The 144,179-nt window shown below is 39.9% G+C and overlaps 2 protein-coding genes and 1 pseudogene across 2 annotated transcripts; 2 read left to right on the top strand and 1 right to left on the bottom strand.

Moving 5' to 3' along the window:
- Nucleotides 1-20,870: 20,870 nt before the first annotated feature.
- On the top strand, nucleotides 20,871-23,462 carry LOC148021867 (protein trichome birefringence-like 23). Its single transcript, XM_087697388.1, has 3 exons — nucleotides 20,871-21,304; nucleotides 21,971-22,248; nucleotides 22,453-23,462. The coding sequence occupies exons 1-3, from the start codon at nucleotides 21,046-21,048 to the stop codon at nucleotides 23,218-23,220; spliced, it is 1,305 nt and encodes a 434-aa protein (XP_087553514.1). The 5' UTR covers nucleotides 20,871-21,045; the 3' UTR covers nucleotides 23,221-23,462.
- A 32,591-nt stretch (nucleotides 23,463-56,053) lies between these two features.
- LOC148021866 (endo-1,3;1,4-beta-D-glucanase-like) lies at nucleotides 56,054-101,064 on the bottom strand. Its single transcript, XM_087697386.1, has 7 exons — nucleotides 100,677-101,064; nucleotides 89,569-89,590; nucleotides 79,858-79,975; nucleotides 79,694-79,784; nucleotides 76,134-76,223; nucleotides 56,439-56,539; nucleotides 56,054-56,359 (listed from the first exon to the last, which is right to left on the bottom strand). The coding sequence occupies exons 1-7, from the start codon at nucleotides 100,822-100,824 to the stop codon at nucleotides 56,219-56,221; spliced, it is 711 nt and encodes a 236-aa protein (XP_087553512.1). The 5' UTR covers nucleotides 100,825-101,064; the 3' UTR covers nucleotides 56,054-56,218.
- An 8,042-nt stretch (nucleotides 101,065-109,106) lies between these two features.
- Nucleotides 109,107-109,782, top strand: LOC148021865 (endoglucanase 25 pseudogene; annotated as a pseudogene).
- The last annotated feature ends 34,397 nt before the right edge of the window (nucleotides 109,783-144,179 follow it).

The raw sequence follows: 144,179 nt of genomic DNA, 5'->3' as shown, positions 1-144,179 counted from the left end.
GAGCCTTATCTCTAAATATCTAAGATATTTACAAAGTGGATATCTATGAGATCCTTTTGTCCACATATTGACTTGTCCTTATCTTATTCAACTTTTATCCTTATCCACAACTTTATCTTAACACAAGCTGCCTATTGTTTCAAGCGTTTCAAGCCAAGTGCAATGGGTACCTCTCACATAACCATGCACACTGTCACACTTACGAGTGTAGTGAGCATACCTTCATGCTCGATCAAGTTGCCTCCTTCCACAAGCTCTTCGATAGCTCCATGATCCAAGGTGCAAGCTCAAGCAAGCTTGATCCTTAAGCTCCAAGCTCCAAGCTTCATTGCCGCATGTGAGACAAGAGAAGAGAAGAGAAGAGAGGAAGAAGAGAGGAGAAGATGGAGAGCTTCTCCACCATGGTCCCTCCCCCCCACACCCTGCGTTCGTGCAAATTTTTTGGCTTCTAGGTAGCTACACTTGTGGTTTGGGCAACGATTTGAGCTACTGCTCAGTGGTCTTGGACATCCTATGGGTTGTGGCCGATTTGTCTTGGCAGGGTGGGACAAATCACAACTCCCCTCCTATGACCTTGCACTAGGTTCCTCTATTGGTATGGCACTACAGGCTTCGATGGAGCTGCACTGCCCTTGTTGAAAGCTGTCACTATTCGAACAGTGTCAATGGCAAGGTGAATACATACAAGTCATAGTCGACATTGCAGTGTGCTTATTTCTTGAATGCACATTCTGATAGTGATTCCTTACCAGTAGTGGCTTTGGTTTTAGGCATCACATAGAAGATTGTTGGTAGGCTTTCAGTCTCCATAGAGATCGCTACCTTGCACTTTTCTAGTAGTGAATAGGACTGCCCCCCAAATCAAGTTGAGTTTTGCATTAGTATGTTGCAATTGGGATTGATCAATGAGGGTCCAATGATCATGCATAAGAATATCATAGTTAGCTCTCTCGTCAATGAATGCATCAAGGGCATATGTCTTGTGACCAGTGACCGATATGCACATGTATGCGGGTGCCACTACTTTCTCATCCTCATCTTGTATCTCCGTGATAGTGGCTACTCTTATCTATTCAATCACTCAACCGTCCATATCATACTCTATTGTATCAGCCTCTTCCTCACTTTCCTCATTCATAGAATAGTAGTCTTCATACTCATCATCCAAATCCTTACCTTCTAACTACTCATCATCTCCTAAGTTTCTATTCTTAGCCCTCTTCTCATCCGTGTGATCGGTGCCCAATTGTACATCAGGTTCAAGTCACGCACTTTGGTCCATTAGCACTTTGGTTCTCTTATCAAGTATTCAAGGATCCCCTGGAGCTCGAGTTTTTTAGATGGAATGTGGAAAGAGATTGGTGTTGGTCATTTGCTAGAGCTCCTGGCTATCATGCAAAGTGGTACTAATGGTGGGGCCTTACCCTTCGGTAGCTAAGATGTTGTGGCTTTATGGGACTCACTGGTTGTCCTTGGCAGTTTGCTTATAATCATCTTTGTCATTGGAGAACAAGAGGTTAGTGGTGGCTAGCACATGCATCCAATCCCGCTCATCCTCAAGGCAAGGGATATACTTCGTTAGTGGCATGTAAGAATTCCCAACTTGTGAGCTCCTTTCAAGGTAGTAAAGATGGCATCTAGGTCGATCAACATGGTCTTCTAAGTATCCATCTCCACTCTTACAACCTCCAATCTGTTGCCTAAGAATATGAGACAATTGTCCCAATCTTCTATCACTTGTGCATTTCGCATCCAAGGCCTAGTAGGATGTCATAGTCCACTCCCTTTATGACTATGAAGTTCACTGAGAACCAGACTCCCACTATCTTCAAAGGCCAATCTTTTAGTACCCCAAATGGCCTAACTTTCATTCCATTGGCCAGCATGACATTAAACCTTGCGGTCTCCATAGGTGGGTTACCCCAAGCCTATAGGACTGTATGGTTGAGCATACTGACTCCTGCTCCTGTATCTACAATTCCTTCTTTGTAGCAGCAAGACTATGTGCATCTTTGTGCCTTCCCAAAAATCATTTTCATGCAAAGACTTAGGCATTGAGTTTAGGGTTAAGCTTGTATATGTGTTATTGCATCGTGGTCGGGCAAGTTGGTCACTCCAAGCTCATTAGGTCCTTCTACCCGCTGCTTCAACCCTTTCCATAGCATTGGATTCTGCCTAAGTAGCTCTCCCAAAGGTAGAGTCACATGGGCCATTATTAAGATCATGAGCAGGTTGCCAATTGCTTGCTTTCTATTAGGCTCTACGCCCATTTGCCAATGATTTGGGTTGCTCTATGTACCTCCGGTGTCTAGGTTTTGTCCATGAGGTGCCACATGGGGTGCGGATGCATCTCTCAATCTTAGCCGCGTAGGCGAGACTGCTGTGCTCATGCTAGAGAGCTCATCGATCTCGTCTTCCATAATAGGTTCAGCATCCTTGAGGTACTCTTGGGCTTCTCTCACCCACTCCTTAACCTTGTCCACTACTTCCAATTGGCACCTCAGGTAGGGATACTCCCCAATCTTGGCACTCCCCTTTTTTGCCATCTTAGGAGCAGATGTTTTGCTTTTTCAGTGTTCTTGTGACTTGCTTCCCCTTGCTTAGTGTGGTGGAAATATCTATCTTAAGTGTTACCTTCATCTTAGCCCTCTTTCTCCTCCTCCTACGACTTTTCTTCCCTATTGAAACAGTGTCAAGATTGCTAGGCCTAGGTAATGAAATACCAGCCTGCTTTGCATGTGCTTGATTGCCTGTGCTCGGGTCATGACATTCAGTGGAATTGGCATGGCTTTGCCATCAAGTGTCTCAACTCCAAACAACCCCAATGGTATAGATGGCACCACAGCCAAACTAGTGGAAGGTTTTCACCTAGGGCACTCGGCGTACAAGTGTGTGATTCCATACTCAGGCTTCTCAGGTCGGCCTTGTCTCGATTGTCTTGCTCCCTTTCGGGGGAGCAAGATGAGATATGCCTTGGGTGATCGCAAGTCTAGTACGCGATGGGGTCTTGGTGCTATCCTCCTATTCCTCTACCTCTCCTGCCCAACATCACCAGCACATCGGTCTGAAATCCATCAAGATGGGATTCCAACACACCGGCATCGTGTCCAAACTTATCACAATTAGCACATGGTCTTGAGCTAGGATTCAAGCATTCAGTTGGAAGGTGATTTCCTTGGTAATGCACACATTGCACATGAGGTCATGTTGTGTGGGCCTTCTCATTATCTCTTAAAGCTTAGCCAACTCTAGCTTTATATCTACCAACTCTTGGCTCTAGTCGATGCCCTTTCCCTTGTCTTGTGTACTCTAACTAGATCTCTTGCTAATAGTGGTAGCTCTCTTTGAGGATGTAGAGGTAGTGCCCTCTTGAGTTGTGGTTCTAGAACTTCTCCTTGAGCAGGTCATCCACTCGTATGGCTTCTTCGAAGATCCTAGCTAGCACATCCCTTTGCAGGTTTGAGTTGCCCACCAAGGCCTTGTAAAGCTCTTCACTTCGGATTCTGCTTATGAACACGATGGAGAGACCACTCGTTCACTAGGTCGCTCTATGGTTGGGATTCTAAAGAGACTTTGCACATGGGTGACATAGTTTGGGATATCCTCCTTGTCCTTTTTGACTGACATTCATCAGTCTAACAATGAGGTTGTCAGAGTATCCCTCCTTAGAGAAAGACTTGATGAAGAGACTCTTGAGGTTATTGAAGTTATTGCATTCAGCATTGTTTAGACTAGTGTACCATATCCATCCATTGTCTTCTAGGCAAAGTTTGAAGGCTTGTGCGCATTGAGCAAGGTGTGTGACGTTGTTTGCCTTGCATACTTACTCAAACTGCTTTATAAAGCTATTTGGGTCATTGTCAAGTTGATACTTGTTGAGTTGGTTAGCAACCACGGGTATCTTGGTCTAGCTCTTAGAATTTGAGGTTATTCCTAGTCCCACTAGAGCAATGAAGTTTCCAGGGCTGCTTTGCTTTGCTTAGCTAGTTTTGGCCACACACAAGAATGAGCTTCTTTATTCAATTTTTGCCTTTTATACAAAACCCTAATCCCCTTTGGGCACCCATCCTTTTTTACATGCCTAACCATTTTAGCATAGGTCATCTTTTCATATTCCCTTCTTATTTGCATTGTGCCTTCACCCATGTCCCTCTACATTTACAAATTGTATAGGAGGATCTTGGCGCTCTTTTGTTGAACTTTTAAGGTTGTCCTTGCGCTTTTGGCCATTGTTCCTCCTATTTCTTCAGTCGAGAGCTGTTTTTTTCCACTTTGCCCTGCATCTTTTTACTTTTATTTTTGCTTTCTTTGCACTGGGATGAACAATTGTTTATATACCTAAAGGAGGGCTTCTAGATTCGTCTCCTCAACTCTGACTAAGTTAGAGTTATCATTTGCAAATAATTATGCACACATATGGGACCCATTTGGCAAAGGTAGACCTTTCAAAAGCCCACACACTCTATTATGCAATTTACACTTTTTAGTAAGGGATGTGCTATAATGGAAAAAAGAGAGGAGCCAATTAAGCATCCTTGCTTGATACACCTCTATAGGCTAAAAGCATGAGACATAAAACCATTGACTTTGACTTTGGTCATAGCATTTTTGAAAGTGTGCCAGTCATTCTACATAAGCTATTCCCAAAGCCTAACTTTTCCATTACAACTAACAGGAAATCCCATCTTAACGTGACATAGTCTTTATCTAGATCCATATTTACAAGCACAAAGTTTCCCCCCATTTGCATAGCATGCTCTATGGCCACCATTAAATTCAAGATTGCATCCTTTATTTAATACCCATGGACAAATCCATACCGAGCCTTATAGAGGATCTTAGCCAAGAGATATTTGATTTGATATGCACTTGCCTTGGACATGATTTTCTAAAGAATGCATCACCAAATGAGGATACATGAAAAATGTCATCATCATCATTATTATTGTATGCATTTATCTCATCTATCTTTGCCTTACTTCTCTCTTCCTTTTTTCCATCATCCTCATTTACCTTCTTTCCCTTTTTCTTGTTCTTCCACTTGTAGCAATTGTTTTTTATGTGTCCATTATTGTTATAAAAGAAGCGTTCTATATCTTTTTTGTTGTGTGATTTGCTCCTTGAATTGCTTCTCTCATGAGAGCTCCCCTTGGCATTTGACTTTTCTCTCACCATAATTGGAGCTCTTTGACCTTGCATTGTTCTTTTGATTCATCTCATTAGTGTTGAGCAAATGACTCTCAATAGTAATGCTCGTAAGACTACTTGTGGATGTGAGTTTTTAATGGTAGTCTTGAAAGTATCCTAATTCTCAGGCAAGAACATGGTCTTCACTAGATCATGAAAGATGAGGTGATTAGACATTGAAGCCTCCTCCTCCGTGCGGAGAACAATGAGTTTTTAAGCCAATAAACTTATGAGGTTGGATTTTTCTTTTTCATACAAGTTACCAAGCTTTTTCCGTACATCGTATGCACCTTCCATATTTTTCACAATAAAATACGTGGACTTTGAGAGTATTAACAGAATAGTGGAGCATGCTAGCTCATCCAATTCCTCCCATACATTTGGATCCATGTTCTCAAGCTTAATCCCACTATATTTGATTGGATCCACCTACTTCTTTTGGATCAATATAGCATATGTTTGCACTTCCCAATATAAAAAGTATATTCCATCAAGTTTTTAAATATTGGATAATACATTACTTGAACTTGGAGAAGAAGCCATAATGACCAAAGTATATTAGCACACCAAAGACAACAAAGTATACCCAGCTACAAGCTCAAAATAAACCAATGGATTGCAATTAAGAAGCCCTGTAAATCCAAGTAGTGGCTATCCCAATATCAAATGAGCATAAATTTGTGCAAATATGTTATTTTAGAAATCCCAAAGACATATGATTTTTTTCAAGCTTTCCCAAGTATCTCAATTACCTTTTGAGCATAAAATAGCATGCCATTTGAAAAATAGGCATAAAATAATGTGGGCAAGCTTTCAAGATAATAAATATGTTAAAATATGTGTGAAATTTGGAGCTGAGAGTAGTCCAAGAGCAACTTAGTGTAGCTGTCGATTAATGTTTGAAGCTTATCCACATAATCCAAAAACTCCACAAAATGGTCTATCTTCTAATTCCCAACAAGGGCTTGGAACATGTTTCACATGGCTGCCCCCCAAACCTTGAAGAGCTTGATGTTTATAGGTCTACTAGAATTAGGGATGATGGTGTTGTAGACCTTGATCATTAGTTGTGAGATTCAAATGGGGTGCCTTGGCATACCACAAATCAAATTGAAAGGTTGCTTTCTTTGAAATTTATCAAAACCTACCCAAAAATAGAATGCAATAACTAGAAGCCAAGCATCTCTATGAACTACAACATGAGATAACCAATCATCTATCTCTATGCCAACCCTTGCAAATTAATACACATGCATCACTATGAGCTAAAATGCAAGTAGAGAACTAAATTGCAACCAATGACAACCAATCATCTATCTCCATGCCATCCCTTGCAAGTTAGTACCTAGAATATGAGTACTCTCTTAGTTAAGGTATCACAAAGAGATGAATACTCCAAAGGAAGGAGTTCAAAGCCTCATTGCTTTGTCACAAGCTTTCCCAAAATCATAAGGAAGATCAAGTTAATAATTTGATGAAGAGCCATGAGAGCGGGATTTTAAGCTGAAAAAAGAGCCACATATATGCAAAACTATGTGATTTTAAGGTGGAATTTAAAGATCTCCGCAAGTGGGAGACACAGATCCGATAATTTTAAGTGGTCGTAGAAGATGAGAATTAAGATTACTTCAAAAGACGAACCTTTGTAGTGATTGCAAAATTTTCATAGATTTTTTGGGTGTCAGATCAAAGCAAGACAAGTTTTTCATTGTTCAAGACTTCGAGATGGACATGTAGAATTATTCGGATGCGAAATTGGGTGCCGGATGTGGGAGGAATTGGAGGTTGGCACTTGGGCAGTCAATTTAGCCCAATATTTGAAAGGGCATGGCCTTGGGGGCCATTAGCCCCCAAAAATTTGATGATTGAGGGGGGGGGGGGTTTCATGTGGGCATCAGGGAGAGGGTGCCATGATGTCAATTTGATGAGAGAGGGTTAGGGGCTAACAAACAACCCATAGATCGAAAGACACAAGCTTGATCCTCCAAATTTTTGCTCTCTATTGCCAATCTTCACACAAGGAATGGATGCCTGGATTAGAGATGCAACTTTAGTCTTTCTCTCTCCTCTCTCTCTCTCACATCCAAGAGATCATTCATGCGAGAAAAAGAAAGAGAAGAACATGATGAAAAATGCTTGTTCGGCATGCACCGGATTGATGCAGGATCAAGAGGATGCTGAGAATTGATGTTATGTGCTGTGTGGAGATCGATAGTAGGTCTAATGGCTATCCATGCATTAAATTTTTGTGATCCAAAACACAAAATTTAGCGGTTTGTCCATTTTATGAATAAAATTTGCTTAGTGAGTCACTGAATTCCATTGGTAAGACCCTCTTCCCATCCAATCTTTCAAAATTTCCATCCTATTGCATTCTATGAAAGGGGGTGAATGAATATTTTAGAAATGCATTTCATGTTGATTGATTAGAGTAGCATGCTACTGCCATGTTGATATACCCACCGAGGAAAAAGGTGGATGCCGGGGGAGATAGTGGAACAAAAGAGAGGTGACCCTCCCTCACTATCGAAGATTCCGAAGGGGTGCAACCAACCGACTCGAGGGAAACTTTGCCCACCTCTCGATGATTCGGAGCCTGTAGTGGCAAAAATAATTAAATTGTAGATTTCTTTGAGAATCAAAAGATTTGCTCACATGGTCATGTTTAGCACTCATGTGATCTAAATCTAGAATAAAGTGGCAGTTATTACAATTATCCATAGTCCTACACTACCTACAGTGGTAGTTCCTATAGCGATAGTTCCCACAACATTTTTTCTCCTAAAAATAAGGAAACTAGTAAATCTAATATTTGAACTATTATAAGGCTGGAACTAGCTCTTGATAGAAAGAAAGTGATGTAGGGAGCCTTGTTTTGCAATGTTGATTCAAAAACGTTTGTTAAGGGAGATTCTTGGCTTTTATCTTGTGGTGTTGTCTTGTGAGTCAATAGAGGCCAACCACCCAATTCACCTACCAAAGATACTTAAAGAAAATTTTGAATTGCATAGATTACATCTCAAGGATTGTTTGGTGAATTAGCAAGCACTATTTTTATTATGTATTCTATTTATAGTTTATACCAATTAGATTGAGATGGGATGCATGCTAGGCCTCCCCCAAGCTAGTTGCAAAACCCTTCACCCAAAGGACTGTCTTTGTCTGCTTTGGATGCTAGGACCAGTGCTAGATGCGAGGTATCTCTCTTACATGTTAGCTAGGAGATGACAAGGGTGCTAGGGAAGCATCTAGGATTAGATATTAGCTAGGAGAATAATAAGGTGCCTTGGGGGACATCCAGGATTAGTCTAATCCTCTATGAGCCTAGTACGGTTCTCCTAAAAGGCCTCAATGCTAACTAAGGGAAAATTGGTGGTTTCTCACCTTTGGGCGGAGTCTTGTACATGGACAATTGATTTAATGTAATAAAATAAAGTTACCCATCTTAGAACAAAAGATTTTTTAAAAAAGAATTTCCTTCAAATGGTTTTTGTGTTGTAAGTGAGTTATATGAATGAGCCTAGTTCCCAATAGGTTGATTAAGAAACATGTTTTTATGTGCCAAACTAAATGTGGTAGATAATTAGACAATTAAGAGAACTTGTCATGATAGGGAAGTGGGAAGGTAGATCCTCAATAGATCTATCCTATGCTAGGGTATTCTTGGTTAGCCAAGAGGTTTCCCTCAAAATCAATAGATTAGGAGAAACTAAGAAGGGTTGAATGTTGAACATCATAGAAAATTATAATAGATCTTGACCTTTTATCATTTTAGGTGGTTGGGGTCAAACTTTGCCTTATGGATAGAGGGGTTGGTGTGTTAGCTCCCCTTTTTTCTCACTCTCTTTGAACCAAGTGTGATACAAGTATGCTTTGGTTCATATTGACTTGCACAAGCAACTGCCCATAATCAACTATTAGGCAACCTGAGAAATTATTTAGGAACCTTGTTATAGATTGATCCTCAGTGGTATGTAGCAAAGCTTACTTTGCGAGGTAGGCCCATGCAACCCTCAATAATAAAGTTTGAATTTTCCAAGGGAGTTCCAAATGGTGTTACCTAGGCTTATCTCTTGATGGACTATCAAAATTATGTTGTCAAGAGTCCACTAGATAAGTATATCAAATAGAGGAAATTGGGAGTGAGGATGAGGCAAAAGTAGAAATTGAGGCTGATCAAGATGACAATTAAGAAGTAGATGAATTGGTACTTGTACTAGTTGAAGAATAAATCATTTGAATATCCAAGTGTATGTTGTCTCTTTGCTTGCAATTATTAGGCTTTAATTTAGTAATATGCTTGTAATTATTAGCTTATTTCATAGACTATAGTGATTGAGATCTTATCTTGTTTAAATAATAAAAACATCAAGTTAATAAAAAAAATACATGATTAAATTTCTTCAAATTCTATAAGATTTATAAGACATTTCTATTTTATTTTAAGTCAAATTGATTGTATTAATCATTTTTTGCTTGTATTTCTTCATAGTGATATTGAAACTACCTCACATAGTTAGCCATCCCTCCTAGTCCAATAGAGTTTTCATGCTTATTGAGAAAAATGTCCTTATAGATAACCAATAGAACCCCCCTTCTCATTCAAGGACAGTTCCTTCATATCATGTGTCTTTTAGCAATGTCACGATCTTGAATTCATATTTCTTCAACTTGTACCTAGTCACCCTTCTATTATCCAATTCACCATCTAGATCCACCAATTGATAGGTGCCACTAACATGTATTTTCATGACCTTGAATGGACCCTCCCATTTTAACTAGAACTTCTTTTGCAAAATATAAACCCACTTGTTGTTATATCTCATTACTTGACTATCCTCCTTGATACCTTGGCTTTGTATCCCTAATTTATCCTTTCTCTCCTTCTAGCTTGTGTTTTTCCATAGTGCTCTAAGGCCAGATCTATATCCAATTGCATCTCTTGTAACTACAAAAGCCTATCTTGATATGCATCATTGTACCCATCATATATTTTCATTAGCAACTTTAGGAAATGAATTAACAAAGGGTGTTAATCCTTATCTTCCTTGGATTTCTTTTCAAAATTTTGACAAAGAAGTTGGAGCCTAGTAAGTGCAAATAAATGCATTAAATGCCATAAGTGCATATTAAATGGTTGTAGATTGCCTTGACACATGGAAACTACACATCTAGCAACTAAACACAAGGAAGAGACATGCTAAGGATGGCCACAAAGCAAAGGCTTTGAGCAAGAATGTAGGAATGTAGAGGCTATGGATTTGAACTTTGTTGTTGTGGTTTTTAAACAATCTAAGATCAAAATGGGGGAAGTGGAGAAGCAATTGCAATAGAACATCACGGAGTTCTTTGATGATAGGCAGAAGTTAGTGGTTGAGATGGTGGCCAAAGTGCTTAGAGCCCCAATTGCTTTGTCTTTGCAAAAGCTCAAGAGAGGGTATGCTGAATTTACTGTATGTAACTTATATCTCTACTCACTATGGGAGCCCTAATTGTTTTGTCTTTGCAAAAGATAAAGAGAGGGTATGTTGATTTTACTATATGTAACGTATATCTCTACTCACCATGGGAGGGCCTTGCTCAACCAATCTACGTTTGTCAAATGTAGTTTCTTTTTTGGTTAGCTTATAGTAGGAACATGATTGGATACTCACTTTAGTAGTTGGCTTCATGAGAAATGATGTTTATGCTCTCCCATGGACACCCCATTTCAACCCTGATGATTCCTTGCAACTATAGGTGTGTCTAGTCTGGATCACATATCTCCACTTGCTAGATTGGATGGATGATAATACTAGAGCATTTTTTGAGGCTTTGGGAAGAGTGGTCTACATACCTAAGGCAAGGAATGGTTTTATTAGGGCTGATAAAAAAGAATGCATCCTATCAAATAGGCATTAAAAAATCCACATGTTCTCAGAGGTATTTAAGTCAAATGGGATTGAGGTCTACATAGAAATTAAATTTAGCCATTTCTCATATGCGTGCCGCTTGTGCATCAAACATGCAATTATGCAATAGAAGGTAAGCGAAATAACATTAGCAGGAAGAGGCATCATTTGAGCATGATAAAAAGCAACAAGCAACTCCTAAGAAGATGCCTAAAGCTCACATGAAGCTAGCACTAGAAGAGCAGGTGGAAGATCAAGTAAGTAAGGCTAAGCCAGAGTAAAGATTAGCCCAAAGAGTAGGCTAAAATGCTAGCGAAGTGAGACAAGGAGAACCAACAAATACCTAAATACTTTGACAAGCCAAAGAATGGTAAGAAAGGTAGCGAGTCCCTTAACAAGCATGCACAAAAGCCATTCGTGGTTAGAAATGTATATGCACCTCTTTCCAAAGGCAATGAGGACTTCTAGGAGCTCTATTCCGACTCATACTATGACTAGTCCGGTAGGAAGGTTTAACATACTATCATGGAATGCTAGGGGCTTGTGATCTAGTAGCAGAAGGATTCTCTATAAGTGCTTGTTGTACAAAAGAAAGTCTAACATCCTCTCTTTGCAAGAGGTGAAGTTTGTGTGGAAGACATTAGCAAGGTAGAAGTGCTGATGCTCAATTATTCCTTGTTGATGTAGAGGGACAAGAGAGAGGAGGGACATCGGTGTTGATTAATGAGGAGTTAAATCCTATTGCCTTATGGATGGAAGAGGAAGGGGTAGCTTTGGGTATTTAAATAATAGTTTCAAATATGGTTATCCACTTTTATTCCATCTATGTAGTGCATATGCTGTCAAAGAGAGCTTACTTGTGGGAGGCCCTTGACTTGAGGATCAAGGAAGAATGTATAATCGTACTATAGGAGGTTGGAATATGATGACATCACAAATTGATAGATCACACAAATGTGATAGGATGATGGCTACTACTAAAAGGGAGAGTTGGGGGGAAATTGTTGGGGTAAAAGGCCCTTCAGCCTGCCCATGTACAGTGACCGCCCATATTCTTTATTCACATATATATGAAAGTGCAATAAGGCTGTCATAATATTCTTGACAACACCTACACTGTGTGTGCTCTTCTCTCCTGCGTCTCCTACATCCCTTTCAACTGGTATCAGAGCAGGTCCTTCGTGAGCGCTTTCCGGCCTTCCCCAGCATCTACACAAGGTATGAGAGCTTGCTTCTCACTTAGTTCTTAGCCATTCTTTGACATGAACATCAAGGTTTCATGAAGAGGCATCCATAGCTTCCATCATTGAAGCCTGTTCTCTTCACCTCTTGCTTGGACTTGTCCTAGGCTTGTGTAGGCCTATTGTAGGCCTTCATTGGGCTCTTGCATATCCCCTACCCACCTTGATTTGGCCCCTCAAGTATAGCAGCATGCTCACGTTTTGTTTGCGCCTGTTTGCAAACATGGCTCAAAAATCACTCTTTTTGTCATATCTCGGGCATTCGGAACCCAATTCATGCAATTTAAGAGTCTAAGTTGGGGTTTTGACACGCTCCAAACGCAATGGTGATGTCGGATTTGCCAAATTCCGATGACAGAATATTTTGCAACAGATTTCAGGTCTGAGACAGCATGTATTTGTATGCCTATGGCTTATGTGATGCTTCTACTGATGTCTATTGATACCGGATCACTTGTGGATGCTATGCTTCTTATGTGAGATGCATTTGGAGCTGATTTAGCTCAGCCATTGACTATTTTGAACAGTCCCAGATCTGTCCAAAATAGAGCAGCCACGCATTACTTCAATTTTATGCTTACAGGTCTTGGCATTTGATGCCTGATTATGCCCGGTTGGTGCCTATACATACGGGAATATATGCCTATGGTTTGCCTATGGATTTGAGCTTGGATTGAGCACTGATTTGCTCAGTTTATAGAGGTTATATGCTATTAGAAACTTTAGAGCTAAAGCTATTTAATGATTTGCAAGGTTATGCCTATTGCGTATGGGGTGCTCCCAGCTACTTGGGTTGATGTTTTCACGCATTTGGATGATGCCACATGGTTCTTCTATGCTTTGAAATTGTTTTGAGCTGAGATTAGAGCTCAAAACAATTGTTTTGAGCTGAGATTAGAGCTCGATTTTATGGTTCACTGTCACTTCCTTGCAGCAGGCATTTCACTGTCATGACATGGTTTATGCCTAGGCTACCCAGTGCGGGTTATGATGTCTTGGTGAATGTTTTTGGTTGGTTGTGGATGGCAGTTGTTTGAGCCTCATCTCGACACTCATTTGAGTATCCCGTTGAGTAGTTGGACATTGACTCGGCTTTTTCCGTTACGACTTGGCTTTTTCCTTTACAACCTTGGATGCTATATGGGATTTGATGCTCTGATTATGGATCTTGGCTATTACTTGGATGCACTTACAGGTATTGAGCAGTGAACTGCTCCCTTGTTTTGGTAGTTGAAGTTCAAAAGCTTCTTATTAGTCTTTCTAACAATGAACTAACAATGCTCTAACAATTAAAATTAGATAGAGCTTGCAATTTTATTTACTAGAGCTAACAAATTAATAAACAAGACCAATCCCCTAATAGCCAAGATTAGATAGAGCTTACAGCTAACAAATAAATAAACAAGGCCCCTAGATCAAGACATTATTATCTATTGGAAATTGTCATCTAAAAGTTTCCATGCTAAACTATCAAAATAAAAAATAATTAAAAGGAAATGCCAATTATCTAGTACTTTTAACTTCAATGTATTTGAAACCTCCATTGTGCGAAAATGACATGCTTCAAAGCAAACATTAGCGACCAATCATTATAGATTGTCAAATGTTTAAAAAAATTGTAATAACCACCCCTATGTGTTCTACAAGTCAACATAAATCAAATTGCACTAGATGAATAAAAATGATAATGCATTGAAAGAATCAAACATTCGAACTCAACTCCAAAAAACATCATCATCAAGCCCTGACATGTAAATGAAAGGCTTAATATAATGACTATCCTAGCTTTCTAGAAATTATACACTAAGTTGCATCTAAAGATAGAATGTGAATCTTGAATAGGCACTTCAAGGAATAAATTCCCTAGTATAAAACCATCAATAATGTAAAAAATTGGTTCCTCTCCATAGACATATATGATTGATTGCTTTGTAGATGACTTTTGTGAGAAAAATGAATTTCCCTTTGCACTTGAATTTCATTTATTGGTCTATAAATGAGTTGTATGTTTGAGATGTAAGAAAGCATGGATGCAAGATAAGCATCATGTTTCCTTTGTGAAGAGGAATTATTCCTCTTATATAAAATTTACTTGCCACCTCAAATTTTGTGGCCAATTGCAAATTCACACAACTTTTCTACCACAATGATTTGGACTTGGGTAGCAATCCATAAATGTAGATCACTCGTACAAACTTGTTTAAACAATATGTAGAAATAAATAAGCTCTATTAATACCAATAACACAATGCCTTGATTGATTTGAACCTACCTCTACATATAACTCCTCATCTATTTGGTAAATTTGACTATTAGTACTTTGTATACACATGCATATGTACTAGAATGCACATGGCATGCACTCAAAATACATAATCACACAATAATATCAAGCTTTATTGACATTGCTAGCATCATGTGCTCTACTAAATTCAACTCCTCTATGTTCCTTATGAAGTCTATATCATGATCAAAAACATGTTGAGCAAATTGATTCTTGTAATATGCACTCAATATACAAAATTACATAGTAGAGGAATGTCAATCTAGCTTCTCAATCTATTGCAAATACCACAATCCACATATCATTGATGGCCATTAATAAAGGATATACATTAAATGGAACAATGGTGATGACATAAATAAGTGGTGATAGATATAAATCCTCAACAAGCAGTTTATCATTTGGAGGTTGTGATTGTGATGATATTGAAGAATAAGTGGCTAGGTTATTAGATGAACAAAATTTCACGAAAATGAATAATAAAAGAAAGAATGTACCTTTAATGTAAATGAATAAGCGAAGGGATATCAATGACCAAGATGTGTACCTGGTCCTTGAGAGTTGGCTGCAAAGAGTCCTCATTGATTTCCATGAGCTATACACATGAAGTACCTGCTATTAGGTTACTATGTAAGAATGCACATTACCCAACCGGAAGAGTTTTTTGGACAAATGAAGAGTTGTAAGGGTAGCAACCCTTGAGCCATGGTGCAAACACCAACAACTGCAACCTCATTGACAGTAGTGGATATCATCTTGATCCACTTCGTTTCTACCATAAGACCACTACAATTGATGAGTCATAGCAATGATGGAGTGTATATTTAGATCCTAACTTTAGGAAAAGGAGAAGAATGAAGGCTAGTTGAGTGAGCCTATAGATGTGAGGCCTTGAAAGCAGTTCCTCTATTGTGTGTGGATCCAATTTGTACCAAAAAAGATCAAAGATATGAACTTGCACTGTAGGCTTAAGAGTGCCAAAGCAAATGCACATTTTGATCCTTTGAGCTTGTAGTGCAACTTTGTACTGAGGTATTCAAGGAAATTAGTGAAGCTCACACATTGAAGGTGAGGAAGCTGCACTAAAGACTTTGCTTCCAACTACACTATTGAGGTTGCCTATTATTCATAAGCATCAGACTGACATTGACGTTCAACCACGAGGCCTTGTAGCTCACATTTGCTAGATTTAGTGCTTTGATCAAGCCTTTTATTGCATTGGACAAGGCTTTGTTCCTTATCATGTCAACATAAAATACAACCAAGAGGTGGTGGAGGGGCAAGAACTTTGGGAGGCTGGCAAGAATCTTGCATATGGCTCTTGTAGTTTGTGATCCACACCAGCAAAAAGAAATAATGGACATGTTGCTACTCAACATGTCCTGTAATCTTCCACAAAATTGATTCCACTAGCTTCATCACAATAAATAATTACTTCCAACCTAAGACCAAATGTTGGGGTGCCACCGAGCAAATATCCAACAAGTTTGACATCTTGTTGATGTATAGATACTACATTTAGAGCTACCAAAATTGCTCATTGGAGCCATTGGACGAGACCAATTGCTTGCCACTCTCACTAAGGCATGTAGAGTAAATGAAAGATTCAAACTTGTTAAAGGAGAGATTGAATGATACAAGATTGGTTGAGGACACAAGTGCATACATCTTGCATTAAACAAAGTAGGGTCGAGGACAATTGTGCTAAAACATATCACATCTAGTGGAAGATTAGAAGGACAAAAGGACTCAACATTGTAGGAAGAACAGATGAGTGTCATCTGGCCATTGAGAGCCTAACACATTTGTTGATGTGCTTACACAAAGGATTGGAATCCAAGATCTACCAATCTTAAACTCTTAAGAATCAATAAGGACATGAGAACATTTTCTTCCATCAAACACACAACTTGCATTGAACAAAGGAGGATCGAGGAGAATTGTACTAAAACATATCACACTTAGTGGAAGATCAAATGTATGGTTCACAAAAGGAAAAGACACTTAAACCAAAAATTGTTGTGATATTCCCAAAAAGAGTCAAAACCTTTGGGAGGGGATAGAGGCCAAGGAAGAAGAGTGCAATTGACAAACCCTAGAGGTTCAACAAATAAGACTGCACACAAATCACACATCATAGCTCAAGGAGAGCAAAGCCTATTTGTAAGAACTCAACAAAGGAAACCTAGGACAAAAGGATTCAACATTGCAACAAAAATAAAAGGGTTTCATTTGGCTATTTAGATCTTGACACCTTTGTTGACGTGTTTACACAATGGATTGGACTCCAAGGTGGTCTATTAGTCCTAAACACATAAGGATAAAAAAGGACATGAGAACATTTCCTTCCATCAATTCATTGACAATATGACAAGGCTAACAAGCCAAGAACCAAACCAAATGTTAGTAAACTAGATAGTAACGAGAAGATATAGTAAAATTGACATCAGATGCATTAAGTGCAACTTCTAGCATATCTTCATGATTATCTTACACAAAGGTAGTCTCAATAGTAATCCAATTCGGTATACAAGGCCTAACATTCAAAATGATAATGCCACAAACATTGATTGTGACAATATAGTTAATGCCATTGACATTTCTTTAGGCCAAACTCATTGCCAAAAGAGAGCACATCACAAATGCTCTCATCAATGAAGTCTCAAATTTCAACATCTTAACCTATGATGCATGAACTGAGATTGGACAACCCACACTAGTGCCAAACAATGTAGCTATCAAACCTTAAAGAGGATCCCCATGTTCCCTCCGAGGAAAATGCAAAATATTCATGACCATCAAAACAAGAAGTATGCTAACCATGTCTTACATGCTTTTGAATCGATAACATATGGGAAAGAAAGTCCTACTTGGAAGAACTTTCAAGTGTGTGACTAAATGTGATGGTAAATATAAAGCACAATGGATAAACTTTATCTTACTATGCATCAATATAATCATAGCTCTTGGTAAACACAACCTTGCCTCTTCTTAGAAAAAGGCTAGGAACCAATTGCAGAGTCAACCAAAAACCCTTGTAAGGATAGCTAGACAGTGCTTAAAGAGTTAATCAAGGCCCAAGGTGAGAAATGGAAACCACTCAATACGAATCCTCCTAATCCAAAAGGAAAGACCAAAGCTACTAAGGATGCCACAATAGATTCTAAGTCTACCAAGAAAAGGGTTCCATCAAGAAGAAAGATGAGACTAAGGGCTTATAGCCATAAGCATCGATGAAGAGCTAGCCAGATTTCCAAACCCCTATTGTATGCTCAAGGTTACTATGTAGGAAACCAACAAATTTGGTTATCTAAACCACCCCCACAATCACATCCACTAATCATAGCCTAAGCTTCATCCAAACAAAAGAACAAGAGAACTAGACCTAAATGCATATCTAAACAAAGAGGAATTCACTTGAGGCCGAAAATTCTCACAAATTAGTGGCCAAAAAACCAATTCTTATTTATCAAACGAAGATTCTAGAGCCTTTAAATATTGAAATGTAATAATATGATGCAATACCAATCCACAAGAGAAACCAAAGGTATTTGAGAAATTGTTGACTCAAAAGGAGAAAACAAAATAGCAACCTCCTCATGATACTCCTCAATCCAAAAGAGAAAGTTCAAAGATGGAAATGATAGAATCATCCTATTTAAGCCAAGCAACAATCAAAGACAACCACTCCATTCTAATGTTTGAAATCTCCCAAACCCAAGCAATCTTTATCATCAAAATAAATTTGGGAAACATAATAGCAATAGTCTCATGTCGCGACATAAACACATTTGAAACATCTAAGACCACGAGTACTTCCATTCAATCCAAGAATCTTAGCAAGTGGTTATCTTTGACTGCCAATATTGCCAAATTCATTGAGCTTATAGATACTACTTCCAAATCCACAGTGGAACCCAAGTAGACAAATCCCTTGACTACAAAACCAAACCTATCACTACTACTAAGGAATAGGCCTCCAATGCTTCAACAAAAAGAAATATGAGATTTGCATAAAAAAGCACCATTGACCTAACACTTATTATGAAGACCTACGTTGCATTTCACATAATTTAGAAAGCATTTTTAATTCAAACAATGGCCAAACTTTATGTTAACCACCAAAATTCAGGCATATAATCAATGCCACACCATTGTTTTGGGAAACGATTGAATAATAATCTAAACCTTTTTTATCATAAATCTTTTCCATAGAATTTACTTTTGATCAAAATGTTTGCTTGATATACTTAAGAAATCATGTCTTTTAACAAGCTTTGTGAGCACTTATGTTTGGGCATTGAGCTTTAACTAGCATGAAGCTTTGCAAAGCACATTGAAATTGGAAAATTTAAGTTGAATTTTTAATATTATTAGAAGTAAAAATAGTGAGAGAATTAAACCAATTAAAATAATTGAATAAATTAATCAAATAGCTAAATAATTATATATATGATGTACAAATTTGTATGTAAATTAGATATTAAAATATAAATTATCTAAATCTATTTATGAAAATTGATATACAAAATAAACATACTTAAAGAAATTTGAAGCTTGATCATTGTACTGTGTTAGAGAAATTCTTGCATTCTATAATGATTATAATAGTTAAGAGTTTATTTTATTATGTTACAGACTTTCTTAGACTTCAAAATAATCTCATAGAAAATTTAGAGTTTTCAACGATTCTATTATTTTTGAGAGTATTTCACACTTTAAAACTCCTTTGGAGAGAGAGAGAGAGAGAGAGAGAGAGAGAGAGAGAGAGAGAGAGAGAGAGAGAGAGAGAGAGAGAGAGAGAGAGAGAGAGAGAGAGAGAGAGAGAGAGAGAGAGAGAGAGAGAGAGAGAGAGAGAGAGAGAGAGAGAGAGAGAGAGAGAGAGAGAGATGTATGCATATATGTATGTATGTATACTCCCCCATCCCAAGTAACACTTTCCTCATTCATTCAATCTTGCTTATGAACACACTTTCCTTCCAGCTCTTCTATTATCATACGTGTGTGCATGAGAGCGCGCGCGCGCGCACACACACACACACACACACACACACACACACACACACACACACACACACACACACACACACAGAGTTGGTATGGGGGCGATTGGGGGGATGGGGTATTGAAGAGGAGCTGGGAAAGAGAAGGTTGGGAGGATAAAGATGAGGGGCAGAACAACAATTGATAGTGGTGGTGGGGATGGGGCAAAGGGTGGAACAAGTGGATTATGTGGAACAAAAATACGAGTTGCTAGAGAAAACACTTGCTCTTTGCTTGCTTTTGTCTTGATCTTAACGAATAGAAGGTGATACATTGTAGAATTGGAAAATATAGAAGTAAGAACTATAACAATATGAACTAAAGTAAGAATTTTAGTAATATGGATTGAAGCAAGAATTGTAGTAAAATGAACCCTCCTATCAAAGAGTAGTGAAAATTACAATCCATCCCTAAAAGCTAGGCCACACATAAGTAAACAAGCGTGCACATGAAGTTGACCAAATCGAATACAACAAGGACATGCATGGATAAACTAAGGCATTGAAAATGGAGTTTGGAGGAGGAGGAACACAAAAAGAGGGAAACTTGTTGACAAGTGTTGTTTGATGAATGATAAACTACGATAAGTGCCTTTTGCTTCTAAGAAGAGCTCCCAACACTACTTTAATTTTAAAAAGCAAGGGCTCTCTCAAGATCTGGCATTGAAAAGAAAGATAAGAGGTTAGGCAGAAAGTAAACTTAAGTTAAACCAAAACCAGCACTTAGGAGGTTTACAAATGGGCCGATTAACTCAGGTTAACTTAACTCGGGGGAGGGGGGGAAGTTTTTCAGAGAGAAACAATCGTGTGAGTGCATTGTTGTAGCAACGTATGCCCCATGTGCTACCGAGTGCGAAGGACGTTATGCCTTTTGACAGTCTAAGAAGTGCCATGCATGATATTCAAAGAAGGACCTCCTTGTCACCCCATGATAGTAATGGCATGTGCCCCAATGCTAACAAACACGATGGCAGCCCAAAAGAATGTCATAATGGCAAGAGAAAGGTGGGAATCAACAACACCAAGCAGCATGGTCTTTTGCCAAAAGCTCTATTGCGAGTCCACGACCCTTTCCTTGTCCTGTTTTGGCATTTAAAAAATATTTAATGTGGCCTTTTTTATAATTGGATATTTAAAAAAATAAAAAATTCGTAGCACTTTCGATGTATTGTACGTACGAGAGCTCCCTCTCGTCTCTCCCGTTCCACTCCCGAGTACCGACCGACACAGTAGATAAGCACTATAAACTAAATCATTCTCTGTGCCTCTCTCTCTCTCTCTCTCTCTCTCTCTCTCTCTCAATCAATCAATCGCCATGGCCAATTCTTAACAGAAGAAGACCACCACGACGCAGGAGCAGTCTCAGCATCCAGCTTGACGACGACGTCGTAGAAGAAGCAATGCACCGCTCCCATAGATCCTTGCTTGACCTCTGGAAGCTTGCCTCCCACCACAGACATTTCCTCTGCGCCTCCCTCCTCGTCATCCTCTGCCCTTTCGCCCTCTTCCGCCTCTTCTCTTCTCCCTCGACCACCTCCATTCATGAAGACCTGGCCGATACCCCCCTCCAGGTTGCGCTTCCTTCCGAAAACGCGTCCAAGGGGACGTATGCGCCCGCACAGCCGCAGGATGTTACCAAACTCATCGACTTCTCTGTAGGTACTGCACTGGTCTTATTTTCCATTTTCTAGCCCCTTTGCCTTCAAGATCGAATGACTGTTGCACATTTAGGTGGCAAGGATTGAATAGAACTTGGAAGGTCCGAACATGAGCCACTACATTTGCAGGAAATTGGTCATGGAAACACTGGTGTAAGCCTCAATCTACATAGGTCTGCAGAAATCGGAGGAAAGGTTCTGATGCTTAAGAAAAATATGGACAAAATCAGGTTCCAGGCGGGCCCAGTCTTTGCATCTGGTGCAGTGCAACCTTTAACCGTATAAAGGTGGAATATTCAAGAAAATGCAAGATCAGTGTCAGGAGCTGTCATGCAATGCGAAGCATTCAGCCCATCATGCTCGGATAAGCAACCCGGTTTAGCTTACATTGCAGTGATATGATGCCATGAAAAGCTTCGTCTGCAAGCAGTCTCTTGGATCGTTGTTAGTCCCATAGTATAAGAAGCTTATGGATGTGTCCACCCAGATTAATTTACATTTTTCCAACACCCCTCAGGGTGTCAATGTCTCACCTGCATTTGATTGTCTTCAGGCCAGGAAGCTTCATCGAAACGAGGTTCCACAATTGCACTGACTTATTAGAGTGAATTTAAGGTTATGCCAGCACTGTTAAATCTCAAGTGGCAATGTGGGTATTGAACTGCAGGTGATTGCAATATCTGGAAAGGAGACTGGATCCCAAATCCATCTGGTCCTGGTTATTCGAATACGACCTGCTGGTTTATTCAGGAGCATCAGAATTGCTTAAAGAATGGACGCCCTGATCATGACTACCTATATTGGAGATGGAAACCAAATGACTGTGAACTGCCCTTATTTGATGCAAAAGCTTATTTGGAGCTTGTGACAGACAAATCTTGGGCATTCATTGGTGACTCAATAGCAAGAAATCACTTTCAATCCTTCCTATGCTCACTTGCCCAGGCAGGTTGCATTTTCTTTCGATCAGTTTGAAGTTTAGTTTGCAACCGGATTTAATTGGCAAGGCATGGGCTATTCACATCAGTGTATTACTTGTAATTCTTAGTTTTTGTTGTTATAGAAGTCATAGTTAAATGAATTCTGCTGAAAGGATAAAGATTACATTTCATTGAGCTAATCTGACAAGTGTCTGCACTACTTGTGCAGGTTGAAATCCCTAAAAACATATATAACGATGGTTTGGACCGGTCTGTTCACTGGTATTTTCAGACTTACAACTTCACATTGGCTGTGTTGTGGTCGCCTTTTCTGGTCAATGGGACCGAGGATGAAGCTGAAGGTTTTGCTAAGGGGATTGAAAAGCTACACCTGGACATTGTTGATGACAGTTGGGCATCCTCTCTACACAAATACAACTACATTGTCTTGTCTTCAGGACAGTGGTACCTGAAAACCTCTGTGTACTTCATGAATAATGAGGTGATCGGATGCCATTACTGTCCAGGATTGGGTCTTGCAGAAGTTGGTTTTTACAATGCTTATAGGACTGCTCTGAGGACCATTTTTGATTACCTAATATCCTCTAGCTACAGAGGAGCAGTTTTTTTCCGAACATTTACCCCTGATCACTTTGAGAATGGTCGCTGGGATAATGGAGGCAACTGCACAAGAACAGTTCCTTTTCAAAGCACTGGAGTGACTCTAGAAGGGTATACAGCAGAAATGTATCACATTCAGCTCGAGGAGTTTGGAAAAACCTTACTGAAGAGCAATCGATCTTTTAAATTTAGGATAGCAGACACAATACATGCTTCTATTCTGCGGCCAGATGCTCATCCGGGTCCTTACAGGAATTTCCAGCCATTTATGCATGATAAGCATGCTAAAGTTCAGAATGATTGTTTGCATTGGTGCCTACCAGGGGCTATTGATACTTGGAGTGCCATGCTTTTGGAGCTTCTAAGGCATCTGTAAAATGTCTTCATAGGCATGGATTCATTTGTTCTCAGAAGGGGGAATAAGGTGTGGATTAAATATCACGGTGGGCAAGAATTCTTTTGTTCCTAGAGTGGCTATTCTTATGATTATTGCCGCATCACAGCCAGGAATTCAGTTGGGGTGCCTTGTATGTTGTGCAATATTTTCCTATCAGCCAAACAAACTGTTTCATAAAAAGCCTGTAGTCTATAGATGCCACAGTTTTATTTTTTCTCTCTTTGGTGTTTCGCCTCTTCGTTTTGATTTCCTTATACTTGTGCCCATGTGAGAGCCCTGTCGCACCTGCTGCAAACGGCGCTAGTGGGGTTTACACAGCCTCTCCTCCGCCTCGTGGTCGCAGCTTGTGTGAGTGTTAGGGATGACATTCATGTCAGGATTCGTGTCAGTGAACAGGACGAAAAAGGCCACCAATATTCTTTCGTGTGATTGGCGAATGACTTCACCAGCTTTTCCATGGACCAACAGGAATCCATGGTGCTCGGTATGCCCAATAGCCCTGCGTTAAAACCCTGTTCTCCACCAGGGTTTGTGGGGGATACTCAGGGGTAAGCAAACCTCAATCCTCCCCATTGATACTTTAGACATCACTATCACCCATATATCGACTATTACACACACACACACACACACACACCATCTTTCAAATTCCCGGCCAACTTGTCTCCTTAACTAGTGATCCAAAAATTGAGTTGTTTACTCCAATCAGTGGCACTCAAGCTAAAAGAGCATTTAGGAAAGTAACACAAACTTGTATGCATGGTCTACTTTTCTAAGATAAAGAGTTGACTCAAATATTTGCATCAACCCACGACTAGAGAAAGTTTGTAGACTCATAAGTAGTACTTCACTCAAGATTATCCACTAGAGTTGCTACCATCTCAAGGAGATGTTTATCATAAGATAGAACTCTTCCTTGGTGTAACTCCACCCCATAAAGCTCCCAACAGACACAACCCCTTGCATTATAAAAGAAATCCAAAATTAAGTTACTAGACTGTTGAAGAAAGGCTTATCTAACCTAGCTCGTCAACCTTTTGTGCACATGTACACTTAGTAGAGAAGAAGAATAAAATATATTGTATATGCATTGACTATAGGGTATTGAATAAACTCACTATTAAGAGTAGACATCCTATTACTTAAGTAGGCAACTTGTTAGAAAACTAGAGGGTGTTAGGTGATGGTTAGTGGGATTTTCATTGGGTGGACCAAATGTTGGAGAGGTAGAAGTTGTGTAGCCGAAGAGACAAGAGTTATATACTACAATTGTGTCTTTAGGAATTGACCAATTGAGTAGAGTGGATGTAACCATACGTTGTAATGAACTACAATGTGATGGGGGTAAAGGCACCTCTGTCTAGCCGCCCGTGTATTACTACACTGACAGTCATCGGCACTGCACATTGCAGGTGGCGGGCGCACGTCACTATCACTTTATTCTTTATTCTTTTAATGACAGTTTGAATAAAAGAATGCCCGATCACACATTGTGATTGTTGGAGTTCCCATTTCTAATCTCTCCCTTTCTTGCTCTTGCTCTCTCGCCATAGCTCTCGAGTCCAACTTTCGATCTGTCGCTCCCTTTCAATTGGTATCAGAGCTTTGCTTTTCGACTCTTGAGCTTGGTTTATGGCATTCTCAGCATCCCATTGACTTCCTACTTATTGAGATATCGAGCTCTGCTCGTGATATGCCAGGGTGACCATTGTGCATTTATGTCACGACTTGTCAATTGCAGATGCGGTTGGTACACCGCCCATGAATAATAGCTAGATGACACCTATCCTTATCTACTCTAGTTCATGGCTCAATTAGTATGCCACCATAGTTAGTTGAGTTTGGTTTGAGACCCATATATAGGGTTCTTCTATTTCTATGTACTTGAGTTCTTTTTGGCTTACACAACTAAGAAGAGGAAAACTGTTTTCAGCCTCCACCTTTGTGTGTATTCCCCCATTGTGCAAGCAAGAAAGCTACAAGTGAGACTCATTCCTTCTCTCCCGCAATCTTGACATGGTATCAGAGCCTTGTTCGTGGTAAGGAACTCAAGAAAGCAAACCAAGTTCGCGGTGTTCTGGTAAGAGGACGAGTGTTGCTTTCATATTTTCTGTTTTGGGAGCAAGTCTCTGTAGGTAGCACAGCCGGAAAGTGCAAGAGTGCATTGTCTCAGATTGAGACGTCCTTCGCGGTGTAGCAAGAGGGCAGTATATGCTGCGGGTGAGGGCTTTAGCTCTCGGTTGCTCTGTTTTTTTTATTTGAGGCCATTTCGGGGCCTGTTTTGGAGGCGGAAGTTTTCTGCACGCACTCAGAAAAAGATCCTATTTTTTGCTGTGTGACCACTGTTCTACAGGTCGATTAAAAGTTACCATAGAAATTGCATTGTATGCCTGTGCGCTGAGATATTGAGAGTTACAGAATCATCCTTGTTGTCTGTCGATGCAAAATCGTCACTAGGAAGTGACTGTGTGGTCAAATACCACTTTCGTCAGTTTTGCAGATTTGCCCTTGAGAGGCTGAAACTGTGTTTTTTGTAGTGACATAATTTTTTGCAGTGTTCTGTAATGGCGCCTGATTCTCTTTCACAGATTGTCATTGAAAAGCTTGACAAGAACAACTTCCAAGCATTGAACTTTAGAATGACGAATTTTCTTATGGGAAAAGTGTTGAGATATCGAGCTCCACTCGTGATATGCCAGGGTGACCGTTGTGCATTTATGTCACCGACTTGTCAGTTGTAGATGCGGTTGGTACACCGTCCATGAATAATAGCTAGATGACAGCTATCCTTATCTACTCTAGTTCGTGGCTCAGTTAGTATGCCACCTTAGTTGAGTTTGGTTTGAGACCCATATATAGGGTTCTTCTATTTCTATGTACTTGAGTTTTTTTAGCTTACACAACTAAGAAGAGGAAAACTGCTTTCAGCCTCCAACTGTGTGTGTATTTCCCCATTGTGCAAGCAAGAAAGCTACAAGTGAGACTCCTTCCTTCTCTCCCACAATCTTGATATGGTATCAGAGCCTTGTTCATGGTAAGGAGCTAAAGAAAGCAAGCCAAGCTTGCGGTGTTCTGGTAAGAGGACCAGTGTTGCTTTCATTTTCTGTTTTGGGAGCAAGTCTCTGCAGGTAGTACAGCCGGGAAGTGCAAGAGTGCATTGTCTCAAGTTGAGACGTCCTTCGCGGTGAAGCAAGAGGGCAGTATATGCTGCGGGAAAGGCCTTTAGTCCTCGGTGACCCTGTTTTTTTGATTTGAGGCCATTTCGGGGCATGTTTTGGAGGCGGAAGTTTTCCGCACGCACTCAGAAAAAGGCCCAGTTTTATGCTGTGCGACCATTGTTCTATAGGTCGGTGAAAAGTTACTGTAGAAATTGCATCGTATGCCTGTGCGCAGAGACATTGGGAGTTACAGAATCATTCTTGTTGCCTGTTGATGCAAATTCGTCACTAGGAAGTGATTGTGTGGTCAATTACCACTTTCGTCAATTTTACAGATTTGCCCTTGTGAGGCTGAAGCTGTGTTCTTTGCAGTGACAGAATTTTTTGCAGTGTTCTGTAATGGCGTCTGATTCTCTTTCACAGATTGTCACTGAAAAGCTTGACAAGAACAACTTTCAAGCATGGAAGTTTAGAATGACGAATTTCCTTATGGGAAAAGGATATTGGGAATTTGTTGCAGGAAATGAAGAAGAACCAGTTCTTCCTGATGTTCCCAATCAACAACAAATGCAAGCATTTAAAGCATGGCATGAGAGAGCCAGAAAAGTTATGTATTGGCTGTCTATCAGCATTTCAGACTCTATGATTGTGCATATTCAGGATGCAAGTACGCAAAAGGAGGCATGGGATACTTTGTCAAAAATGTATAGCACAAATACGCAAGCCAGAAAAATGCAGCTAAAGCAAGAGTTGCATAATGTGCAAAGAGAAAGTATGAGCATCAATGACTATCACATGAAGGTGAAGAAGATTGCAGATGCACTTGCTTCCATTGGGTCGCTAGTGGAAGATGATTTAGTTTCTGTGACCTTGAATGGTCTAGGAAAGGATTATGTACAGTTTTAGACATCCATTTCAGTTCGTGAAAGATTTTTTGATTTTGAGGAGTTGATTGCTCTTCTAATTTTTGAGGAGCAGAGAAATGGTGGTGCATCTTCTTCAGGAGGAACTTCAAAAGAAGCTGTCTTCTACTCAAATGCTGGAAGAGGTAGAGGCAGAGGTAGAGGAGGTCGATCTGGAGGCCGTGGTAGAAATCAGAATATGCAACAAACTCAAGAAAACCAGTCCTATAGAGGAGGACGTGGCAACTCTAGAGGCAGGGGGAGCCAAAGAGGTCGTGGTGGATGGCAAAGAGGCCAAAATGCAAACAACAATGTTGAATGCTACTACTGTGGTAAAATGGGTCATATGGTTAAAGACTGCTATAAAAAGGAGAATGACATCATGAATGAAAAATTGCAACAAGGGAATTATGCATCTTCTAGTAGACAGGGTGATGACAAAAATGAGCATTTGTTTATGGTGCAGCACATGAACAATTCTGTGACAAGTGTAGAAGAAAGCAACGATGTATGGTATGTTGACTCAGGTGCATCAAACCACATGGCATGTCATGCAGAATAGATGGAGGATGCAAGAAAAATGAAAAAACCAGGATTTATGGAGACTGGTGATGATACTGCACATCCTATTGTGCAGATTGGAAAAATTCATTTGTCTATGCAGGATGGGAAAAAGAAATACCTGTCCGATGTATTTCATGTCCCAAATATCACCAAGAATCTGGTTTCTGTTGGTCAAATGATTGAGCAGGGCTTGCAGGTCAGATTTAATCCTCATGGATGCTTTGTTGAGGATATGAAAAATAAAGGTCGCTTGATAGCAAAAGGAAAGAAGAAGGGCAGAATGTTTACGTTGGATGCATACATGTCTGAATTGAGTGCAGCAATGTTTGCACATGGGACTGGTGTAGTTGCAGATATTGATATCTGGCATAAACGCATTGGTCATGTTAATGTACAGCGACTTAAATCAATGCAGGCCCAAAATATTGTTGGAGGATTGCCTAAATTCAAGGTTGCAGAAAGGCATAAGGTATGTGAAGCCTGCCAATTTGGAAAACAGGCAATGAAACCATTTCCTAGACATGTTCAAGAGAGTAAGAAGCCATTGGAATTAATCCACTTTGATGTGTGGACTACTAAAGCTGCATCTATTGGAAGCTGTCATTATTTTGTCACTTTTATTGATGACTATAGCAAAAAAGTTTGGGTGTATTTTATGAAAAAGAAAAGTTAAGTTTTTGGGCATTTCAAAACTCTTAAAGCTATGGTTGAAAAAGAAACAGGCCTGCAAATAAAATGCCTAAGGTCAGATGGAGGGGGAGAGTACTTCTCAAATGAGTTTTCAAGGTTCCTGCAGGAGCATGGCATAAAGCAACAATATTCATGCAGTCATACCCCACAACAAAATGGAATTGCAGAAAGGAAAAATAGGCATATTGGAGAGGTATCTCGTGTCATGCTCAATGAAAAAGACTTGTCAGATTATTACTGGGCTGAAGCAGTTGCTACAACAGTCTACATAATGAATAGGACTCCCATTGCAGCAATACATGGGATGACTCCAGAGGAGAGGTATACAGGTAGGAAACCAGATATTTCTCATTTGAAGATTTTTGGTTGCATTGCCTATGTTCATGTGTCAGATGAGTTGAGATCCAAGTTGGATCCAAAAGCTGAGAAGTGCATCTTTATTGGTTATTCTCTACAGCAAAAAGGGTATAGATGCTATAACCCTTCTACTCGTAAGTTTAGAGGGAGCAGAGATGTTGTTTTTGATGAGATGAGTAGCTGGTATAAACCAGTAAATGTGATTCATGATGTAGATGCACAAAATGGTAATGCTGCACAGAATTCACAGCAACAGTCAGAAAATATTAGTGGACCTGGAATGTCCTCTAACAGTGGTTCACATTCTTCGCCATGGATAGGCAGATTGAGATCAGGAGAATCTTCTCAAAGAAAATCAGATAGTGGTATGCAGGTAACACGAAAAGGAAAAGAGAAGGTAGATCAGCCCATGTTTGATATGAATGCAGGTCACTCTTATGTGGATGGTGAATCCAGTGGCCCAGAACAGAGCATTGATGATGAGTTGGGTATTCCTTACACCTAGAGTAAGGAAGACTAGGGATGTTTTGAGAGCACCTGGGAGTGAACCTACTTTGTGCAGGTCTACCAGAGCTAGGTATCCTGTGGATAGGCTGAAATATGATGGATTTACAGCCATTCACTATGCATATATGGTCAAAGTGATACATGAACCAGAACCCACTTCTTTTGAGCAAGCCATGGGAAAAGAAAAATGGGAGAAAGCCATGGATGAAAAAATGGATGCCTTGGAAGCAAATGCTACATGGGGGTTGATACCTTTGCCTAAAGGTAAGAATGCAATTGGCTGTAAGTGGGTTTATAAGGTGAAGCACAATGCAGATAGTTCAACAGATACAAGGTAAGATTAGTAGTCAAGGGATATGCACAAACATATGGCATTGATTATGAAGAAACATTCAGTCCGGTTGCAAGGATGGCAACTGTAAGAGCAGTCATTGCTATGGCTGCATCAAAGGAATGGTATTTATATCAGATGGATGTAAAGAATGCCTTCTTACATGGTGATTTGCAAGAAGAGGTCTATATGGAGCAGCCACCAGGTTATGTGCATGCTGTTCATCCTGAGTTTGTTTGAAGGTTGAAGAAAGCCTTGTATGGTTTGAAGCAGGCACCTAGAGCATGGTCTGACAAGATAGGACAATATCTTGTCACTATTGGCTTTCAGATTTCCAAGGCAGATTTTCCACTTTATGTGAGAAAAACAGAGAAATGTATTATGCTACTTGTCATTTATGTTGATGATTTGATTATGACAGGTGACAGTGATGAAGATATCATTCATGTGAAAATGCTATTGAAGCAGAAGTTTGAGATGAAGGATTTGGGAGAGCTGCGTTATTTCTTGGGCATTGAGGTGATTAGATCACCAAGTGGGATACAGCTCTTGTAGAGGCAGTATGGATTGGACATGCTGTCCAAATATGGGATGACAGGCTGTAATTCTATTTCAGTTCCTTTGGAGCAGAATGTGAAGCTGAGCGCAGATCTACTATGTATAGACGCACAGTAGGAAGCTTGATTTATATGACTATTACCAGACCATATTTGAGATATGTTGTTGGATTGGTAAGTCAGTTTATGTAGGCTCCAAGGAAACCACATTTGGATGTGGCTAGACACATACTCAGGTATGTGAAGTCCACATTGTAGTATGGACTATTTTATGAGACTGGGGTTCAGATACAGTTGCATGGATACACTGATGCTGATTGGGCTGGTAGTATTTCTGATAGACGATCTACTAGTAGATATGTGTTCTCTTTTGGGAGTGCTGCAGTCACTTGGAGCAGCAAGAAACAGCCTACAGTTGCTTGTCACAGAGGCTGAGTACACAGGTGCAGCAATGGCTGCATGTGAGGTAGCTTGGTTGCATAAGCTACTTTATGATATGCATCAGTCTACAGATAGGCCAGTTGTCATTTATTGTGACAACATGAGCAGTATACACATGGCAAATAAGCTAGTTTATCATGCTAGAACAAAGCACATTGAGGTGCATTATCACTATGTGCGAGAGAGGGTTTTACTAGGTCTTATTGATCTAGTTTATGTCAGCACAGAGGATCAGGTAGCTGACATCTTTACGAAGGCATTGGGCGCAGAGAAGCTGCGCAAGTTAAAAGACCTACTTGGTGTGCAGGAATTGGGATTGAGCTCAAGGGGGAGTGTTGAGATATGGAGCTCCACTCGTGATATGCCAGGGTGACCGTTGTGCATTTATGTCACCGACTTGTCAGTTTGCAGATGTGGTTGGTACACCGCCCATGAATAATAGCTAGATGACAGCCATCCTTATCTACTCTAGTTTCTGGCTCAGTTAGTATGCCACCTTAGTTAGTTGAGTTTGGTTTGAGACCCATATATAGGGTTCTTCTATTTCTATGTACTTGAGTTCTTTGGGCTTACACAACTAAGAAGAGGAAAACTGTTTTCAGCCTCCACCTGTGTGTGTATTCCCCCATTGTGCAAGCAAGAAAGCTACAAGTGAGACTTCTTCCTTCTCTCCTACAATCTTGACAAAAAGGATATTGGGAATTTGTTGCAGGAAATGAAGAAGAACCAGTTCTTCCTGATCTTCCCAATCAACAGCAAATGCAAGCATTTAAAGCATGGCATGAGAGAGCCAGGAATGTTATGTATTGGCTGTCTATCAGTATTTCAGACTCTATGATTGTGCATATTCAGGATGCAAGTACGCAAAAGGAGGCATGGGATACTTTGTCAAAAATGTATAGCACAAATACGCAAGACAGGAAAATGCAGCTAAAGCAAGAGTTGCATAATGTGCAAAGAGAAAGTATGAGCATCAATGACTACCACATGAAGGTGAAGAAGATTGCAGATGCACTTGCTTCCATTGGATCGCTAGTGGAAGATGATGATTTAGTTTCTGTGACCTTGAATGGTCTAGGAAAGGATTATGCACAATTTCGAACATCCATTTTCGTCTGTGAAAGATTTTCTGATTTTGAGGAGTTGATTGCTCTTCTAATTTCTGAGGAGTAGAGAAATGGTGGTGCATCTTCTTCAGGAGGAACTTCAAAAGAAGCTGTCTTCTACTCAAATGCTGGAAGAGGTAGAGGAGGTCGATCTGGAGGCCGTGGTAAAAATCACAATATGCAGCAAACTCAAGAAAACCAGTCCTATGGAGGAGGACGTGGTAACTCTAGAGGCAGGGGGAGCCAAAGAGGTCGTGGTGAATGGCAAAGAGACCAAAATGCAAACAACAATGTTGAATGCTACTACTGTGGTAAAATGGGTCATATGGCTAAAGATCTTATTCAATTGAACCTCCATAGCTTTGGTTTTTCTCTTGCTTTCCCTCGTGCTTCTACCTTTCATCCCCACTCTAATAACATGTAAAGAATCTAACTTATTCTAAAGTATTTTTAAGTGATGTTGAGATGATACTGCTTTGTGAAGTCCCCAAACAACTCAAATACTATATTAGGAATTTGAGAATTCTCATATAGTTTGAGAATTCCCAATATAGTATCAAATCTTGTCCCCTTACTTGAAAGTGGAGCCTATCCTAATTACTATATAGGTTGTCTTTTCAAGTCTCACTTTGAAGCATGGGTTAAGATTTAGCCACATGGCCAAATATTTACCCCTTATTGAGACTTGGGTGATTCCCAAATTCTCTAATATGGTGTTCTCAATTATCATATCTACAATGATAGAACATTGCATTCTCTCGCATGGATTATTTTACACCCTGTACATGTAGTTGTTTGTATTGCTATGACCATCGCATTCAAAATCTTGAATCAATGGCATTATGTTGCCTATTTACTATTATGTGTATGGAGAATTGTGTTGAGATGACAAGCTCAATGCATGCAAATATCAATGATGGACCACTTAGTTAGATAGGTCTACATGTATACACTTAGCATGTGGATGGTCATAATGATCCTTAGATGGCCCATTGACTTATCATGTATTATATTTGGTTAGTTACATCTACTTATAGCTGGCATGATTATAGTGTTAATAGTTGATGCGTATAGTCAATTATGCAATATTTAACTTACTATAGTAGGCTACTTTTCTTTATGTTGTATCTTATCTATGTTTTCTATACATTGTATTTAGAGAGAAAGAATGCAAAAAAATTAGTATTTTGGCCACCATCTCTCTTTTTCTATTCTTGAATGAGCTTCTTCTTACATGTATTATGTGTGTTTGGTGTAGTAGCTCAAGCAAGCCCCTCACCACATGATTCATGTCATAATATTAAAGGAGTGGTGCTAAGAGAGATTGGTTTTGAAGGTTGAAGTGAAGGAGAATGAGCAAGTATTCAAGCAAGCAAGCAACTAGTAAGTAGCACTCTCATTCTCTCACTCTTTCTCTGTGGTGGCACTAGAAGTAGGGTAGAGTAAAAATATTAGATTGCTATGAGATTTGATGTGTAAGAAGAACGATGTGTATTTTGCAAATTGGTCCTTTAGGGCTTCCCTACTATGATTTTGGCCATTTGAAGTTGTTTCAGGCTTCCATTTTAGCTCTGCAAGGCTAGGGACAATAGGTTCAGGGTATATAACAACTTTGATTATATTAGCCATTTTCTTAGATACATAGATTACATATTTCAAATCTCTAAGTTCTAAGGTATTTAATAAGAAGAAAACACAAGGTTTATCTACAAATGAGTTACAAATTCTATGTATTATTGAGGAATTAATTTAAAAAAGGCTACATGGTTTATTGCCGTGCACATCTTGTGAAAGGTTGCAGAAGACTTTCTTATTTGTGATTTAGTATTTAGTTCTATCATAATGATTGAGAATAATAGGAATCTTATCATTAAGAAGCTAAACATGAATAACTACACAATCATGGAAGTTTTGTGTGATGAATATCCTTATTAAAAAAGGCCTCTACGAGTTCGTTTCAATTGAAGAAAAGAAACCCAAGCTAAGTAATTTTGCAATTTTAGAAGAATTAAAGGCATGGAAAGAATGGAATGCAAAATACAAAAGGTAATGTATTGGTTGTCTACAGTCATTGATAACACTATGTTGAAGCATATCGCAAATGGAAAGAATTCACATACAACTTGGATAATATTCGAAAATATGTTTTCAGTTAAATACAAAGGTATAAAAGATTCAACTCATGCAAGAGTTGACTAGTTTGAAGAAATGTAAGATGAGTACATTTTGAAGGTGAGGAGAATTGTAGATGCCTTAAAAACTATTGATGCAAAGCTGAATAATGATAATTTGGTTTCATTTACTTTGGGTGGTCTTAATAATGAGAAGGCACATAAATATTTTGATACTTTTGTGTATGTACGGAAGTCGATTCTAGATTTTGATGAGTTGATCTCACTCATGACCATTGAATAAATTAAAATGCAATAGGATTCGTTTGGAAAAAGTAGTGAACAAATCTAAGAATTTTGCTCAAGTTCAAGAAGATGATGTAGTAGAATCCCTCCTTTCAAAGGCCGTGCTATGGGTCATATTGGCAATAACCAGGAAAATAGATTAACTCAACAATTTGGTGACATGTAGCTTTCAAGAGGCTAAAGTAATTCTATAGACAAGGGGAGATTTGGAGGAAGAGGTGGATACCAGAATAACGGTTCTGACAATGCTAGTATTGTCTACTATTACTTGGAAGAATTAATCATGTTGCAACCCATTGTTATGATAATAAGAATGATATTTATAGTAGTAAAGTACAACAAGAAATTATGCATCATCTTTAGGATATAATGATGATAGAAATGAGGGTTTATTTTTTATGCAATATATGATAAATATTATTATAGAAAATGGGACATGTGATGATGTATGGTATATTGATTGAACTACATCTAATCATATTACCAACATGATAAGTGATTTGGAGAGATGTATGATTTATAGAGCCTAGGTTATGTAGAGAGGGGTGATGATTCATGCCACTTGATCTCACACATTGGAAAAGTTCCTTTGTCCTTGTATGATAGTTAGACAACCTATTTGTCAAATATATCACATGTGCCATCCATCCATCACAAAGAATTTAGTACTGCTTTGTCGAAGACTTTGATAATAAGCGTAAGCTGATTATAAAAGGAAGCAAAGTTAGTTTCGTATTTCCTTCACGTGCTAGAATTCTTACTTTAAATATTGTTTATGCATGCTAAAGGCAAAGGTGTATTTACAAACATTGAGGTTTAAACCTATTGGATATGCAAATGCGCAAATGTTAAAATTAATGTAATCCAAAGGGTTGGTTATAGATTTGCCTACATTTAGAGTTCTGGAATTACACAAGGTTTGTGAAGTATGTCAGTTTGGAAAGCAAGCAATACAACCTTTTTTGCATGACAAAGATATAAGTAGGAGTATGCTTGATATTGTGCATACAGATATTTGGGTGTCTATGCAAAATATATATCTTGGTGGCAGCAAGTATTTTGTTACTTTTCTAATGATTGCTCTTGAAAGATATGGGTATATTTCATAAACGAAAAGAGTAAAGTGTTTGAGTACTTCAAAACTTTCAAGGCTACTATTGAAATAGAAGCAAGATTGAAAGCTAAGTGCTTGAGATCAAATGGAGGGGGATAATATCTCTCTAATGAGTTTACAAATTTTTAAGATCTCATGGGATAAAGGGACAATTTACATGCATATATAATCCACAAAAAAAAGGGATTGTAGAAAGGAAAAACAAGCATATTGCAAAAGTTATATGGGCATTGATGAAAAGAATACACCCGCGTATTTTGGTTTAAGATTGTTTAGAGTACTATCTATATTTTGAATAGAACTCCCATAGGTCTATAGTTCATGATGTGACCCCAAAAGAATGTTTTACAAGCAAGAAATTTGATGTATCACATCTAAAAGTGTTTGGTTGTATTGGATATGACTATGTGCTTGATGAGTTGAGGAAGAAATTGGACCCAAAGGTTGAAAAATATATCTCCATTGGATAGTCTACCAAGCAAAAAGAATATCACTATTATAACCCTGTTAGTGGTGAGTTTAGAGCGAGAAAATATGATATTTTTTATGAGATGAGCAGTTGGTATACATCTAGTGGAGATGCATTGGATGATGTTGATGATCATGATAGTCATGTGCAAACAAAAAAGTAGGAGTCACAAATTCTTAGTGGACCAAAGACATCATTTGATAGTAGATCTATCTATTAGTGTTGTAGGTAATGACGGAGGGAAAAATAGATGGTAATGATGCATCTATTGTTCATTCAAATTTTTATGGATACTTTGGTGGATGAAAGAGTTTGGATGATGAGCTTGGTATTCCTTTAGTTAGGGCACCATGTGTATAGAGAGCACATGGTAATGTAAAGGCTCCATTGAGTGATCGAGTGGTACACAAGTCTAGGAGGGTGAGATACCATGTTAGAAGAGTTTGGTTTTGAGGGTTATATAGCTCACATTATGCTTATATGCTAAAGGTAGTTGAGGATGTTGAGCCTAGTTATTTTGAGGAGGTTGTTGGTGATGCTCATTGGAATGCAATAATGGATGAGGAAATGGTTGCATTAGAGGCCAATAGGACGTGGATCTAGTATCACTACCCAAGCAAAATAAAGCTATTGGCTATAAGTGGGTCTATAAAATAAAGCATAATGTAGATGATTCGATTAGTACGTATAAGGTTAGGTTGGTTGTGAAAGGCTATGCATAAACATATGGCATAGACTATGAAGAGACACTCAATCCAACTGCTAAGATGGCAATTGTCAAATGTGTGGTTGCTTTGGTAATAGCAACAAAAGGTTGGAGTTTAGAAAATGGGTTTGCAAAAAGATGTGTATATGGAGCATCTAGAAAGGTATGAGTAATTAGAGAATTCGACATATGTGTGTGGGTTAAAGAAAGTGCTCTATATGGGATGAAGCAAGCACCTAGAGCATGGTTTGACAAGATCAGAGAGTACTTTGTCAACATTGGGATTTACTTTTTTGACGCAAATCACTCACTTTATGTGAGCAAGAGTGATGCAAGTTTGGTTGTCATAGTGATCTATGTGGATGACTTGATTAAATACAAGTGGCTGTGAATTGCTAATATCAAAAGTCTATAAAAGCTAAAGTTTGAGATGAAGGATTTGGGTGAGTTGAGGTATTTTCTTGATATTGAGGTGATCAGATGTACTAATGGGATGGGTATCCCAAAGGCAACGAAGCAAAATGTAAAGTTGAGTGTTGATGTTGGGGATGAGATAGAAGACCCTACTATGTTTAGGAGGATAGTGGAGAGTTTGATCTATATGACTATCATAAGACCATACTTAAGCTATGGTATTGGACTTGTGATTTAGGTTATGTAGGTACCTAGGAAGTCTCATTTGGATGCAATCAAACACATACTAAAGAACGTGAAGTCCACCTTGCATTATGGAGTTTTTAATAAGGTAGCTGATAATGTACATGTGTTTGGATACACAGTTGTAGATTGGGATAGTAGCATGTTTGATAGAATATATAGTAGTGAATTCAATTTTTCTCTTGGTACTGCAATGGTTACTTGGAGCAACAAGAAGCAACCAATGGTTGCTTTATTGAGTACAAAGGTGCTGCTATGGCAGTAAGTGAGGTGATATGGCTACAAAAGTTGTCGGGTGATTTGGATGTGCAAGTACATGGTCCAATTGCCATTCATAGTGACAACATGAGCAATGCACAATTGGCTAGGACTATGTTCCATGCTATGACTAAACATATTGAGGTGAATTACCATTTTATGAGAGGGAAGGTACTTGCAAGTGAGATCGACTTAGTATATGTTAGCAGACAATATTAGATAGTTGACATTTTCACAAAGGTATTGGTTATAAACAAGATTCAAGGATTTCAAAGATTATTTGGAGTTACAGAGATATAGTTGAGATTTAGGGGGAGTCTTAAGATGGCAAGCTCAACACATGTTGATAATTATAATGGACCACTTGGTTAGATGGATTTGCACATCTACACTTAGCACATCGATGGTCATTATGATCCTCACATGGCTACTAACTTATCATTTTTTATATTTGATTACTTACACCTACCTATAGTAGCTAGCATAGTTCTAGCAATGGTCTAGTAGTATAGTTAGTTATGTATTGTTTGACTTAGTAATTAGGTCACTTTCCTTTATGTTGTATCTTATCTATAGTTTGTACATTGTATTAAGAGAGGAAGGAAACAAAACTAGTAACAAAACCTTTTGGCCTCCATGTCTCTTCTTGTATTCTTAAGTGAGCTTTTGCTTGCAAGTATTGTGTGTGTTTGGTATAGTAGCTCAAATAAGATCCCCCACCACATGACTCATGATAAGTTGCAACAGCTTTCAAGGACAAAAATGGCATGGGAGCATTGGAGGATCTTACACCTTGTAGCAATCTTTATGACATAGCCAAAGGTAGCAAAATGACATGATAAATATAGTTGTAAAATCAAATATCCAATTTTTAGATTCATATCATTACATTTTCTTATACTATTTTATGTTAAATTGGTGAGACAAGGACATGTATATAAAAAAACACAATTATATGGCTCATATATACTAGGGAGAACATCTTGATAATATCCAACTATGTAACTTTGAAGGTAGAGTACCTTAGAGTAAAAAACACAACTTTGAAGTCTATATACCTCTCTCCCACAATTGTATTGGTGTTGTGTGTGCTTTGGGGCACATCTCTTGCTTAATGCAAGCGAAATTTGAGATAATAACAATATTAGCAAGTTATTAAACTGCGTTGTTGTTTCTTGGCTTCATGCCTAATATCTTTGGCTTTCAAGACAATTGGTAAAGGCACAATGCCCATATATTATGTTTTGTAAATATTGATCAATGTTAGTATTTGACATATGCCTAGAATTTCTTAGGACACATATGTCTAAAGCTTGCCCATCTTCAAGCAATTTCAAAATGCAGCATTGCCAATCCATGATGATTAACTTTTATTTTATGATTGCATTGTTTTTGAACACTTGTACATATAGGAAGAAAAATGCACACATGATTACATGGCTTCCTTAATTTGAAATTTAATAAACCAAGTAGTGATTTGGGGATCAATAATATGGACACGCTGATCAATGCTAATGGCAGATGCATATAGGCATAAGTTATAGTCACCAAATGGTAGCCATATATTAGTCAAACTGCTAATTTAAGATGGGATTTTTTTTCACAACTGAGGTCTAATTTTTTTTAATGACAATAGATGTAAATTAATTATTCACACAATTTTTATGCTTGTTTTTTAATTCATCCCCAAATATTTCCACAAAAGATAACTCCTACAACAAGGCAAATTGTATCATTATTGAGAGCTAAAACCTCAAGAGAAGCATAATTATTAATTAGCTACTTGTGAACCCAAATAATAATTTCATCAATCATGTTTATTTATAGCTATCAATGTCTCAATAAGAGTATTCCAATAGCTACTTCAAAGGTCTAGAATTCTTACTTTAACTCAATAAGAAATAGCAACATTTTTAAAGACATACCTAATGCGATGAATCAAGTGAGACACTAAATTTCCAATTGTGGCTATTAGCATGTTGTTTTTATGGAAAATTTTTGCTTGATGTGCTAAGAGTGATTAAGCTAAGTAGCACTATGAATGATTAGGCTAATCATCTTAGCTTTTAAGGATCCAAAAAGTAGCCGCCCAAAAAGGCGGGCAGGGGGGACCATTCCATGCTTCACTCTGATCCTAAAAACGACGAGTGCTAATACTATAATATTCCAAAAGAAACAATAATATAAATATATTGTACAAGAGTTTGTAATAACATACAATATCCCTTTCAACTTTAGCCACAAACTTTTAAAAAGTTATGATTACTATCTTCATGAAAGAAGAACTCAACAAGAGAGGGCAGTTCCAATACCTAAATGTACCACGATATTTCTTGCTTGAACTCATCAAGATAATAGTAATGATTTTTAATACTTAGATGTATTAAGAAAATCAAGGGAGGTGCTAAATTTCCAACCATAGCTATTGGCTTATTTTCTTCTTTTTTGGTGCAAAAATATACCCAATTGACTGAGAGAGATTATTGTAAGTACCCCTATTAGCAAGTTGTTTTTTTGGCAAAAATATGCCCAATTGGTTAAGAGTGATTATGCTAAGTACCACTATGAGTAGTTAGGCTAAGGACCTCATCTTTTAAGGATCCAAAGAAACACCCCAAAAAAGGGGAGAAACCAATACGTGCTTCATTTTGATTTGAAAATGACAAGTGCTAATACTAAAATATTCAACAAAGAAAAGTAATAAGATACTATTGTCAAGGAGTTTGTAATAACAAATGCAATCCCTTCCAACTTTAGCCACAAAATCTTAACCATTTAACCTTACTTTCTTCAAGCAGGAAGCAGTCAATAGGAGGAGATAATTCCAATACCTAAATGTACTATGAGAATCTCACTCCAAATCATCAAGAAAACAACAATCCATTTTAATACTTAGCTACATTAATCAAGGGAGCTACTAGGTTTTGAATCTTGGTTATCAACTTCTTGTTTTTAATGGAAAAAATGTGTCCAACTAGCTACGATTGATGAGACTAAGTACCATTATAAGAAAATAAGTTAAGTATCCTAGCTTTAAAGGATCTAAAGCGACCCGTGAAAAAGGGGAGGGAACCATTTCATGGCACACCCACCAAAACTTAAATAAGTTTATGCATACTTAAGCCTTTATAAAACATGCTACTATAAGCCCAATTTTCAATAGACTACATTAGACAAGGCTACCATATATAAACACCCAAGAGCAAAAATGGATTGTTTGTCCATTACTTCATGTCTTGGAAGTAATGAATCACCCATTGATAGTAAACCTAGAGCTACTATTGCAATATCTGCAATTTTTACAACACAAGCCTTCTAATCCAAGTGGTAATACTATAGTATTCAATAAGTAATAAGAATATGTTGTAAAAGATATTATGATAACATACACAATCCCTTTTAACTTTAGCCACAACCTACAACCAACTAGCACTTGTATCTTCAGGAAGGAAGTACTCAACAAGAGGGACAATTTAAGCAATGCTAGTACTAACCCCAAATGTGTAAGAGCATAGAATATTCTTTCTATACATTATTATTTTAATATGGCTTATATTTTTAATAGTTAGTTACATTGATCGAATTTTGGGAGGTTTTGAATTTTCATACATGGCTACTAGTTTTTTTTTTAAATTAATAGCAAAAGTGTGCCTAACTTACTATTATTTATCAGGCTAGGTACCTCATCTTTTAAGGATTCGTAGCATCCATGTCCCCCCCCCCCCCCCCCCCTCCCCCCAACAAAAAAACTTGCACACATACAAAGGGGCTTTGCAATATACACTGATCAACATTTAATGCACTTTTTACTGAAATAAACCTTTAGGAAATATCCTACCATCAATCCAATTTCAACTAGCTATATTGCACAAAGCTAGCATATACAGTCATCCAATAATAGAGGCATCTATTCCTTGCTCATTGCTTCATGTATTAGGAATGATCAATCACTAGTTGTTAGTAAACCTATAGCTACTACTATAGTACATCCAATGTTTGCAACACGAGAAACCCATTTTATGTCTTCGTATCCAAAAAACGGCTAGTGGTGATAGATCGATTCCAACAATGCTAAGTAATCTAAATAAGATAAATGAGTTTCCGATACCATAGACAATCCCCTTCTACATTAGTCACAAACTTTTAACCAATTATCCTCATTATCTTCAAGAAGAAAGCACTTAACAAGATGGGACAATTTAAAGCTATGTTAGTACAAAGCAATATGTGTAAGAGCATATAGTTTTAAATCCTTGATGTTAATTTGTTAATACACTCTATTGGTATCCACATTCATTTTGAATCTCATCTCTAACACAAGATGCAACTATCTCTTCTCAAGAATAGGAAAAATCTTTTAAAGAAGATACTTTACAATATTATTGCCAAATAGCCAAAAACTAATGCTCATAGATAGTGGCAATGCTTGCAAACCTTACAATTTCTCATATTGCAATATTTGGTTAAGAAACTTTGTATTTTTTTACACCTACTTCAATAGCATTAGGTAAACCAAAGCTTATTAATGCTATGGTGATGGGCCAACTTATATGCATATGTGCATTGTGGGTAGAATTTTTTGAAAAGCCTAAAAGCTTATTGCTATTGAGAGAAGAAGCTAGCCTTAAATCATTCATACTCATAGTGGCATTTATCAATAATATAATTAGTAGGGATGTATATAATAAGGCTACTAATTAGAGATTGTCCCTTAAGATAGTAATTTCTTGTTGATGATAGGTTCTCAACTATATCACTAATATGTAGCCCTACTATTAAACCAGAAGTGTGGGTATCTATTCTCTCAAGATGTAAGTTCTTCATGGTTAAACCTAAAGTATGAGATGCTATAGTAGGACAATTTGGCATGCCAAATAATAGACCCAATGATCCAAGAGGATGATATAGTTGACATGTTATTATAGGTTAATATGGGCAAGAATGCAAAGATTAGTCCAATCGGTTTAAGGCAAAATGTAGGGTATACCCGCATGAATAGATTGCTATGTATAGTAGATTATCTATTCATCATACAATAGGGATGTAATGACCAACAAAAAAATCTAGCACAATTCCGCTTTTTCCTACATTATGGCTAAGAACCCAATAATCATTTTGTACCATACTTATTCCATGCTCAATATTAATCATAACATTCATGTCCTAATCTAAAGTTATCTCGATAGCTTTTATCCATGCTAGCCGATTGCCTATTAATACATGTAGCATTACCTTTGGAAAACCTTGATGATAATGCATATGCAGCTAGTAAAAGCATAGCTAATAAGGTACTTAATATATACCCATATATGTAACTACATGACCAAACCAAATACTTTATTTTGAGAAGTCTTTCAACCTAGTGCACAAGTTCACCTAGAACTCACCTTAAATCTACAGTACTTAACAAGCCTCAAAGGTTATTATGGAAGAGAAAGAAAACAAATGCTTTTAAGAAGGATGTTGTAGTCAACAAAATGTGGGTTCCGTGGGAAAGTGATTATCCTAATGTTTTTTTTAAGTTCTAACATTGAAAAGTTAGCCATACAAGGGTAAAAATGTCAAATTCTTTGACAAGCACAAAGAGAGAGAGAGAGAGAGAGAGAGAGAGAGAGAGAGAGAGAGAGAGAGAGAGAGAGAGAGAGAGAGAGAGAGAGAGAGAGAGAGAGAGAGAGAGAGAGAGAGAGAGAGAGAGAGAGAGAGAGAGAGAGAGAGAGAGAGAGAGAGAGAGAGAGAGAGAGAGAGAGAGAGAGAGAGAGAGAGAGAATATAGAAATACATAGTTGCAAAAGCATATGCTACCTAGCCTTAGTTGTAGAGGGATGAAAGAACAATAGTTGCTTCTTGCTAAAAGCTCTAGAAAGTAGTCTCATGGCACGCAATGGCAACAACTCTTCCTTTTAATTGTCATGTCTCAAGTTGGGGGAAAGGTGCTCTTTGTGTGTTCTCGACTCACTCACACACTCTCTCTCATGTAGGGTGATAGGGTTCCTCACATATTGGCTTGGAAAGGGAAGCGTGGCCACTTTGCTCTAACTTGACCACCATGTGGCAATCAAGATGTGAGAATTAACTTTAATAAGTCTATTTTATGATCTACTTGCAAAACCGCACATTGTCCTGAAATGGACGAGCAAAAGTGCAAGTTTTGCAGCCACACATGCTCGACTTTTACTACATATACTCTGCTTACTCCACCAAGCTCAACTAAGGGATGGTGTCAATAAATTGAAAAAATAAGCAATTAGCAATGAAGATGCAAACACGAGATTTTTGGGCTATTAAAGATTTGATGGTTGATTGGAATTAGGTGGAAGACGATATGTGCCCTCTAATGTTGTTCTTTGACTACATTTTTTAAAAATAGTTCAAAAAAGGTGGATGATAACCTGTAGACAAGGGGATGAGAGCATGAGTGAATTTAAATAGTCAACCAAGGATAGGTGGCAGTTTACACATTGTAAGGCTTTTCTTGAGGCCCTAAACATGACTAGGGATATGAGATTGACAAAACACACAAGCTACATTGAGCAATGTGAGGAAATGTTTTGTTCTTATTGATAAGAAGAATCGGGATGATTTTAGCAACTACTTTCCTTATGCTTTTGAGAAGTGTTCTAGGGTTTTCTTCCATTGCTAGCAGGGTTATTTTGGAGTGGCAAATATCTATTTTGAGTTTTTTGAGTTGATGCAAGACTATGATTGGTGTGTGACTTTGAGCTTCAACATCTTGTCATCAGAAGAGAGTGTTCATCACAAAGATGTATGGGACGGCATGAAGGGCCGACATGTGTATAAGGTCTTTTTGGATTGCAAGGTGATAGATGAGTAAATACAAGCCTTCTTTAGGTTACTGCGTACACAACAAAAATGCATAGTTTTTAGAGTGTGCCAAATAGTAGATGGCCAAGGGCTAGGAGGTAGCTTAATGGGCCCACCCATGGATGAGATGATGCGCCATCCTATGTGGCATGCTTACTTTTCTAAAAGCATGATGAGGTTGATGTAGGTAGCAATATCATAGGTAACATTATCATCTCTATCCATAGGGACATGAGAGAGAGCATGAGAACTATCCACTATATGTGGAGATGAAAAAAAGCAACACAGAAGCTAGCATTTTTGCAACTATGGAGGACACCATGAAGGGCATTGCAATAAAAATACATCATAAATCTTTAAATCTTGAAAAATCTTAAAGAAGAAGGAAAAAGTGGATTAGAAGAAGAGGTGGTGGATAACTATAAATGTGAGGAGTAGGTAATATTGTCTCACTCTCTTGTTCATATCATGTTTCATGCTCTCATAGAGGTAGAAGGTGATGGGTAGAGGGCTTCTTGGAAAAATAGAATGCAAGGTGGTACAAGCAAGGACATGGTGAAGAAGGCAAAACCCTTGATGATGCTATGTATTTGTGGAAAGAAGGGACATTGAGATATGGTGACGTGGTTGCTATTGTAAGTTGAGATTGTTGATAGAGGATTTCAAGTCGTTAGAGACTTGGTATTGTGTTATTGCTAAGGCCATGCATGCTCACATCAAAGGCCCATTAGTTTCAAGCTACTTGTGGAGGTATGGAAGTAACTTGTGGAAGTGTGAGACCTTGGGGGTTGGAAGTGTCTTGGAATGAGACATCCCCAAAGGTTGTTCAAGGTCTTTTACTTCCCCACTTTGCTTGGAGTTTTAGAGGGCTGAGACACTAATACTCTTGGTTTGTGAACCTTGGGTAGAGAGCTTAGTATTTCTAGATGAAGATTTTGAGTTTAAAGATGCTATCATGTGAGATGTAGAGAGTTGCTTTGTTTTTAGCATTCGCAAAGAGAAGACCATGATAAGGAGTTATTCTCCCAAGATGTAGATATAAAATTCAAGGTTGTTCAAGGTTTTCTACTTCTCTACTTTGCTTGGAATTATAGAGGATTGTGATATTGATGTGATCTATCAAACCCAAGTCTCATAAAAGGATTGGGAAATCTTCTTCCAAAAAAAGGTATTTGGAAATCCATAAAGAAAAGTAAGTGATACAAGACTTTGGACTCAACCCAAAGTATTCTATGGATCTTTCTAATATTTTAAGTTTCCCATCTTGTAGTGAATCAAATTGGAGTAGGAGCAATTATATGATCACTAAAACGGAAAGTAAATTTTGATGGGTTATCCCGCGTAACTTTCAATCTTCAATAACTAGATACTACTACTATTTATAAAAAAAGCAAGATCTTTGTTATTTGTGGCAATAACAAGTACCAGACAACGTTTCACCTACTAGCAGCCCAAGCAATTCAAGAAGGCTTGAATCGAAAGAAGCAATTGATGCATGTACTTGCTATGGGTATGCTCTTCCCTCTTATTTGTCATTCCTCTTAATTACTTTGGTGCTTGCTCTTTTGTTTTTCTTGCACACACACACACACACACACACACACACACACACCCTTTGCTATAAATCAATTGCTTTTCTTTTGAGGAAAATGACTTCAAATTGTGATGGATTAATAGCATGGTTGCTCACGAGCTTGTGTATGAGCTTGGTTGGTCTTTAAGGTTGTCTTATATTTTGGTTGTGGAAATTGAATGGTTTTCCCTATGGATTGTGCATGCTTGAATTTGATTTTATTTGATTGAAGTAGCCTTATTAGATTTAAGTCATTTGAAAGGGTATTTGGTTACTATGTGTGAAGTTAAAGATTATGAGTTTGGTTGTTGTGTGGAATTGGAGTAAAAAGTTCAAAAAGGTCAAGTACACTTGATAAAGAAAGGGGAGAAGAAATTGATTTGTATGAAAATCAAAAGAAATTGAACCTAATTTTGATCACCTAAGACCTTTTAGGGCAAAAGGAAACATAAATCTGTGTATGGAAAAGTGATTAGAGGGCATTGAGAGTGACAATTGTAGATAATATTTCAAGGGATGCATTGTTGGGTGAAATAATTGTTTGCATTGCCTTAAGATATGGACACTGGTAGTAGAAGCTTTTGTCAAGATTGCCAAACCAAATTGTTTAAGCTTAGAGCTTTTCAATGCAATGGGTGCTTTTGGATACTCAATCACCGTTTTGAATACCTTGGCTTGTTTGGAGGGAAGTCTTACAATCTACACATCAATGAATTTGCCAATTAGTAGATCATCAAGATTAAATTTTGATTTTGAGAGATAGAGAGATTGGATAGACATCATAGTTATTACATAGACAAGATCATCGAGGAATCTTATTTTCCACTTGAGTTTCTAAGGTCAGGGTACCTTTAACAATGCTCCTTTTTGCAATTTGATTGTGAGCTATTACATAGCAACATCGTTGTTCGTCTCTTGCATGTAAATTTCTACACGTGCACACATGTGTGCATATCTAAACACACAAAATCACGCTTTTGAATGTTCACACTAGACAACGTTCACATATAGACATGCACAATATACATGGGGAAGTATAGCTAATACTAAAGTGGAAATGCAAATCCTTCATACAAGTTAGGTAAAGCATTCATGACATTTGAAATGAGGTGCCATCTAAAATGATACTCAAAACATAGAGCAAGTTGCTCATTGATATCCATGGTTTCTGTGAACTCAATGGATCCACCCTCATTCATATGCTATAAATCTCAACGACTAAAGTAGGCAAGTTACTTGTGTGTCTCATCATTGACTTGATAAAGTGCATCTCAAGCCGATTTGGTAGTTCACATCATCACATTATGAATATTTCATCCTATCAAGCTTATCCTTGATCAATGACTACACTACTACCTTTGAATTGTTCAAGATACAACTCAAAAGTATCCCTAAACCATAGGAGCAATATGTTGGTTTCCAACTTGGAATTGAGAGTTGTATTTGCAACGTGAATATATGAACACTAATAAAAATGACATTGTTGAGGCTAGAGATTTTCAGCATGACCTAGTGAAGGAGTTAATCATCAAATGTTGCAAAATGGTGAAAAACAACAAATACTAGTAATTGCAAGGTTTGTTAAGCCCAAAATCTACTTATAAGCTTGAAATGTGAAGAAAATACATATATTGCACAGCTCTACGAGATCCTATTAGGATATAGCAATCTAATGTTGCAACTACGCAAAAAGAAGCTCCAAAGGGGGATGGAACAACTTTGGTATCAATTATTGAAAACATAACACAAGGACAAAGCAAGAACATAGACAACAACAGACAACTTGTAATCTTACTATTTCAAATAAATTTTAAAAAGGGAAAAAGATAAGTACCTGACCCTATGTGAGGTGCCCGCCCATTGGCTTTCCAGGCACTCTTTTAGCGCTCTATCGAGAAACGAATCTAAGCGTCGCTGCCCGGCACTCCCAGGGAATGTTTCGAGTTTTGCCGCCTAGGGTTTCCTGAATCCGCCTCGCAACGGAATGTTCACGACCGAACCCACTAGGATCGACTTGAAATTCGAGTTCCTAGTTGTTAAGGTCTCCTATTAGCATTCTAGCGTCGGGTTTTGGACATCCGACTTTACGCAAAGATATCCAATCTGAAGCAGACCCATGCTGCACTTGGTTCAAAGAGAATGGGAAACGAGAGGGATGAGCGACTCAACCTCTCTGCCCATAGGGCATAGTCCCATTCCGGTCCCCTAAAACGGCATGAATTGGGTTCTAACCTAACAATACCTAAAGGTCGAATGACGATAAAAACTTATGAGAAGCCTCCCAGTTCTCTGGGACCACCCTGCTATAGGACAAACCCGTGGGGGGTTTCACCCACCCGCTTCCCTTAATAGCTTTAGTTTTCTAATTAGGTCATACCACATTTATGTGTGACACTTAAAGTCAGCTTCATTAATTAAGCCTTTTAGGGAACATGGTTCGTTTGCATAACTTATAGCACAGACACGAAAACAGAGCAAAGCAATCTATTGACAAACAAGTTCAAACAAGTTTCTTAACTTATCTTCAAGTTAATCTTTGTCTCCCGCCCATACAGAAGAAATTATGTATCGCTTCTGTCCAACAGAAGTATCCCTTCTGCCCTGTAGAAGTAACTGGTCCAATTCACATGGCACCACAAACTCAATCCTTTATCTAGAATAGGATCTCCCAACATGCCCAGATGTTGGGGGCCACGGAGGTCTTCAACTCCATTCTAGACCTAGCAAGGGATGCCCACAGCTCCAACTGACCCGCAAGCTGTCTAGGAGCGAAACATCATTCCCGTGGTTGGCCTTTTCACCACTCGATCTTCGGCCCATGAATCGAGCAGTGCCCTCTCGGGTTAATATGCGGTGCGACCATGGAGGTGATCCACCCGTATAATATATCCTTCCTTAATTAAATCCTTTAAGAATCAAGCACAAACAAGGCATTTAGCCTAATATCATTTTCCAAGAAAACATTTCTTTATTCCCATGGCGACTTGTCGTCACGGACCCTTGCCATGCATTTACCATAAATCACAAGCACTTGAAATAATCATCCAAACAACAACTAACAACCAGTTGAATATAAAAGCATTTAGGATGTTTCTCAATCAATCAACAAAACCAATTGCATTCTTTTCAACCAATGCAAGAATAGACAATATAACATTTCCATCGTATATTTGCTCTCTCCCTTGGGATCTAAGAGCAATACCATGCAAACATGTTCTTAACACTTCCTTCCTTCGGCTAGGGCATATGTTAAGGGTTCAAACACTATTCATGATGTAAGTTCTATAGGTCACTTACCTTGATTGATAACCCAACCCTGGATTTGGATTGGCAAAGTCATCGTTATCCGACGGATCTCAAGACATCTTAGTTTTAACCCTTATGATTAATTTCTTATACTAGCTCTTAGTCAAGTCATGAGGTAGCTAGAAAATTATCCTCATATATCAAACATGTTATAGGCATAACGTATAAATACTTGATAAGATAAGTGCGAGATGATCTCAAGTAATTAGACTCCAACAGGCCGTGCATTGAGCTAGAATCTAGTTTTTCTTAATATTTGGGCTCTTAGCTAAGTACTTTTGAAGTATCTAAACTTTAAACTAGTACTTTCTATTCATGATTCTCAATGTCATATTCTTTTAGTATTATGCTATTTGTAACCCTTGACTATACTTTAATCTAGCACTTGTATGCACAATCTTTTAATGTCGTTCTTTTGATGACTATGTCATTCATAACGCTTGACTAATTCTTCCTTGTAATTGTTCTACCAGCAAATAAGTCATATGTAACTAGGTGCAATTATCTACCCTTGATATATGCACTTCACAAACTCCATCTTTCGAATAGGTGAGATGAAATTTATCCTTTCCCATGACCTATAGTCATATGTAACTAGGTGCAATTATCTACCCTTGATATATGTAACTAGGTGCAATAGTATGGGGCCTAACGAATCTCATACGAGAATCAAAGCAAGCATCTATCAATTTGAAAATACATTACTTACAACCGGAACTATAGTTGGATTGACAATGATGCCTTTGCCTGAAGCCTTGTTGTTGGTTGCGGGATTTTCATCCGCATGCGACATTCTTCGCTTGGAGGCCATCATCCGCAAGTAGACTGAAGAGATTAAGAAGGTAGAATAGATTCAAGATGGGAGAGTGTAAGAGAAGATGGTTAAGTCGAGGATCGAGATAGAGGGAAGTTCTCTTCCTTGCAGCCTCTCGAGGTGACTCTTCTCTCTCTCTCTCTCTCTCTCAAGCTCTTCCTCACAATCTCTTGGAGGGGTATCCTTCTCTCTACCTCTCTCTCGCAGCCTCTTGGGGTTTCCTTATGCTTTTCTTATGCCTCTCCCATACCTCATATTTATAGTGAATTAGAGAAGAGGGCTTGTGGTTGAGAAGTGGAGTTCTTTGTGGAGGGGGATCTTGGGATCAGTGATCTGATGCTCAGATCATAAATCTGATGGTTCCATTGGCTCCGAAAGGGGGGTAAAACCCCAAGACACTTGATTAGAAAGCTCTTAGTTCACTCCTTCTTCTTTTCTCTGTTCAAAGTGCTGTCCACTGCCTGTGTACTGCGATCGCGGCGCGCGTGATTCCGCAAATCCTCTCTTTATTTTCTTCTTTTTATAAAATCTCCAACTAGCTAAAATATCACTTGTCTTTTCTTTTAAATGCCATCCAGTTCTAAAAATCTCCATATCTTTTTTTTAAAGCATAATATCTAAAGTATCTAAAATATACTAGTTTTGCCCAAAATCTAATATTTTTAGACTATCCAAACTATATACATTATCCTAGTGATTAATATAACTCATAAGTTTCGTTCACGTTGTAATTTACGTGAAGGGTGGCTACGCGGAGCTTTATCACTTATGGTCACAAGATTCTTGGTTTTCCTTGGTAGGATTTTCTTCTTTAGACCAAATTGTCCTAGGATTCTTTTAGCATATTGGAGTGGTCCTTTATCTTGGAAACTACATTCCCAGATTGTCCTGTCCTTAGTTCGGGACAGAGCTCCAGGACAATTGGCTCTGCTTGTAATACTAAAGAATACTTCCAAGCTTCGACATTCTGGTAAGACCCAATCTATATTAGTTGAGAAGAAATGACTTAAGAGAAATTCATTGCACATTATAACTATCATTCCTTGCCAGAGTATCTCTAATCATTTGCAAGTCCTAGGCTCAAAATAAATGCAACTCATATTCCTTAAGTTAACTGTAGTCACAAGAGTAAGGTTTATTCCAATACAAGTTGTATTTCATGTCGATAAAATTTCTAGGATTTCTAATAATCCTGAAGTGGTGTAGTAGGTTCTAAGTCTTCGTCTTCATTTGATTCCTCTATATATCCAAAGACTGCACTTGTGTAGCTTCGTTTTCTTGGAGGCTCCGTATCTTTTGGACTTAAGTCAAGGCAGTTTGCTTGGACATATCCTAGTTCATTGCAATGGAAACATTGACGGTAGGGACATCTCCTACGGATGTGCCCTATCTCTCCACATGTATGGCATCTCTTACCCAGATCTCGAGAGTCATCTTTACTACAATTTCCCAATTTAAATTCTTGGATGATCGGATTTGCTCGGAGTAATACGTCTTGCAAGTTCGTTGGACGCATTGCTTCAAGACGGTGGTTCAGAGGAGTGTTTAGGCCATGGCAAAACTTGGATACTTGCTGCGCAATATCCATAGGTGGTGCGTATTTTAGTAGGGTTACAAACTTTGAGTAGTAAGCTTCCAAAGTTAATTCTAGTTGCTTTAGCTTGAAGAATTCATTCATCTTCAAAGTCTGGTAGGTTGGCGGAAGATATCGTCCGCGTACAGCATCTTTCAGCTGAACCCAAGTAACAGCGGCTTCAGAAACACCTTCATCTTTGCACCATTGCTTCCACCATAATCGAGCCTGGCCAACTAACTTAAGTTTGGCTATCATTGCTTGATTGGTAGAGGCAGTTCCCGAAACAAAGAAATAGTCATCCATCGACTCAATCCATATCTCTGCCTTTGCTACGATGTCTATCCCTTCTCCATTAAACTCGGGTGCCTTAATTTGCTTGAGAAGGAATTTCTTCTCTTGCATGTCAACATTCATGGGTGCAGAAGGTGCCTAACAATCAAGCCATACTGCTTAGATTATTTTGTTTAGGATATGTCTACAAACCATACATTAATCCAATCCGAAGCAGACCCATGCCGCACTTGGTTCAAAGAGAATGGGAAACGAGAGAGATGCGCTACTCAACCTCTCTGCCCATAGGGCATAGTCCCATTCCGGTCCCCTAAAACGGCATGAATCGGGTTCTAACCTAACAATACCTAAAGGTCGAATGACGATAAAAACTTATGAGAAGCCTCCCAGTTCTCTGGAACCACCCTGCCATAGGACAAACCCATCGGGGGTTTCGCCCACTCGCTTCCCTTAATAGCTTTAGTTTTCTAATTAGGTCCTACCACATTTATGTGTGACACTTAAAGTCAACTTCATTAATTAAGCCTTTTAGGGAACATGGTTCGTTCACATAACTTATAGCACAGACACGAAAATAGAGCAAAGCAATCTATTGATAAACAAGTTCAAACAAGTTCCTTAACTTATCTTCAAGTTAATCTTTGTCTCCCGCCCATACAGGAGAAATTATGTATCGCTTCTGTCCAACAGAAGTATCCCTTCTGCCCTGTAGAAGTAACTGGTCCAATTCACATGACACCACAAACTCAATCCTTTATCTAGAATAGAATCTCCCAACATGCCCAGATGTTGGGGGCCACGGAGGTCTTCAACTCCATTCTAGACCTAGCAAGGGGTGTCCAGAGCTCCAACTGACCTGCAAGCTGTCTAGGAGCGAAACATCATTCCCGTGGTTGGCCTTTTCACCACTCGACCTTCGGCCCATGAATCGAGCAATGCCCTCTCGGGTTAATACGCGGTGCGACCATGAAGGTAATCCACCCGTATAATATATCATTCCTTAATTAAATCCTTTAAGAATCAAGCACAAACAAGGCATTAAGCCTAATATCATTTTCCAAGAAAACATTCCTTTATTCCCATGGTGACTTGTCATCACAAACCCTTGCTATGCATTTATCATAAATCACAAGCACTTGGAATAATCATCCAAACAACAACTAACAACCAGTTGAATATAAAAGCATTTAGGATATTTCTCGATCAATTAACAAAACCAATTGCATTCTTTCCAACCAATGCAAGAATAGACGATATAACATTTCCATCGTATATTTGCTCTCTCCCTTGGGATCTAAGAGCAATACCATGCAAACATGTTCTTAAGACTTCCTTCCTTCGGCTAGGGCATATGTTAAGGGTTCAAACACTATTCATGATGTAAGTTCTATAGGTCACTTACCTTGATTGATAACCCAACCCTGGATTTGGATTGGCAAAGTCATCGTTATCCGACGGATCTCAAGACATCTTAGTTTTAACCCTTATGATTAATTTCTTATACTAGCTCTTAGTCAAGTCATGAGGCAACTAGGAAATTATCCTCATATATCAAACATGTTATAGGCATAACGTATAAATACTTGATAAGATAAGTGCGAGATGATCTCAAGTAATTAGACTCCAACAGGCTGTGCATTGAGCTAGAATCTAGTTTTTCTTAATATTTGGGCTCTTAGCTAAGTACTTTTGAAGTATCTAAACTTTAAACTAGTACTTTCTATTCATGATTCTCAATATCATATTCTTTTAGTAATTATGCTATTTGTAACCCTTGACTATACATTAATCTAACACTTGTATGCACAATCTTTTAATGTCATTCTTTTGACGACTATGTCATTCATAACACATGACTAATTCTTTCTTATAATTGCTCTACCAGCAAATAAGTCATATGTAACTAGGTGCAATTATCTACCCTTGATATATGCACTTCACAAACTCCATCTTCCGTATAGGTGAGATGAAATTTATCCTTTTCCATGACCTGTACTCGTGCAATAGTATGGGGCCTAACGAATCTCATACGAGAATCAAAGCAAGCATCTATCAATTTGAAAATACATTACTTACAATCGGAACTATAGTTGGATTGACAGTGATGCCTTTGCCCGAAGCCTTGTTGTTGGTTGCGGGATTTTCATCTGCATGCGACATTCTTCGCTTGGAGGCCATCATCCACAAGTAGATTGAAGAGATTAAGAAGGTAGAATAGATTCAAGATGGGAGAGCGTAAGAGAAGATGGTTAAGTCGAGGATTGAGATAGAGGAAATTGAGCTAATTCTCTTCCTTGCAGCCTCTTGAGGTGACTCTTCTCTCTCTCTCTCTCTCAAGCTCTTCCTCACAATCTCTTGGAGGGGTATCATTCTCTCTACCTCTCTCTCGCAGCCTCTCGGGGTCTCCTTATGCTTTTATTATGCCTCTCCCATGCCTCATATTTATAATGAATTAGAGAAGATGGCTTGTGGTTGAGAAGTTGAGTTCTTTGTGGAGGGGAATTTTGAAAAACACCAAGACACTTGGTTAGAAAACTCTTAGTTCACTATTTTTCTCTGTTCAAAGTATTGTCCACTGCCTGTGTACTGTGATCGCAGCGCGCGCGATTCCGCAAATCCTCTCTTTATTTTTTTCTTTTTATAAAATCTCCAACTAGCTAAAATATCACTTGTCTTTTCTTTTAAATGACATCCAATTCTAAAAATCTCTATATATATTTTTTAAAAGATAATATCTAAAGTATCTAAAATATAATATTTTTAGACTATCCAAACTATACACATTATCCTAGTGATTAATATAACTCATAAGTTTCATTCACGTTGTAATTTACGTGAAGGGTGGCTATGGTCCTTGCTAATTCGAGAAAAATATCGAATTTACGACTCTTGATTTTTCTAAATAAAATATTTTTAAAATTATTAATAATTAATATTAGTTAGTTTTTACCTTAGTTAATCTTTAGTTAGTAATCCTACTAACTTATTAATTGACTAACTAATTTTCGAACCAACCAACTAACTTTTATTGTGCGGAGATATTACACCCTAAAGTAAACAAGAGGAAAATCTTTGCAAGACTAATTGGAAAAACCTCTCAAGGATTGGGTGATCCTAATTGTATTCACATGTCATAACTATTATGCATGCTACAACTAGATCATGGATTATCCAAGTGTTTTTTTAGCCTTGTGACTTTATTTCTTTAGGTGAAAGTTTGCAAAATATGATGTGTCAAAATACAAAATAACAAAGCTCACTTTTAAAAGGAGTTTTAATCAATCTCATATTAGAATAGGAAAAAAGAAGACAAGATCCATCTCATATTAGAATAGGAAAAAAGAAGACAAGTCTATAGCTCATAATGCAAGTGGTTTTTAACACATTTTTGCAATTTATAGATTGCCCATTATCCAAAAACATGGGAAATGAATGTAAAGGTGACATCTTAAGTATAGATGAGAATTTGTGCTAGTACAAACCCCCTCTTGCTACGAATTCTCCCTGATTGGTGTCTTTTCTTGCAACTTGCAAATATATATCTCATAAAAGCACTTGCCAAAATATTACCTCAATACTATTGCATAAGAGTTTAGAGACTAAACTCTACCAAATTTAATGATTTTGACTAAATGAGGGGCATGTAATGGTTAGGTATAGTTGCATAAAAACATTGTGACACTTCTTGCCTACCCATTGCAACCTATACTATGTCATATATTAGAGCCGACAACTTGTATTTCCAACAACATAGGAATATGCCAATGCCACTATTCACTTAACAAAAAACTTTTGGATCACAGATACGAAAACATCAACCATAAAATTTTGGAAGGATTATAGCACATACATGGAATTTTCATCAACCAAAATTTTGTGAATTTACAAGTTTAAGCTTTCGCAAATTCTAAGGGTTTTATTAGAAAAACTTACAATTCATTTTAGTCATATGTGAATATTGGCCAATGCATCAATGAGTCCCTGATACAATGCATGACCTCTCACTTTAACAAGAAGGCACCATACCCTTGCTCAAATGCAAACCCTTGCAAGCAATGAGCTGGTTGGAAACATGCCTTCAAAATCATGTGCACAATATTTTATTAACATCGATCTTACTTTTCGCATATAAATATCCGCTTGCAACATGCCTTCAAAATTAAGATTGACATTTGTAGGATTAACATGCATTCAAAATTAAAATTAACATCTTGGGCAATCATTAATAACATGTATGGTATCGATTCACATATCTCAATTCAATTCAAGAGGCAAGGTAGTAAACTAAGGACAAAGCAAGAACAAGCATAAGAAGGTACTCCTTTCATGCCTCCATATGTGTGCTATACAGTATACGAGGCTTTAATGCAGGAACCTCCCACACCATTCGAGGATTTTATGGTGTGCCTCCTCAGCTCTTTCAACAGCTTTCTCATCGTTCACATCGTAACGGACAGTCCAGCCATGCGTAACACCTGGATATATATGCACAAAGCTTTCCACCTGCAGATCCGCAACAGCAAGTGAGGTAAACCTGACGCCAGACTTTTGCACAAGTCACCATTAGAGCTTTGCATGTTACCTCCTTTTTTGTTTCCAAAACTTCTTGAAATTGTTTGACAACGGCAGGAGGCAGTCGTATATCAATCTCTGCTGCAAGAATTGCCAAGGGAGTCCTTATCTCTGCAAACACAGTAAACCATCACTAAATACAGTATAAAACACAAGAACTCTAGCATTTAGGTCTTGATTAGCCTGAATCAGATGACAAACAACTCAACATGGTGACACACCGGAAGGGAAAAGAATCAGACGAATCGTTTGCTTCTAAGAAATTCCTACTTGGGACATATCCTTATATGATTGGAAAACCTGCAAGCCTATTCTATAGAACATCTTATGCATTTGACTGTAATTTGCAAAATAAAGAACCCCGGAAAGCTTGAACACACTAACAACGGAGGTTCTAGAATGGTATCATTTTGCTAAGACACACACTTTTGCTAGATACTCAAATCTCTTTTGTCTCTCCTACCTTCTGGCAAGGAACTGCTGCTTGAGTGGCACCTGTATCAAGTCTTGGATTCCTCGTGGACAAGTTCATTGAGCTGTCATGCTTATAGGAACCACAAGGTTTGAGTGAATCAATCGATTAGTCCCTATTGTTGTGCTCTCCCTTAAGCAGCCTGTCTAAATGCTCTTGATTGAAGGTTTCTACGAAGCAGCCTGCCCACTTAGAAAGCAATAGCTGCTGACCTTTACTCCGACATGTGCCCACACAAATCCACATTAAGATACCTTTAACTGCAAATAATATAACAAGTCTGAAAAACTTTGCTGGGCCAAAAACACCAGAAACCAAAGGTAATTGTTCTTCTGTTGTGGGCCATTTTACTAGTTCATGTTGTATGATGCACCGCACTCAAACATGAACTCCACACAGTCCAGAATAGCAAGGCAGGAAAAACACCTGGCTGGCCAAGTTCAGATTTTGGGAGCCTTTGCAGCACGGCAACAAAAACACTCGACTGGCTAAGTTTACATTTGCAGCAGGGAGTCCTTGATTTTCAGGAGATCAAGGATATAGGCACCTTGCTGGATATTCTTTGGTTGGCTGATTTCCTCTTACCCCAATCGAAGATGCCACAAAGAAATAGCCAATCCACCCTTAAGCAATCGACTTATTAGCAACAACAAGAAAATCATGAAATAGCCAATCCACCCTTAAGCAATCGACTTATTAGCAACAACAAGAAAATCATAAGTGAATCTAAATACATAAAGAACATCTCCATCATCACTAGCATTAGTGAATGCATCCACTTCCTCAATTTTTACTTTCCCTTTAGTTCCTTCTTAATATGCATCTTCTCATCACTTGCTCTCATGTCCTCCTTCCACTTGTAGCCATCCCTTTTAACATGGCCTTTCTTGCCACACTTATAGTACTCAATGTTCTTACGAGAGCGTGACTTACATGATTGACATAGGGGCGAAGTTTTGACTCGAGAATGGAATATTGGTGGAGGCAGGGCCAGCACTTTATATGGATGAACTAAAGGTTCCCAACCCTAGCATCAAGTTGAGGCTTAAACCTCACTTGATTCATACCAGGCAAACTGGATCAGCGAACATGCAGAACATATTTGATAATGCCTTCACTTTTTTGGGAGGCGTATGGTTGTAGCATGGTTGAGGATAAGGATGTTCCAGTGCTCCTCTTCGAAGTCCTTTGCAAGTGTTAATATGAGTTACTCAGAGGATACCATGGAGTGCATGGGATCTCATAAGCACTGTGGCACAGGGTTCTTGGCCCTTTGACAGATTTGGTATTTGTAGATCAGTGAGACAAGGTAAGGCTGCTGACTTGCTACCTTTTTATCCATAGCAGTGTGACTTTTTGACAAGTGCACATGTTGGGAACAAAGCATCAGGCTACCTATCTTGCTTCAGAATATCTTGGATGTAGATTGTGCAGGTGATACTTCGTTTACCTAAAGGAAATATCACTGATCTCAGGAGTGTTGCAGTCCTTGTGGAGATCTTCTGTTCAGTTTCAGGACCTTTTATTAATGGGGCACAAGTACTGTGGTCTGTGGGTTAGCTCCTCACACATTCCAGCTACATTATTTTCTAAATTGCAAGGCAGAAGATTGCACCTTTGCATTCAGCATCAGAAGCAAAATGTTTTTCTTGAGCTCAATGAGCACTCTCTAGCAGGCAATAACAAATCCATTTCAAGCAGAGACTAGGGGGAAAGTAGCTTGGTCTAGGAATATTTTAGCCAAGGAGAGGAACAGCTTAGGTATTGTGGGTTGTTATCAAAGTAAGGATGTAGTCTATGCAAAGATAAAGTATGCACTTTAAAGAACATAGGAAAAGCAAAACAGGGCAGCTGATTGTCACAGACGTTCTTTGTAGTTTGTAGAGGGCGAAAAAGAAAAAAGGAAGAGAACGTCTATATCGGAAGTTGAGTATGAGATACTATGGGTCCTTCCAAGTGTTGGAGAAGATCATCGATGTGGCATTGATGATTTATTGAGCCAATTGAGTGGTGCAAAGGTGTTTTTAAAAATAGACTTAGAATCGGGCCACCACCAAATCCGTAAAAAGTTTGAGGATATTCCGAAGACTGCTTTTCAGACTAGGTATGGTCATTATGAATTCACAATTCTGGCTGTTGGATTGACTAGTATACCAACCACATTCATGTATTTGATAAACCACATTTTTCATTCACATCTTGATAAATTCATTCTTGTATTCGTGGATGATATATTTGTATATTCTAAAGATCATCAAGAACATGAGATACATCTTAGAAAAACTCTTTAGAGGATATATCTATTGAAATTCAACTTGAGGTTGAGGAGCCAAATGAGATTTTGATACCTGAGTAGATTTTGACACATAAAGAAATGTTAAAGGAAAAGTTTCCAAGAGATACTTGGTGGAATTTCAGAATTATTCACCAATGGATGCCAAATGGATGAAAGATGATGACTTGGCAAACCATTCTCAATTATTGTAGCTTTACCTAGACGCATTTCGATGGTTGATAGTCAAAACAGTTGAGAAACATGAGTTATGGATGCATCCAACAAGTTTCTAGTGACATTTTTGGATTGATTTTTAGTTTTATGTTATATATATGTTGGCTGGAAATTTCAAAATTATTCACCAATGGATGCCAAATGCATGAAAGAGGATGAGTTGGCAGACTATTCTCAATTATTGCAGCTTTACCTAGATGCCTTTCAGTTAGAGCCGACTTTAGTTCAGGCTCAATGAGATTTAGCATAGCAAAGGGTCCGGAGTATTGCCTGATGCTCAAGGGGGGCATAACACTTCCACTCCGCCAATTGGGGATAGCTCTCGTATGTAGTGGATCTCGAATGTATTTAGCATGCATCCAAGGTCCTATGCTGACAGTATGTTTGCCATGAGGTCACAACTTAGTGTACTAGTCAATGTGAGATGTATGCAAATGAGTATGGGTTTTAGCAAGGCACTCGAACCATACTTTTGCATTAGCTTATGATCAGTTGGGTATGAATTTTGCCTCAATTTTGAGACAAATTTTGATTAGTTTTAGCTCAATTTTTTATGAGTTTGAGAATCGTTTATATTCACTTTTGGGATCAATTTTGCAATTGATTGCTGGTCAATTTTTGCATTGAGTTTGTGATTAGTTTGGGGTCCCATTTGCAGAAGAGTGCCTTCGTAGCTATAAGTGTTGCCCCTAGCTCTGCTTTGACAATGGGATGTGGGGTGGAAGGCTTACTCCTAATCACGCATGCTATCATCATGATCAATGGGCTTTCCATGCTATCCCAACCATTATAATAAACCCTCTCTACTCCAATATGATTAGTGAGTGAGCTAAGATGCATGTGACCTAGATGCCTTTCAGTTAGAGCCGACTTTAGTTCGGGCTCAATGAGATTTAGCATAGCAAAGGGTCCGGAGTATTGCCTGATGCTCAAGGGGGGCATAACACTTCCACTCCGCCAATTGGGGATAGCTCTCGTATGTAGTGGATCTCGAATGTATTTAGCATGCATCCAAGGTCCTATGCTGACAGTATGTTTGCCATGAGGTCACAACTTAGTGTACTAGTCAATGTGAGATGTATGCAAATGAGTATGGGTTTTAGCAAGGCACTCGAACCATACTTTTGCATTAGCTTATGATCAGTTGGGTATGAATTTTGCCTCAATTTTGAGACAAATTTTGATTAGTTTTAGCTCAATTTTTTATGAGTTTGAGAATCGTTTATATTCACTTTTGGGATCAATTTTGCAATTGATTGCTGGTCAATTTTTGCATTGAGTTTGTGATTAGTTTGGGGTCCCATTTGCAGAAGAGTGCCTTCGTAGCTATAAGTGTTGCCCCTAGCTCTGCTTTGACAATGGGATGTGGGGTGGAAGGCTTACTCCTAATCACGCATGCTATCATCATGATCAATGGGCTTTCCATGCTATCCCAACCATTATAATAAACCCTCTCTACTCCAATATGATTAGTGAGTGAGCTAAGATGCATGTGGTACAAGTTGCAACCCCATACCTCTAGTAATGTAGATGTGACTAGGGTGTCAAACAACTAGAGTTTGATGCGGAGCTCCTAGAACTATATGTAAGCACATTGACTCTCGAGTACCCCTAGTGCTATGTATCCACATCCCAGGCATGCCTCTGATACCCCTCTCAACGAAAAACGTGGGCCAAAGAAGGTGACTCCCAAATAGACATATTCCCTCACATGCTTCAGTATGTCTCTCCCAAATGTGAACTAGTACATAGATCTAGTCATCCATGCTGCTGAAGTATTGAAAACCATGGTTTTGGTCTTCCCAAGGTTCATTGTGAGGTCTTTATTGCTACAAAAGATGTACAAAGCATCTAGATGGCACTGCAATTCCTCCGGTGAATTTGAAATGAGAACAATATCATCTGCATGCAGTAATATTTATATCAGCACCCCCGCCAGGCTGGCTCTAGCTCCTCCTCCTTGATCTATGTAATGAGACGCTTTATCTATGCATAGACTAAACAATGTGAGTGAAAGTGGACATCCTTGTTTCACTCCTATGGTACTGTTAATCCTCTCTAATAGTCCCCCTAGGTGCTTGTACATGACCTGTCACTGCCTCATATAATGCATAGACCCCCCATCGAATGCCCTCTAGTACTCCAATGTCTTGCAATCTCTGCATGATGTGTGTACGAGGCATTGTATCAAAAGCTTTGTGAAAGTCTACAAAGCAACAATAGATCCTCTTGTCTCGGGCTCGACCCTCCTCAATAATGGCTCTAAGTGTGGGAATATGGTCCAGTGTGGTATATCCTCGTCTCAAGCCTGCCTGTCCTTGTGCTCTCTTGCCTTGCGTTTCAGTCCACTCACTGAGTTCATGCTCCAATATAGATCCATATATCTTGGCCAAGGTATGACCAATCATGATAGTCCTTTAGTTGCTAGGAATCAGGGGATTGCCACTTTTAAATAGCGGAATCATAGTATTGTCTGACCAACTCATAGAGAAACCTTCACATATTGTTCTATTGAACATATGTGCTAATATGGGTGCTAATATGTCACAAGCATGTGAGAAATATTCTGCTACTAGTCCATCCTCATCCTGTGCCTCCCATTTTGTAATCTATAAATTGCATCCCTAACCATTTTCCATGTGAAGAAAGACCACTGTGTTGGCCTACAAGCTTATGGGGGCTGCATAGATGTCTATCCTGGCAGGTCATACAGCTATCTCCCATAGTCAAGCCAGGCATCTGGTGATGTAATCTGTATGGGGGGCTATCTTTCATGAAACATCTTCCATGCGCTCTTGATATCCTGCCCCTAAAATAGCTTATATATCTCTGCTTCTGCTTTCGCTAAGTAGTCTCGTTTTTTCTTCCACACAAGGCGTTTGAAGAACGCCTTTGCTTGGCGATGTGTCTAAGTGCCTAGCTCCACTTCTCTCTATAAGCGAGCTTAGGTGACTCTACACTCATCATCATACCAGCTATTTTAGGGAGCAGTAGATTATGTGGATCTACATCGGGGCAAGGTGTGTGGAAATGCATACATGGCTGATCCATGTATGGCCTTTGCTAAATCCCTTGTACATTCTTCCAATCATCTACTCAAGTCCAATGTATGTAAACTAGTCTGCAGAGAACCACTGTAGATGTGTGAGGTATCTTCTGTAAAGTGGTATTTGGGATGTTTAGGGAGGCATGGTGTTTCATGTTTCATATGTACACAAGAAAGCATGAATGTCAAAATAGCATGATCTGCTGCTATGTCAATTGGTCTCTTAGATATCTTAAAGTTTTGGATATCTGGTATCAATGCTGGTGAGCCTATCAAGTAGTCCACAGCACTTGCCCCTCCTTTGTGATTCCAACATGTCAAATTGTCGGATCCTGACCATTGTGGCAGACCATTAAAGATGGCTAGTCTATGTGCACTTCCCAAAGTCAATAGGTGTATCCCATAGGTACTCATTTCTTTATCCTGGACTCTCCTACGTAGGCCTATTTCATCTGTGTTGATCTCTTTGAACATGGCATTATCATGCATATAAAAGTCACTCTATCTATCTCCAATGCGTGCATTGAAATCTCCTACTAATAATATGTTCCCAATGCTAGCATATCTCATGATATCCTTATAAAGTACATCAAAGGAGATCCATCTTATGTGGCATAGGTAGAATTTGCAAGAGGAAAGTAGCATATTGCGATGAATATATCCCGTGGTATTCCTGCATGTATCCTAATCCATAAATATCGTGCATCATCATCTCTTTTTATTACTTGCGCTATCCCTTTGAGGTCTTCCCAATATAGTATAACCACACCTCCAGAATCCCTAGTGCTTCCTGGTTTTCTAGCTACTAGACGAATGCACTTTCCCACCTGTACCCCCACACGTTTGGTAGTTGGCTACCTTTACATTGGTGTGTTTTTGTGTACGTTGCTATATCTATGTTTTGGAAGCTATCTTCAAAGTAACCAGCATCCAAGCGTAGGGCTCCATTACAATTCCATATTAACATCCGAAGTGCCTCATAGGCCTTGTACCATCATGAAGTTCTTTTGTCAGTAATGATGACTCGTCCATCCCTATAAACAACCCACTTTCCCTCTTTGCGAGCCTCCAATACCTTGGGCATGTGTTCTCTGCAACATGCTATTTGTGCTAGGGTAAGGTCCTCATCCAAATAAATCTTCTCACCCTTGAGGGCTCTCTTCTTGGAGAGGAAGGCCTTTTTTTCCTCTGTCCCCAAAGTGAAGAATTAGAGTCTTGGACTTAGAGTCCTCTTTCCCCACTCTCCAAGCACTAACGATAGGTACGTCTGAAGCCCCAATTTTGCAAGCAAGTGTCTTAGCATCTTCCTGTGGGCTGCTCTTCTCCTCCCATCCTACTACCCGTACATGTAAAACCCTAGCCCATCTCCTAGCCTCTTCTTCCAAGGTAGCATTTATTACTTCAGTCTTGTTCATTGATGTTCCCTTATTATTTTTTACTACCTCAATCCATGGGCTGGCTTATTCTATCTACTTCCATGTTGTCATTGCCACTTCTGCCCATGAGTGAACCTCCCTTTCACATGCCTTCAAAGCCTCTCTCTTTTTGTAGTTCTTCTTGCACGTTCATTTCTTTTTTCTTAAATGTATTCAATTCTTCCCCCAATTCTAAGTTTCAGACTTGTAGGCATCAACCACTTTCAAAAATTCAGTTTTCAATGTGTGCATTTCAGACAGCATTTGTACCTGTAAGTCATTCTTAATCTTTATCTGCATGTCTTGCATTTCTACCCTCTGATTTACTATCAGTTTGGCTTTGACCTGCTCTCGTATTTCTTTCTCCAATTCTTGTCTCATAATTCGTAGTTCAGAGCAAATCATGAGATGAATTTCTTCGTATTTCTTTTCATTCATGGTACGTGAGGTCTTTCCATGCCTGTCAGATGCTGGGGAGACGGTCCAATCACAGACCCTGCGGCCATATGTCTTGTACCGTGTCTTCTTAGAAGGGGTGTTGAACATTGCTTCCATGGATGGTTGTGTTAGTTTTTATCAGATTCGTCTCCTAGATATTCATTTTCCACGGTTTGATGCTTGCATTTTTCTACATTATCCATCTCTCATATACTATGTGCAAAGCCACTCAACTTGTACTTTATACTGTCAAATCATAGCAATTTCTATGATTTTTGCAAATTTCTAGGGTTTCCCTAACCCCTCACTAAATTTTTGCAAGCCCAGTAATCTTTTACAAGCCCAAATGCCTTCACACTGTTTACAATCACTACAAAAATACAAATTGCAGCCCCACTCAGTGCATTACTGCATACTCCAAGATATGATCAAAATCAAAGTCAATGCATCATTGCCTAATCCACAAGCCAGTGCATCAATACATTCACCCAGGTCTGCATTCATGACATTCTGAGTACATTCGTGTTATATCAATCTGATTACATCTGCAATCTCAGTACATTGGCATCTCGGTCTATGTCAGTACATTACTGCATACAATACGCCTACATCAATGCATTCAGTACATCTCTGCATCACTATAGTGCTAACGACAAGTCTACCTCACGCCAGGTACATTCCTGCTCACGACAGGTCTGCCTCACGCCATAGAGGTGTCTGCCTCACAACAAGTCTGCCTCATGTCAAAGGGATACTGCCTCACAACAAGTCTGGCATCACAACAAGTCCCTCCCGACAAGTTTGATACCATGACCTTTTCTTGATACACCTGTTAGCATTCACCCGTCAGCATTCGCCTGTCGACACATGCTCGTCAGTGTTCGCCCGTCATCCAGGACACGCTCGTCAACACACAACCATCAACACACGCCCGTGAGAGAGAGAGAGAGAGAGAGAGAGAGAGAGATTTAAGACTTTCATTGGAGAAGAGGAATGAGCTTTGTTGCCACCCTGTTGGAACAGCCCCAAGAACTGCTGCCTACGGCTAGGAAGCTGTCTACAAGCTAAGAATTGCTTCTCCATGCTGTCGCCTACTACTAGGAGGCTTTGTGTTGTTATCGCCTGCAGCAAATAGGTCTTCCCTAGCTGAGAATTCTCTTTCCTATAGCAGTTGCCAACAGCCCAATAGTCCTCTCTTGCAGCCTATGACTGAAAATCTATTTTTTCACTCCTCTAGCCCCAATTAAACCTTCCCAACCTATTTTCAAAAATTTCCAAATCCTAGTGATTCTTAGCCTTATCGAATCAATTTTCAAAATATTAATTTGAAAATTAATTTAATAATTGATTCTTGCCCAACAATTTTATTATTCGAGCCAATGTTTCTTCCAAGTATTCCTAAGTAGTTATTAGCCTTGGACTGGCATTAATTAATTACTCAATGCCTAGTTCTTAATGTCCCCACTGACATTAATGGCTAATAAATTGGTCAAGGCCAAAATCTGTCACTAGGTACCACCTAGTACCTATTTGGTATAATTTGTTACAACTTTTTCCCTTGGCACCAAAACTCATATCTCAAGGTCCCTAGCCTATCATTGTGACTTTAACTGACTTGAACAATACACATGCACCTTACATTTCCACATTTGATTAATAACTTAATCAAATGCTAAGCAAAGCATCAAAATTTCACGTCCTTGTGAAAATCTGTGTCCCACAAGCTAAACCCTGATTTGGGAGCACCCATCCATCTATAAATAGATAGATTGTCAGCCTGCGTTTACTGCCTGTCCATCATCTACCGCTGCTGTTCACAACATGCCAACTGCTGCCAGCCTGTCACATGGACTATTGAACATGAATTTTATTGTTCCAACAGCCACATGTCATTCCAGCCTGTGTTTTGCTGTTTGCAACCACTCGCAAACTGCTATATCATCATTCCAAGCTGTGTTTGCTGATTCTTCACTTGATTGGCCTCATCTAACACTAATCCAACTCCTCACTACTGCATTTGCTACTACCAAACATTCATGGAGGCTGTCTACTACATTTCGAGATTTGGTATGACACTCTCTTCAGCTCACACTCTCTATCCCCATCCTTGAGACATGGAAGTTGAAGGGCCAATATTTCACCCTTGCATAGTGTGTTTGCTGTATTGAGCATCGTATATATTTAGCATTCCTTTATTCATTATCTTCTTCAAAGTTCATTGTTTCTAAGCTAACCTAACCCTAAGTGTGTTCATTATCAATCTATTCTTTGTTGTACGACTATGTTATTTGTAGATAAGTATTTCTTTACAAAAGGGTGCTACAAAGAAAGGGAGAGGCATAAACACAACTAAGAAGATGGTGGAGAGGCAAGAGGAGAGGAACTAAGGGCTACTAGGCAACAATTAAGTGGGGCTAAGGGCAGAGATAGAATGGGCCAACAGAGAGGGTGGGCAAGTAGAGGGGGTGGTGGCAGGGCAGGCAGGTGGAGCAGGAAGAGCTATAAGTAGCACAACTTGGGCAGCTACAAATGGTGCAGGAGCTACAAGCAAGTGACATAGTAGGTGACAAGGAGGATGCAATAGTAGAACGGGCAAAGAGGAACAATGCCAAGAGTGGGCAAAAGGGCTATGTTGTGGAGGGAGGCTAAGTGGTGTTATGGGAGACTATGCATCAAATGGCATCAAGAAGCATGGAGGAGCTAGTCGGGTTGTCAAGTTCGATGGAGTGGGGCAGGATTTGTTGTCATATTATCATAATGCTTCGTATCCAAAGTATGAAGCTTTTAAGTTATGGTCCAAATACAATGGTAGAGTGGAGTTCAGTACCTCATCCATGTTTGTCTCATGTTTTTGGAGACTTGACATCACTGATATGCAATGATGGAATCTTTTAGTCACGTATTGATCATACACACAATCTTTTCGGTCTTTTTCTAGTACTCCTTTAATTTCTCGTTGTATTCAGCTTCTTTTTTCACGATGTCCTCATCATCTCACACTTTGTCTTCAACTTTCTCTTCCTTCCCTATCTATCACCCCTTTTTGTAAATACCTTCAAGGCTGATTTTTCTATTGGTGCAAGCTGTTTTCTTTCATCTCCTATGGTGACATCTCATAGGTCCTTCATCACAATAAGTTTCTCATTTTAAATTTCCAAATCTCATAGCTTTCCCATCCAACTCCCTACTCTCAAGTTGCACCAATGTCTTCTAGCACTAATGTCTCCAACTCAAGGCAGTCAAGTACAATATAATAGTTATGTACAATCCATATGATATATCCATTACACAAACTTGTATGATACTGAACATACACAAAAAATCTTTAAACAAAGAATGATGCTTCATATGATCACTAAAAAACACATAAGAATGGGTAAATCTTTTAAATATAAGATATGAAGGGAAGAGAAGATGTAGAGAAACTAGAGATGGTAAGATCAGTAGAGAGAGGTAGATGAAGGCAAGAGAGAAAGTGTGTGTGTTTTGAGATGAGATGAGATGTGATGTGATGCAATGCTGCCCTGTGTGCACTTCTGTCTGGCGCCCCTCATCAGACGTGCTGCCCCTGAGGTCGTGCTGATCTAGGGCCGGAAGCCTGTCTGTAGAATAACCTGCGGGCTGCACAATAATCCCCAGTCCACCAACAAACATGTTCTGTGCAGCCTGCACATGCCTGCTCGCAGTGTTGTCAGGTCCAGTAAGAAATTAAGGGTAAATCTTTTGAATATAAGAAATGAAGGGAAGAGAAGATGTAGAGAAACTAGAGATGGTAAAAGTGGTAGAGAGAGGTAGATGAAGGAGAGAGAGAGAGAGTGTGTGTGTGTGTTTTGAGATGCGATGTGATGCAATGCTGCCCTGTGTGCACTTCTGTCTGCCGGCCCCCATCAGACATGCTGCCCCTGAGGATCTAGGGCCGGAAGCCCATCTGTAGGATAACCTGCGGGCTGCACAATAATCTCCAGTCCTCCAACAAATGTGGAGTTCTATGCAGCCTGCACACACCTGCTCGCAGTGTTGGCAGGTCCAGTGCAGGGCCTGTTTGGACCAAAAATAAGACCACTTCGAGTGCAGGAGTGGATCTACATACCAACAGCACTCCCCGGGGAATCCATTTCTATGTTGTGAGGTCTAAGGAGGAGACTGACAAAGGAGTACGGTGCTGTCAATCTGATTTGCAGCAAATATGTCTGAGTTAGACACTATTTTTATAGACGATGTGATGGGGGCTTTGGGGCCCGATTCAGATGCTGAGGAAGGGGAAGACACGGTTCCCTATACCAAGATGGAGGTCCCCTATTCCAAGGCTCCACCTGGCCCTGCTGTACAGCCACCAATCAAACGCAGCAAGCACATCTCTGATAGCCAACCGATCATCAAGTGCACTCCTATGCACAGATCACATCTACCACTGACTCTTAGGACCTTGACTAGGAACACTTAGCTTGCCAATAATTTTCTGGGTGATAATGTTCAAGACAACCATGAACCATTCCCTCATCAAGATCGGGATGATGTTTTGGATGCAACCATTGATACCAAGACAGTGCTATGTTCTTTCTCAGCATTTTATGAAAGAGGGGTCACCCTCTTTTTTACAGATAGGGTCCCAGTGCTTTCGTGGATCCGCCAATGACTTAACTCAATACTCTTGGGTGACAATGTGGAGGAAATTTTCGTGGGACAACAGGGCTTTTATGAAGTAATGCTCACATTGACAATGCTCCATGACAATCTCCTAGCAAAGGTGCCTCTATTTTATGATAAACGCCTTGCTCATGTGGTACCATGGAGATCGATGGCTGACTTCTAGCACCTACTCCAACAAGAATGCCCGGTTTGGGTGAAGTGGAGGCCTGTCCTATTGTGTATTGGCCTTTACTTAAGGAAGCGATGGCCACTATTGGCATGATCTCGGTGCCCCCTAGCTTGAGGGCCACCAATTGCAACTGTATGTGTATACTGTGGGATACTGCTCACAAGCAGCCTAACCGGCTAAGGCTAAATTGTCATGGAATGCCTTCCTTGCATTACTATTTGAAATGGGGCATCTTTGCCAATCATTATTCCTGTGGGCAACTGGGCCATTTTATGGCTGAGTGCCCAAATAAAAAGGTAATTCCAGAGGCAGGAATTCCACCAATAGTTGAGGAAGATCTCATGGTTAAAGGCCTTCAAGATGAGGAGGCTCCAGCATCCACCAACACAGACAAAGGGAAAAAACTATGCAGTCCCAAGTTCATTTGGAACAGGGTTGGGATGGATGTCTGTCCCAAAAGGAACAAAAAGATCAATGTGGACATCTTGACTGCTAAATCTGGCGCCACTCAAGATTCCTTGCAGACCTATGTGCGACGTAAGGGTAAGCATCCCATGGTGCATACATCTGTTTACATGGTCTCTTCTGCTCCAAGGAATGCTTCTGCAAAGAAAGCCCCTGTGGATCGCTTCAAAGATCCTCCAGCCACACTTGCTTTTGACTCATGAGGTAAGGTGATCACTCCATGGGATCAGCATTATCATAGGTCGCTCCCCAAGGAGGGGAATGATCCCTCTACCTCTAAATCAACCAGTTAACGCATGAATCCGCAATATTGGCTGATTTCTTGGATGAGGGCACGATTGAGCTGTTAGCAAAAAAAGTTAAAGCAAGGCATGACCAGCCTCGCCCTTAATTTTGCTCTTGATAACATATGAAAATTGCTACTTGGAAAGTGCATGGCATCTACTCGCACAATAAGTAGCATGATAAGTGGCCCATCTTGCACAAGAATCACTGGGATGTCTTCTACACCCTTGAATAGAAAAGTCGTGGTGAAGTAGGAAAGATTGTGGATTGTCATGGTTTTCGTCTATTTTATGTTGGGGGCTCAACTCAACACTACTCCATTGTTCTCATGGTGATTCATGAGAGGTTTCAGTCAGTCCTTGTAAAAAATGATGTGCATGGCAGCCGTGGTGACCATGAAATGCATTTTGTTGGCACTGAAATGCAAACGCTTGAGAGGCGTGAAACATTTCACTAAAATGTGAAATGCCTTCAGTGAAACGACTAACTAAAACAAGAAGAAAACAATTGTTTTTTCTTGCTCTTTTGAGAGTTCTTAGACACTCTACATATAGGATAGTCTTCATTTGTTGACATGAAAGGGTTTGCATAGTATAAATGTGTAAGTTGCAACTTATTGTTTATAAAGAACACTATCTCATATATATAACTCAACTATTTCACTTGGTGTTTCACTACAAACTTTCCCAAAGGTGAAACATTTCGCGATTACCTTGGCATGGCGGCTTTGTGGTGATTGAAATTGTCCTTGATGGGAAGGTCCTCTAGCTAGTTGGTCTTTATGCTCCAAATGATCCCTTGTCTAGAGGTGATCTGTGGAGTAGATTGATAGCCTCTTTGACACTTGGCAAACCGGGGTTGCTAATGGGAGACTTCAATTTACGTGTGGATTCATTGCAGCCTACTTCTTGGCATTTGATTATGGAAGTTCATGAAAATTGGGCCTAGCAAGATGTTCTTAAAGAAAACCTTTGGTCTTGGCTGTAGTTATTGGATCCATGATTCACATTTCATTTGGCGCAATATTCCGCTACATAGTCTAGAATGGACCGTATGTATGTCAAGTAGGATGACGCATTCCTGCCAGAGATCTTGGATATGCAAGTCCTACAACAATATACCTTATCACATCATTTTCCTCTACAATTCAAGATGCTTGCACAATTTGTTGCGCCTTTTGCAAAACTTCTGGAAAAGCTTCATTTGTACTTAAATTCCTCTTATTTGAAACACCTGGTTTTTAACGGCTACATGGGACAATTGCTTGACCGCTTCTTGTCAAACTTTCCAATGAGCGGAAATCACTCATTTGAGCAATTGATTAGTAATGTGTAGCAGGTTGTTCAACAATATGGTATTCGCCATGCATTCCTTTGCAGATAGCACAGGTAGGCGGCAAAGAAACTCCTAGGCTTGGTTCATTCATTGCTTCTAGAGTCGCCATATGATACATTTCTAACCCCATAGTTGAGATCTTACCACCAAGTGAAATTGAAACCTCTAACTCAAAAATTGCAAGATGCCTCTTGCCGTATCCACAAATTCATTCAAGGATTGCACCCTTCCCCTGCACGGGAGACTATGGTCAAACTTTGGAACCCGAAGGGCAATATAGCCATGGATCCTAGATTATTGTTTGAATGTGCCAAAACTATTTTCTAGATCTTCTTAACTCAGCTCAAATCCCTTCTGCATAGAGCTCTGTTGCTCCTGCAACTTTTATCATTTGGTCAGGGATCATGTTTCACCTCGCATCCATGATGCCTTGGAATGGGACATCCATGAGGACAAGGTGATGGATGTATTATTGCATTTACCCATGGATAAAAGTCCTAGTTTGGATAGCCTCACTAACAAGTTCTTTGACACTTATGCCACTGCTTTGGTGAAATCAATGGTAGCCATGTGCTAAAAGGTATGGGAAATAGGACACATGCCAACGTCTTGGAAAGAGAGAGTCACTAAATTGATTCCAAAAGTGCCTTCTACTTGATGTTGAAACATTGGAGATCCATCTCTCTAATGGGATCAATGTATAAATTCTTCTCCAAAGTCTTTGCCAATCGCCTTCACTAGTGCCGTCCGAGCATTGTGCACCCCAATCATTATGGATTCATCAAGGGCAAGAACATATTGCATAATGTATTGAATGTACAGATGGGGATCGACTATGCCAAGCATTCCAACCAAAATATGGTTTTATTGCAATTAGACTTGGAAAAGCCATTCAATTATCTAGATTGGTCCTTCATTGCAAAACTTATACATGTCATGGCATTTGGGCTGTGTATATCCCAGTTGATATACATGATCAATATTGATGCATCCTCCCGAGTCATGTTGAATGGTGGTGTCATTGATCCCATTCCCCTTTAACACCATCAGACAGGGCTACCTATTGAGTCCTTTGTTTTTTGGTTGGAATACTCATCCAGTGCTTACTAGGTTATCTTATATGGTGGCCATGGGCAATTGTCTGGTTTTCCCCTTCCTTTTAGACAACATTTTATTGCTCAGTCTTTGCCCAATGACACCTTCATGATCCTTCATGCAAAAAGGGATAATCTCTGTAAGGCATTGGATGTCTGGGATCTCTTTGGTCATGCATCTGGTCTTCATGTCAATGCTACAAAGTCCTCCCTTATCGGCTGCACTGGACTGGATCTTCACTCCCTAGGATGGTAGGGTTTGATCATACCTTGTGTCAGTGTTGTCAAACATCTAGGGTATTCTTTGGGGGTTGATGTTCAGCCCAAAGTTTTGTTGGACTGGATTTTGCAAAAAATAGAGGGCAAATTTTATCTATTGGAAATTCTAGGCTTGGTCTTTCCATATACGTCTCAAAGTTGCACATGCCATCATGCTACCGATGCTCACTTACTTCCTCCCACTTCTGCCATGGACTACTGCCATTTTAACTGCTCTTACAAGGCATGCACACTTCATGTTGTGGAAGAAGGATTCTTTGCATGCATGAATTTCTTGGAGTCATGTCTGTACCGTGAAAAATATGGGTGGTGGAGCTATTCTTGATGTGAAGACTCACATGGTGTCCCTTCGTTAGTTACTCTTTCGAGCCATGTGTACTAACTATCACCCCAAGGTCTTTATTGTTTGTTTTTTCTTGAAAGACTAGGATCTCGTCCATGGTAATACTACCATACAATCTTCATGGTGCCACATCCTTAACTTTGATGCCCACTTTTTGACACATTCCTCCTATTTGGTGAATCATTTGGTTTATTCTTGGCACCTAGTTCTTCAAAGGGTGAATTAGCATCCTGTGGAGGATCGCTTGATGGCTAATTCTTTTTAGCTCGAGCTATTGGCTACATCACAGCTGCTCTCCTAGAATGGAAAATAGGAGGATCGCCCCAAATTTAACCATATGTCGCATCTAGGCCTGACTTCTATTGCTAATGCCACTCTTGTGAACCATAGGGTGTTCATGTCCTTCCACACAACTAAGAGAGTTTATTGAACTTCTCGTGGGTATAGTGAGTTATGGGATCAATTAGACAAGATGCTACAAGATATGCAACCCTTTCTTATATCTATTCCTAACCATCCCTCACAGGACTAGGATCTTCCTTTGTCTTAACCTTCGAAAGGCTTCAGCTAACCAAGTTTGTCATCTCATGATTAAGGATCATCATTGGCTAGTCAGTAAAGCCAATGCGACTTGGGGTATGCATAAATCTAGGGTCTAGTAGAAGATATTGTGTTGGAGGGCTCGCTAAATAAGACGCCCTTTATATGCAAAATCTTTCTTTGGCATGTGATCATTGGTGGGCTGCCCCTCCCCTCGGTTCTTTCAAAGCATTGAGTACAAGGTCGTCACGTCTGATGGCGTTCAATTAGTACCATCCAATACTAGTACGGTACTAATTGGATTGATAAATCTTGGACTTGCATCTCATGCCACGTACGATTTTTAAAAATGTACATATAATTTTAATGCCTATACTTAATGTTGAAACTCAAAATTATATACTTTAAACATTTAGAAACTCTATACCAAAAGTTTACAAATTAAGAGCTTGAGGATAGAGAGGATGGCCAATGAAGAGGTTGAAAGTGGAGGCAAGGTGGAGATATGGTGAAGGAGAGTTGGAGGGAGTGGGGTTAGAGAGCTTGAGGAGAGATTTTGAGAATAGAGAGAGTTTGAGAATAGAGAGCTTGAAAGTTGACCTTGAAATTTAAATTCGAAATTAGAGAGGGAAAGAGAGGGAGAGAATATGATGCTAGAGGGAGGGGCGGGGGGGCGCGGTGGTGGGGTGGGATTGGTGAAATTTATTTGGTCTGAAAACACAAAACTAAGGAGAATATTCTCTTTGTTCCATTTTAAAGGAAACTTGTGTGGCATCTATTAGGTGGAATCTTGGCACCTCTGCCTTCAAACTGCCTCACAATGCCTTCAGTTTACATCACCTGTCTTGAATTGAATCACCTGCCTAGAAACAATCTGATTCATGGTCCCACAGTCGGTACTATGATCATTTTGTCTCCTCATATGCCATGACAATTGCCTGAAGTAACTTCATTTTTTAATATTCTGACTAATTGTATTTCTTGATTGCATCACTTCTATCATGGGCATCAGATACGGTATTGGATTGACTCTTTTTCTTTATTTATTTGATGACATAAATTCTTGCTCTACTTCCTTTCACAACCCTTCTCTATCAAAATCACAATAGATGCATGCTCTGATACCGTGTGTTAAACTTTTCAGAATTATGGAGATTGAATTCAGCACCATTAATGTTCATAAATCAGGATATGATTGAGAGAGATTAATAAAAGAAAGAATGCAGGAGAATTGTACTTTGTATAGCAAGAAATCTCCTTTGATCTTCATCCATCTTCGCACTAAGCCATGGAAGTTACAATAGATGTTTTTGTTGTTGGCATACCTCTTCATGTCCTTTAATCATTCTGGAGTCATTCAACCTTTGAGTGACCCTTACCAAAATTACAAAATGTCTAAGTAGTATGGGTACAAGTACAATAAAACTCCACACAGAAAATATCCTAACAATTCATGACATGTTTCGATGAAGAAAAGATGCAATCATAAATCCTCATTCTAATTGCATGATTGATCAGATGTAGGGAGCATAGGAGGGTCTGTATGGCTTTCTTTGTCATATTATCGTATTAATCAAAAGCTAACCATAAGATGAGGAACATTTGGCAGTTGTCTTTGCGGAACTAGGAAGGCATAAGCTCTACATACACAGTAGAAAAATTTTGGAAACGATAAGTACTCAGAGCATGTGATTTATATAAGAGAAGATGATGGGCTCTAACAACATGAAAGATTGATGTGCCCAGTGTAAGAAGTTCCCTAAATTTATTCAATAGAATGCATTTTGCAAGGCTTGCTGAAGCATTGCATGATTAAACTGAAGGAAGCACTCCCTAATCTCGGTCATGCTTTTGAGGTTCATCACGATGCCTTAAGAGAGAAGCAAGGTGGTTCGGCTATGAGAGGTGAAGGCTGCAAAACGCTGAGAGAAGTTACGGTGTCATGAGGAGGAGATTCTTGCTGTAGTACATGCCTTGACAATGTGAAAGCACTCACCTGTCAGGTTTCACTTTTGTTGCTAAGGTTTTTCATCAAAGTCTTCACCATTCACGTACATACAAGAAGCTACTAAAAAGTAGACAAAGTGGGCAAATTTCCTGTTTCAATTCAGCATAGGCATACAATTAGAAAAAAACTGTGTTTTGGAGGTGTCTTGTTAAGACAACCTCGTAAAGCAATCACTATGGCACACGTTTTGCAATGATGTGTGGCTTGTGCTCCACAAATCATGATTTTGCTCAGATTGGGAATTGTCTACAGCAGGGGACATCAACATGCCTGTCACTTTGAAAGGAGATTCAGAATATGCAAAACCAGCCTTGTGTAGTGAAGGAACCGAGGCTTCAGGTTATGGACAAAAGAACACAGAAATTATTCAATGTCTAGCCTGTCCCTATCCTGCAGATCTTCTTAGTTTTAAGAAAAACAAAAAGCATCTCTTGTAAGTCAAAACTTGGATCCCCAATAAGTACAAATGAACTTGGTAGCCCTTCAGCTTTCGCTCCTCGTTTGTAATGGAAAAAAGGGTCATACAAAGGACTATTAATTAAATAAATTTCTGGTGCTGTATAGAGCTCTCTAACATAAGATGGCAAAAAGGCTTGACAAGATCAAGTATGCTTTTGAAAGAACAGAAGAAGAGAAGTCATTAACATGATTCCCCACCTTTAATATCCTCAATTGTGACAAGTGAGGGATGGCAGAAGACAGCGGCTTTTAAGCAATCATCCTTGGCCAGCTCCGCAACAACTTTAGCTGTGAATTCAGATAGTTTTGAGTCAGAATTCCTCCCTCCCTCCTTCCCTCTCTCAAACTAAAACAGAAGCAGCCATATGGATGGCAATGTGGCCAGCATATAAACCCCATTTGCACCCTATAGTGAGAACCTTTATGCCCAAGTTCCCTCTAAGGTCATTTGATCACCCCAATTGAAGATTCAATCATTGTTGTTGTCCCTATAGTGAAAGTTGCCAAAGGAGTAGATCTTTGTAACCTTGCAATATAAAATGAATCTCAGAACAACTGTCATATGCCAAAATTCCTATTAATAGAAGATTCAAGAAATAGAAATAGTGCTTCATGGAATACCACAAGACCAAATCATTGAAGTTAAGAGAATTTTATATTGATAGCATGTCACAGAAAGTATTCACATGTACTTTACTGCCTAAGGCGGCAGTCACAAGTGGAAAAACCCCTCCCCAACAGATGGGTCAAAAGTGCACGTGTTAGAGCAGGTCCACACAAAAATGACTAGAAGAGGAACATGTACATACTAGAAAAATGATTACTCTACTACTAGTAGCTGATCTAGTTGACCCTACCATAGGCCTTCTCAAAGTCGAGGAGAAGCATTGCAATCCTGTGCCAACTATGCTGGGCCTCCTCTATAGCCTCAAAAACGTGAAAATTTTATCCAGGATACTCCGATCCTCTACAAAGCCTGTCTAGGTGTGTCACGAATGATGCCTACAAGGAGGTGGCAAAATCTACTGCTGGTCATCTTTGCCTATGCCTTATAGGCCACTAGCAATAAGGTGATCAAGCATGAGTTCCAATCAGGCCCTCCTTTGGCAAGGAGACAAACAAGATCATTAGCACACAAGCTACTTGAAATATTGCCAAAGCTAAAGATCATTGGAAAGGCCCAAAATAGAGGATCCTTAGCCAGCTGAGACATCTCTTACCATAAAAGCTACTATAAAAGTCAATGGCTAGCCCCATCAACTCCTCCGGGTAGGATCTACAACTCCTATGTTGGGAATAAAGGGTCACCGTGCCTTTTAGGGTGTTTGGGTGTGCACACACCCTTACACATGTGCCTTTTACGGTGTTTGGGTGTGCACGCACCGTTACACATACACTCTGTCTCGATTCTTGTGCACTTGATAACGAACTAGTATCAGAGTGCAAGGAGTGCACGCTTATCGAGGTACGTCAAGCGTGAGGTGACGGCAGCACTCATCAGGCAGTCACCAACGTTCAGCAAGCGACGCTAGAGGCAGGTCAACCTGACCAAGTGGGTGGGCCTGGAGAGCAGGCGGCGGACTGCACGATCAGGTGGCACATTGGACGGGCCAAGCGACGGACTCTGAGCAGGCAACTCCCTAACACAGGCAATCGGCACGCAGATTCAAGCCAACACAGGTGACAACCAAGCGAGTGGGTGACAAGCGCGACAAACTAGTGCAGGCGACGCCCGACGGGCTGCAACCAAGCGAGCGGCAACAGGTCAACACTGTCAACGGCGCCTCCAATTCAGCAAATATTTGTCATTTTTTAAAATTATTTTTTGCAATTCTTTCCCTTTCCACTGACAGGCATTCCCATGTCCATGCACAACCTGAAAATTTGGGGCTTTTCTCGGATTTGGGAATTCCGATGTAGAACAAGACAGACAGTCTGACTCAAATTTTGCAAAATCAGTGCACATTTGCCAAGGAAATTTTGGGGCTTTTCACATTTTGGTTTTTTTCAATTTCACTGAAATTTGTGCACACTTGACTTGAGAAAATTGGGGATTTTGAAGAATTCCATCAATTTGTGCAATAATTTCCTAGTGTATGCACTTGGGTACATGTATGGATGCAATTTGGGTGGATTTGCCTTTGAAAATTTGGGGCTTTTGACCGCAATCATCAAATTTGTACCCAAGAATGCATTTGGAGCAGAAATTGAGCTGTTGATGAGCTAGGGTTGCACAAGGTAGGGTGGAGCCAATCAGGAAGCTATACCAAGGAAGGGGAGTGACCCATGACTTGTTCAAAGACCGTGGTTTCCTCCAATTACTTCTTTGCGGTGCAGACCATTTGGAGCTGTTCCTTGGAGAGAAGGACAAGCGAGGAGTATGATTGGCGCACATCCATAGGTTGCACCTGTGTCAAACTAGAGGTTGCGATTGCACACGTCCCTTAAGACCTATAGAGCGAACTGCGTACTGACCTGGACTGGGGGTCGGGAGGATGCAGCCACAAAGAGAGGGGCCAGCAACAGAACCGGTTGACTGGGGAAGGGGCAGCTGAGCAGGTAGTATGGCAGCAGGCAGGACAGGCAGTGGTGGTAGGACATGAGGGAGGAGCAGCAATGGGGTGGCAAGTAATGGAGAGGAGGTGGCATGTAGGACCAGGGGTGGACCAGCAGGGTGTTAGCTGACAGCAGCAGCAGCAAGACCCCCAGAGTGTGACCACACAAGAAATAGCAGGAGAGGAAGCCTGGCAGACAACAAAGGCAACATGGCGGAAGGGGAAGACCAGCACAGGTGGCAGTAGCAGTGAGGCAGGAGGCAGCTCGTCTGTCTCTATTACCTTTAGCCTTGCAGTAAGAGATGCAGATGACTTGGATAGTCACATCCTAGGCAGCTTCAACTCTTGAAAGCTTCTTTTTATACATACACCCCAAAAGCATTCACTGCCAGCATACTATCTGCAGTATGGACAGGCCTTTACATCAAATCATCCTGAGTTGTGCACACTGCCTATACTAGTTGCAATCTAATAAAATTTTGCTGCACTGCTGCTACCCCAATTGCATTGCCAGCTAAGAAAGTAAATGCAGGCTTTCATAGGACTTACGAAGTTTATAATGCAAGTTTAACACAGCAAAAGATCTTGATAATCCTCAACTCTACTGGCTACAATGTGTAAGAAGTCCAAGATAAACATGTTTTTAATCATCACCTTGATCTAACTGTAGCCCAACACACATCAAAGTATGGTCTCTTGATTGAATTTTTCAAGCTTGAAATAAAGTCGAGCACATCACTTGCCACACATCTAAATTACATGGAAGGACTTCTAACCCAACTTGTAGGATTCAACATTAAAATGGAAGAAGATGTTTGCATTGGTGTTCTACTTAAAAGTTTGCCTCCTGAATAGAATAATGTATCAACAACTTACAAAATGGAGATTACTTCTAAACAGAAAGAAGATGTCCCTTAGTGTCATGAGTTGAAGCATCCATTCTTATACTGAATATACACACACTGTTATGTCTACATGAAGCATCAGTGTGGTTAAGGAAAAGCCAGAGCATCAACTCCATGAACCTTCTACATCTACTTGTGTCAAAAGGTCAACAGAAACAATATATACTTAAACAGGCAACTATCTCAGATCTTTACAACCACAATACCATGAAGCAAGACTACTTTTTATCTCTGAAGGTACAAACATAATCTCAATAAAAATGTGAGTCGCCCTGTGTCAGAGGGAAAATGAATTTACCACCCCAGCAGAAGCCAACTGCTCCAACTGACAAGAGACCTTTGCTCTTCAACACTTCCACTAGAGTTTTGGTATCTTCAATTACATCCATCTACAACATGACAATATTAATATTCTGGAGATTAAATGCAGAGGAAAAATGTTCCAACTACTCCTTTACTTACTGGTTGATGGTTATTGACCCAATCGTGAATACTTTTTTCTGGTGTAAAGAAGTCTTGGCTAAAGAAATCTGGAACAACTACAAAATACCCACTAGCTGCCACCTTGTCTGCAAGTTTCCTGAGTTGCATAAAGTGGGCAAATGTTTTGAGTCTTCAAGTAAAGAGATTTTAATGTGGGAAATGAAAATCTTAAGTGGCTACCTCTGAATTAATATCATCAGCAGCTTTGCAAAAACTTATCACCGTATGCCTACATTACATTTCATCTGTTTATACATCATTTGTTTACATGCTAAATTTCCTCATCAACTTCCAACTTAGTCCTTGTCTGTTTACACATCATGCTATCCACTTGATGCTGGTTGTGGCTGGCACACGCTCTTTTTTGTCAAACTACTATTCTATTGCATTGGCCTTCAAACTACTATTCTATTGTATTGGCCTATGTTACTGAGCAATTTCAACTAAGAACCATGTCAAGAACAGCAACACAGAGGGAAAGTGCATCTCAATTGCTGACAGCCAAAGCCCAAGCCAGCAGCAATCATACAGAGATTTTGTGTACACAACAATTGAAACGTCTGGTTAGCTCCAAAATGTTTAAAAGATGGGGTCTGGATGTGATTGGTCCTATGCCCACAACTAGCAATGGCAAGTTATAAATTTTCAGTGCAGTAGAGTACATGTCCAAGTGGCCAGAGGCTACAGCTACCAGAGCTGCAGGAGAGAGGTGAAAGTTTGCAGATTTGGAGTGCCAACGGAAATCATCAAAGATTTGGGAGGAGGATTCAAAGGCAAGATCCTTCAGAGACTAATATTTATGCTGGAGATAGAGTGCAGGTATGCTACCTCTTATCATCTCTATTGCAATGTTTTGGTGGAGGATTTCAATAGTCAACCGCAAATGTCTTCGTTTAAGTTGGTGAATTGAATCTCAAGAGAGCTTTGTGGTCATGCAGAGGGTTGGAGAAACCAGCCAATGTTTATGGCCCTTTCACATTGTCTGTAGAGAACAGTACGTATTGAACATCATGAAGCCAGCATTGGAGTTCATTCTGAAGCACAATGTAGCTTAGGATAAGCAGGAGAGAGAAGTTGCAGAGACTCCATACCTCTTATCAGACAAAGAACATGCAGTGGATCTATATGCTCAGCAAGCTGTGAGCAGAGAAGAGAATATCAACAAAGGGAGAAAGCCAAATGAGATCTCCATAGGAATGCTGGTTGTCTCACAAGCAAGCAACAATGAAGTTGCAAATTTCTTGCCTTGAGCTACTACAGCGAGTACATGGTCTTTAGTAATTGAGCACGGATCTTGAGGTGGCTGTGGAAACCCTAATTTGCTGCTGTAAATTAGAGTTTCAGCAGCAATTTCTCCAATCGCTATTCACCCAAAGCTAGAAATGGCTGACTATTGAGGAAATGTTAAGAGGATGGAAGACAAAATTAGCTAAAAGGAATATCTTTTGAATAGTAGCTCTGATTGTAATTCTAATGGCACCAACAGCTTCAAAAGGGGGGTAAAACTATAGTGCAACTACGGAATGTTGAGCTAAAATAAGCATTACATGCTGAATTAGCATCTTGAACAGCCCCAAAGATTCTTAATTAATGAAATCCCTAAAACAAGATGCAATTCGAGGGAGTTTAAAACAGGGAGAGGTTCGAGGTCCCAAAACTTTCCATAAATAGGTAGCCTGCCCTCCATTTAGCTCAATCTCGTTTTGCAAGTTTCAGGCCTTCTAGCTTCATTGCCCACACCCCGTTCATGTAGGACATCTCAACCAAGGCTGCTCAACCTTGTTTACATCCATCCAAGACCTATTTCCAGCCTTCATCGCGCAGTCCACACCACCAATAGCTGCTGTCCAAGCCCAATTGTTGCTGCTGTCTATCTATCTACTGCTGCCAGCTGCCATGTGGCATTCCACTACTGTGTTTGTACCTACTAGCTATCACCATACCCTAGGTAAATGCAGGAGTCTGCCTTTGCTGCTGCAGGCTCCCATGTCATCAGCTGACCACTATGTTGTCTTTTTTCTCTCTCCTCTACATGTCCAACATTGCTCCACCAGCACATCATTTGCTACATGTCCAACATTGATCCACCAGTGCATCGTTTGCTACGTTTGCTACTATCTGACATCTTGGAGCTGCCTTGTTGCGTTTCAAGATCCGTCAAGAGTATGCCACACTCTCCTACTATGAGTATTGTATATTAAGTATTCATTTATTCATTTAGATCTTCATTGTGCTCATTGTCTCTAAGTCACACTAACCCTAACAGTGTTCTATTGAGTTTATGCTTTGTTGTACGCTTTCATTTATGTTTCTCCATTTTTCTTCACATGGTATCAAAGCAAGGTTCTCTTCCACGAAACCTCGGCATTTGATCTAAAAGCCCTTCACAAGAAGCAAGAACAACAAAAGGGCAAGATAACGTCAAACACATCTTCACCACATCATCATGATGCTCTTGATCCTAGCACATTGAGACACGAAGTGGGCCCTAGCTTGCTCCTCCAATGTTCAACATGGCAAAATAGTCTTCAAACTACCATGGAGTCCATAGACCATACAAGATCTCACAAGCCAAATACGATCTCATACTCATGTATCGAGCTCAACAACAGATTGAATGTAATTTTGAGTTTTCCCTTTAGATTCAGTGCACTAATCTAATGATTTTGTAGGAAGGACAGAAGCTCCACAAAGGACTTGTTGCCATCTTGACATGAAAACTAGCATGGAGTATGAACCATTTTCCTCTCTACCACCATCATCTTCATCTCTACCTATTTCATCTTTTCCATACGCATCTCCACCTTTATTCACTCCTATGTCAAGTATGCAAATCAATAATTCTCAATCTTGTGAATTTACTTCCTCTTTTCCGCAAGATATTGATGATGCTCAAGATGAACGGACTCTTCATACCAATTATTGGTTCATAAGAAGCCCTAGTGAGGATGGATTTTCCCATTGGAACTGAAAAAAAGATGAGCAAAACTTGCAAGAATCTTTGGAAAGTGCTCATCTTAGGGTCAATTTGATATTGGTAAATCATCTTTTTCTTCATTTGCATTTAATGGATAAAAGAAACTTAACTCATTTTCCACTAATACACAAATGACAAATACATTTAATCTCCAACCGATACCACCCACTATTTCCATTGTGCCTTCCTTTCAGCCTCCGTTAAGTGCACCTTTCATGTCTTCACACCTCACACCAAGGGATACTTCACCCTTAGGCATGCCTTTTAGGACCTTGTCTTTTCCTCAACTAGGTGGTGTTTCCATGATGGATGTTCATCCTCCCATCCACACACTTTCGGGTTTTCACGACTTGGGAATGTCATCCGGCCATTACTAAGTGTAGATCCATTGATACCACAATTTGCCTCCATGGCATTACCTAGTGGGCCTTCTGGTCCTTTTGTTGTGCCCTATCCAACCATTGGATAGGGCTTAGAACACTTCAGTCTATTTCTACCTACCTGCTTCCTCCCCCTCCTACTTATCCCCCTCCCCCACCTTCTTATCCATCTTATTCCTCTTATGCTACACCTCATGGTTATTCCTTCTCATCAATCAAACATAGTTTAAATGACAAGACTCATTTTAACAAGTCAAACTTCACAAATTGGTCAAACCTAATGAGACATGTCCTTGACTCAGTGAACCCAACCTGATCCCGCAGTTGTTCTATACAAGGTTGTCCACTCATGGAAGGCTAGGAATGCTTCCACTATTATGAACCTAATGCAACATCTATTACCTGAATTTCATTCACAACTTAAACATTTTGACTTTGCATCTAAGCATTGGGCACACCTTATTCACCATTATGTGACTTGGGATAGGACCCATCACATCAATTTGGATCATGAACTTCAAAACTTTAAATTCACTAACATAGATAACTTGAAAGTAAAATTGGCTAAGTATCGACGCCTTCTTGCCGAGTTCTCTACCACGAGGACTCCTAAGTCCTCGGACGACCAAGTCACATTATTTCTAAACAAGCTACTAAGGAAATACTTCCATTTTGTGCAGCAAGTGATCTATGAATTTGAGTGTCAGCTTCTACGTTACACTTGGATGTTCAATCAGTTTCATAGTTTGACCTCTACAAAGGAGGCTCTTGTTGCTTCGTCTAAGAACCAGCAAGAAGAGAAGTGTAAACAAAATCAAACCTCCAATTAATTAAAATCAATACCAAAATCAAAATCAAAATCAAGAGAGTGAGACCCAAGGAAACTCCCAATCGTCTCTAAAACCCGGATGGCAGAATGTACCAAAGAATAATTGGTATTGTCAACATTGGCCACTTTAACAAGTGTCGATCAAAGGCAAGAGGCACAATACCAAAAGCTAAGACTTAGACCCCTATCCCTTAATCAAGTAACCCCCAACAAGGGAGATAGGGTGGTGGCAACCCTCAATAGGGGCAATGGCAAGGCCAAACCCACGCTACCACCAATCAGACACCACACTTAACAATGTTCTCAATGCCAAAGGGCTTGTTTGACTAGTCTACAGAGACCCACATCATCTTCGTAGGACAGTTCACATTTGTGACTTGCCTCCTGACGAGATGATTATAGAGGCCCACTCATCACAGCCGAGTACTGCAATTACTCCTTGGATTTTGGACAGTGGAGCTACTCATCAAATAATCCCCATCAAGGACATTTTCATTTCTCAAGCCCTTGCAGCCAAAAGAGTCCGAGTTGGAAACAACTCCTCAATCAAGATTCAAGCTCATGGTCATGTCAGTTTTGCCACTAACGAGGGCCCGTATTGCACTACACTAGATGTTATATACTATGTCCCCCAACTTGGGGTGAAGTTGTTACCTGTTAAGAAGCTTTGTTGTTCAAGTCTTCTTCAATGCAACGACAGTCGAGGTCCTTGACTCTCACATTGGTTTAGTAATTGCTCACAATGAGGCATAACCTTGTGGCTTATACCACATGACACAATTTCTTTCCGAGCTGACAACCAAGGGCTCTTAGTTCCACCACTTCCAAGGTTTAGCCCCTACACGGGGGCCCTGCGAGCACCGGGCATCTTTGGCATTTTTGCTTATGATCTTGGATACAACTCTCTTTTATGAGTTGTCGCATCAACAGATGGTTGATGGTCTTCCACACTTGAAGCTATCATGGGATATATGTAAAGCTTGTCAACTCCAAAACCAGTACCGTACCCCATTCCCTCAACAATCCACACATAGAGCTAAGGCTCCTCTTAGATTGATTCATGTTGATCCTTGTGGACCAACTTCCACTGTCACCTTAAACAACGCACTATGTTTCTCATTTATTGTGGATGATTATTCTAGATATACTTGGGTGTACTTTCTTAACCATAAGTCCAATCCCTTCACATATTTTTCTACGTGGGTGCCATTGGTGCATAACCAAACTGGTCATTGTATAGGATGTAGACTGAGTGACAGTGGGGGCAAGTTCAGCTCCCACGAGTTTTCCAAGTTTCTACAAGAGCATGTTATCTCATGCCAACTTACCTCTACCAAGTCCCCTTCACAAAATGGAGTCACAAAGAGTACGAACTAGACCATCATGTGCATGATATGCCCTATCCTATTCGCAACAGAGCTCCCTAAGCATCTTTGGGTAGCTGTTAATACCTTGATATACATTCTCAACTGATCCCCAACTACAGCTAAACCCTGACAAGACTCCATATGAGATATTTATTGGCTCTTGGCCTATAGTTTTCCACTTTAGAGGCTTTGGGAGTTGTGCTTACATGCACCCTTGATGATAAGATAGGCAAGCTCACTCCCCGAGTTGATCTCCTAATCTTTGTAGAATACTCCTCCGAAGTGAAAGCCTATTGTCTATTCAATTCTCCAACAAACAAGGTGATTGTTAGGAGAGACGTAGTGTTTGATGAGAGAGACATTGCACAATTTTCTACACCATATTTCGAGCCCTTTCCTCACATCATTCCCTTGGAGATAGTCCCTTCCGAGCCAGATGTACTACTTGCTCCTAACCCACCCACAGATTATTCAACTCCTAAGCCCCCTCTACGAGACCCGTTACCTCACTGGTACCAGCAAACCATGTGGGGTTCAAGGATCCTTCCACTAGATTCCAGTTCGGAGGGCCCTAGAAGATTTGCCTAGCTTGCACCTCAAGCATCATTTGTGTCGCTGTTTACAGTAGCTAATTACATAGTGTATTCTGAGTCGGATAGTTGACAAGGGCCTCAATGACAAGAGCCCATGGAGAAAGAGCTAAAGACTATTGACTTCAATGAGACTTGGATCTTGGTGGATCATCCAAGCTATAAGAAAATACTCAGGACAAAGGAGATTTTTAGGACTAAGCTAAAGCCTAAATGGACTTAAGACAAGTACAAGTACAAGGCTCGCCTTATGGTACAAGGTTTTAACAAAAGCAAGGTATTGACTATGAAGAGACCTTTACTCCTACTATGTGGTTGACATCATTTCATCTGTTGGTTACACTAGCTACTCACTATGGTTGGCCAATCTATCAAATGGACATCAAAAGTGCATTTCTAACTGATTATCTCGAGGAGGAAGTCTATCTAGAGTAGCTACTTGGATTTTCTTATACTGAATAGAAAGATAAAATCTTGCACTTGTAAAAAGCTCTTCACAGGCTAAAGCAAGCACCACTTTCTTGGTTCCAAAGGATGGATACATTCCTTAGAACTCACGGATATCATTCTACCCTTATGACCCGAACATATACGTATCACTTCAAAGGAAGTTAGCTATATCCTACTTTACATAGATGATTTACTTATTACTAGCTCAAACTCTACTGCCATAGCAAAAAATTAAGGATCAACTTTGTTCTATATTTGAGATGATCAATCTTAGTTTGTTATCTTACTTTTTAGGGATGGAGGTAGTTTGATATGGGGAAATTATTTTTGTGTCAGGGCAAAAATACGCTCTTCAGTTATTAGTGGACTACTATTGCACAAAGTAGACACAACTTCTGGCCACACCTCTTGATCCCACTGTCCATCTTTCTAAGAATACTCTAGGTCACACACACCTATAGATATGTGGTAGGAAAACTCATTTGGTTAATTCACAGTAGGCGAGATTTAGCTTGCTTAGTTTTCTTAGTCAATATTTCATTGCACCTAGGATATCACATTAGATTGCATGTCTTCGTGTTTTGAGATATTTGCGGTATACCGCTTGACTTATGGTTCTAGTTTATATTTGGAGGGATATACTAACTCTGATTGGGCTGGAAATCCTAAGACCCGGCGTTCCCTAGCGCCTATCTCTTTATCTTGGGTACAGCACCCATCTCTCGAGCCATCCGTAAGCTAGAAGAGACGGTCTCAACTTCCACGGCTCAGGCCTAGCATAGGACTCTCTTTGATGGTACCACGAAGGCCATCTACTTGAGGAGCTTATTGGTGGCACTTCAATTTATATGCAATTCTCCTACCATTGTCTACTACAACCACCAAAGTACCATTGCCCTTGCAGAAAATCCGATCATTACACCATGGGCGTGGCATATGGGGAATCCATTTTCACTTCACCAAGAGATCAGGTTGAGCTAGGCACCATTCGCCTAGAGTTTGTGCCTTCATCAAACAATTTTACAAACATATTGACTAAGGTAGTCAATAGGCCAAAGGCAGCAAGCAAGCAGGCAATAGGAGGTGACAATAGCAATAGATGGGATAATGGATTTGTCAATCTTTTATAATAAAACACTACAAAGATCATCCATCTTCTCTATGGGAGATGGGAGAGGCTGCAAGGTGGCTCTGACACAATAAGAAGCGGAGAGAGGCCTTCTTGCAAACATGGAACTCCGGCACCTTTTTTCACACAGCCGCTCATATGGTTTGGTATTATAGACCACCAGATTGATTGTTTACACACAACCATTGTATTTATGATATTCTTAGCTACTCTCTACAAGGTTCTTTGTACTTTGTATTCTACCTCAAGGGGATTTTCTATGAGATGTCATGAATATAATTTTTCTCTTCTTTGGAGAAAAAGGACTCGAGAGACAAGTAGGACAAACAACTTTAGGCCCCGAAGCCTTCACCACTCCAAACATCAAACTCTTAGGGTAAACTCTATATTGTGTTGTTTCGTTCTCTCACATACATGTATAAGGGTGCAAGCATGCATGTGAGGGTGACAAACAGTGTTAAAGCCTCAAAGCCTCCACTGTTTCTAATTGAGCTGCAACTTCAAATAAACTCTGTCTTCCTACATTTGCTCTCTACTTGGCTATATTTTATTACACCATTGTGTGATGCTGTGAGCTTACACCAAAGGCCTCACATCAAAACTGGATCACACATTAAATCTCATTGACCACAGGTGGTGAAAGGACTTGAGAAGCAATCAGCTCAAAAACAGTGTGGTTTCATTCATGGAGATGATTAAGGAAGAAGAAATTGAAAAAGCACTTCTGCTCCTGAAGAAAAAAGACAAAAATACCAAAACGAACTCATTACAATGATGCCAATAGAACCTATACCCTATGCGAAGTGTTATGCACCTAATGGCTAACCTTGATTAGGGACTTTCAGCCTGTCCCCCTAGCCAACCCATCCATAAATTAAGTGTAATCTATTTTTCCCTCAGTTACCCTACTCCATCTAACTTTGCCTAATTTCAAAAATTTAGACCCCAAAACAGACCACAGAAAATAACCATAGCCCACCCATCTATAAATTAAGTATAATCTGCTTTTCCCTGAGTTACCCTACTCCATCTAACTAGGCATAATTTCACAACTTTAGTCCATAAAACAAAACAGGCTGCAGAAAATAACTACCTAACCATATGGTGGGGGGTTGTATACAGGAGCTCTGCAGTGAGCATATCCATAGGTAGACAATTGGCTATAATTTGCATAAGGGTAGGCAACATATCTGCCATAAAAGTAGCTTATAATAGACTTCCCTACAAAGGGTCAAAGGGTTATGGTCTGCTAGTGGTAGAGGATATCAATGTTAAAACTTAGCTGCATGTCTCCAAGGAGGTTCCTTTAACAGCTTAGAAGAGAGTATGATGCATTTCTACTGAAATATTATCAGAATTCCTTAATGGTTTGTTTGCACTAACTTGGTGAGATTATACCAGTTAGAAGAGATCATTAACCTCAGGTTTCTGGCATGGAGAGAGCAGGCAAGTACAGTACATAGTTGAGGTGCGTTCCCACTGTAGAATGTCATGTCCTATCAGAGCTTCCCTCGGCAAAAAGGGAAGCTAGCACGCATTAGGTGTTCATACAAACATCTATTTTCTCAATCCCAAAAAAGCAAAAGTTTATTAAAACCACTTTGAAAGCCTCTTCCCAAATTGTACCAGCTCCCAGAATGCCCTTTCCAATTTATGCAAGCCATTTTATAACTTACAAGTTATTTGAAGAATGCAAACCTGCACAATCTCAAGGAACAACATTGTGTGCTTCTTCTCAAAAATCCAAGATTGCAATCATCTCTCAAGCATGTAAACATTTCTGAACTTTTGCAAAGAATCATAACGATGTCCAAAAACAGATCTTTTCAGCACGTAACTGCCCACATTTTCAAGAAAATTCATAGCACATAATAAAACTTCCTACACAATTAGATTTGAAAAACGTGTATTACCTCAATACAAATATTTTACTCTCCTGAACAAGGTTAAAATGGGTAAAAAACACACCTGACGAGAGGAGTTGCAAAACCTTCACAAAGCAAACAAACAAGACAGGGAAATCTAGGTTAATTTTGGCATGTGGAAAGTAAAAAGCTTCTGAGGAATTCAAAAACTCACAAATGAGAACTATGAGTCCTCTAATATAACTATTGACTTGCTATTTTCAAGAGACATCGTCAAAAACATTATATAATTATTGTTGAAAACTATTCTTTTCAAGAAAAGAGACTTGTATTAATTCGCACCTCAGTTGAACTACACCCATGTAAAATATACAATACAAGCATGTGCAGGACATGAATGAATTCTACCTATGAAAAAGGTTTGCTCTCTTCAATGCGGAAGGTAATTCACTTCACATGGAAAGTAAACATTGGGGCAAAGCTTGCGATCCTCCTTTGGCCATTGTTGCACTGAGAAAGACTGGCAATGAGAGTCATTTCATAGTGATCAATGTTCTTCTCCCTAAGGCATAATTATGACATTTCCCTAAGCTCAAAGTATGTATGCCATGAGTCCTACCATAGGCCTCTTAGGAACTTGATTTGGATTATGCTTGAGACCTTTTCAGCTGGTTCCTCTTCGATAATTGAGGATAGTTTGCATGACTGCAGCATTTTATAGGATGGAACAAACTTTTTTCTTCATCATATGACAGCCAAAAGAATGTATATTATTCTGCAGCTTGAGCCTTCAATATTTTGAACATGCCAATTCCCTTTGGCATCATATAGGTCCTCTTGTTAAATGGCATTGAAGAGTTTCTAAACTTGAGCCAAAATTGCTACTTAAGGAGAGACTTTTCCTCTAGAGATGTATGCTTGGTTTTACTTCCTTTGGGTTCTATGCCCACCATCAGAAGTATTGCTCCTACTAATTATCACAGATGTGGTGCTTTACATGAAACATCTCCAAACATTATTTCAACATCTTCCCAAGAGCTTATTCAACCGGTATCTTCTTCTCTCAGAATCTATTTTCCTTCTTTTGGATTTGGCAAGTTTTTCTAGCTCTTTAAATCTTTCTCAATCAGGTTGAAGCCTTACACTAGTTTTCTTTTGTGTATGCACTTCCAGACAAACTGGACAATGGGAGCTCTAGCTCCTTTTGAGTCTAATATTTTCAAAGGCTATACTTACTTTAGAAGATCTCTGCACCATCACTTTTGGGTCACTAATGGATGGGATAGACCTTAGTGTGATCTTTCTCATGAGGTGAGAAATACATGAAAAATGTAAGGTTCCACTTAAATCAAGGCATTCCTTGTGCAGATGTTTGGTAGGTGTGCTACCCTCTTGGCCACTTCTTACAGGGAGAGTGAAACCAACCTTTCTCCTCAGATAGGATGGTACTAAATTGATTCAACACTAATTACAGCAAGTAATTAATTCACATAAATCGAACACACTTTACCACTTTAATATTGGATGATGGATAGCCTATTGGCCCCAAAAAGGGTGCCCCTTGCGGTATTTCTTTAGCGTTTATTGCAAACGGATGGAGTACAACTAAAATTCTCTAATCCCCTCCGCTAATCGAAGTGCCTCTTGCTGTCAAAAATGACCAACGCCCCTTCAAACCAATTTGCCCCTTGTTTTGCTTGGGGAGCTGTGTGAATAAATACCCTAATGTAAAAACATAAATGAAAGCATATGACAAAGAATAAACTCAACTGAACACAAGGTTAGGGTAATTTAGAGACAATGAACAATAGAAATCTGAATGAATAACTAAATATTGAATATACAATGCTCATGCAGCAAACAAACTGTGCAAGGAATGAAAACTGTCCCCGAATTCTCATGTCTCGAGGATTGAGGCAAAGGTGATGAGTAGAAGAGTGTGTTGTACTCCTTATGGATCCAAATGCAGCAAGGCAGCCTTGAGGGTTAGACACCAGCAAATGCAACAGAGGATGTTGGATTTGGTAGTCGGTAAGCACTAAGGAGAGAGAATATGAGCAAACACAACCTTCATACACTAAGGCAGCGGCTACAAAGTGAAAATGCTGAAATAGATAGAGTCCTCCAAGCCAAGCAATAGCAAAATCATCAAAGTGCAAGGGTGTAGATGATCGCTAGCTGCATAGTGCTTGAGATGCATTCACCAAGGGTGGAACAAGCCGCCAAGTTGCAAATGCAGCTGCAATGGAACTGGATTAGCAAGGCGATGGCTAGGAGAGAAATCAGTGAGGTGGAGACTCGAAACGCGCACCAGATGGTAACAATTAGCAAGAGACAGCTTTAGTTGAGATGTCCTTCACAAACTGGCTATAGGCAACAAAGCTATAATACCTAAAACCTACAAAAACAAGATTTGGTTGAATGGAGAGCAACCTACCTATCTATGGAGAGTTTTTGGAACTCGTACTTCACCTCGTTTTAAACTCTCTTGAATCGTGCACCATTTCAAGGTTTTTATTAATTAAGCATTTCTAGCATTATGTAAGAGACTAATTCAACATGTAATGCTTATTTTAGCTTAACATCCCCTCTTAGGTCCAAAAACTACGCTAGAAAAAAAGAATAACCCAAGCTTTTTTGTGTGTGTGTTTTTTACTGCAAGGCATCCCATCCCAAAGCAACCAAAGCATTGGACAAAAGGTGCATGGTGGCTGCCCAATGGCCAACTAAGATTACAAAGGCAATGGTTATCTTATCAAGCAAGTCTAAGTAGTCACCCCAAAGAGACCAGCGCATCGAGCAAAGGCTGCGCATCAGCTATCCAATGACCTACCAAGTCCTACAAAGGCGGATAGAACCACAGTGAACTTTTTTTCCTTTTGGTTTGATAAGTATTTGTTTCAAAAGTGTGGGTTGCAGTCGATTAAGTAACGAACAGGAAACTAGTGTTCACACCCAAAGGCCTTCACAAAATAAGTAAGCTATCCCTATCACTATAGGGTGTCAATAACAAAGCAAGAGGCTCAGGGTGTGTGAAGTAAATATGGTAAGTATATGGAGAAGCAAAAAAATATGCAGAAAACAAGCTAGTGAAGCTAAGCAAGCAAGGGAGACTACCATGTGCAATGCTACAAATATGGTAAATCCAAAGTTGACCACCCCAAAAGATCGAAAAGAGATAAATGCGCACAGATGTATATTTATAAGAATAGAATACCAATACATGGGAGTTATGCAAGAGGCAATGTAAGTATGATCATGCTCATGCAAAATCCTATGCAACAATTCCACTTGGATAGTGACATTACAAGGAAATTGTTCACTTGCCTAAGTGCCCTTTTACAATCGTATCATCCTGATGATATAAAAAAAGATACAAAGTACAATATACATAATGTCTAAAAAAGAAATGGTAAATGACATCCTATCACCATTAAAAAAATAAAGCCGCCCTCTCTCAAACCGGAAGGAAAAACTGAAGGGAATTACCCTCCCTATCAATCTAAAGTAGTAGGGAAGGGTGTACACAAGCCCATCCTAAGTACCAAATTCTGAAGCACCAGGCCTTGGTCAATATGTCTGAAAATTTGTCTAATGGAGACACAAACTCAGGGTGAATGGTGCCTAGCTCAACATGCTCTCTGATGAAGTAAAACTAGGACCCCATATAACACATCCGTGGTGTAATGATTGGATTGTCCGCAAGGGCAATGGCACTCTAGATGTCGTAGTAAATAATAATAGAAGAGTTGCATGGAACTAAAGTGCTACCAATGAGCTCCTCAAGTAGATAGCCTCTGTGGTACCATCAAAGAGATCAGCCTCCGCCGTAGAAGCCACCACCATCTCCTACTTACAATTAGCCTAAGAGATGGATTCCATACCCAAGGTAAAGAGTTAACTGCCATTGAAACACGAGTGTCAGGATCTCCTACCCAATCAGAGTCGGTATACCCATGCAAATAAAAACCAAAACCATAAGTCAAGCTATAAAAAGAAGTACACTACAAATATCTCAAAACACAAAGACATGCAACCTAATGTGACATCCTAAGTGCAATGAAATACTCACTAAGCAAACTAATTGAGTAAGCTAAATCTGGTCTAGTATGGATCAAATAAAGGTGTTTCCCTGCCACAAATCTATAGGTGTGCTCATTGAAGAGCTTAACAAAAATCTTGTAACATCCTATCAAGCCCAATGGACTTCCTTATCTGTCGTTGGGGTTGCCCATCCTTGTACACCTTTGGCCTTGGAAAGGTTTGCCGCAATCTCTTTGTCAGAGACTATAAATCCAAGATACTCAATTTGCCTTTTAAAGAAGGCATATTTCTTCTTTTTGGCATATACTCATTTTACAGCATTGAGTGGTCTTAATATATGGTACACTGCTCATTTTGTTTTTAATAGTACAATATGTCCCAATTCAATGGGTCTTCAAATCAATGTTATTTAGTGTAGGAGTAAACTTTCAAACGCTTGCTCATGTTCAAGCTCCAAAGGAATTGCTAGCCATGGACATGCTCATGTATCTTGAAGGGTATTCTTAGAAAGATGGACACAAGATGTGTCAGATTCATACAATACTAGTCCACAAATTGAAGAGCATACTTCTGCTCTAACACAAAAATACTTCTTTGAGATTGAACTATCTCCATCCCCAAAAAGTAAGATAACAAACGAAGGTCGATCATCTCAAATGTAGAACAAAGCTTAGCCTTAATTTCTGCCATGGCAATAGAGTCTGAGCCAATGATAAGCAAATTTTCTATGTATAGCAAGATATAGCTAACTTCTTCTGAAGTGATACGTATATATAAGTTCAAGTCATAAGGGATAGAATGGTATCCCTGAGTTCTAAGGAATGTATTCATTCTGTAGGACAAAGATCACAGTGCTTGCTTCACTCGGTAAAGAGATTTCTGCAAGCACAAGACCTCATCTTTTCAATCAGCATAAGAAAATCTAGGGGGCTACTCCACATAGACTTCCTACTCTAGATAAGCATTCAAAAATGCACTTTTAACGTCCATCTAATAGATTGGCAAAAAACTCCCCCGTCACATTCGCTACACTCCAACCCCCCGCCTCTGTCCCGCTACTCGCCTATCCGCCTCCACCCCTGATTGACCCCTCTCCCCTGCTTGCCGCCCCCTACATGACCCTACTCGTCGCCACCTCCACCCCTGTCCGACACCGCCCCTCTGCGACCTCCCACAGCGCCGCCCCGCCCCTACTCAACACCTCCGCCCCCACCTGCTTGCCCACGCCACCTACTCGCCCCCGCTTGGAAACCCCCCTCCCCCCGCCTAATCTCGCCCAAGCCTTCCTCCCCCCTGGCCGCCAAGCCCCCCCATCCGCACGATACCCCCCACCTATTCCGCCTTGAGGCCTGGCCAAGCAAACATACCACCTGTTTCGAAAACAGTAACTTCCCTCCCCCCTCCCTCCAGTTGCTTCCTCCCTCTGTAGCAACTCCCCCCTCTGATCGCACAGCAGCGTGATAGGTAGCTTCCTAACAGGTACACGCAATGGAAACCTTTGTCAAACGCCGGTACATTCTGCGAGTGCCCTCAGTCAAACACCTTGCGCATCATCCTCTCTGAGGAACGGCTCTTAGCCATCCGGACCATAGAGCTAGAGTTGAAAGAAACGGTGATTTTTGGTCAAGTCGTTGGACACTCCCCATCAAGGACCCAGCTACGGGATTGCCTTCACTCCACGCTGCACATTGGCACAGTGCAAATCGTGGAGGCAATCCTCATGGGCCAAGGGATCTTCATGGTTTGACTCACCTCTGCGGACGTAGCTCGTGAGTTAGTGGAGAGCTCACCCTATGCCTCCACAAAGGGGGTCATCTACATGGTTCCCTAGTATAGCAGCTTCACAGTGGAGACATTTGCGCTCCATAACGGATTTCTTAGACATCCAGTCACCTTACTTTTCCCTGGATTGGCTGTAGAGTACCGCCAGTTAGTGGAGGACTTTGGATGACTCTTCAACACATTTCTTCCTACCTCCTTCGCGGATGCAATGACAACTGCAAGAGTCCCAAAGGTACGAGTGGTCGTGAAAGACACAAAGAGTATACCAAAGTTCCTGGAGATTGAGGCACGAGATCACTCCTTTAGGCAGCTGGTCATTGTCACTGGGCAACCAAGGCAATGCTTGCACTGCCACGACTTTGGGCATCAGGTAGCAGATTGCACACGCTTCGGAGCCAAGGCGGCTCCGTCGACAAGCCCACAGGTGGATGCTGACGGCTTCACACAAGTCCGAAGACAACAGAGAGGGAGATTACATCCACAATCGAGCATTGGTTGCTTCAAAGCACTTTTGTAGAAAGGAGCATCTCTGAAAGGACTACAAGAAGCTAACAACTTTTTTGAAGCAAAACGAAAAGAAGGGCAAGGACAACTCCGACTCTCCATTGTCCTCAAATTCCAAGTCAAATACCAGTCATGCAATGTGTTGAATCTAGGCTTGTAGGAATGCGCGCACACACAACTTAGAGAAGAAGAAGCTTAAGAGAGCACAACACAAAAGTGTATTGAGTATTATTAATAGAGAAGATTTTCAAAACTAAGAATTCCCTAAAGTGAATAGACACACACAAGGCTAGGGAAACAACCTAGAGAGGGAAAAAAAAAGGCCCCAACAATCCTAATTGTGTTCACACACATCACTACTGAAATATGGTAACGAGACCCCCCTGGAAGTGATGTAATGAACAAGAGCTCGCACTCATGTATAGGAAAGTGTCAAGCCCAATGGACTACAATTAATCCACAAAGGGAAGTAAGCCCAAAGCTTTGAGGAAAGCTTTAAATTTCTCAAAAGGACAAGCCTTTGTGGAAAGATCTACGAGGTTGTCCTATGTTGGCATGTAGCTTAAGCTAATCTCTCCTATACAATCTCTCCTTGACATAACGATAATGCACCTCAATGTGCTTAGTACATGCATGGGACAAAAACGCAAAAGAGGGAACAAGTAAAATCTGACAAATGAACAAATCTTGATTATGAATAAATGGAGATGATGGTACAAATATGATGTTAAAGGAGCACGAATGTCTAACAATCATTGACTCTCGTGGGGGCGGGCTGAGGGAGAGTACTAGAGAGCGACGAGGGCAAGTCAAGGATGAGAATGACTAAAAATCTCCAAAAGATTATGCAAAATCTGACCACAAACTGTAGAACAGCAAAACATGGATCAGCATGAAGGAGATGATAGCAAATATAGATGTTCCTAGCAACAACACAAATGAAGCTAATCCTCACCCACAGCTGAAAGCAAGTCACATATACTGGAAATCTAGTTGCCTACTATCACCCCTCTTCCCTCCATCAAGAGTGATGAGATGATTGTTGGTAGCCTTAAGGGTGACATCCTTCCTCCTTTGATGGGAAGACACTGAAAGCAATGGCAACAACTTTAGAGGCTTTCTCTTTAAGCCTTAGTAGGTTTGTTGGAATTGCAAAACCCCTCCCCCCAACCCACTAGATGATGCAGCTAGGAGTTGCTATCAAGGTTTTTTTTTTTTAATAAAGAGAAATTTGAGTGAAAGCTTACACACACAACCTAATGACCTTTGGTAAGCTTATAATTTGGAGGCTTTCTTCCCCTCAATTCCTTCCAAATACGAGTAAATTATCCCTCTTAATTTGATGTTGACAACTCCATGTGATTAATAGAAGAAGAGAACAAAGTTTATCTTGGAAAGAGAATTCACTCCTAACTTCAAGGAGAGAAGCTTGGATCCACAAGCCAACGTATAAGAGCATTGTCTACCAGGAGAGCATCCCCAAACAAACTAATAGCAACCAAGAATGCTGATGGGGTGGTGGTTGCATGGGCACAAGCACCAACTCTCTCTCTCCAATAGGGCCTACATTGGAATCTGCAAATGATGAGTCACTGAGTGAATGACTGTGGAGGAGGGAGCCAAATATATAAGCCAAAAATGAGCAAGTCGGCCAACAATAAATGTCAAAATTACAATAATCATGACACATAAAAAATGTTTAAAATAGACAATAATGCCCAGCCCAATACTACATATGCCCAGACTCACTCATGAGCTAACTAGATTACTAACACCCACTCTCAAATCATAGGTGACATGATACAATACAATGATACAAGGATAATGACTTATCATAGTCCATACAACAAAGACCATCACAATAGAACCATGGATACCTAAGCAATAGGTGATCAAGCCACCAGTAAGGTGTCTCGAAGAGAATCGAATGTTGATGTTGATCATACCACAACCAAAAAATAGAGAAGAATCATAGCACCTCTCTACACATGATATAGATTCCCTGCCTTTGGCCAAGACCGCCAAAGTATCCCCTCGTGTGAGGTTGAACTAGAAGCCAATACTACTCTCTATCTAATAACAACCCATCATAAACATAGAAGTCAATCCCAACTCCAAGATTTTAAAACCTACCAAACTTCAATCAATGCATCAAGGAAATCCCTTTTTGGAACCTGTGTACCTATATATCTGCATAGAAGAGGCTCACCTACCTCACCTTACCACCCTCACACTCCCTCTCTAGCATTGGAGAGAGAAAGTAGGAAAAATAGGGGCAACCAAGCCCTTTCCTCGATCTAAAGAAGATGACTCTTTCCATGCCTTGGCCTTTGCCTTGCCCGAAGGATATGAGTCAAAGTGGAAAAAGTAGGATGACTCAGCAAAGGAATCCATATCATGTGTCTTCTTCTTATTATTCTACCTTGAAACCACTAACTCTTTACAATCCTTACACAAATGTTTCTTTTTACCACAATGATAACACTAAGCCTTTGAGTTCTTCTTCCTACCACCCCTCTTGAAGCTACAAATGCCTCATTGGAGCCACCATACTAAGATGGAAGCCTTCTCTATAATTGCAAAGATACCTTATACTCAAGCGACATCAAGGACATATATAGAAAGCTCATTGGCATCAACGATGTTCAAGCTCGCGAAGCATTGGCTACACCATCAAACTCAAGAAGGAGCTTGTAGAGCACATTCCCCATAAGATGAACCTCTAGAAGGGCAAATTGCATGTGACAAAGCTAATCCTATACCTGTGTGACACGAAGCGAAAATGATTGGATAGTATCCTTCGGCTTGAACTTCATCTATTGAAGCTATCCATAGAGAGTAATTGCAAGCATAGTCAAGGGAGCCTCGTATAACATCTAAAGCTTCGCGCATATTGCTAAAGCTGTCCTCCAAGCGGTGACCACCAATAGAACCTCTTTAGAGATATATTGGAGAATAGCAGAATATGCACAAGCATCATCAGAACCCCATGTAAGCACAGCTTCCTCATGATTATCTTGGTCCCAATCATCAAAAAGAGGAGTGGGAGATTGAGGACGCTCAATAGCTCAAAAAAAAATGTATTGCAATTGCTTCTACACAAACCATGCTTTCATAACAACACTCCTGGTTATGTAATCAAGGCCATGAAGTTTATCATCATAGAACAACAGGGAGGAGCCATCTAGAGAGGATAGGAAGATAAGATAAGGAATAAAAAGAGAGGGGGAGGACAACCAAACACAGCACAAACTGCACGAAGTACAAGTTCACGCGCAATGTCGAAAGTAACTAATCACAAAATCTGAAAAAAAATAGAAGAATCAGCCAACCAAAGACAGACAAAGGCGAAAAAAAGTCACCCGATCTACATGAACACAAGATACTGCAAATGCAAATGCTGCAGATCAAAACACAGGCATACCAGCATTAAATGCAGTTGCCAGCATTAAAATAATGCAGAAAATTGAAAGTGTAGATAGCAACATGAAAAGACAAATAATCTAAGGCTGAAAATCCCAAGAAACTGATCACCCAACTGCAACTGAGAAAAGCAGATCAGCTCCAGAAAACTGAAGGCAAACTGCCCACAGCAGAAACAGCACCCAGAGCCCGAATATGGATGTCTAATAAGTGGGTGCCGCAATGGAAGCATAGAAGACTGCTGTAATAGATTGCACAACATGAGAAAATAGAAAACAAAAGAAAAAAAGAACACTCCAAAGGGAGAACTCAAAGATATGCTCCGGAAATGGAATCCATATATCAAACATGAGACAGTCACATGCAACAATGAGTCATTGACTACATGGGCACTAGCACCGGCTCCCTCTCTCCAACAAGGCCTACACTGGAATCTACAAATGATGACTGAATGACTATGGAGGGAGCCAAATGTATAGGCCAAAAGTATGCAGGTCAACCAGCTGCTAGTCGGCCAGCAATAAATGCCAAAATCACGATAATCATGACACATTAAAAATGCCTAAAATAGACAATAATACCCAGCCCAATACTACACATGCCTAGATTCAATCATGAGCTGACTAGACTACTAAAAATGGATGTATTTGCATCTCGGCAATGGAGTTTTATGCAAGACTAGCAGAGATACGAAAGGTGTCAAACTTTTGGCTATGAGAAAAGCTTGCTCTCCACAATCACATGGTGAGTTAATGGTTCTTAGCCGTCCTTGTTATGTTTACGCATGCAAATTGACTTTTTGAAATTTGCTAAGGGACAGCAACCTCAAATCAAAATGTTGGCTCTCTTGAGCGCAAATCCTTACACATATATCTTTGAAATGCAACAAACGAGTGTCTTAAATTTATTTAAGAGGCAGCTCTTTTTACATACTGGATGGTTGGCGTCAGTTCTTCAAGTTCTACACCTGTTATCAGAAGGATTGCTCCTCATTCTTGTCATAGAAAATGAGAGCCATTCCCACAAGTACACTTGTTTCCCAGGAGCTTATTTATCCGGTAACCTTGATTACACTAACTAAACAAATCTTACCTTATCAATCGAATTTTCAAGCGTGCATGCACGATCCTTTTGCATACATATTTTGGCCATATTGACTGTCCAACAGACTCCTCTTTAATAACATTATCTCTCCAAACCCAAGATGCAATGATGAAAAAGCACCCTATAATTACGCTTTCTTTACAATTGTTTGATCTTGAAAGCAAAGCCTAGTTTGCCTCACTTACTTTGATGATAAGCTCTCCCTCTCTCGTTCTCTCGAGGCAGATCTAACTTGAAAGTTTCTTAGAAATTTCACCTTGTTCAATTTTATCTCATGGAAGGTGCACACACAAGCTCTCTCTCTCTCTCTCTCTCTCTCTCTCTCTCTCTCTCTCTCTGTGTCCGATTGCTTACCAAACACATCAGAGACGAGGATGACGGCCGCCCTGGGCGATGGCGGAGATGTTATGTAGGAGAGGAAAGGACCGATCGTCTCCTCTTTGCCCACACATGCATCGTGCTGTGAAGTAGGTGCAGGGACGCAGCACTGTTCACCAGCCATGGCAAGCAAGTAATGATAGAGCTACACCAGAGGACAGAAGCGCTCCGCAGCAGGACCGGTACTACAATAGAGCGTCAGTGTTCCTGCAGGACTGGTCCTAAAATACAGTGTCAGTGTTCCTGCGGGAGACGGCTAGCGTTGTGTGTCTATCATCGTGTGATGACGAGCACCGTGACATCCGTTGAAAAGTGTGCGTACGACAGGCTTGGAAGCGTGGAGCTTTGGAAATAGGTCTGTTGATCTATCGCACGTTGCCTCACAGTCCACGACATTCACTTCGGTCAGCATCACAATCCACGTCATTCACTTTGTAAGCATCAACCAATCAAAGTATTTTCTTAGAGATTGGGCATCCACAGTCGTAGGGGATACGACCTTTTGTTTATCTCCTAAACACGTGAACTCCTTGCCCACTTTTGGACGTAGTGTCTCCCCTGCCCTGTTTGTAATGTGATAGACAAAGGTGCACTTTTTTCATTTGTAGCCGATCAAAACGTTATAAATATACTTTTTTAACTTTTTATAAAAATGTGTCCTTCTCATGTGTAAAAGTGTTGTGCCCATGTCCGTGCCGAATTTCTAAAATTGCATGCCCACACTCTAGGCAAGGGTTGAGCACCCAACCTAAATATGGGCTTCTTTTCGTACCGGACACATACTTTTATCCATTGAATGAAAGCATGTATATGTGTGTCACATGGTTGTTGGTGTGATGGAACATCGATAACTACTTTAGCCAAAGGTTGTTGATTCAAACTTAAGCAAATGTGAATTTTGCGCTTCAATATGCACTCGTGGGCTTCCTTGATAATTATTGGGCCAAGTGTTTCTAATCTTTGTCCCTTATGTTTTTGCATGTGTGTGTGGCTGTTGTCTTAAGTGTGGGGATAGTTCGGGTAGATTAGTTTTACGTATGTAATTGCAAATGTGATCATGCATCCTTGATGATTTTTAGTTTGCATGGGGATGCATCCTTGTCCATCCTTCATTCTACCATATTTCATGCAAGCCCTTTTCACATGTTGAAATTCCTTGACACCTCAAGACCTTTCCCAAGGTATATTTTTGGCCAATCCCACCTTATCTTGCATCTTGTATGAGACCTCTACATATTCTTTCTTTCATTTTTTGTATTTACTTTCCATTCTATGTGAACACCCACTTGTCCCATTGGATCAACATGTTGACTCCCTCATCTTAATGTTCCTATCCCATCTAATAATTTTCCTTTTCATCTTGCTATGAATGATAATCCATATCTTTGTATTTACATTTATGTGTATTTTCTTTGTTTCCATATCAATACCTATTGTTTGTGCAAGAAGTGGATTTTCCTATCATGACCTCGTTTTTTCCTTTGAATGGCATAGTTTTCCTTTTTAGTGCTCTTTGTTTCAAGCCATGAATTTTTTGCTATAAATTTTTGAAGCATTTGATATGTTCTTCTGGCATTTTGATCTCTTACCTCGTTTTGAGCTATGGATTTTCTGGTACTAATTTTTTATGGATTGTGTGTGTTTTTTATGAGGTTTTGTTCTTTATCCATGCGAACATACCTTTTGGCACCAAAAATGGGTTTTTATCTGATGAGCATTTCATCCCTTTGCACTGCCCATTTTTCTTTTGATTGTATTATGATTTGAGTTTCAAATATTCAATAAATTAATTTTTGTAGATGGTCGTGCATGATTTTCATATTTTTGGTGACTCCTTCTTGTAGTTTTCTCAACTCAATCACCTTTTCAATCCTATCACGTGACAAATTTTCCTAAAATGGAGTCATCTAAATACTTCGATGATAGGAAGCATTATAAGAAAATTCCTTTAAGAATAGATATTGAACCCACCTTTTAGGTTCCTTGCTACAATATGTGTGCAAAATATCCTCAATCACTTGATTAACTCGTTGTGTCTGCCCATTAGTTTGTAGATGATAAGCAGTACTGTGGGTTCCAATGACTTCAAATAAACTCTTCCAGAAATTTGATGTGAAAGGAGAATCACGATCACCAATGATCCTTTTAGGTAACCCATGTAACCTAAAAATGTCTTTTACAAAAATTCTAGCAATATTAGAAGCTTTGTAATTGGTTTTTGTTGGAATAATATGAGTGACCTTTGTTAGCATGTCTACTATCACCATTATTGAGTTATATCCTCCTTGTACACACAGTAACCCAACTACATAGTCCATGCTAATAAACTCACATTGCATCTGGGAAATGTCAAGTGGTTGGAGTTTTCCTGGTAACTTGACACGTTCAAATTTTACCCTTCGGCAATTTATACATTCAGTGACATACTTAAGTACATCACCCTTGAGTTTTTGCCAGTAATAGCTTTTCCTAATAGCATTAAGAGTTTTTGCATATCCGAGGTTTTCTGAAAAAGGAGAATCATGTGCTTCCCAAAGTATCCTTCTCTTGAGAGTTTTTGACTCAAAGGAATGCATAGTCTCATTCTGAAATAAACAAGTCCTTTGTCTTCATCTGTAGAGAATTCTTGATAGTTAGTCTTGAGTTTGGAATCTTGTTCCTTATTCTGAACTTCCCAAAACAATTGTTGATAGTCTAGGTCCTTATTTGCTTCATCCTTGGTCAACTCGATGATAGGATTAGTTGTCATTGATACCATTATAGCTATAACTTCTGCCCTAGATGGTTATTCAGTGATAAGAGCATTAAGGAAGGCTTTACAACTAAGGGCATTTGCTACTACATTTTATTTACCAGGTTTGAACTTAATTTCAAAGTTATACTCCTGCAGAATTTTGATCCACCGTCGTTGTCTCATTTTAAGATCAGGTTGAGTAAAAATCCACTTAAGGCTTTTATGATTTGTGACTGAGGAAAACTTATTTCCGAGTAAGTAATGTCTCCATAATTTGAGAGCATGAATCATAGCTAATAACTCAAAGTCATGAGTAGCATATCTCTTTTCATGGGCTTTCAATTTTCTTGAAGAGTAAGCTACGGGGTGACCTTCTTGCATTAGTACACATCCCAATGCAAGAGAGCTAGCATCTGCGATGGCAACTTCAAATTCCTTGCTTAAGTTAGGTAGCCTTAAAATAGGAGCAGTTGTCAAACTATGCTTTAGTTGCTTAAAGCTAGACTGTTCAATTGGCGTCCAATTAATGGCAACTTGCTTTTTGAGTAGGTCTGTAAGAGGTGCTGCAATTTGGGCATGGTTTCTGATTATGAATATCCTATACCATCTTGTCAGGCCTAGAAAACTTCTCACTTCCTTGATAGTGGTTGGGGGTGGCCAATCTTAAACATCCTTGACCTTGGCAGGATCTACTGATATACCTTCAGCAGACACTATGAATCCCAAGTATTCAATCTTCCTTTTGAATAAGGCACACTTCTTCTTCTTGGCATACAACTTGTGTGCTCTCATTGTATATAGGACAATGCGAAGATGCGGTTCATAATCTTCTTCCTCCTTAGAATAAGTTAGGACGTCATCAAAGAATACAAGAACAAAGTCATCAATATGAGGTCTGAAAATGTCATGCATTAACTTGTTGAAGGTAGCTAGGGCATTTGTCAACCCAAATAATATCACAATGATTTTGAAATGATCGTATCTTGTGTTGAAGGTGGTCTTTGGAATATCTTCATTCTTGACTCTGATCTGATAATATCCTGACCAAAGATCGATCTTAGAAAAGATCCTTGCTCCTTGTAGATGATCTGGAAGCTCGTCTATCCTCAAGATCGGGTACTTATTCTTTATTGCTACTTGGTTTAGCCCTTGGTAGTTGATACAAAGACGGAGAGTTTCATCTTTCTTCTTTTGGAACAATACTGGGGCTCCCCATGGTGAACTACTTGGCTGAATATACCCTTGTTCTAGTAGTTGTTTGAGTTGCTCTTTTAGTTTGATGGCTTCAGTAATAGAATTTTGTAAGGTCTTTTTGTAACTGGAGCGGCTCTTGGAACAAGTTTGATCTCATGACCAACTCCTCTTTCTAGAGGTAACTTAGTTAGCTCTTCAGGAAATATGTCAGCGTACTCTTTTAACCAGGATGGTTCTTCTATTTGACCATCTTGATTTACCTTGTTAAGCTTGATCAAGTAAACAAGTAATCCTTTCTTCAAGCCTTTCACAATTCAAGAAGCTTTTGCTAATTGAACTTTAGGTTTCTCTATTTCACCTTGTCCAGTTGCTATTTCACCGTTCAAATCCTAAAATGTGACTTGACCTTTTCCACAATGGATATGAGCATCATTGGGAATCAGCCCATCCATTCCTAGTAAACATTCATAAGCTCCTAAGTTCATTACTCTAAACCTCATACTTGAAAGATTTTCTCCTAGGTTAAACTCTACCTTGGCAGTTTACTGTGTAGAAGGTACTACTTTCTTTCCATTTGTTAATTCCATAAGTAGTTTTGATGCATTTACTATATCTATTTCTAACTTCTTAGTACACTTGGGTGAAATAAATGAGTGTGTACTTCCATAGTTAATCAAAACTTTAAGTGATTTACCTCGATGACTAGCTGGTGTCTATATTACCGAATAATGACGATTTGGACCTTTCCTGTGGAATGCAACATGAACAATTGCTCTTTCAATATCTTCTTTCATAGTAGGGCTTCCTCCCTATTAGTCTCTTTTAGGGTAATATTTAATGTTATTCCTTTTTCCATAGCTACTTGACCACGGCCTTGGGCAGCTCTACCTTGACCTCGAAACTGGCCTTGGTGATGGTTTCCACCAAGCTTTGGAAAATCTTTCCTGAAATGTCTTGGCTCATTACAGTGAAAGCACCTAAGACCATTCTTATTTCCCTTGGTAGGAACAAAATTTCCAATTGCATTGGATTTTGCCTTTTTCTTCTGACCTTGGTAAAATTGGCCTTGGGTTCTTTTTACTTGACCTTTGAATCCTCCCTTTTTCTGGTTATTGTAGCTTTAGAACTTATTATTGTTAGGATTTAATTGTACTTCCTGCCCAATAGGAGCAGCTCAAATCAAAGCATCTTGGAGGTCTACTGGACGCATTGATTCCAAATGAGTGTTTAGAGGAGAATTCAGCCCATTGCAGAACTTGGACATGTTAAAATATTTACAATCACACCTACTTGAGTCCCTTTGTAAGGAGCATTGAGGGCTCATGACCAAAATTCCATATGCACGGTAGGAGAAAGTACCACCACTCAATTCCTATAAAGCATTGTACTTGCACTCTTTTTCTAATGCAATGATAGTACTCTTTTCTTTCTAGTAAAGTGTCATGTCACTGTCAATACACAAGATTGTGTTTATGAGTCCAAGTCTCAATCTTGGAACCTAATTCACTTGTGTGACAATTTGTCTTTGTCAAGGTCAATGTCTTCATGAGTTTCTTTTTCCTCTTTCAACCTCCAAAGCTTCCGCATCTGCCATGCTTTAGATCCCACGTATTTTGACATGGTACCAGAGCGTAGCTGAGTATGGCTTAACTCATTTTAGTAGCTCTTCACAAATTGATCCATCTCTACCCATCTTAGTCTCAGCCTATAAACTCACTTTCCATCTCCACCTTCAAGCTTGCCTTCATGGTTGCCATAGCCAGCATCACCATGTCAGATTGAAGCTCTTGTATGTCACTCCACAAGCCAAATCTTACCGAGCTTCCTTCTGGAGAAGTGTTCTCCCACTACTGATGCTATCATCTGTAATGGAGGGGAAATACTTAGGTCAAGTTGACCTAAGTATAAAAGGTGTAGGGGACACTGCATAGGACGATTTTGATGTATACACATTTGTCCTTTCACCTTCTTCACCTTCTTCCCTGTCCTTCCATGGCTGCCAGCCATTTCTCTCTCCTCTTCTTGCCTTTCTCTTTCTACTCCTAGTCTTTCTCTCTCATCGTCACCCTCTTTCTCTCTCCTTCTCTCTCCTCTCTACAATCTCTCCCTTCTCCTTCTCTCTCCTAGGTTCCTTTCATTACAGTTGGTATCAGAGCTTAGTTTTTAGATCCTTCCTTTCTCTCTCCTTCTTTACATTTAGTTTCTTGTCAGTTTCAGGAAACCCTACTGTGCACAGGTACAACATTGAAGAACCATAGCAATCAAGAAGTACTAGACATGGCAACCTTTCTTGGAGTTTTAAACGGAGCTTGGACCAAAAATGGAGGCAGACAGACAAAGATGGCAGCTCATTTTCAAATCCCAAGCAAAATTTAGAGGTAAATTCTTGAAAGAGGAGCCACAGAGTTGGTGAAGGCTTTGGTTTCAATTACTTTTTGTAAAGGCGGTCTTCTTCTTCTCCCTTTAAGCTTCTTGAAAGCTATGGAGTCTTGTAGCCCAAGATCTTACTTCTACTCTTCTTCCATGCTGGGAAGGATCCTTCTTCTTTGAGCACTGTCCCATGATTCAAAACAAAATCTATGAGCAGGAAAGGGGAGAAGATCTTGTTGATTTTGAGGCATGGAGCTCGACCTTGAGAGAGGATGCATTTCTTGTCTTCGAGTTGGCTGCTTTGTTGCAAGATTTGAAGAACTTTGTCATGCTGCTGCTTTCGCGCAGCAATGCAGCTTAGTCGTCCCGCAGGAGGATCAATTCGGACTGTCGTCCTTAACAAAGTTGTAAAGATTACGAAGGCTGCTCTCATGGAAGCCTCCACCAAAGCCTTTTGTTAGCCTTAGCCTGGAAATTTCGCGAATCAGAGGTCTAAGGTACTAGCGATGGCAGCGAATGTCGAAGCAAGGAGAAAGCTCCGCGCGGAAGGGAGGTTCCGGCTCCCCCTCTGACTCGTTCAGTGACTGCATCGGCCAACGGTGTACGGCAGTAGAGCGAATCTTCTCAAAGCAAGGAGCAATTAGAGGTGCAGTAAACTTTGCGGAAGCATAACATTTGCTGCTGCAAGATCAATGTCTGCATCTGCCCTTTTAATCTCTCATGTGGACTTGGGTCTGGAAGGCCTAAAGGGCCATTTGCATAAACAGGGATTGATGAGACGTAGCTCCACCTGCATGGACAATATTTGCTATAGCCAATAGTAGTGCAGCCTTGGTAGTAAACGTTGTACCATTTAGCAGCTTAATGATGCGAGGGCAAAGGCGCTGCAAAGAGCCAGTAGGCAAATCCCTGAAATTGTCTGTCACTCCTGCCAAGCACAAGGCTGCCCCAGCTTGAACTCCTCTATTTTGCATTAAATAAGGGTTTGAGGCTCAGCCTGCATTGAAGAGGACAAGCTCAGTGTTGATGGCCACAATCACTTCTCCTGTTCTTGTGGATGATGGACTGAAGGTATATGCAGTCATAGATCAGAGACAAACTACTGGTTCAAATCAGGTTTGAAGGCTCCACTCTCCTCCTGTACCTCAGCCCAACAACTCCCTTCAAGGTCCTCTACCCCTCGAGCTATGGCATCTGTCGTGTCTGCAATACCTCTCCCTATCACATAACCTCTTCTCAGGATGTGTTGCTTCTGGTGTTAGAGACAAATTTGGGCGTGCAGCATTTGAAGGTTTATGTGGACCATTTCCAACAGAGGTGCTTAAGAACAGGACTATTCATGGAACAAGATCCAAATCCCATGTGGCTGTGATTCTTGGGCCCTTAGCTGGGGGTATGTGGCTGTTTGGAGGACAAGAGGATGTCTTCAGCACTATTGTGCCACTTCAGGACAGGGGCTGAGGCAACAAAATCAGTTTGTTGGCTTGAAGGAGCCTACCTAGGCTTTCTATCAAGCCTCAAGCTCAAGAACGTTTGACAGGCCTGAGCTGCCTTTAAAATGTTTGTACTTGATGAAGCTCCAGCCCCCTCCCCCCCCCCCTCAAAATCTAAGGAAAAGCATGTCATGGCAAACTATGAGCCATGAATTCCGCTTCGTATGAAGCTTCTTGCATCACAAAGGAGGCATTCAATGCTTAGAGCCAGCTCTGTACAAAGCACAAGCTTCTTTTCCGCCGTTGTATCTTTTGATGCTTGGGATTCTACAGATGCTTTACTGATCTCCCTACACCATAGCTTCTCAAAGGCTAGGGGATTCACTTGCATCCTCTCAAGGGCGAGTTCATAGGCATCCTCTTCTAGCCTGTACTCCAGAAACATGACTGCATCCTGCATGCTTTGAACAAATGTTGCTAGGTGCACGCATACGGGGGACAAAGCGAGGCTTACCCTGCCAAATGAATAAATTTCTAGTGTGCGCGCTGAGCTAAAAGGCCACTCTTCCTCCATAGTGACAACAAGGAAGTCTTGAATAGGGGTAGCACGAGGTCCTTGACAGACTTGTTGTTCTTGTCACGGCCACAGACGATGACAGGAGTCGAAACTTGGACATGGACCGAGCTGCCTTGCAAAGGCTGGAGGAGACACAGCAGAGTTGGCTTCTAGGGCCAAGCGAGAAGAAGAAGAAGAAATATGTGGATCTTGGCTATATGGTATGCAGTAGGAAGCTATTTTGCTACGTTGTAGGCAGTTTCGTGGCCGCCATTTTCATTCCAGGCTTGGTAACTCTAATTGTGAAGACGGTGCTGCACCACCATCCAGCGCCACCTCCTAAGGACAATTACTCGCAAGCTTTGCACAAGGTTCTTCTTTTCTTCAATACACAAAAATCTGGCAAACTACCCAAGCATAACAACATCACCTCGAGAGGGAATTCAGGTCTAAAAGATGGATCGGCTGCAAATGTGCATTTAGTGGGTGGTTACTATGATGCTGGTGACAATATCAAGTTTGGGTTTCCTAGTGCCTTCACTATCACAATTTTGAGCTGGAGTGTCATAGAGTATAGTCCAAAGTATGAAGCCATTGGGGAACTTGATCATGTCAAGGAGCTCATTAAATAGGGCACGGATTACATGCTCAAGACGTTCAATGCTTCGGCACCAAGTACCAGTTAGTTGTATGGACAAGGGGGTGTAGGTGGACCCAAAGATGGGACAGCCCTAATGACCATTACTGTTGGGAGAAACCAAAAGACATGGATTATGATCATCCAGTGTATTCATGTGGTGCTTGCTCTGACTTGGCTGTGCTGAGATGGCCCTCTCTTGGAAGGATGTGTGGATAAAAGCCAACTAAGGGCTCTTCTCTATTTGAGGATCCATGCCAGACCCAATCAGGTACAAGATAGTCTTCTCAATCATCCTCATGTCCACCCTGCCACTAAGGAAAAGACACTTGTTCAGCAGATCTCCATGCCGATTCTCTTCAGCTGTTAGCGCATGATCAGGATTCAGATTTCTGGAAATACTCTACATTTACAGGCGCAAACTCTTCACGAATGATGGTTCTCTAGTTCTCGAGATCCTCTTTCCTGAGGTTCTCAAGCTCCTTTGCATAGCGCGCATTGGGGGCAAAGAGGAAATCTGAACCAGTGACAATTAATCTTGTCCTATGCGTGGTTGTTGTCAAGAATGCATCAAACTTTGAAAGCTCATAAGCTTTGTGCCTGTTGTGCCCAATCATCAGACCCTTGAACCCAAGTCCATCATCCGTGCCAGAATTGAACATGCAAGACTTTCCCAGGGTATTATAGCATTCAGTTGATCTGCTTGTAGCAGGGACTGGTAATGCCTTGCCATGAAGTTCCTCTAATGGAGGGCACTCCACAGGCTACTCCACAATAGGAAAGCCTTAGCGAGTTCTAGTACACCAATGTGATTTGTCTAGTGTAAGATGATGCAATCAATTGTGCACCACTTCAAGAAACATCAAGCGCATCAGCTCTAGTTTGCAGATAGCAAGGACCCAAGTGATAGTACTGAGGAAGCATTCGTTGCAGAGTTGCAAGCTTTAGGTGACCACTTGAAGGTTCATGGGTATTTCATTAATGGGGAGAAGGTTACAGGTACTAATTTGAGTTTGGCACCCAAGTTGTTTCATCATAAGGTTGCATTTTTCTTGGTGAAGGATAAGTACATGCAGACAACAGTCATTTTGTGATGGTTGTGAGGTCTATGCAATAATGGAGTCATTATTGATGAAGTGTGGTAATACAAAAGATCTACTGCAACAAGGCCTTCAAACAGACAGATTTTGACTCTTACCTCAGCTAAGGGCATGGCTGGACAGTTTCCTAGATTTGAAAAGCATTAGGGAGATCACCAAGGGAGATAACAATGCTTCCAATGATGCTTTTAAAAAAAAAGTGGATTCATTAGGAAGAAGCTTGTACTTTTGGTATCTAGCAATGGTTCAAAAGCTTTTCTTATTGATAGAAACAGATGCAAGCCTCATAGAATCCTAGTAATCAACACAGGATTTGTGCTCCCTGTGACAATGACCCAAAACGTCTCGATCGTGCAGATAGGCACCTCCCAAGAAACTCTCATTTTCTTTAGAGTTTGATCTTCTTCTTTTTAAAGTGGCAACCCTGACACAAAAAGAAACGTGATCTTCCCCATCTGAAAAGGGTAAAGAATATTTAGAAGAGAAATATTCAGAAGGATCTTTGTCAATATAAGGGCTGGTAGGTTCAACATCAGTGTCATCTGCAGTGACAAACTTTTGGGCATCTTTGAAAGAAACTGGTTTGCTATCACGTGACTAACCGATGCCCTTCTAAGAAAATCGGTGAATATGTTTGTGAGCCTTGAATAGTGAGCAACAGTTGCTTAAGTGGTCTGAAATCTGCAGCAATAGTGAGCAGCAGTTCTGAGGCTTGAAGCACTAGTGGGCAACAGTTGTTTACATGGTCTGAAGTTTAAAGGAATAACATTAGTAGGCAGCATGTATGCATATACTCAACCACATTGTTCCTATGGACAACAACACGGTTCCTATCAGCAGCATGCATATGGAGATTCCTATGCCACGCAACCATATGGGCAGCTGCCTCATGGAGACCCTGATGCAATGCAGGAGCGGCAAGCAAGTGATTATGACCGACATCATGCCGATACCTATGCTCATGGACTTGCCAATCATCATACTTATGGTCAGCCTAGGATGCAAGGACACCATTGTAGTCATGTAGGACAGTCATCATGCAATCTTGGATAGCATGTTTATGGGCAACAATATGACCAAAGTTTTGGTAGTAGGCAACAGCAAATAGATGTATTTGGGCAGCAGCATGAAAATTTTTGTGACATGCATTCTCATAGAGATTATGGACAGCATGACTAATGCTGTGGGATCAATGATCCAAGGCAGCATGCTTATGACGGTTATGTGTGTGATGCGGAGTAGGGCTATTATCACCACATGCAGTATGGACAGCATGAGTATCATTATGAGCAGCAGCCACATTGCTACGACCATCCATATGGATAGCATGAGCATTATGGTCATGAGCATGGACAGCCATCTGTTGTATATGAGCAGCATGCTTATGTACGTGAGCAGCAAACATCAGTGGAAGCAAATGCATATGCTCAACCAAATTGTCCCTCTGATGTGCAACAGGGCTATTATCACCATATGCAGTATGGACAGCATGAATATCATTATGAGCAGCAGCCACATTGGTATGACCATCCATATGGATAGCATGAGCATTATGGTCATGAGCAGGGACAACCATCTATTGTACATGAGCAGCAAGATGACTATGAGCACCATGTCAGAACTATTACGAAGCTGACCAATGGTGATGAGGTGTGTAAATTGCTATCTAAGGCTAAATGCATTAGACGCCTTACTAGTGATACGATACGGGAATTGCATGCTGCGGGCTTATGCTATCGATGTGCTAAGCCAATATCTTGTAATCATCAAGCCACATGCAGGGCAAATACTGCCAAAATACTCTTGGTATTAGAATATTATGATACAAAGGATGGAGAAGATCTTGTTGAAGACCATTTTGGTATGGGTCCACAACAAGAACCTCAGTTCAAGAAAGCAGATCATGGGCAGCATGTGGATTTGGATGATCATGACCCCATGCAGGAGCCCCGTCAGTCCACAGACCTGCAGTTTAAAAGCTTGGACATCACTAAGAATGCAAGGTCCATGAATATACAACACTTAGGGGTTGGTGAAGTCCATGCAATGGTGACTTCAGCCTCATATGCTTCAGTCATACAGAGCATGGTGATGCTTGAGAGGCCTATGGAAGAGCTAGAGAATACCACCATGCTGATCATGCTTTCAGCTGTACTTGACTTTGATCTTATGAAAGTTGATCCAATGCATGGCAGCGATACCACTTTCCCTTTTGATCCGTGTGGCTATAGGCTGACCTTGACCCTCTGCATAGACTAGTACTACTCTTGAATATTAGGCAATCTTTTACTGGGTCTATGCCAAGAATCCCCCCTCACTACCTTTTACCACTTGTAATGCTGTATAGAGTAGTACTCTGCAGCCCACTACTTGGCTATATCAATAAGTCCGATCTTTGTTTTTGAGGACAAAAACTTCATTTTGAGTGGGGATGGATTGTAATGGAGGGGAAATACTTAGGTCAAGTTGACCTAAGTATAAAAGGTGTAGGGGACACTGCATAGGACGATTTTGATGAATACACATTTGTCCTTTCACCTTCTTCACCTTCTTCCCTGTCCTTCCATGGCTGCCGGCCATTTCTCTCTCCTCTTCTTGCCTTTCTCTCTCTACTCCTAGTATTTCTCTCTCCTCATCACCCTCTTTCTCTCTCCTTATCTCTCCTCTCTACAATCTCTCCCTTCTCATTCTCTCTCTCCTAGGTTCCCTTCATTACATCATCTCAAAACTTGACATTGCCCCATCTACTACTCAGCATTGTCAGTTTTCTTAGGTTCTGTTCTGTGGCCTCCATAGACAGGTAGTACCTAGGCCATCCTGGAGCTTATGGATCTCACACTAAAGGCCACCATTGATCATGATGTTTTCTAGGGAAATCTTCCTCAACATCAGATGCTCCATCTTATGACAACAAACATCAAGATTAATGCACCCTAAGCCCAGCATTGACAAAAATATGAAAAACTGACAAAAAATGAGCATGCTGCTGTCATCCGCCCCGTGCACTTAGATCATGCATCACTCTTAGAGAAGGAAAATAAGTTAAAAACTAAGGAAGAACCAAGCACCTCTAGAGATGAGCATGCATTATATGTTGGCAATAGGTACAAAGGCAAGAAGGATCAGCTCTTCTGTGACTTCTATAAAAGGACCGGGCACACCGAGAAGTTCTACCATGCTAGAAAGAGGTCCCAAAAGGCCTATCTAGTTGCAGTCAAAGAAGAAGAAGAAAATAGAGCAAAGGAAGAAAAAGAAGAAGAAGACTACTAGGAGAAGGACAAACCTCATCAGTCCTTCTATTCAGATAGACTTTTTTAGCTTTGTAGTTTCTAGCCCTAGTGCTTCAAACATAAACTTATAAACTCCTCAAATAAGCCTTGTACTATAGCCTCTGTACACTTTATGAGGCCCTTGCTACAGCTTTTGGATGTCCATCATGTTTGTGGTACCCACACTTAGCCTTTTTTGCAACAGCCTGTGGAGTTTTGCCATGGTTATGGTGTTAAAATATGGATCTAGAGCATGGATATGGCGGCTTGTAAGCATAGACTAAACTCATGATGACATTGATTGAAGACCACAATTGTTACACAAGTGAATTAGGTTCCAAGATGGAAGCTTGGAGTCATAAACACAATCTTATGTAGGACTGACAAGTACAAGGCTGACACTAACTGATAAAGAAAAGCATAATCATGAATTCATTCCATATGAATAGTGGTAGTCAAGAACAATGCTTTATTGTTGTTGGATGGGTACACTTTTCCCTTTTTGTGCATATGGGATTCTTGTAGCCTACATGTCTTCATCCCAAACTGTCTCATACAAAGAGGCTACATTAGGTGTGATTGCTAATATCTCAACACCCCTCCTCAATCACAACTAGAAAGTACAAAGTGTGTAGAGGCTTCAGTGAAAGTAATACCTACAAAGTGTGGGTAGAACAAAGACGTGGCAAAACACCAGAGGTTGTCGTAGAAAAAACTAAGTGTGGGTACCACAAACATGATGGTTATCTAGAGGTTGTAAGAGGGGCCTTACAGAGGCTGTAGTACAAGGCTACATGAGGAGTTTACAAGCTTATGATAAAGACATTTGGGCTAGACATTACACGACTAAAAAAGTCAATAAAAAATAGGATCAAGGACCGTGAGGCCCTTATGGTTTTTAGCATTTCTTTTGACATAGATCTTCTATTCATTGTAGATGTTGATGTAGTCCAGCTTGCTCTTTTTGATTATGTACTTGTTCTTCACTTTGCTTGCTACTTCAGAGTCTTCATGATTTTTCTTCTTCTTGTATTTATTCTCTTTTATCTTTCCTTCATGGACTTTGCTTGCATTAGTCATTTGGTTCTTTTCTTTATGGTCCCCCTCAAGCAAAGGTACAATCTTTGAGGTTTGCACGATGACTAAGATAGCTGGAGTGTCTTCAAAATCTTTAGATGGAATCATTGATTGCACTTGAGTGTGAGCGGCTCCATTTCCTCCTGTAGGTAGAGTAAAAACATCTTCTATATAATTGAAATGAGCAACAAGTGTAATGTTACTTTTCATTGGAAATAACCATATAAATGTCTTCTTATTTGACATTTCCATGATAGGGTATCAGCTCCAAATGGCTAGCAAGGAGTTGATCTTGAATGACTTAAAAAATTCTTCAACTGATTGAAGATGATGAGCAACCAAGTTGACTTGCAATGTGTTTAAAAAACACAGGCAGTGATAGCATGAAATCTCACTATTCTTGATGCTTGTCCTTCAGATGAGTGCCTCAAATCTTCAAGGTCTTCCAAATCTTCTTGATTAAATGCTCAAATCTTTGTTGGCACTAAGTAGGACTAAGATCAGAGTGGTAGGTATATAATTTGAGTGGCAAGAGAGAGAAACTGAAGAATTTCAAGAGCTTGATGTTGAAATGGCTATGGATTCTTCTAGGATTTAGCAGTCGACTGGTTTTTTGTTTACATCAACCTGTAGAGGGAATCATTTAATGAATCATTTGATGGGAAAAGAGCTCATGAGCCATCCTTGAATTACCCTATGGTCACAGGAAAGATCGCGGTTTGTGCGTGTAGAGACAGCAGTACGACCTGATGATGGCATAGAATAGGTAGCTAGCTCAAATTCACACAATGCTGGGCTCAATGATGAGTAATGTTGGATTGTGATGTATCAAGGCACTTTGCCACAAGTAGAGGAATGTTTCTTAAGAAGGAATCGTGGGCTGAGATGGCCTCTATGAAGAGATCCAAGGGCTCAAAGGAGGCAAGATGCAGACTAGCTACGAATGGCACAAGCTTTACTGAAGATGAAGTTGAGAAAATGAATCATACACTGATCTTGAGCTGTCCAGGGATGAAGACGAGCTGAAATAGTAGAGAGGAGACCTGAGAAATGCTAAGACATGCTTAGTTGAGCTCTGATACCATGTTAAAATATGGATCTAGAGCATGGCTATGGTGACTTATAAGCATAGACTAAACTCATGATGACATTGACTGAAGACCACAATTGTTACACAAGTGAATTAGGTTCCAAGATGGAAGCTTGGACTCATAAACACAATCTTGTGTACGACTGACAAGTACAAGACTGACACTAATTGATAAAGAAAAGAATTATCATGTATTCATTCCATATGAAAAGTGGTAGTCAAGTACAATGCTTTATAGTTGTTGGATGGGTATACTTTTCCCTTTCTGTGCATATGGAATTCCTGCAGCTTGCATGTCTTCATCCCAAACTGCCTCATACAAAGAGGCTACATTAGGTGTGATTGCTAATATCTCAATATATGGTGTGTCCACACTTTGCAGGTGTTGCTTTCATTAAATCCTCTACACACTTTGTACTTCTGATTGTGATTGAGGAGGGGTGTTGAGATATTTACCAATCACACCTACTTCAGTCCCTTTGTAAGGAGCAGTGAGGGCTCAGGACCAGAATCCCATATGCACAGTAGGAGAAAGTGCCACCACTCAATTCCTATAAAGCATTGTACTTGCACTCTTTTTCTAATGCAATGATAGTACTCTTTTCTTTCCAGTAAAGTGCCATGTCACTGTCAATACACAAGATTGTGTTTATGAGTCCAAGTGTCTCAATCTTGGAACCTAATTCACTTGTGTGACAATTTGTCTTTGTCAGGGTCAATGTCTTTATGAGTTTGTTTTTCCTCTTTCAACCTCCATAGCTTCTGCATCTGCCATGCTCTAGATCCCGCATATTTTGACAGGACACTTGTTGAGCAGTATCCATGGAGGGTGCATATTTAAGAAGTAAAACAAACTTGGAATAATATGCTTCTAGGATTAGTCCCATTTGTTTCAAATTAAAGAACTCATTCATCTTCTGGATGCGATAAGCTGGAGGTAAATATCTTCCTCTTACAGCTTCTTTTAGCAAATCCCAAGTAATGCTATTTTCAGGGACACCTTGATCTTGGCACCACTGCTTCCACCATAGTTGAGCTTCGCCAATTAACTTTAGCTTAGCTATCATGGTTTGGTTGGTTGGGACAGTTCTAGTCGTAGTAAAGTAATCATCTATGGATTCAATCCAAATTTTTGCATCATCTTCCACATTCTCGCCTTTCCTGTTAAATTTCAAAGGTTTGATTTGCTTCAAAATATCATTTTCTCTTGGGCTTCATTTTGGGAATTATTGTGGGTGTGAAATTCTAGGAAGTTTTCAACAAATTCCAAGTTAAACTTTACGAAATTTATATAGTGTTAATGTTAGAGTGTGATACTCAAATTATTTCTTAAGCTTACGTCGTATTCTATACCAATGTGTACTCTGATACCAACTACGAGGCATCCGCCAATCTCAATCCACGGCACGGCTTTTAGTAGTCCATCAGTAGGTTTTTCAAACATGATGTCGCCCGCGGCGCTCCCTTGGAACATCATGTCAAGAATTGCGTGGTGGAGGGACTTGCTTGAGTTGCTGCGCCAAACACACACTGTATACACGAGAGGAAGCTCACTCACGAACATAAGAAGAGAGATGGAGGCCAAAACGTTTTCTTGCTGATTTTTTTCTTCTTCTTCCATATACTATACAATGTACACAAACTATAGATAAGATACAACATAAAGGAAAGTGGCATACTAAGTCAAACAGTGCCTAACAGACTATACTAATCGACTGGCGCTATATATTTGCCAGCTGTAGGTAGGTGTAACAAACTAAATATAATAAGTGATAAGTCAGTGTCCATGTGAGTATCATAATGACCACCAATATGCTAAGTGTAGATGTGCGGATCTATCTAGCTAGGTGGTCCATCATCAATGTCCGCACATGTTGAGCTTGAGGGGGAGTGTTGAGCTTGCCATCTCAACACTCCCCCTCAAGCTCAACTCTATCTCTACAACTCGAAGTAAGCTTCAAAACTTTCAAAGCTTCTCTACACCCAGTGCCTTTGTGAAAATGTCAGCTATCTGATCCTGTGTGCTGACATATACCAAGTCAATCTCTCTTGTAAGTACCATCTCTCTCACAAAGTAGTAGTGTACCTCAATGTGTTTTATCCCAGCATGGAACACTGGATTCCTAGCTAACTGTATGTTGCTCATGTTATCACAATGAATGACAATTAGACCATCTCCTTGCACATCCAAATCACCTAATAACTTTTGTAGCCATACCACCTCACATGCTGCCATAGTAGCACCTCTATATTCAACCTCTGTAGTCGATAAAGCAACTGTAGGTTGCTTTTTGCTACTCCATGTAACTATTACACTACTAAGGGAAAACATGAATCCACGAGTAGACATTCTTTTTGACATGCTACTAGTCCAATCTCCATTTGTGTATCCAAAAAGATGTACATTCTTACTTGCCTCATAAAATATTCCATAATGTAAAGTGGACTTTACATATCTCAATATACATCTAACCGCATCCAAATGAGGCTTTGTAGGCATCTGCATAAACTGACTGACAAGGCCAACAACATAGCTCAAGTCTGGCCTTGTCATAGTCATGTAAATCAAACTCCCTACCATCCTCATGAACATAGAAGGGTCTTCTATCTTATCCCCAACGTCGACACTCAACTTCACATTTTGCTCCAATGGTACTAAAAGAGGCTTACATGCTGTCATACCATACTTAGATAACATATCCAAGCCATACTACCTTTGTGATAGCCATATACCATCATCACATTTGATCACCTCAATACCAAGACAGTATCTCAGCTCACCCAAATCCTTCATCTCAAACTTCTTCTTCAAGAAGTCCTTAACTTCAGCAATCCCATTGTCACTGTTACCTGTAATAATCAAGTCATCCACGTAGATGACTATGATGACCAAACTTGCATCTCCCTTTCTCACATAAGGTGAGTGATCAGCATCATCAGAAATACAAAATCCAATATTGACAAGATACTCTCCAATCTTGTCAGACCATGCTCTAGGTGCTTGCTTCAGTCCATAGAGTGCCTTCTTTAACCTCTACATATATGTGGGATACTCTAAATCCGCATAACCTGTTGGCTGCTCCATATACACTTCTTCTTGAAATTCACCATGCAAGAAGTCATTCTTAACATCCATTTGCTGCAAACTCCAACCTTTTGGTTGCTGCGCCAAGGCAATCACACACCTAATAGTTGCCATCCTAGCAACTGGATTGAATGTGTCTTCATAATCTATGCCATACGTTTGAGCATAGCCTTTTGCAACAACCGGCCTAGCCTTATATCTGCTAACTGAACCATCTGCATTATGCTTGACTTTGTAAACCCACTTACAACCAATAGCTTTCTTACCTTAGGCAAGGGTACCAAATCCCAAGTCTTATTGGCTTCCAATGCAGCCATCTCCTCATCCATTGCTGCATCCCAATGGGCATGACCAACAACATCCTCAAAACGAGTGGGCTCAACATCCTCAACTAGTTTCACCATATAAGCATAATAGTGAGTTGCATAACCTTCAAAGCCAAATCTTTTAATAGGGCATCTGACCCTGCTAGACTTGTGTACCACTGGATCACTCAATGGAGCCTTTACATTACTATGAGCTCTTTGTACACCTAGTGTCCTGACTGAAGGAATACCAAGCTTATCATCCAAACTCTTTGAACCACTAGAATCTCCATCAAATCCCAAATGACTAGTAGATGCATCATTACTATCTAGCACTTTCTTCTTTCCTTTGTCTTTGCCTGTAACACTTATAGATATACCTGAAGATGTGGGACTACTCCTTAGTCTCCTAGACCAAGGGCTCATTGTAGGTGTAGTACCATATGATGTTTCTGGTCCATTAAGACTTCGTGATTCTTGTTTTTCTTTCTGCACATAACTATCATGATCATTATCATCATCTAATACATCACTGGCAGGTGCATACCAACTATTCATCTCATAAAAAATAACATCCTTGCTCACTTTGAACTCACCTGTGACAGGGTTATAACAACGATACCCCTTTTGCTCTAAAGAGTATCCAATAAAAATACATTTTTCAGCCTTTGGATTAAGCTTCTTTTGTAGCTCATTTGGCACATGAACATATGCAACACATCCAAATACCTTCAAGTGTGATATGTTAGGCTTCTTGCCAGTAAAGCATTCTTTAGGAGTCATCCCGTGAACTGCAGCTGTGGGGTTTCTATTTATAATATAGACATCAGTATGGACAGCTTCAGACCAAAAATGTTTTGGCATATTCTTGTCAGCCATTAATGCCCGTGCAACTTGTGCAATATGCTTATTTTTTCTTTCTGCAACCCCATTTTGCTATGAGGTATACCTACAAGTAAATTGCCTTTCTATCCCATTAGTCCTCAAGAAGCCATTAAACTCATTAGAGAGGTACTCTCCCCCTCCATATGATCTCAAGAACTTCACTTTCAAGCGTGTTTCTATTTCAACAGTTGCCTTGAAAGATTTGAAGTGCTCAAATACATCACTCTTTTCCTTCATGAAATATACCCATATCTTTCTTGAACAGTCATCAATAAATGTGACAAAGTGTTTGTTGCCACCAAGAGACATATTCCGTGTAGGCCCCCAAATATCTGTATGCACTACATCAAGTATGTTTCTGCTTACTTCTTTGTCATGCGAGAAGGGTTGTCTTGCCTGCTTACCAAATTGGCATGCCTCATAGACTTTATGTAACTCTGCAACTCTAAAAGAAGGCAACCCTGTAACCAATCCTGTGGACTGCATTAATTTTTGTCTTTGCACATTTGCATGTCCAATACATTTATGCCATATTTCAATATCTGCAACTACTCCTTTTCCTTTAACATACATAGTAGCATCCATTGCAAGAATTCCAACATCTAAAGTGAACATGCGGTCAACTCTACTTCCTTTTGCAACCAACCGATACTTATCGTTAAAGTCTTCTACAAAACAAGATTTTGCATTGAATTGGACCTGCAACTCCTGCTCTACCATTTGGCCAACATACACTAGATTCTTTGTGATTGATGGCACATGTAATACATCTATCAACTCTTTGTCTGGCCATTATGCAAGGAAAAAGGAATCTTTCCAATGTGTGAAATTGGGTGGCATGAATCACACCCATCTGCACATAACCTAGATTTTGTAAATCCTACATCTCTCCAAACCATTCAACATGATTGATCATAAGATTAGATGCACCTGAATCGACATACCATACATCATCATGTGCCCTCTTTCCTATAACTGCATTCAACATATGTTGCATAACAAACAAGCGCTCATTTTTGTCTTCATTCTGTCGTGAAGACGCTGCATAGTTTCCTTGCTGCAATTTACCACTACGAATATCATTCTTCTTAGTATAAAAATGGGATGCAATATGACTTGTCTTGCCACAATAATAGCAAACAATAGCAAAATTTCCAAAATCTCTATTCTGTCATCCACCTCTTCCTCTAGAGCTCCCCCTATCTCTAAAGTTTCCTCAGCCTCTTGAAACCTACATTTCACCAAATTGGTGATTGAACCTGTTTTGCTGGTTATCACCAACATGTCCCATATCACAGTCTCTCGAAGAGGATCTATCACGTCTCCTTCTTGAACTTGAGTAAAATTCTTGGACTTGTTCACCATTTCTTTCAAATGAGTCACCTTACATATTGATCTCTTCGGTAATCATGAGAGAGAACAACTCATCAAAATCTGGAAATGACTTTCATACATATACTAAAGTAACAAATGATTTCCATGCCTTCTTATTATTAAGTCCACTCAAAGTGGATGAAACCAAATCATCATCATCAGGCATTGCATCAATCATTACTAAAGCATCTGCAATGCTCCCCGCCTTCAACACATACACATTGACACACATTTTTCCTTTCTTCAATATATTCAACTCTTGCTTGAGTTGAATCTTTCATGCCTTTGTATTTACTAAAAACATGTTCTCAAAAATTGTCCAAGCTGCATGTGAAGTTTTTGCATTCTTGATATGTCCCAGCATATTATTATCAATGACTGCTGATAGCCAGTACATCACCTTTTTGTCTTTTGCATTCCACTCTTTCCATGTCTTTAATTCATCTATAGTCAGAGAGATACCCAGCTCTGGCTCCTTTTATTCACCTGAAACAAACTCATAAAGGCCCTTTCCAATGAGGAAGTTCGTCACACATAACTTCCATGAAGGGTAGTTGTTCTTGTCGAGCTTCTCAATAATGGGATTTCCACTATTCTTTGCCATTATCACAAAAAAGGATGCAACACAGGAAGCTAGTCTTCTGCCGCCTTTCACAACAAGTGCACAACAATACACCAAGCAACCTATTTCATTGATTGTTCAATAGTACATGTAATCTGCAACCTGTTTGCATATAAACCTTATGTTTTCTTTCTAGAAAACACCTCAAAAATTATAGATTCGAAATTTGTAACATGTGCACCCACTTTCGGTCAATATAGCAAAAATCATAGTGTACCCTGAAACTGTTGTCCACAATCTTGCGGTTCTAAAACGGGACCCGAAACGGCCTCAGATGCCCAAAAAACTACAGGAGAGCCCTAAAGTTGTTATTTTTAGAATATACAATGCTCTGTTTGCATACCAAATCTCATAGAAATATGACATTTTCACTCTACCCTGCTTCCGGTGCCTCCACAGGCACTATCCAAGAGAAAGAGTGAAAGAATGGAAGAGCTTCTTACTCATTGCTTGCTTGCTCGAACCTTGCTTCTTTTCCTTCACTTCAGCCTTCAAAATCAGCCTCTCTTAGTGGCAAGGATCTGATACCATGTTAAGAATCGTGTGGTGGAGGGACTTGCTTGAGCCGTGCGCCAAACACACATTGTATACATAAGAGGAAGCTCACTCAAGAACACAAGAAGAGAGATGGAGGCCAAAAAGTTTACTTGCTGATTTTTTTCTTCTTCTTTCATACATCATACAACGTGCACAAAGTATAGATAAGATTCAACATAAAGGAAAGTGGCCTACTAAGTCAAACAGTGCATAATAGACTACACTAATTTACTGGCGCTATATCTTTACCAGCAGAGGTAGGTGTAACAAACTAAATATAATAAGTGATAAGTCAGTGTCCATATGAGTATTATAATGACCACCAACATGCTAAGTGTAGATGTGCGGATCCATCTAGCCAGGTGGTCCATTATCAATGTCCGCACGTGTTGAGCTTGCCATCTCAACACATCACAAGGTTTGTCACTTAGGCCCTACTACATCTACTTCGCAACGGGAGAGTTCCGCCCGAACCCACTAGGATTGACCTAAATTTTCGAGTTCCTAAAATCAGAGGAGTCTCCTAATAGCTAGCTATAGCATCCGTATGTTTGAGTTTCCACTTCTAAAGGATTACTTGATCTGAAGCAGACTTGCCATTGCACTTGGTTCAAAGACAATGGAAGCCAGGGGGAGTGGGGTACATCAACCCTCCTTCCCATAAGGCAAAATCCCATTCTGCTCCCTAAAACAATGCAATTCGGTTCTACCTAACGATTAGTTGGTCAATTTATCATCTTCTTATTTCTATCATTGATTTAGAAAAGCTCACACAGCTAATCGCGACCACCCTACTGTTGGACGGACCCGTCGAGGGTTATGCCCAACCGCTTTCCTTTGATGACAGTACCATCTTTAGTTTTTTAACTATCTACAACACATTTATTGGAACATATACAACTAGCTTCCTTGCATAGTCCATTAAATCACACATTCCTTCACGTAATTTATCTCACGGACATGTATACAATTCAAACAATCCTTGAATAAAACAAACTTCTTTATTATATTGTAAGCTTATTACAATTTTCATCTTTTCAACCCTGCGGAAGATATAAAAAATTCCATGAGGGTATTCTACCCACCAAGATTCCACCCTTGTAACTAGTATTTAGGGTTCTAGGATCCCACCTTGGGTCACAAAGGGGCTCATTAAATTCTAGGAACAATGCAGGATTTATAGCCAGAGCCCCCCTAGTACCCACTTTTCCTACTACTCAAGACTATCCCTACGAAAAGACCTTTCGCCTACGGAGTCGGTCTAAGCCTCTCGAAGCGATAAATATGACCCTCTTGGAGTAGGGTCTCGCAGCTAGCTTGGCGGTAGCCTAGCACGATCCTTCCTTTTATTCTATTTGTCAATATTTTCAATCAGAGATCTAGATTCTAGTAAACACAAACAATCTTTTCAAAAGTGTATCAAATGATGCAATGACAATCACACCATCGTACAACTCACAGCTTCCATAGCCAAGATAGACCTTATTCTAAGGTAACCTTACATTCTAATGAGGATTCTCCTTCCCATAGACAAGTGTTGAGTACATCTCTTACAACATGTTAAGCAAGGAATGAATTTCCTATTTGGGCTATCTTACCCAACATAAGTGAAATTTCTTAAAGAAATATATTGTGCCAATAACTTAATGAGATGACTTACAGATCCTTTAAATACAGTTTCACTTTTCATAACAAGCGTTAGTCAACACTTAACCTTGTTGCATTTGACCATAACTATATCAAATGCGCATAAAGACATATGTGCAATAACCTCTAGCAATTATTTTCAACATGAATCTATGATTTAGAATCTCAACTAATCTAGCTACAATTCATAGTGATTAATCGTTTATGCTTGTACTAGTATGCTTTCTAGATGAAGCTATTAATTCGTGTAAGTATAGAAGATAATATTTTATGTAATTATTTTATGTGGTGAAATAATAATCTAGTAATGAATAACTTGGTTTGGCATGACGACATTGGGAATTTTGTCTTTGGCTCGCACTTGCATTCGCCACACCTGATGTTCCATTGTTGGTAGTGGCAACTTCGGCAATCTTGGGCACTCCTGTATCCCTATCTCTCGGACCACTCGTGGACGATGACTCCAAAGCGATGAAGGCGGAATAGATTCGAGATGGGAGAGCGTAAGAGAAGCTGGCTTAGTTGAAGACTGAGAGAGGGGAAATTGAGCTAACTCTCTTCCACGCAGCCTCTCAGGGTAACTCCTCTCTCTCTCTCTCTGTCTCTGTCTCTGTCTCTCTCTCTCAAGCTTCTTCTCACATCCTCTTGGAGGAGTATCCTTCTACCTCCCTCTCTCTACCTCTCTCTTGCAATCTCTCGGGGTTTCCTTGTGCTTCCTAAACTACTCCTTATGTCTCTTATTTATAGTAAATTAGAAAAGAAGGGTTGTGGCTAAGAAAAAGAGCTCTTTGTGGAGGGGATCTTGGAAAAATCAGTGATTTGATGCTCAAATCATAAATTTGATGGTTGCATTGGCTTCAAAAGGGAGGTAAAACCCTAAGACACTTGGTTAGAAATCTTTCAGATCACTTCCTTTTCTCTCTATTTAAAGTGTTGTTTTTTGCTTGTAAACTAGGACGTGCGCGATTTCACCAATCATTCTTTTTTTTCATTAAATCTTCAAAACTGGCTGAAAAAGCCACTTTCTTTTCTTACATGACATCCTGTTCGAGAAATTTCCATATCTTTTTAGGATATTTACAATAAATAATATCTATCTAAAATATGCTAGTCTTGTCCAAAAATCTAATATTTTTGGACTATCTAAACTAAACACATTGACACTAATGACTAATATGACTCATAATTCTCGTTCACGTTATAACTTCCGTGTTGGGTGGCTACAATCCTTGTCAATTCATTAAAAAAGTCATTTTATGACTCTCAATTTTTTTATATTTTTAAATAAATAAAAAGTGTTAGTTATTAAAATTTGTTAGTTTTAACTTTAGTTATTAACCTTACTAACTTATTAATTGACTAACTAACTTTCGAACTAACCAAGTGACTTTAATTGTGTGGAAGTATTACAGCACCGCACCACACTCTTTTTGCAACTAGATTCTCAAGTGTGGAACAACATTCCAAGCTTTCTTTGATAACTTGTCACCCTAAGGAAAGCACCACACCACACTCTTTCAGCAACTAGATTCTCAAGTGTGGAACAACATTCTTAGTTTACTTGGAATTTGACCCACCTCTTAGTTGCACATGCATGAGCATACACCCACCACATGAGTAGTTAGACACACCCCTTAGGGAGAGTATAAGTGACAAGTGTTGAGATATCGAGCTCCACTCGTGATATGCCAGGGTGACCGTTGTGCATTTATGTCATCGACGTGTCAATTGTAGATGCGGTTGGTACACCGCCCATGAATAATAGCTACATGACAGCTATCCTTATCTACTCTAGTTCGTGGCTCAGTTAGTATGCCACCTTAGTTAATTGAGTTTGGTTTGAGACCCATATATAGGGTTCTTCTATTTCTTTGTATGAGAGTTCTTTTTGGCTTACACAACTAAGAAGAGGAAAACTGTTTTCAGCCTCCACCCTTGTGTGTATTCCCCCATTGTGCAAGCAAGAAAGCTACAAGTGAGACTCCTTCCTTCCCTCCCACAATCTTGACATGGTATCAGAGCCTTGTTCGTGGTAAGGAGCTCAAGAAAACAAGCCAAGCTCGCGGTGTTTTGGTAAGAGGAGCAGTGTTGCTTTCATTTTTTGTTTTGGGAGCAGATCTCTGCAGGTAGCACAGCTGGAAATTTCAAGAGTGCATTGTCTCAGGTTGAGACGCCCTTCGCGGTGAAGCAAGAGGGCAGTATATGCTGCGGGCGAGTGCTGTGCAGCCACTATTCTACAGGTCGGTGAAAAGTTTCTGTAGAAATTGCATCGTATGCTTATGCGCAGAGACATTGGGAGTTACAGAATCATCCCTGTTGCCTGTTGATGCAAAATCGTCACTAGGAAGTGACTGTGTGGTCAAATACCACTTTCGTCAGTTTTGCAGATTTGCCTTTGTGAGGCTGAAGCTGTGCTGTTTGCAGTGACAGAATTTTTTGCAGTGTTCTGTAATGGCGTCTGATTCTCTCTCACAGATTGTCCCTGAAAAGCTTGACAAGAACAACTTCCAAGCATGGAAGTTTAGAATGACGAATTTCCTTATGGAAAAAGGATATTGGGAATTTGTTGCAGGAAATGAAGAAGAACCAGTTCTTCCTGATGTTCCCAATCAACAGCAAATGTAGGCATTTAAAGCATGGCATGAGAGAGCCAGGAAAGTTATGTACTGGCTGTCTATCAGCATTTCAGACTCTATGATTGTGCATATTCAGGATGCAAGTACGCCAAAGGAGGCATGGGATACTCTGTCAAAGATGTATAGCACAAATACACAAGCCAGGAAAATGCAGCTCAAGCAAGAGTTGCACAATGTGCAAAGAGAAAATATGAGCATCAATGACTACCACATGAAGGTGAAGAAGATTACAGATGCACTTGCTTCCATTGGGTCGCCAGTGGAAGATGATGATTTAGTTTCTGTGACCTTGAATGGTCTAGGAAAGGATTATGCACAGTTTCGGACATCCATTTCAGTTCATGAAAGATTTCCTAATTTTGAGGAGTTGATTGCTCTTCTAATTTCTGAGGAGCAGAGAAATGGTGGTGCATCTTCTTCAGGAGGAACTTCAAAAGAAACTGTCTTCTACTCAAATGCTAGAAGAGGTAGAGGCAGAGGTAGAGGAGGCCGATTTGGAGGCCGTGGTAGAAATCAGAATATGCAGCAAACTCAAGAAAACCAGTCCTATGGAGGAGGACGTGGTAACTCTAGAGGCAGGGGGAGCCAAAGAGGTCGTGGTGGATGGCAAAGAGGCCAAAATGCAAACAGTAATGTTGAATGCTACTATTGTGGTAAAATGGGTCATATGGCTAAAGACTGCTATAAAAAGCAGAATGACATCATGAATGGAAAACTGCAAAAAGAAAATTATGCATCTTCTAGTAGACAGGGTGATGACAGAAATGAGCATTTGTTTATGGTGCAGCACATGAATAATTCTGTGACAAGTGTAGAAGAAAGCAACGATGTGTGGTATGTTGACTCAGGTGCATCAAACCACATGACAAGTTATGCAGAATGGATGGAGGATGCAAGGAAAATGAAAAAACCAGGATTTGTGGAGACTGGTGATGATACTGCACATCCGATTGTGTAGATTGGAAAAATTCCTTTGTCTATGCAGGATGGGAAAAAGAAATACCTGTCCGATGTATTTCATGTCCCGAATATCACCAAGAATCTGGTTTCTGTTGGTCAAATGGTTGAACAGGGCTTGCAGGTCAGATTTAATCCTCATGGATGCTTTGTTGAGGATATGAAAAATAAAGGTCGCTTGATAGCAAAAGGAAAAAAGAAGGGTAGAATGTTTATATTGGATGCAGACATGTCTGAATTGAGTGCAGCAATGTTTGCACATGGGACTGGTGTAGTTGCAGATATTGATATCTGGCATAAACGCATTGGTCATGTTAATGTACATCGACTTAAATCAATGCAGGCCCAAAACATTGTTGCAGGATTGCCTAAATTCAAGGTTGCAGAAATGCATAAGGTATGTGAAGCCTGTCAGTTTAGAAAACAGGCAAGGAAACCATTTCCTAGACATGTTCAAGAGAGTAAGAAGCCATTGGAATTAATCCACTCTGATGTGTGGACTACTAAAGCTGCATCTCTTGGAGGCTGCCATTATTTTGTCACTTTTATTGATGACTATAGCAGAAAAGTTTGGGTGTATTTTATGAAAAAGAAAAGTGAAGTTTTTGGGCATTTCAAAACTCTTAAAGCTGTGGTTGAAAAAGAAACAGGCCTGCAAATAAAATGCCTAAGGTTAGATGGAGGGGGAGAGTACCTCTCAAATGAGTTTGCAAGGTTCTTGCAGGAGCATGGCATAAAGCAGCAATATTCATGCAGTCATACCCCACAGCAAAATGGAATTGCACAAAGAAAAAACAGGCATATTGGAGAGGTATCTCGTGCCATGCTCAATGAAAAAGACCTGCCAGATTTTTATTGGGCTGAAGCAGTTGCTACAGCAGTCTACATAATGAACAGGACTCCCACTGCAGCAATACATGGAATGACTCCAGAGGAGAGGTGTACTGGTAGGAAACCAGATATTTCTCATTTGAAAATTTTTGGTTGCATTGCCTATGTACATGTGCCAGATGAGTTGAGATCCAAGTTGGATCCAAAAGCTGAGAAGTGTATCTTTATTGGTTACTCTCTGCAGCAAAAAGGGTATAGATGCTATAACCCTTCTACTCGTAAGTTTACAGTGAGTAGAGATGTTGTTTTGGATGAGATGAGTAGCTGGTATAAACCAGTAAATGTGATTGATGATGTAGATGCACAAAATGGTAATGCTGCACAGAATTCACAGCAGCAGTCACAAAATATTAGTGGACCTGGAGCGTCCTCTAGCAGTGGTTCACATTCTTCGCCATGGACAGGCAGATTGAGATCAAGAGAATCTTCTCAAAGTAATGAAGATAGTGGTATGCAGGTATCACGAAAAGGAAAAGAGAAGGTTGATCAGCCCATATTTGATGTGAATGCAGGTCACTCTTATGTGGATGGTGAATCCAGTGGCTCAGAACAGAGCATTGATGATGAGTTGGGTATTCCTTCTATTGTTACACCTGGAGTAAGGAAGACCAGGGATGTTTTGAGAGCACCTGGGAGTGAACCTACTTTGCGCAGGTCAACCAGAGTTAGGTATCCTGTGGATAGGCTGAAATATGATGGATTTACAGCCATTCACTATGCATATATGGTCAAAGTGATACAGGAACTAGAACCCACTTCTTTTGAGCAAGCCATGGGAAAAGAAAAATGGGAGAAAGCCATGGATGAAGAAATGGATGCCTTGGAAGGAAATGCTACATGGGAATTGGTACCTTTGCCTAAAGGTAAGAATGCAATTGGCTGTAAGTGGGTTTATAAGGTGAAGCACAATGCAGATGGTTCTGTGAACAGATACAAGGCAAGATTAGTAGTCAAGGGGTATGCACAAACATATGGCATTGACTATGAAGAAACATTCAGTCCGGTTGCAAGGATGGCAACCGTAAGAGCAGTCATTGCTATGGCTGCATCAAAGGGATGGTCTTTACATCAGATGGATGTGAAGAATGCCTTCTTGCATGGTGATTTGCAAGAAGAGGTCTATATGGAGCAGCCACCAGGCTATGTGCATGCTGTTCATCCTGAGTTTGTTTGCAGGTTGAAGAAAGCATTGTATGGCTTGAAGCAAGCACCTAGAGCATGGTCTGACAAGATAGGACAGTATCTTGTCACTATTGGCTTTCAGATTTCCAAGGCAGATTTCTCACTTTATGTGAGAAAAACAGAGAAATGTATTATGCTACTTGTCATTTATGTTGATGATTTGATTATGACAGGTGACAGTGATGAAGATATCCTTCATGTGAAAATGCTATTGAAGCAGAAGTTTGAGATGAAGGATTTGGGAGAGCTGCGTTATTTCTTGGGCATTGAGGTGATTAGATCACCAAGTGGGATACAGCTCTTGCAGAGGCAGTATGGATTGGACATGCTGTCCAAATATGGGATGACAGGCTGTGAGTCTATTTCAGTTCCTTTGGAGCAGAATGTGAAGCTGAGCACAGATACAGGTGAGCTTCTGGAAGACCCTACTATGTACAGACGCATAGTAGGAAGTTTGATTTATATGACTATTACCAGGCCAGATTTGAGCTATGCTGTTGGATTGGTAAGTCAGTTTATGCAGGCTCCAAGGAAACCGTATTTGGATGCGGCTAGATGCATACTCAGGTATGTGAAGTCCACATTGCAGTATGGACTATTTTATGAGACTGGGGTTCAGATACAGTTACATGGATACATTGATGCTGATTGGGCTGGTAGTATTTCTGATAGACGATCTACCAGTGGATATGTGTTTTCTTTTGGGAGTGCTGCAGTCACTTGGAGCAGCAAGAAACAGCCTACAGTTGCCTTGTCGAGCACAGAGGCCAAGTACAGGGGTGCAGCAATGGCTGCATGTGAGGTAGCTTGGTTGCATAAGGTACTTTATGATATGCATCAGTCTACAGATGGGCCAGTTGTCATTTATTGTGACAACATGAGCAGTATACACTTGGCAAATAACCCAGTCTATCATGCTAGAACAAAGCACATTGAGGTGCATTATCACTATGTGCGAGAGAGGGTTTTACTAGGTCTTATTGATCTAGTTTATGTCAGCACAGAGGATCAGGTAGCTGACATATTTACGAAGGCATTGGGCGCAGAGAAGCTGCGCAAGTTCAGAGACCTGCTTGGTGTGCGGGAATTGGGATTGAGCTCGAGGGGGAGTGTTGAGATATCGAGCTCCACTCGTGATATGCCAGGGTGACCATTGTGCATTTATGTCACCGACTTGTCAGTTGCAGATGCGGTTGGTACACCGCCCATGAATAATAGCTACATGATAGCTATCCTTATCTACTCTAGTTCGTGGCTCAGTTAGTATGCCACCTTAGTTAGTTGAGTTTGGTTTGAGACCCATATATAGGGATCTTCTATTTCCTTATACTTGAGTTCTTTTTGGCTTACACAACTAAGAAGAGGAAAATTGTTTTCAGCCTCCACCTCTGTGTGTATTCCCCCATTGTGCAAGCAAGAAAGCTACAAGTGAGACTCCTTCCTTCTCTCCCACAATCTTGACAACAAGTCGGTACCATGAAGCCCCTCAAAGACCATCAACATTAATGGCCCACACACATGATGACACCTTTATCATTAGCAGGTACCTCTTTTTCCTCTTCAAGCTAAGTCTAGTGATCATAGTTTCTTTTATTGCACCACCCACATCACTCCATCCATGTCAAGATTGTGGGAGAGAAGGAAGGAGTCTCACTTGTAGCTTTCTTGCTTGCACAATGGGGGAATACACACAGAGGTGGAGGCTGAAAACAATTTTCCTCTTCTTAGTTGTGTAAGCCAAAAAGAACTCAAGTATAAGGAAATAGAAGATCCCTATATATGGGTCTCAAACCAAACTCAACTAACTAAGGTGGCATACTAACTGAGCCACGAACTAGAGTAGATAAGGATAGCTATCATGTAGCTATTATTCATGGGCAGTGTACCAACCGCATCTGCAACTGACAAGTCGGTGACATAAATGCACAACGGTCACCCTGGCATATCACGAGTGGAGCTCGATATCTCAACACTCCCCCTCGAGCTCAATCCCAATTCCTGCACACCAAGCAGGTCTCTGAACTTGCGCAGCTTCTCTGCGCCCAATGCCTTCGTAAATATGTCAGCTACCTGATCCTCTGTGCTAACATAAACTAGATCAATAAGACCTAGTAAAACCCTCTCCCGCACATAGTGATAATGCACCTCAATGTGCTTTGTTCTAGCATGATAGAATGGGTTATTTGCCAAGTGTATACTACTCATATTGTCACAATAAATGACAACTGGCCCATATGTAGGCTGATGCATATCATAAAGTAGCTTATGCAACCAAGCTACCTCACATGCAGCCATTGCTGCACCCCTGTACTCAGCCTCTGTGCTGGACAAGGTAACTGTAGGCTGTTTTTTGCTGTTCCAAGTGACTGCAGCACTCCCAAAAGAGAACACATATCCACTGGTAGATCATCTATCAGAAATGCTACCAGCCCAATCAGCATCAGTGTATCCATGCAACTGTATCTGAACCCCAATCTCATAAAATAGTCCATACTGCAATGTGGACTTCACATACCTAAGTATGCGTCTAGCCGCATCCAAATGCAGTTTCCTTGGAGCCTGCATAAACTGACTTACCAATCCAACAACATAGGTCAAATCTGGCCTGATAATAGTCATATAAATCAAGCTTCCTACTATGCGTCTGTACATAGTAGGGTCTTCCAGAAGCTCATCTACATCTGCGCTCAGCTTCACATTCTGCTCCAAAGGTACTGAAATAGGCTTACAGCCTGTCATCCCATATTTGGACAGCATGTCCAATCCATACTGCCTCTGCAAGAGCTGTATCCCACTTGGTGATCTAATCACCTCAATGCCCAAGAAATAACGCAGCTCTCCCAAATCCTTCATCTCAAATTTCTGCTTCAATAGGATTTTCACATGAAGGATATCTTCATCACTGTCACCTGTCATAATCAAATCATCAACATAAATAAAGTGAGAAATCTGCCTTGGAAATCTGAAAGCCAATAGTGACAAGATACTGTCCTATCTTGTTAGACCATGCTCTAGGTGCTTGCTTCAAGCCATACAAGGCTTTCTTCAACCTGCAAACAAACTCAGGATGAATAGCATGCACATAACATGGTGGCTGCTCCATATAGACCTCTTCTTGCAAATCACCATGCAAGAAGGCATTCTTTACATCCATCTGATGTAAAGACTATCCCTTTGATGCAGCCATAGCAATGACTGCTCTTACGGTTGCCATCCTTGCAACTGGACTGAATGTTTCTTCATAGTCAATGCCATATGTTTGTCCATACCCCTTGACTACTAATCTTGCCTTGTATCTGTTCATAGAACCATCTGCATTGTGCTTCACCTTATAAACCCACTTACAGCCAATTGCATTCTTACCTTTAGGCAAAGGTACCAATTCCCATGTAGCATTTGCTTCCAAGGCATCCATTTCTTCATCCATGGCTTTCTCCCATTTTTCTTTTCCCATGGCTTGCTCAAAAAAAGTGGGTTCTAGTTCCTGTATCACTTTGACCATATATGCATAGTAATGGCTGTAAATCCATCATATTTTAGCCTATCCATAGGAAACCTAGCTCTCGTAGACCTGCGCAAAATAGGTTCACTTCCACATGCTCTCAAAACATCCCTGGTCTTCCTTCCTCCAGGTGTAACAATAGAAGGAATACCCAACTCATCATCAATGCTCTGTTCTGAGCCACTGGATTCACCATCTACATAAGAGTGACCTGCATTCACATCAAACATGGGCTGATCAACCTTCTCTTTTCCTTTTCGTGATACCTGCATACCACTATCTGCATTGCTTTGAGAAGATTCTCCTGATCTCAATCTGCCTGTCCATGGTGAAGAATGTGAACCACTGCTAGAGGACGCTCCAGGTCCACTAATTATTTGTGACTGCTGCTGTGAATTCTGTGCAGCATTACCATTTTGTGCATCTACATCATCAATCACATTTACTAGTTTATACCAGCTACTCATCTCATCAAAAACAACATCCCTGCTCACTGTAAACTTACGAGTAGAAGGGTTATAGCATCTATACCCTTTTTGCTGCACAGAGTAACCAATAAAGATGCACTTCTCAGCTTTTGGATCCAACTTGGATCTCAACTCATCTGGCACATGTACATAGGCAATGCAACAAAAAATTTTCAAATGAGAAATATCTGGTTTCCTACCAGTATACCTCTCCTCTAGAGTCATCCCATGTATTGCTGCAGTGGGAGTCCTGTTCATTATATAGACTATTGTAGCAACCGCTTCAGCCCAGTAAAAATCTGGCAAGTCTTTTTCGTTGAGCATGGCACGAGATACCTCTCCAATATGCCTGTTTTTCCTTTCTGCAATTCCATTTTGTTGTGGGGTATGACTGCATGAATATTACTGCTTTATGCCATGCTCCTGTAGGAACCTTGCAAACTCATTTGAGAGGTACTCTCCCCCTCCTTTTGACCTTAGGCATTTTATTTGTAGGCCTGTTTTTTTTTCAACTATAGCTTTAAGAGTTTTGAAATGCCCAAAAACTTCACTTTTCTTTTTCATAAAATACACCCAAACTTTTCTGCTATAGTCATCAATAAAAGTGACAAAATAATGATAGCCTCCAAGAGATGCAGCTTTAGTAGTCCACACATCAGAGTGGATTAATTCCAATGGCTTCTCACTCTCTTGAACATGTCTAGGAAATGGTTTCCTTGTCTGTTTTCCAAATTGACAGGCTTCACATACCTTATGCATTTCTGCAACCTTGAATTTAGGCAATCCTGCAACAATATTTTGGGCCTGCATTGATTTAAGTCACTGTACATTAACATGACCAATGCGTTTATGCCAGATATCAATATCTGCAACTACACCGGTCACATGTGCAAACATTGCTGCACTCAATTCAGGCATGTTTGCATCCAATGTAAACATTCTGCCCTTCTTCTTTCCTTTTGCTATCAAGCGACCTTTATTTTTCATATCCTCAACAAAGCATCCATGAGGATTAAATCTGACCTGCAAGCCCTGCTCAACCATTTGACCAACAGAAACCAGATTTTTGGTGATATTCGGGACATGAAATACATCGGACAGGTATTTCTTTTTCCCATCCTGCATAGACAAAGGAATTTTTCCAATCTGCACAATAGGATGTGTAGTATCATCACCAGTCTCCACAAATCCTGGTTTTTCCATTTTCCTTGCATCCTCCATCCATTCTGCATGACCTGTCATGTGGTTTGATGCACTTGAGTCAACATACCATACATCGTTGCTTTCTTCTGCACTTGTCACAAAATTGTTCATGCGCTACACCATAAACAAATGCTCATTTCTGTCATCACCCTATCTACTAGAAGATGCATAATTCCCTTGTTGCAATTTCCCATTCATGATGTCATTCTGCTTTTTATAGCAGTCTTTAGCCATATGACCCATTTTACCACAGTAGTAGCATTCAACAATGCTGTTTGCATTTTGGCCTCTTTGCCATCCACCACGACCTCTTTGGCTCCCCCTGCCTCTAGAGTTACCACGTCCTCCTCCATAGGACTGGTTTTCTTGAGTTTGCTGCATATTATGATTTCTACCACGGCCTCCAAATTGGCCTCCTCTACCTCTGCCTCTACCCTTCCAGCATTTGAGTAGAAGACAGCTTCTTTTGAAGTTCCTCTTGAAGAAGATGCACAACCATTTCTCTGCTCCTTAGAAATTAGAAGAGCAATCAACTCCTCAAAATCAAGAAATCTTTCACGGACGGAAATGGATGTTCAGAACTGTGCATAATCCTTTCCTAGACCATTCAAGGTCACAGAAACTAAATCATCATCTTCCACTGGCGACCCAATGAAAGCAAGTGCATCTGCAATCTTCTTCACCTTCATGTGGTAGTCATTGATGCTCATATTTTCTCTTTGCACATTGTGCAACTCTTGCTTGAGCTGCATTTTCTTGGCTTGCGTATTTGTGCTATACATTTTTGACAAAGTATCCCATGCCTCCTTTGGCGTACTTGCATCTTGAATATGCACAATCATAGAGTCTGAAATGCTGATAGATAGCCAGTACATAACTTTTCTGGCTCTCTCATGCCAGGCTTTAAATGCCTGCATTTGCTGTTGATTGGGAACATCAGGAAGAACTGGTTCTTCTTCATTTCCTGCAACAAATTCCCAATATCCTTTTCCCATAAGGAAATTCGTCATTCTAAACTTCTATGCTTGGAAGTTGTTCTTGTCAAGCTTTTCAGTGACAATCTGTGAAAGAGAATCAGACGCCATTACAGAACACTGCAAAAAATTCTGTCACTGCGAAGAACACAACTTCAGCCTCACAAGGGCAAATCTGCAAAAGTGGCGAAAGTGGTATTTGACCACATAGTCACTTCCTAGTGACAATTTTGCATATATAGGAACCAAGGATGATTTTGTAACTCCCAATGTCTCTGCACATGAGCATACGATGCAATATCTGTGGTAACTTTTCACCGACCTATAGAATAGTGGTTGCACAGCATAAAACAGGGCTTTTTCTTGAGTGCGTGCAGAAAACTTTCGCCTCTAAAACAGGCCCCGAAATGGCCTCAAATCAAAAAAACAGGGTCACCGCGAAGGGCATCTCAACCTGAGACAATGCACTCTTGCAATTTCCGGCTGTGCTGCCTGCAGAGATCTGCTCTCAAAACAGAAAATGAAAGCAACACTGCTCCTCTTACCAGAACACCGCGAGCTTGGCTTGCTTTCTTGAGCTCCTTACCACGAACAAGGCTCTGATACCATGTCAAGATTGTGGGAGAGAAGGAAGGAGTCTCACTTGTAGCTTTCTTGCTTGCACAATGGGGGAATACACACAGAGGTGGAGGCTGAAAACAGTTTTCCTCTTCTTAGTTGTGTAAGCCAAAAAGAACTCAAGTACAAGGAAATAGAAGATCCCTATATATGGGTCTCAAACCAAACTCAACTAACTAAGGTGGCATACTAACTGATCCACGAACTAGAGTAGATAAGGATAGCTATCATGTAGCTATTATTCACGGGCGGTGTACCAACCGCATCTGCAACTAACAAGTCGGTGACATAAATGCACAACGGTCACCCTGGCATATCACGAGTGGAGCTCGATATCTCAACAATCCATCCCTACCATTTTTTTCATTAGACATCCTAGAGCCTCTCCCCAACAGCCACACCATTCTATTGGTGAAAGTACCATGGGATTGGCACTCAGGATGAATGGTAACAAAAGCATAAGAAGGAGAAAGACAAAAGAATTGAACAAGACAAAGACAAAAAGGGGGACATATAAAATTTGGTGCAAATGTTGGAAGACTTTGGTTATTTTTCTACAAATTTTGGAAGAAGTTAATTAATTTGCATAACACTAGTGCTATTATTTAATGTCAAGGCTCCCTCTCATGTAAATTGTAACTAGTAGGTATCATTCTATGTCTAGTTTATTCTTTCAACAAGGATAGACCTCAGTTGCATGTAAACAAGGACATGGTTGACTAGAAAAGGGCACAAAAAGAGTAGGATTCCCAAGGAAGATGGGAAAATACTTACCCTGATCTTTGTGTATGAGAAGCATGAAAAAGAATAGAAGAGGCTATTCATGTGTGTCAACTTAGTGTAGTTACTTCCTTATTTCCATTATGAGAGAGAGTGTGAGGAAGAGAGCGAGAGATTGAGTGGGAGAGATTGAGAGTGAGTGAGGGACTAAGCAAGTGAAAAACTCATCTCCTCACAACACTCTCTTGCCAAATGCATTCTCCTCTCATGCATGTGGAGACGGTGGAGGTTGAGAATCGAACAATACTAGCTTAGGTTATGGAGATTGTCATGTGCAATCATTGTGACTCAATGGAGTGCCTTGCAAGCTCACTATAAGCAAATCATTGTATTTGTGGAATGTTAGAGGGGCTAGGTGAGAGATAGGTGGTTGTACTTTGTGGATCAAGCATCTTGAATAAATAAGATGTTGTCCAATGTGCCATCATTGAGCTCATGTAGCACAACACCTCTGAATTCTATAGTGTTTCAAAAAATTACAAAATTCATTGGAGATGAAATCTCCCCCTTCATTTTCCCTTAGGCACTTAGCTTGCACATCTATTTGTTTCTCAATTAGATTTTTAAAATCTTGAAAGTGAGAGAACACCTCACTATTCTCCTTCATGAGATACATCCATATCTTCCTTGTATGATAATCAATAAAGGTAACATAATACTTACATCTAGCCATTGATGCATTATCTATAGAACCCCACACATCCAAATGTACCACATCAAGTAAATGCATGCTTATATATTTATCATGAAGAAAATCATACCTTGTCTATTTTCCAAATTGAATGCTTCATAGACTTTTCTCCAAACTTTCTCCATATCAACCACTTTGAACTTAGGCAAGCCCATCACAAATTCATGTGATTGCATATTCTTTGATCACTGCACATTTATAGCAAATGTTGATATTAGCCACAACTCCTACACCTTGTGTAAACACTATAGTCTTCAACTTGGGTATATTTACATCCAAGGTAAAGATCCTTCCCACATGCTTACCTTTTGCAACCACTTTATATCCATTTTTGAAATCTGTTATAAAGTAGTCATTTTGATTGAGCTTTACTTGTAATCCTTGCTCAACCATTTTCCAAAGAGAAACCAAGCTCTTTGTGATGCTGGGAGGCATATACAAAAAAATCAACCAAACACTTAATTTTTTCATTCTACATAGACAATGGGACACTTCCAACATGAGCAATAGGATGCACTGTATTGTCACTTATTTCCACAAACCCAAACATTTAAGGATTTTTCATTTCTCTAAACCATCCTCCACAAGATATCATATGGTTAGAGGCACCTAAATCCACATACCATACATCATTATTTAGTACTTGTTGTTGATACATCTACATTCACTGCATTCATCATGTGTTGCATAACAAATGACTTCTCATTATCAACCTAATTATTGGTAGATACATAATGTTTACAACGAATATGTTTTAAACCTTTACTTATTGAGGTTTAGAAACATCAATATCCTTAGTAGCCCCTATTGACACTAAATTGAGAATGAAGGGCAATAAGAAACCAACTTTGCACACATCATCTCTTACCATTTGTTCACACTAGAAGCATTATTTGCAAAAGTACTTGTTTTGTGGGCTCCAATTTGTCAACACACTTGTGAAAGATAGTTCTAGATTCAATGCTTTATATGTCTTCCATGAGAACACAATTCTATACAAGAAAGAGAGGGCTACTAAAATTAATGTTGGATTACTTCATCAAGAAGATCAAAATATCATGCTTCTACATCATCTAGGCCTCAAATATCCTTGTCCAACAATGAACTTCTACATCAATAAACCACTCTTACTAGGATCAACATATTTTTTGTTTTTTTGTACTCAAGTTCTCTTTTATATTAAGAGTCACATTATGTACCTACATTGAGCATAAACAACTATGCTTGGCCTCTCACTTAGAGAATTTGAAGACTATGGATTAAAAATTATTTTTGTAGTGGCGATGATTATGGGTCTCTCAATATATTTTGTATCCATGGACTTAAAGAGAACCTAAACACTTCAAGTTCTAGATGTTTCTTTCTATTTTGTATCCATGGACTTGAAGAGGAAATAAAAAATTCAAGTTCCAAACGTTTCTCTTTCTATTTTATATTCTTGGACCTCAAGAGAACCTAGAAGCTTTAAGGATTCAAATGTTTTTCCTTATCTATTTTTTGAGTGAGTGTCAATTAGTCAACATTAAGAATAACTTGTATTATCTATTTTTGGAGTCAATCTCAGCTAGCCAATATTATCTATATTTAGCTCATTGTTTGAGCCAATGAGGGTGTTGAAATATGCTAACGAGCTCATATGAATCCTCCTCTATTTGTAGGAAAGACGAGATATCTTGGACCCATGAGAGAAGACATAAATACACTCATGTGTGGTGCTAGTTGGACTTCCATGTGACAATGATGTTCTCCATGATGTAGGCAAAAACAAATTAATTATACCTATAAAAGACTCTCTATCTCACACTATATCTATAAATTACATCTAATAACAAGATTATGATTCTACTTTTTGCTTATAGTTAATGATGACTTGCTCTCATTCCTCTTTATATGAACACTCTCTTATGCATAATCATGAGCACTCTAAGATATCATCCTCCACAGATATGTTGTCAAGTTCATGATCATCTAAAATTCCAATAAATTGGCATGCCAAAAAATTTAGTTATCTTTTCACTACCAAAAAATGCCAAGTTCAATGCTTCCTTGAACACATAAATGCTTCGTGCTTGATTATGCATCCATTGTGAGACCACTATACAAGCTCTTGATTATGCATCCATTGTAAGACTACTCTAGAAGCTCTTGATATACTAGGAGTGGACCAATGAACTCCAACAAGCTTATGAAGCTTTGAAAAAGGCTCTAATTAGTGCTGCTATATCTTACAAGCTTTTGATTGGAAAGTAAGATTCCATGTGTACATTGACACATCCAAAATTTCCATTAGAGTATTGTTTTCTCAGCTAGGAGGATACAACATGGATTTTCCTATGAGCTTCTCTAGTCAATAGCTCATGGAAATTGAAATGGACCACTCAAACATAGATTGTGAGAGACTTGGCATGGTATATGCTCTTAAGAAATTTTGCCATTACCTCGTGACCACTCCCTTCACTTTCTTTGTAGATCATCCAGCCTTGTTGCATTGAATAAGGAGTGTGCCATAGGGCATATCGTAAGATGGCTATGGCTTACTTTAATATTGTTGTGAGAAAAGGAAAGCATCACTATATTATAGACCACATAACAAGAGGGACAAGTGGGGAAAAAGCAATTAGGATTGACAATAATCTCCTGAACTCCCAATTGTTTATTCTATAGTAGGAGACCTAGCTATTTAAAGCTTACCTACCATCCTACTAGGTTGATGTCATTGTGGGAAAAAAGCACCTAAGATTGATATAATCTTTCGAACTCCCAGTTGTTTATTCTATAGCAGGAGATTTAGCTATTGAAAGGTAAGCTAACATCCTACTAGGTTGATGACATTGTGAAGATACTGTCAAACAGATTACTTGAGTGGCTAGTAGAGAAAGCTCAACTTATGCCCCTATAAATTAAAACTAAGTCCTATCAGCCGATCATCAAGATAATTTTAAAGGATATGGCAAGTTGGCTTGCTGGGAAGGTGCATATGTGAGTATGAGATTGAAGAGTGCTACAAGAAGCACATGTAGAAATAGTAGCTAGATGCCATTTTGATGCCAGGACCATGGTATGAAAGGTTTTACAATCTCAACTTTAGTGGCTGACAATATTCAATGATGTAACACAATTCGTGAGACATTGTGACAAATGCTAGTGCATGAAAGTGCCAAAGAAAGATAGAGTAGAGATTTTGCCAATTTTTATGTATCAACAATCACTCAAAAAATGGGGGTTGACCTAGCAATATTCCCATGTAAGTTAAATCATTATCACTACTAAAAATACATGACCAAATGGGTTAAGGTGTGAGCCACTAGAAAGAATAATGCAAGGATGACAATCAAAATTTTCTAGGAGAAAGTGGTATCCACATCTGGATGCCTGATAGAGATCATGAAGGGTCAAGAACACATTTCATAAATGAGATCATGGAACACCTATTCTTTATGGTCTTAATCATTCACAAAAAGTCAGTACTATATTATCCACAATTGAATAACCAAGCCAAGTCAACAAACGAAAGACTAATCACCATACCAACCAAAACAATATTAGCACTACGATCAAACTAAGACAACAAACTTATGGCAACTTTATGGGTATATCACACAACATATAAGGCTATGACATGACAAACCCCTTTCAAGTTCATGCATAGTACTAATGATATCATGCCCTTGGAGTTTTTTATCCCTAGCCTATGCGTTGTAGTATAAGAAGGTTGGGAAGGAAAAAAGGCTTGGAACAATCACCTCATTAAATTAGAATGGCTAATGGAAACTTGGCTTTTAGCCACCCATGTGCATTTGTAGAAAAAACTTGCAAAAAGGCTTGGTTCAATAAGCACGTACATCAAAGATAATTTGAATAGGGATACTTAGTTCTCTTTACTCACTCAAAGGACATAAGAAAAAATTAAAATTCAAAAGATTAAGACATGACTATATTCACAGCACTAGTCGAACTGGAAATGTGGAACTTGAAACTCTTGAGATAAAGAGGGAGCCACCAATTTAATGATAGCCACATCAAGAAATATTATCCACACAAAAATCCTCAATACAAAACACCTAAAGAATCCCAAAGGTGGATTAACCAAAGTAAAACACTGATACCCTTGTAGCATGACCACAAAATAGCATGTGACAAAATTTTCAAGTATGAGTAGTTGTGATAGGCAACTTAAATGATGAAGAAAAGATGGTTATACCACCATCCTATCTGCATCCTAAATTTACTGCTTCAAAGGAAATCTTAGTCGATGCTCTCATTAATCAAGGATTAGACTTCAATACCTTTTGTATCAAGTAGGACAAACCTTATTAATACCATCTGATGCAAAGATAAACTCATATAGAGGCTTACCTTATTTAATAATGGGCAAGTCTAAGTTGACTATGAGCATTGAAATAGAGAGCATTCTGATTATTTTTTTACATTCTCCCCAACCAAGAAAATGTGGGATGAGAAACTCTAAAAAACAAAAAGGAAAAAAATTATATTAATGAAGACTTATCTAAGGATAGTTCTTGCTCTAATACAATATTAGAAACATGATGCCCACTATTCAAGCTCAATGTTTGAGATTCAAATAGGAAGAGAGAAACACAGACATAGAGCAAGCTCAAAGAGTAGATTACTCAAAGAGCAGATTACTCTCATTATTCATAACACACCCTTACATGTGACATAACAAAGGATAAGGCACACTAGGATAACTCTAGTTAGACTAGACTTAACTCTAGTCTATTTGACTTATTTAACACACATATATGTAGGTTATAGCTAAGGTCTACAGCTATAATGTCGGGTATGCTAGGTGAGCTTGATTCTTTGCACTCCCCCTCAAGCTCAAATCACCTCTTATATCCCAAGCAATAATCTAAAATGAGTAAACTTCTCTCTACCAAGTGATTTGGTAAATATATTCGCCACTTGGTCTTTTGTCTTCACATAGATAAGATCTATCTTGCCTCTAAGTACCATTTTCTTCATGAAATGGTAATGCACCTCTATGTGCTTTGATCTTGCATGATAAACATGATTAGTTGCTAGAAGCACACTACTCATGTTGTCATAGTACAACTTGACTGGTTTATCCACATGTTCTCCCAAATCATCTAACATCTTAACCAGCAAAATAGCTTCACATGTAGCCAAGGCTACATCTCTATATTTTTCTTCAGTCTACTTGAGAGAGCCATAGTGGGTTTCTTTTTACTACTCCAACTAATCATGATGCTGCCAAGACCAAATGCATAGCCAATTGTCGATCTTTTGTTGTATGCACATCTAGCCCAATCTGTATCACTGTATTGTGTAAGCTCAAGAGGATCACCATACTCATAAAATAGTCTATAATGTAGTGTAGCCTTTATATACCTCATAATCCTTCTCATTGCATCTAAGTGAGGTTTCATAAACCCTAAACTGGATAACTGAAATCAGGCCTAGTGATGGTAATATAAATCAAGCTACCAACCATTTGTTTGTACATAGTCACATTCTCAATCTCATTTTCTGTACTAGTTCTGAATTTGACATTCTACCCTAACAGAGTATCCATGGGCTTGCACTCCAATACCATACTTTTCTAGCATATTATGTGCATACTACTTTTGTAACATCCAAATTCCTTGAGGTGTGTGTATGACCTCAATGTATCAATGAAA

The sequence above is a fragment of the Lygodium microphyllum genome, chromosome 17 (assembly GCF_053477565.2).
Source record: "Lygodium microphyllum isolate KBCC chromosome 17, Lygodium_microphyllum_v1.1.10, whole genome shotgun sequence".
Lineage (NCBI taxonomy): Eukaryota > Viridiplantae > Streptophyta > Polypodiopsida > Schizaeales > Lygodiaceae > Lygodium > Lygodium microphyllum.
The sequence above is the reverse complement of the archived record's forward strand: the minus strand, read 5'-3'. Positions and strand labels throughout refer to the sequence as shown.

Bases quoted from the DNA above. Each gene is read 5' to 3' on its own strand.
- LOC148021867 (XM_087697388.1), top strand. From the start codon at position 21,046: ATGCACCGCTCCCATAGATCCTTGCTTGACCTCTGGAAGCTTGCCTCC. The intron at 21,305-21,970 runs GTACTGCACTGG...ATTGAACTGCAG, and splicing joins ACTCATCGACTTCTCTGTAG to GTGATTGCAATATCTGGAAA. The intron at 22,249-22,452 runs GCAGGTTGCATT...CTACTTGTGCAG, and splicing joins TCCTATGCTCACTTGCCCAG to GTTGAAATCCCTAAAAACAT.
- LOC148021866 (XM_087697386.1), bottom strand. From the start codon at position 100,824: ATGGCTGGTGAACAGTGCTGCGTCCCTGCACCTACTTCACAGCACGAT. The intron at 79,785-79,857 runs GTAAGTAAAGGA...GTCATGTTGTAG, and splicing joins GGGTCAATAACCATCAACCA to ATGGATGTAATTGAAGATAC. The intron at 76,224-79,693 runs GTAAATTCATTT...CTGAATTCACAG, and splicing joins AGTTGGCTTCTGCTGGGGTG to CTAAAGTTGTTGCGGAGCTG.